The sequence below is a fragment of the Pempheris klunzingeri genome, chromosome 2 (genome assembly GCF_042242105.1).
Source record: "Pempheris klunzingeri isolate RE-2024b chromosome 2, fPemKlu1.hap1, whole genome shotgun sequence".
NCBI lineage: Eukaryota > Metazoa > Chordata > Actinopteri > Acropomatiformes > Pempheridae > Pempheris > Pempheris klunzingeri.
This window is the reverse complement of record NC_092013.1, coordinates 7,962,966-8,107,144: the sequence shown is the minus strand read 5'-3', so window position 1 is coordinate 8,107,144 and position 144,179 is coordinate 7,962,966. Positions and strand designations below refer to the sequence as shown.

The 144,179-nt window shown below is 39.7% G+C and overlaps 1 protein-coding gene across 2 annotated transcripts; it reads right to left on the bottom strand.

Moving 5' to 3' along the window:
• Positions 1–24,926: 24,926 nt before the first annotated feature.
• cpne5b (copine Vb) lies at positions 24,927–141,836 on the bottom strand. 2 transcript variants are annotated; one of them, XM_070852147.1, is made up of 21 exons: positions 141,662–141,836; positions 115,457–115,497; positions 115,049–115,095; positions 106,459–106,562; positions 104,540–104,579; positions 103,657–103,671; positions 101,083–101,159; positions 68,983–69,046; positions 56,195–56,298; positions 54,645–54,749; positions 44,884–44,925; positions 44,575–44,650; positions 41,919–41,972; positions 41,158–41,219; positions 38,591–38,637; positions 34,942–35,123; positions 34,591–34,718; positions 33,265–33,367; positions 27,969–28,026; positions 27,249–27,322; positions 24,927–26,046 (listed from the first exon to the last, which is right to left on the bottom strand). In XM_070852147.1, the coding sequence occupies exons 1-21, from the start codon at positions 141,778–141,780 to the stop codon at positions 25,855–25,857; spliced, it is 1,734 nt and encodes a 577-aa protein (XP_070708248.1). In that variant the 5' UTR covers positions 141,781–141,836; the 3' UTR covers positions 24,927–25,854. The 2 variants fall into 2 exon arrangements, with proteins under 2 accessions (XP_070708248.1, XP_070708240.1); XM_070852139.1 differs by lacking the exon at positions 103,657–103,671.
• Between the last annotated feature and the right edge of the window lie 2,343 nt (positions 141,837–144,179).

Genomic DNA, 144,179 nt, shown 5'->3' with positions numbered 1-144,179 from the left:
CCTGAATCAGACTTTGACTTAAATAAGACTGATCATGTTCATTTCTCCACAGGCTAACTAAATGACGATCATGTTGTATGGGATAAGGGGCTTCACATCAGTTTCAACACCAACCTGTTGAGCTTGAATCAGTAAGTGCATCTCTGTAGCTCATGGCCTATTTCATGTGAATGATCTCCAATTGTTAAGCATTGTATTATGTGCCACATTTAAATGCTTAGTTCTGTGGTTTTAACAACAGAAAATGTATTGAAGAGGAACCAAGGCATTGTGGAAGGAAGAATCTGGTAAACCACTGGTGGGCAAGCAAGGAAGTTTGCGCAACCCGCTTGGTGCCTTGACCAAGGATTTACTGTATGCTTGATACGATGAATGGTTTACCAACTGCGCTAATGTCAGTTACACAGTAACTCATCACACTCGTGGCACTAACCCGTTCATGTGAAGGTTGGGCTTTTTTTTTTACATCTCAAAGACCATTTGTCCAACAGAATGACTTATACTAGCTAACAGTTGTAGCTGTAAAAGATAAAATAGTTGCTGCGCCTCATTAAATATTTGCAGTTATAGACAACAATGGAGCCAGCTATAGTGACTTTATAACTGTAGCACTGTGACTGTGAATCTTAAGAATGTTGAAGCTCCTTCATCCAATAAGCTTAATTTAATCTTAATAATTTTAACCCTATAATGTATATCTACTGTATACTCTCTCTAGAACTGTAAATCTAAATCTCCAGTCTTTCAGTTTTCAGTTATCTTTTCACATTTCTTGATGAAGTAGGCATACCAATGTAGCACCATTACGTCCCTGTCATTTTTGTTATAGGGCTGACTTAAACTTACCAGTGTTGCTCTTTAAAATGAGTGAGATTTGACAAGAAAGATGCATGATGAGATGGGACTGCTGACACTTATAATATGTACTGTATATTACTAATGTATGAATGTTAATGCTGTATAAAATTCACCTCACTGAGGAAACAGCTGTTTATCTGACACGCCCCCTCACAGCTGTTGATTGACTGAGCAGATTGTGAAATACACCCACCACGCATCTCGTTGATTGTTTATTTTATGGCACAGATCAATGGAGTGGAGGAAAGTACGAAAATAATGTTGCGGCATCACAGTGCTGTATGTGTTTATTAGCAGGTGGTTGCATCAAAATCCACCATCTAACCCCCCCCATGCTTTTCTGCATTGAGGCTAAGGCCATCAGTGGTGGGAGGTCAATTTTTTGTGTCTACGCATCGATGTTCTGTCACTCAGCAGAGAAGGGGCTCGTGTGAATAAGTGAAGAGGTTATAGGACTTGTGGAAGGATTGCACTGTTAACAAGGGAACCAGAAGACGAGAGTGCATCTGAGGAACTCATCAAAAGTTTACATCTCTGAGGAGGTCAACATCGAGGCCATCCTGATGCTTTCCCGTCCAATAAACAGGCCTGTTAATGTGACCCTGTTGATCTCTACCTTAACCTGTTGTGACACTGTGTGTTACAGCATATACAGTTCACACACACACACACACACACACACACACACACACACACACACACACAGACATACACACACCTTCACCAGAAATGTGTACACACTATATTTCCAATGCTGTTCTTGTAATAATGTTTCAATGTGATTCTTATCTCACTTTGCACTCATGTGAAATCCTTTTAAAGGTACAGTGTGTAAGATTTATTGGATCTGCTTGCCTAAATTAATCATGTTTTCACCAGTGTATAATCACCTGAAATTAAGAGTCGTGTTTTCATTATCTTAGAATGAGCCCTTTATATTTACACAGGGAGCAGATCCTCTGTCATGGGGTCCGCCATTTTGCATTTCCATGATTCTATAAACAAGGGCTTTTTGTGTTTTCATTTGTTTAAGTGGCAGCTTAAAATTGGTGGCACAAACTGTGACAAAGAGGCTCATACTTATTATTCAGCACAAGAAAAATCAAGGGTTGAATCCTACGGCCACCATAGCTTCAATTGGGTGAGGCAAGGGGTACTTATTTGGTTGCAATCTCACTCCTAGATGCCACTAAATCCAACACACTGATCCTTTAAAGCCACTTTGTGTAGAATTTGATAGTATACAAAATATGTACAAAGAAAATGGTGCATGGTGTTGGAGGACCCTATGTCCTCGCATCGGGATTTTATACTGTTTAACACAGTGTTTTTTATATGGTTTACTACTGGGGGCACCAAAGTCAGAGGTTATGTCTACACATAGTGGCTACACAAAGTTGTAAACTGTTTCCTTTAACTGAGCCGGTGTGATAAATTAAACATGATTTGTACAATATTCTGAGATGTACATTAACAATAACAATATCAAAATCTATAGCTTAGACATTGTACATGTTAACGCTGTTATTCATAATCAAGTGCTGGTGTCCCAGAGCAGAACATGCTAATGTGGTGAGCTGTTTTGTCCAATAATTATGAAGGAATAAGTGAATAAGTAGGTCAATAGATGGAGCCAAAACACAGAATCTATGTGAGGTGAATGCTTTTGTTAACTGCTGGAAAATTCACTACACGTCAAACACAAAAGAAAGAAAATAAAGTTGGTTTCATCATGGACAGTGACTACAAAGAATTTGTTGAACAGTGTTAAAAAAAGTAGTTTCGATATTCAACTGAAGTTCTTCTTCTCTTTTTCTCTCTCTCTCATTCTTTCTGTCAAATGCACATACTCATACAGACGAGACCAATCAACTTTATTTGTATAATAATATAAATTAACTACATTCATACAGTACTTTTCAAGTGCTTTACATGGTTAAAACAGGATTAGAAAGAATTCAGGAAATTAGGTAAATCAGCCTGAAATCACAGTTTGTCTGACATACTGCATGATACAAACACATAAGCCCTTGTCTATTATTACATACTTTCACATTTGATTTTATAAACTGACATCAAGGGTATTTTTTTTTTTTCACTTTTTCAGTAAAAACAAGAAAGATGTGTAGTAACCTCTTGCCAACCACAGGTATCCCTAATAACATAATTAATTTCTCCGCTGTGTTGCATTGCTTGCTGAAAGAGACCCATTGCTAAATTACATCCAAATATGATTTTCTTCAAAAGTCATAGTCAAAATGTCAGCTGTTAAAAAAGGTGCAAAATCTATTCAGTTGGGAGGAAAAAGACAAAATAGTGCTGCTGTGTTAGCAGGTTAGTGAGACAAAACAGTCTGGAGGGACAATTAGTGTGTTTATACGGCAGTGTGAAAGTGTTTGTACTTATTCTAAATGGAACAACTTGGTTATTGTAATTTTAAATGTAAATGCTAACAAAACGGCATGTGCAGTGTTTGTTGGAAATATCCACCCCATAATTAAAGCAAGTAGATTTCCCCCTTCGTCCTGTAAAGCTGTGGACCTGACTCCCATCTTGTTTCATGGCAGGTGCCACGTCTCACAGAGTCAGAATGGAGTGTGTATTTCGCTTCAAATCAAATAGATACACAACAAATGATGTAACTTCAATTTATTTGCTCTGTGCTGACAGTCTTGGCACAACACAAACCTTATATTGGTTTGTGTTGTGTCAAGACTGTCAGCAAGAATTTCTCACATATTTATGAGCACCCTTCACTTTCCACCTTCCTCAGGGAAGTGAAAATCCACAGTCAGATGCCTTTACATCCTAGTGTGAATTGTAGCCAAAGGGCTGCAGGTTTTGTGATCACGACAACAGTGAAAAACAGAGAAGAAAACTCTGAAAAAGGAAGAGAAATTTGCAAGTGGCATACAAAATGTCTGGTTCTTCTTTTTGTCCCTAACGACTAAAGTCTGTTTATGTACATGATGCTGCCAAAGCTGGTGCTAAAATATGGGTGGCATCTTTCTCACTGGTGCATCCATTGATTGAAAGTGTACGGTGCTGCACTCTGCTGGTTACTGGCCTGAAGTGAAACAACATACTGTGTAAGGCAACACAGCTTTAGAGAGTTTAAATCTGAAAGTAAGACAACCTGTATTGTTACTTACATGTTGGAGATGCATATACAGAATAATTCAGGTCTGTGCACTAACATGTGTCGAAGAAAATAATGCAAAATCTTTCTTATCTGCTCTTATTTGTGTAACTAATAGATAAAGTCTTCATCAGTCTTAGGGAGTCCGTATTTCATTAAACCTGTCATGTCGGCAAATCTTTCCTGTGATCCAGTGTTGGTGAATATAGATTTAATTGATATCTAACACATGCAGATTGTTAGTGGTAGGTGTCAGATCACATCTTAACACCTTAACAAACATGAAAATAAGACATTGTTTTATCTTATTTAATTTTTTTCATCTTATTTTGACTTTATTTTTGAGGGTTTGAGATTATAATCGTGGGTTAGTTCACACTTGGTTAAAGTAAAAGAACGCCTCTTACCACTCGAGACAGAAACACAGAATATATTTGTTAAGCATTACATTTCTCATGTCAGAGCTGATTGTGAATTATCCCCTGCAGAGTCCAGTACGAGTGCTGCAACATTTCTCTTTCTATCTCATGAACAACCTCTATGCTGTATTTTCAGCTGTAAGAAAGGTGTAATTAAAAAATTGGTAAAATGAAACACAAGAAAGTTTGTGATGTAAAGGAATGGCATAAGTGAGCTTCTCTGAGTGCTTTAATTTCTTGCTAAATTCAGCATTGTATACTTTTTATTAGACAAGCAAGAGGCACAGGAATAGCAATGTCGGCCAGTCTGTCCACCATTTTGGTCCAGACTGAAATATCTCAACATATTATTTCATAAATTAAAATAAAATTTGATACAAACATCCATTGTTCCCAGATGATAAATCCATATAACTTTGGTGACCTGATAAGTTTTGTAAGGTTGACATTCTTGAGTTTGAGCAAAATGTCTTGACAACTGTTTAATGGATTAACACGCAGTCATGTCCCCCTCTGGATGAATTGAAATTATACTCACCACTTATATTTTTTTCATCTATTTTTCTTATATCTTTAAGGTTCTAACCCGTTCTCTCTTCAAATATTTATATAATTACTCATTAGCAGTCAAAATAAGCATGTAACATGAAACCAAATATGGCATTTTTTAGATCACAATTTTCACTTAACATTCACAAAATGTTTTTGGCAAATTTCACAGTAATTTCAGTAACTCAGCTGTGAAGTGTCACCATATTTGCAGCATGTAGCAACTTATCATCATTTTGTTATATTTAGAAAATGCTAAAACAATAAAATTCTCATCATTTAATAAAACAAAAAACATTTTCAAAGCTTTACATTTTTATTGAAATCAAGTAAAAAATTACAAAAGAAAAAAGCAAAGTGCCATTTTTATCAAGTTTGATCAAGTTTGATCAAGTTTTGAACAAGCTGCAAACAAACAAAATTCTCCCACAAAAAATGATTTGGTGACTGTGCTGCTTCAAACTTGCATGTATGTAAAAGATCTGTCCAAACCAAGACTTGCAGCCAAGATATCAAGGTTAGTGAAAACCAAATACATCCCAATAAACTAACAAAATTTCATCATAACTCAATCTAAATACTATCCATAATATATAAGCTACACATAACTGTATGTCATTAAGCTGAAAAAAGAAAGGAAATCAGGGTTTAATACTTTAAGACATATTGATATACCCGTATGTGTTTTGGAAAAAAATATTGACGGAAAACGCAGGTACTTGAAACCACAGCTTGGCTTGTTTGAGCCCCCAAAATGTCATATCCTGATCAGATACACACAGTTAAGATACATATGCAAGTCAAATTGTGAACATGATGGCTTTAACAGATTCACTGTTCACTGCAACTCAGCACCACAAAAATCACTTAGTGGGAGCTATTCTGGCCCTGTGAAATGTACATATAAAGGCAAGCAAAAAGATACATCGGCAAAATTAACTATTTTAAATTAATGTTAATGTTTAACTTTGTAAGAATTGTAGAGGCCCAAGAGAATAACCCACATGTACGACATAACATACAAAAGATGCTGCAATCCATTTGATCAATGTACATAAATTCATAACACACATGATTGAACTGACCTGTGACTTGCACCTGCGTCTTTAGTTAGAACCAGATTGTCTACAACAGAAACCATGTGTGAAAGCCCTTTGAAATTCAAATGAAGAGGCTTAGTGTGTGATCAGATGTGTGCCTGTGTGATGACACAGAGCAGGCAGATTACAGAAAGATACAAGATACGGCTCCACGAGGTTGTCTGGTGCAATAATGTTGTTCAAGTAGACGCAGTTCATCACAGAGAGGCTGGTTTGGCAGGTTTCTATCTCAAACATTTACTTTATCCTGAAAGAAAACAGAAAATTACAGACTATCACAAAACCTCGAGTAAAACTGGACATGTGACTGAAAGCATTACTACAATATAAGGGCGCAGATGTAGCTCTGTTTTAACTGATGTGTTTTAACTGCATGGTTCCCTCGATGTGTGGACAAAACATAGTACATTGTGAAGAAGACTCAAAGACTTAAAGTTGTGTTGTACATCTGGTGAATTTCAGTTTTTAAAGTGACTAAAAATGCAGGTTAGTAAGGCAATCAAGGTAAAAAGGCAAAAAAGGCCGTCCTTGGTGGGTGCAGGTATTAGTGATGCTAAGATATGTGATCCAGGCGTAAAAGATCCAGGTTAAAGGTTTATGAGCCACAATAACATACAGCTACAGTAGTTTTATGATGCACAGTCAGTCACAGTGAAAGTGAAAGTAAAGTCAAAGTGATGCTCATTTTATCTAGTCATGACAGATGTGTGGTAAATGCTAAAAAATACAGTATTCATCTCAGTGAGTAAATGCCTGCACATGTTTTGGTGCCTTGCTGGATGCTGCTGCATTGTGAGCCACTCTGGATTAACATTGCATTTTAAGTGGACTAAACCTTAAATCTAATCTAATCTGATTCACAAATTCATCTAAGACAAAAGTTAACACTATCAAAATTATAATAAGCTCGTCTTCTACTTCCTGTAAAATTAACGTAGTACGGTCTAGTTAAATCTGCCTGATGCAGCAGGTTAAGCAAGTTCCTTGCTGCTGCTAGAATTAAACTGGCAGGGTAACATCAGGGAAGTGGTGTAATGACTTCCGGGTAAGCATGATGGCTCAAAATCACGATGAAGTATTGCCTCAGTTAAGGAAGAGAAAGCACTCTGACTAACAAAAGATTTCTTGTAAAATCAGGTGCAGTAATGAAAAGAAAACGAAACTTGTGCTACAGAGACTGACGATGTTTAAAGTAACTTCCTGCACTGAAATCGTTTGCCCCACTGGATTTGGTGCGTACAAACAGATGTCATACATTTGAACAGTCACCAGGTACAAAGGTCTGATGCAGCGATTAAAAACCTTGACCTTTGGAACAATTAACATTAACTTTACCTGAAACATCACAAGTGTCTTTTACCTTTCATATGGTAGTTTTCCAGCTGTCCTAACCTGTGCAAGTGGTCGCAAAATAAGAAATAAGAAAAAACATTCTTACCCATCCACCTTGCTTTGTCACCCATTGACCCACACGCCTGGTGAGGAACGCAGCCATGACACACTGGACTTTACTTTTCAGCTCTGGGAATGATTTCTTGATATAAAGTCCAACGGTCACCGAGGCCTTGATCAGCTGCATCTCTGGAACCACTTCAGCCCCCTGAGTTTGACACAAGGCCTCCACACCTCGGCTGAACACTGTCTCTACGGCCTGGGGAGGGATGGAGCATGAGTCCAGATATTACACTGCAGGAAACTCAATACAAAAGACGAGGGTGGGTGGGTCCTGACTATGCCTATTATTTACCACTTAACTTCCAACGTCAAAGTTTGGAAGTGTAAGAACACATCCTGGCTCTTTGTTGGATCTATTGTTTTTTTTTGTGTGTTCTCTTTTACAGCTGTGTGCTTGTTTACAATTATAGTTTTCATCAGATACACATTTACACAAACAAAAACATCCCTATGAAAACTGTTGATGCCTCAAAACCTGAACAAATAAAACCACAATTATCTCCATGGCTGGGAAACAATGGAGGTAAAATGAGGTTTTTTTTTGTAGTTTGAGTGAACTGGTCTTTTGTCTTCCATCATTGCCACGATTCAAAATGAAACTACATGTCAAAGCATTTACAGTGCAGTTACACAACAAAGTAGCCCAGAGGAGTTTTGGAAAACTGTCATTTCTCTACAAAAAGTACCAGGGGTTCCCCCCCTTTACGGTTCAGCACATATGCGAGCCGCGGATTAATTACTAATATAATTTATTTTAAAATATCACCTTTAAAATGTGAATTTACAGTCAATTTCTAGCATGAGGATATTATATTATATATAATTAAGTTAATCAAACAAAAGAAAAACACGACATGCACAATAACTGACAAATAAAATGCTTATGCTGAGAAAGAGAGAGTGTGTGAGATAACTTAGCTCCATTTTAGCTAGGCCCAAATGTCTACTCCATATTCTTGTAATTAGTCTCATGTTCCAAAAACAGACACATGCAAATGTTACCCACCCTCGACCCAGGTCCCAGCTCATCCACTGAAGGGCTTCAAACTACTTCCCCACTGGAGAGGAAGCAACTATTTCTCTCTACTGTCATTGTTAGTCGCTGCTAGGAATACTCCAGGCACTTCCTGCCAGCTTGAAGACATCACTACAGACACCAGGTTTAAAAATGCTGGTATATTATGAAATACAGACATACATTGTTTGAACTCCTTAGGTAAGAACTTTTTTCTTTATTGAAAACGGCAATATGATACTAAATGTGAGTTTTGTGATCTGTTGCCCCCCTAAAAGTAGCACTAATGTAACTTACGAATGTGTGTGTAAATATCTTGGCAACAACACATTAGTGTGATGTAGTGTACATGACCTCTGATCCTGTGAAGCATTTCCTGTATGTGTGTGTGTGTGTGTGTGTGTACGTGTGTGCACCTCTTCTGCCACAGCTTGCTTCAGATCAGACAGCGCAGCTTTAAATTTCATGTCCTCATTAAGGGAATCAGCCACACTTCTCAGTTTATCAGCGATCAAAACTGGGTCAAAATCGTCATCTGAAAAAAACAAAACAAGTTCACTCTTGCAACACTTGAGTCTCCTGTGAAATATTGGACTCTCCTTTATTTGACTATTGCGTGTAATGGCACCTCCTATTGCTTATCTAGTAGTTTCACTTTTAAAAACAGATATATTGTACATTGTACTGTATATATACATTTCTCATATTCTGTAGTGTAAATATCTCATATCTCTTATGTTTTTTCACCAATATACCAAGGAAAAGTCCTTATCATGAGTAAAGTTACTTGGCCTGCTTCCTGATACCGGATCCTCAACCTGCCTTTAAGGAACACAACTGAGCTGCAGGTGCCGAAGGAGAAGGACGTTAACAGTGTCGAGTTTGGCAAGCCGTTTATATATCCAGTCCATTTAATAGCTGGACTGGATATATATTGCAGGAATCTGTATTACAAAAACGGCATTTGTCCTCGTATGAATGTCATTGTAGATATCTGAAATGTTCTTTTGGACGAGGAAGAACTGCAATACATGTCCTGTGTAGCTCAATGTTAATACAGCCACTTCTACTTTGTCAGGATGAAAACACATCTTAAATTCAGTTTTGATTTGGAGATATCCTGAAATACAACTTCTGCCAGTATGAATATCATTGCGGACATCTTGAATTACAGTTTTTACTAGTGAGATATATTACAGATATCTTTTATTATAGATTGATTGTCTTATCAGGGTTTGTAATGTGTCCTTGGATGTCTTGAAAGGCGATTACAAATAAAATGTATTATTATTATTAGATAGGAGTGTGGTTGGATTAAATGTTAAAACACCTTACCAGAGACGTGCCTTGTAAGCAAGCCTATAAGACTAAAATGTCACCTCGCTATTTAAACGCTTGAGAACAAAAAGCAAAGAACAAACACCTGCTACATTATCTCACGTTTGCTTGTACGTGGCACAGACTTGCACACTTAAAACTTAAACATATTTAAGTCTATCACAGAGCACTTCGACTTCTGGTTTTGCGTCTGAAATAAAAACGTTAAATAACAGTAGCTGCTTCTCCACGGGCAGTAACCTCACAGACTGGTCCTGCTCTCTCTGTCTCACACTTTGGCTCATTGTGCGTAAAAACCCACCGTCGCCAATGCCGTCAGCCTCCACTTGGGCTGAACATCCCTTGGGTTGACAATCCTGAAGATCCTCATCCTCCAGAAGACATTTGATTATTTCAATCGTCTGCAGTTCGACGGTGCTTGTACTTGGAGCCATTTCTGCTGGTAAACACATCCGACAGAGAGCGCAGCCGCGTCGGCAGCAGAGGGGCGGATACTCTGCTGAACTTCCGGTCTGCGCTCTCAGTTCACCTGTAGTCGCTCTGGGTACATTCACTAAAGCTCTGCACTGTGGGTTACATATCAGAGGTGCTTGTCCTTTACCTGACTTATGCTTATGCTTATGTTTATGCCTTATATTACGTTACACTTTACTACCCCTCTCTGTTTATTTCCCAGCCATAATTGCTGCTTAATTTTCAGATTAAGAGTCCACATATATAACAGACATTCACAACATTTGATGGACAGTTATGGAGAAAGTACCCACTTAGTATAAAGTATCTTCACTGATACTGAATCGCTAATAATGTTCAAATAATGTATGAATTATAAACATTACATCACTCTCAAGTGCTATTTTGCATGAATGCTTTTACTTTTCATACCTTTACTATGGTAAAAAGTTGAGTGCATGACTTTAACTGAGCACGGGGAGTACTTTTATTACGTGGTATTGCTACTTTTACTGAGGTAAAACATCTCAGTACTACTTCCACCACCATGGCTTTACAGATCTACATGGAAGTGAGGAAAATCAAATTAGTATGTGACCTCTGGTGTTTTTAGTTGAACTTGAAACTGAGCTCTTCCAGATGCAGACGGAATATGCAAACAGCAGTTTATACAGGGTTGCCAGCAACATATGATTAGAAGTGTTCCCAAACAAAAGTGCTTGAAGCCACAAACAGCTTAACGTGAGTAGCTTTTACAGCCATCGACTCTGCAAATAAATGTTTATGCATGTCTCTTTCTTACTATTTGTTAAATTTAAACGTTGCATACAGATTTTTGACATAAAGCTTGCTGTTTTTTGTTTTCATTTGTCATTCTGCAAATAAAGGTATGGAATCAGATTTGTATTTATCTCTAAAACTCAGACAATTCTTCTGTTATTATTCTGGTTTCACTTTGTTGGTCAGGATAATTTTAAGCGACTAAAGTGGAGGGAAACTTTGAAAGACAGACAGAATCAGTAGTTCACAGACAGGATGACAGCCACTGGGATGCAATAAACTGAGTCAGACTTCTCTCATATGCTAATGTGATTGCTGTTGGTCACATCAGTGGGCCCCAGTCCATGCAGAAGCACCTGCACCATGAATAATTTTCTGGAAGATGGAAGTAAACTCAAAACTTTTGACAACAGTTTGACCACACACACACACACACACACACACACACACACACACGCTACTTCTGTAAGTGTGCATTTTATATCCAGTAGGTGGCGACATTCACTTACAAATTCACTGCTCTGCTGCTGAGTGCTGCCCCACCCTGTTTCTCTCTCTCTTTCTCTCTCTCTCTCTTTCTCTCTCTCTCTCACACACACACACACACACACACACACTGTGACTGAAGATAAATTGAAGTTGATCGCCAAAATAATTGCATTTTTTCCACAGCATCTAGATTATTCAGATTCCTAATTACAACAGTTTTGCGTTGCTGTTCATGCATATATGTATGTAGAACCTGGTGTGCACACACATCAGGATGATTACATGCACAGACAAGCAGCACCATCAGACCACAGTACCACAAAACGTATACACACCATCCAACTACCTGGTTCGATCACCACTACTGAGATATTTTTACATCTCACACAACTAAACCAGCAGTGCACATGCATATGTGCTTTTACCTTTGTTCAGTAACCTGCAGACAAAAAATAAATGATTCAGTGTTAAAACTACTGGGTGATTAAAAGCATCTCTTGCTGCATCTCTATCATACTTGTAATCCTAAAACTAAGATTAACAATAACCTAAATTGTGAATTGTACCCAATTCAATTAAGTGTAAAACTAATCATTTTTGTATTTTTTTACCTTTATACCTTTACCTCTGGGTACCTCGAGCCAAGTCAAATGGCACCTACTGTGGGAACAGCTTTCTGTCTCAGGGTCTGTCACCTCTCCTGGGTCCTTTCATTTCATATACCTCCACACTATTCTATATTTCTGTCTCTGTCCTCATAGGAGCCAATCATTAATCAGCATGCTCTTTATTAACCCACCTCCACCCGTAGAACTCTGCATCCCTCCTATGACACTGATTCCACCGTCCATCCACCACCTTTCCCGCCACTCAAAATTAATTTGATTAAGGCCAAGTTGGGAGGTTATGTTATGGACCACTAAGGGTCTAACTTAATTGAATGTGCATTAACCCCAGCATCTGATCTGCATTAAAAAAAAAAGTGTGACATATATGGCGTGTTTGTGAACATAGACAGAGAAGATGAAAACATGCTTCATCCACAAATTCTACTCTGGGATGATAGAGGATGAGATGGAAATTATTTTGCCCAGTCATGCATTTCCACGCATTTCTCTTCTGGAAAGAAGAAAGTGTTGATTAGCAATCATACACCAGGATAATCAGCAGGGATGTCACAGTTACTTCTGTACTGTCTGACACACTGAAGTCAGCGTGACTGCATACGCACACAACATTGGGCTTCCACAAGTCGCAGATGAAACAAACATCTCATCTCATTTACTTTTCCATAACAAGATTACCAAATGTTATCCCACACATCATCTATGTGTATGTGAGATAAAGTATCATAAACTGCATTATACATCAGGAGATCCCAGGGTCTTTAGATGTTTGGTTTGCTTATTTGTGGCACTATAGCATCAGCACTCATATTTTTGAGCCCCTTTGAAAAATACTATGAAGTGTTTTGATGAAACCAGCCAAAAAGACTAGAAGTAAGAGATGTGCTTCACTTACAACATACACTGAACGAATACATTTTGAAGGTGACGATTTAATGAATTATTCACAGCGTATAAAATGCAGTGGCGAGAATTTTGACAAACTATTGGTATCGCATTAACACTGACGGCTGAATTTGCCTTTAAAAGTAACACAAGAATTTAAATTTGATTAAAAACATTACAACTGTTGTCACTTGTGAAGGCCAATACATTAAGCATGCAAAGCAAGGGGGACAGGGTCTCTGGTGGATCCTCTCCTCTGACATAATATTTAATGCTGGGATTTTATGCTCAGGCATTACATAAGCCATCATTAGATTCAAACAGAGAAGGTAGTAGGTCACCAAACTAAATCAAAGAGCTGGCTATGCAGTGTCTAAATCACTCTACCTTCTGAGACACAGCCACCCCACAAGAGGGAAGACACTTGTAATAATGACAATAGCCCAGTTGCAATGTTTCCACCAGTTCAGAGCTAATCAATCGATAAATGCACAGAGAGTCTTACAGGATGCACACAACCTCGGTGCAGATCGGTGGGCCAATGTGAACCTGAAACACCTGGTCAATGGTTGCAGATCTCTACGAAAAATCTCCAGAAAAACACCATTAACTCCTGAATGGTTTGGTTGTGCTGACCCACAAGAGAGCCTTAATTGGATAAGGCTTCATGGAGCTGATCTGTGCCTGCTGGGTCCACGTGTGGTCAGATCATTATTTTGTAACGTTACAGTGTGGACCCAAAGTCCAGGACACAGACACAACAGGTAAGTTGAGGTTTACAAGTTTTATTGAAGGACTCACGGAGACAAGGTGGAGCAGCGAAATATGAAGGCCGGTGTAGACAGGGGGAAGAGGAGTGAGGGTGGAATGGTGAGAGCAGGCAGATGAAGGATGAAGATGAAGGCGCAAGGATAGATGGTTAGTGACAGGCCGGGGCACAACCTGAAGAATAATAAACAATGCTAGAAAGGGCTGAAGCATGACTACTACTGCAGCCAAGACAACAACCTGATTCTGAGCGAGAGGAAAACAAGGGTAGATGTGGTGCAGAGGTGACGAGCTAATGGAAAGCAGGTGTGCAGAATCAAGGTGAGTGACCAGCATGACAGGAACACACACACACACACAGTGGACACAGAAGCGGGAAACACACAGAAACACAAGGGAGGATGGTGGAGCATGGTCGTGACACTGTAAGTACTCACTCACTGGAGTAGAATGTTTAAATGGGAATGCCTTTGCTGTGGTATGACTGTGGTGTGTCTGCTGCCATAAAACCGGGCAGGTGATGTTTCACAGTGGATTATGGGAGCGCTGCTACCTGCAGCATCCGCTTGTTTTCTGAGTGTGTGATTTCCTCATGACCAGAGGCACTCATTTCTGATGCTTTTGAATCAGTATAGAGAAAAAAAGAGAAGCCAGAGAAGAGAGGCTTTCAATTCTTTTTCAGCTTAGCTGGGATCCTCTCCCCTGGCTCTGTGTAATGAAACACCTGGTCAATAGTTGCAGGTGTTGTTGTATTTCCTCCAATATTTGTACTGGCAAAATTCCCAGCATGCCACTCTGCATTATTTTGCCTTATTTCACCTTTTTATGCTGGCGATCTTTTATGTTTTTGCAAAACCCATGGCCTCGCTTTCAAATCCCCATCTAAATTTCTCATTCATTCCTTTTAAAAAAGACATGATATATTTGTATTATTGCGCTGAATACCACCTCTTTTTTTTTGTGCCATTGTGTCCACTTCACCCTGCTGTTATTGGCTGAAGAAATACTTAAATAATGGAGTAAAGGTAATCTTGTTCAGTTAGACAATTAGAGCTGCTGCTAGACTCTATACTTCTATACAAATCTCGCTCTTTGTTGCTCATTTATGTTGAATTCTGATGCTCCGTTTCAAGCTAACACTGCCACAACTCTGGAGGTTTGAGAAGCACTGATCACTGGTCTTTTGCAGGTGTTGTTGTTTGAACTCACTTCAAGCCAGAATATGAAGTCTCCTGTCCTTGCTGTGGGCACTTTGCGACCATGACGGCTCTTCCCAGAGGACTTACCCTCTGCTCAGATACTGTGATCATTGCTTTTATGTTTGTCTTTATGAGGTTTGTGTGCTTGGCAATATGAGGCATTTGGATGTTTCTCTGAGATCTACTTGTGATATCTTCGCATTCTGCTGGCTGCAAAGTTTTGCTCACACTGCTGCTGTTTGCCCATGTGCTGAACTTTTTGTATGGATGTTTGTGGTATCACTTGAGCTTTTTGTCTTTTGAAGCTATTGTTTGACGCATTTATGTTATTATAATGCCTCATTGTGGTGCTTCACTGTTGATAATCAGCACAATGGTGAGATATAAATATTCATGATTGATTCTTGTGAGTTATGTACTGAGTTGATTTCCCCTCAGGTTGTTGCCTTTGTTTTGGGGAATTTTCTATTAGCTCACTGCAAACTCAGGTTGCTAATAGAAGTTCATATTGAAAATTGGCTTTAGGGATGTAAATTATTGTCTTGCATACAGCTCATTTACATAATTATTTCCATGTGATATTTACTGGGTTGGATATTGACTTTATGGCAAAGTCAAACTTCTGTCTCTCATTTTCTTCTATACTCTGCTAAGAAAAGTAATCCAACTCACAGTGGGTCTACATGTCAGCTCTCTTTACTGTTAATACCATAAATAGATATACTGTAAACTGAGTATTGATGCTTCTGTTTATTCCACCAGTTCAAAAGAAAAGATTGCCTGCTCTAAGCAATTTTTTGGTATATAAGTTAATGATTATCTGACATGCTGCTGCATATCAGGTGTATTGGTGGGCTTGGATTTATCCATCTCAGTTCTCTTAGTTGTTGATGGTGCTTTGTTGGGATTGCCCACATGGCGGCTCATGTCTATGAGGTTACTTTCGTGTCTGAGAGAATGACTTTCCTTGCTGCAATCAAAAAATTCTATAAATTTGTGATTTCAAATGTATTCATGCTAATCAAAAAGTTTTTTGTTCATGTTGAGTTGAATCCCGTTGGTGGGACCTACACTGAAAGATGCAAGACACATCGCTATTGGCCAACTTTTGGATGTAAACAAAACTTTTTGATTTGCATTAATACATTTTTAATCCTACATGATAACTAATGCTTGCTGGTAAAGACAGCGGCTCATCTTTTAATTGTGTATTTTGGTTTGTTGATTCTCTGGAGGAAACAGATGTGGACTTTCAAGTATATTAATTAATTCTCAAGGATTATACACTCAGTTCTCGTCACTACTTGTTTGCTGCTGCTTTGGCTAATTACCCTTTCTCATCAAAGTTCTCTCCTCTCCTCTTTATGTACCCTTCATTGAAGACCTCCTAATAATTGGATAGGAAACAAGAAAATACAAGTTGGCCTACTGACCAATTAGGGTATGGCTCATTCTTTGTACCTTTTTAAGTCACTTGTTAACTTATGAACATCATACTTTGATTCTCTAAATGTATTAGGCCATTGTATTTTTGCAAAAGAACTGCAGACTCTTTTGAGTAAAACTAAAACTTTTTTTGCTTCAGTAGTATTGCTGAATATGTACAGACACCGTGACCTCCGTGTGTCGCCTCACATGTATTATGTTGTTTATATCCAGTCCCACGTAGTTAGTAGCCTGAATGGGAGGGATTTGGGGTTTGGTGGACGGAAGCTGCTGCCCTTTTTGTCTGGGTGCGAGTGCCCTTTTCAAATGGCAAATCAAAACATTTTTCCTTATTTGTTGGCTGTGTCATCTAGCTGAAAGAGCAGACATGTAAAAAATGATGGTAACTTGCCAAAACTTTTGTTTTATTTGATATTCAAATGCTAGTTTTACTCTTCTCATTATGAGCTCAACAAACCACAAACGAAGGAGGAAAGTTGAATAAAATCTGGGTAAAAATTATTTGAATAAACTTTGTTTTGTAACATAAATAGACATTCAGACAAAGGTCACCGGGTAATCTGGAAACCAGCTGGTCTGTTGCTCTGGACAGTTGAATACATGAACCAACTTTTTTTTCCATTATTCCAGCATTCCCTGTCAAGTGTGATAATCAAAACCTCCACAAACTTCGACCCCAGTGGCATCTTGTGTGTGGGCCTACCCTGAGCTCCTCTCAATGTAGGTCATGCTACACTCTTCAGAGGTTGCACTTTCATACCACGTATCTTAAACATCTCAGCTGGCTTCTCTTATTGTGAGGGGAGCAACCGCATGAAACTCCTGAACTCCTCACTTTATGTCTGCCTATGAGTGAAGCTAGTTCCCCTGTGTAGGAGCCTGACCTTGTATCAGCAGTTTCTTTCACTAACCAGAGGCTGTAGCCACAGGTAGTAAACTTGGAAGTTTGCAGCAGCCACTGCTATAGTGAGGAAGACCGGAGTGTAGACTGTGAGGTTAGGAGACATTGAAAGTAGAAATCCATTCATCTCTATGCATCATTAAACTCACTTTAGACAGACAGAAGAGACAGTAAGGACTGAAGAAGACACGGAGGAATTGTTACAATGGAGTAAAAAGTTGGACCCTAACAAGGGGCACAATAATCATGATTTACAAAAAAATCTAAGAACGAGTTTTACAGTGTGTGATGGACCGGTATTATGGTGTGTGATGGTATCGTGTGTATCAGGTATGATAGCAATAACACACTGACAGCAAAATGGACAATCTGACAGATGACTGGGAACGACTGACGTTTATGCCTGAACATCCATCAGTCCATCCATTTTTCTAAACCTCTTAGAGCTGAATGTCACTGATGTCTAGAGGGCCATAAAGACAAACACAAGAGGGAAATGGAGGCAGAGGATGAAGCTGGCAGTTGACTTTATCATGACAAAAATGACATATGACAAAGGTCCAGGGTAGAGTTGAGTCCATACTGGCTTTAAAACTGTCCTGAGCCAGACTGGGGCACCTAATAAGTTGATCTTGGTGAAAATTGTCTGCATAATGAGATTCCTACTCATGAAGAAGGACCATCATGGGGGTTTGACACTTTATGTAATGATGTAAACACCTCAATGAGACTGTTGCTTTATTTACAGTATAAAGAAGTGTTGGCTGTAGGCCTAGTCTTATTATCATAAAGTTGTTTGATCACTTTGGGGAAAACAAACCACAGGGAACAATCCAAACGTATCAACTCACTTGTTACTGTGTGAATCACTTTGAAAGCAAAACTGTTGGTTCACATCATAATTTGATAAATGTGGTGAGAGAGATTTCGACAAATCACACTGCTGTACTCAGGTTTAAGTAGGAAAAGCACTGAAGTTAAAAATGAAACAATAGCACACAGGACATAAGAGGGAGAGGGAAACTATTTTAAACTAGCTGTTATCAATAAGACGGCTGGCTTCAATACATTCAATATGTTTAGGCCTCAACATTGGTGGCTCAGGCCTGAATTCAGGGCAGCACGGCACAGCAAGGAAGTTGTGTGTTCAAATCTGCTGGCTGGCAGAAATGTGGTTTCTCTCTCTCTCTCTCTCTCTCTCTGCGACTCTGCAGGAGAAGACAATGATGTAGACAATGGATGGATGGCCTGAATTCAGCTGAACATCTGTGATATTAACCACTCATTTGATGACTCCGGCGACTGCCAAGTTATATAATGACATTGTCAACAGATAATTGGCTTGTGCCATCTCTGAGTATGACCACAGACAAGTGTTGTTTGATGGCCACCATGCATTAGACAACACGGTAAGGGCAAAGAGTGAATCTGGGTGAACTAAAATAGATGTGGCAAAATGTTTGAGGTGATAATTTCTGTGAAACACTCCAGTGGCTCGAGCAGAGACTGTGGGGGGAAAAACCCTGTAGAGGAATTCAACATTAGGAGGTGCCTTGTTAACAATGTAGGATGTGAAATGCATATCCTGAAAAAGTGGATGAATGTGTAAAGTCTTTTAACTTAAAGCAAGAGTTTGACAGTTACAGAAACAAGCTTATTTTCCTTCTTGCTGAGCATTAGATGAGAGGATTTATACCACTGCCATATCTGTCCATTAAATAAAACAGGGAAACGGCTACGATGGCTCTGTCCAAACATAACAAAATAGCAAAATGCATTATATCTTGTCTGATTAATACAAAAATCCAAAATGCAAAACCGACAATATGTGGTAAGCTGGGAGCAGTGACTTTCTGCCGTCTAGTCGTCATTGTGATGTTGCTGGGCAACCAGTGCAGACTCCAGGAAGTGCCTGAGCCTTCCTCAGGAATAAAGAGGAAGACTATTGTCAGTGAAGGTATAGCAGATACAGTACATTTTTATATGAATTTTGTGTTAGACATATAATTTGGTGGCATTGTATTTCTCAAAAAGCATCTTTTGGTATCAGTTTTAGTTTTTGTTCCTGAAAGTTTTGATAGTCCTTTTACTTTTTTAACTAGAGATTGTTGTTTGAGAACTACGTATACATCTATTGTGAAAGAAAGCGCATGTACTTTTTGACAAGCATACTATTTTTATCCAACCATTATTTGGATAACCTTTCAAGCTCATTACTTTGTCTGTCTGCATTATTCTCTCACCCTCTCAAAACTTTGAAAATTCCTCTTTTTTTTTCCCCTCTACCTTGTTATTTCTTCCTGACCCAGAAACTAAATATACTCCTGAAATCTCAGCGGTGTGTTTAAGTGAATCCCTTTCAGACATTAAATTCAGCTTGAAATGCAGGCAGGAAAGCCAAGTTAAATACCACGCTTTTGACAAATGAGATGAATGGAAGTTTGATGAGAAGTTATTTTTAGATGAGTGCGTGATTACATTATAATATGGTATTTTTCAGTGGAGCATGCACTGCATGCTAAGCCAGCAGGCTAGTAGCAGCCCTCAAACATTTTATGAAGCCCCTGAACATGACATGAAACACATGCATTATATTTTAATCATCTGCGGTCCATTTCAATACTTTAAATTTCAGCAACCTGCATATAATGGGAGTATAATTTACTAAATGAACATCATGCTGTACTGACGAAGACTTGACACTAGCTTTTGAGACCATCAACTCATTAGGAAAGTGTTTCCTGAGGTAATAAATCAAGTGAGAAGTAGGCTCATTTTCTCATTGACTTCTATACAATTGTACATCTTTTTGGAGCAAGTGGAGTCGCCCCCTGCTGGCCAGTAGAAAGAATGCAGATTTAGGGCACTTCTGCATTGGCTTCAAGAAGACAACTGTGACCAGCACTATTTAAAAAAGAGTTATGTAGTAGTAGCAACAAATTGATAATCATTGTGACTAATCACTACCGCCACTACTTCTATTACTAGTATTTCTACAACTACAATTAACTGTGAAAGTGAAAATCTCTCTCTCCCTCCCTCTTTGGCTCTGCTGCTGGAGAAGCATCCTGGCATCTTGTTTTACATAATGTTTAATAAATAAATGATTAGTTTTGGAATTGTTTTGTTTATGGTTGCATTTTGTTTGAGCAGCCCACAATCGCATGTTGGCTTTCTAAATGGGCATGATTTGAGAGACTCCAAGAACCCCGGTGCTGTTAGTAGACGTACTCTGCTGCTGAGAGAGGCTACTTTTTCTTTTTCTTTTTTTTACATTCAGTTTTGGGTTTGAGTCAGTTTATGACAGCAGTCACCCCTGCCACCCCCACCACAGACTGCTGAGACAAGACATGTACATAGAGCATAATGCAAACTGAATAATTTAAAAGTCACAAACTTGTGCGAGCTGGAAAAGAAACTGAGGACATTTCGAAGTTTCCTCCTCTTGTATTTAGCCTGCTTTACAAACTTTCCTGAATGCTGTTTTACGCTTTTTACATTCTCCTGTAATTTAAAGATGATATCCAAACTGCATTATGAAATATCCTGTTCTTATCCTCCTGCTAAAACTACAGATTAAACTAACTTCATCAAGCATCAAATTAGTTTTTGGTGACTAATTTAACACTCGCTTGTAATCTAATATTCCTGCACTGTGATTTAGTCTGAATTTCATGCTCACTAAAACTCAGTCAACTTTTGTATGTTTCATTGTTTTATTTGTAGACATTTTTGTCTCAAGGACTGATTGTGTCAAGTTTTGGAAAAAGTGTTTAAGAGCTCATATCTTTAAAATGAATTGCAAGAACACCGTCATACAGTAAGAGTACAATAATCTGACAATTCAGTTTCATTGATTTATTCCTATTTAATTGCTACTAGTAGTATAAAAAACGATTTTAAAGGATTTGGTTTATCCATTGATGATCTTTGCACATTGACTTCATCCCTAGATAATATGCATTTTTCTACACGCATATTTTCTTTTTTCCTAATTCCTGTATTTTACTATTATGATTGCATGTGGCTCTTTGCATTGTAGTAGCCTATTGCCTATTTTTCATGTATATTAATGGGGTAGCTCTTTTAGACACACTTTTGTTCTCTGAGATCTAACATTCGTTTAATATTGTCCTCATGACAGATTTTAGATGCAAAAACTGGTATCATTAGTTTATCTAAAACTGATGTTGGTGGTATATGTACAGTGTGCAGGAGCTTTTTCTTCTCTTGCTTTTGGACATTTCCTCCTATGCACCTATCTACAAGAAACTGAAGGTGTGCATGAGCCTTTTAGCCAAGTTTTTAAACTGCATGGATGATAAAATTATATCAAGTAACTGATACCACACAGATAAAATGTTTGTGTTATGACAAGAACGTTAATTTGAACAAACTCTTGTATCTTGCAGTTTTTTCTAATTTCTAGAAATATCAGTGTTGTGAATGTTATGGATGACATGAATGTTTATAAGCATTTTCCCTCAGACAGCCTGAATTTGATGATGATTTTCAAAGTCAACCCCAATGTTGCTGCTTTTGAGTAACAAATTAGAATACTGACCACTGAAATCAAAGTATAACGCTCCAAGAACTTTTATAAAAGTAGTCATTTTTTAATTTTCAGTTAAGGCAATCCAATACAAAGCATTTCACAACCCACCATATGACAATCATGTACAATAAAAACCCATTTAAAGGAAAGTAGAGAGTCATGCAAATCAGAAAACTCAAGAGATATAAACAACTAAGAGAAATTGCAGGATTAGACAAAAAATGAATTTTAAAAAAAGTGTTAACTGTAACATGCTAATTAGCTACAGTTTTTAAGCACTGGTGAGACAAGAAATGTTTGGAGGACCAGGCACAAGAGAGAAAAGATAGCAAACAGTCCACAGAGCTTACTGCCGTGTTTGGCACTGACATGCATGAAATCTGATTGGGCTGGTTCCTATTTTACAGATGGCGGCAATGTGTGTAAAACACTTTTCAACATACCCCAAGAACACATGCAGTCCATCCATCACACGAATAAAATCAGGGCTGTAAGAGGAGATTAACTGTCATAACATAGACGACAGAAGCAATGGCTTGTCATATAAACTCTAAAAATAAATAAATATCTTCAAAACAGAATATATTCCCAAAAATATCAGACATGTACAATAAGCACTTCTCTCGTGGGTGAAGTGCTGTTGGATCTACTGTATATGCAAACCAGCTGTTATACACTTTTATACACTTTATATACCGAAGTCCACTATCTTTTCACTGTTAACTGTCTTCTCTGTTGAACTACTCAAAGATTTGCAAGCAAATCACTGTTTGCCATTTTGACCACTATTAACTAATTTTCTCTCCTCCATACTTGTCCACATGAATTGCTTTTCAGTACAGGACGAAATGAGATGTAGTGACTGCCTTTGACATTATTAAGGCCTTTAGTTTGCTACATTAGACATTTGAATAAAATCTTTTCAACTCGGTCTGCATTGCTTTGTTAAGGAGAGGACACCTCTTACAGTCTATTATACTCATTGCAGCCTTGATATGGGGCTCAGTTGCTCTCTACACCAATGAGGGGAGCATGGAGGCCGTAAACAAAACCAAGAGAAGAAAGTCTATGTAATGCTAAAAAAGACACAAACAAGATAAAGCCAGGCTAGCCGCTTTGCTCGAGCTAAATGTTAACGTCAACATTTTAACATGCTATCACTGGAAATGCTAACGTGCTAATGTTTAGCAGGTAATGTTAACCAGGTTTAACCTTTTAACTTTAGCGTGTTAGCATGCTGACATTTGCTAATTAGCACTAGATACAAAGTACAGCAGAGGCTGGTGGGAATGTCATTCGTTTTGAAGATAGTCGGTCCTCAATTAAAGCGACAAATTGGAGGTTTGACCTGATGATGACGCTACAGGAAATCACCACAGTCATTAGGATACATCCTCTGAGGACTATGATTTCTGGACCCAAACTACAGCCCATCCAGTAGTTGTAGATGCATTTCAGTCTGGATCAAAGTGATGGACTGTCTAATATTACTATCTATCCTTTAATTTCAACAGACTGAGTAAATGAAGCATCTGCATTGCATGTCTTAAATTTGAGCCTTTCTCCAGCTACTGCGTGTTTTTTTCTTTTTCAGGGTGTCCTGTTCCTTTTGAGTACAAAGCCTAAAGTCCAAAGGGTAATAATGTAGGTAGAGTACTATGTCACCATGAACAACAAGAAACAAAACAAACTAGAAAGAGGGAGAATTTCTGAAACTCGCTTATAGAAATACAGTGTGGTTTGTCTGATGACAGAAGAGATGGGAGACATAACAAGACAAAAACTCTCCTATGTACTTCCTGTGCTTACTGATGTAAACATCCCTACATGGATCATATTCCTTTCAAATTTCTTCATCTTTACTTCTGATTTGATCTTTGCATTTTCGTAAGGCATCACATCACAGGACTGTCAGGGATCGTGCAAGGATGCATCTGCAATTACAAGCTTTGTTCCTGATGCAGTAAAATTGGATTTGCTACGTGGAAGCCACTTTGTTTTTGTCTCATCGTACCAAAATTGACTTCACAGATGGTAGAAAGCTACAGAAAACCAAACAAAGATTAGCACAAAAGGATCCCTCTGTACCCTGTGGTATAGACAGATTTTAAATGTGTTTACTCATGAAAGAATTACTTATGTAGTGAAAGTAATGAACATAAATCCTAAAGCTCTGGAGACCACTTGTGAACTCTCTCCCACCAGAGACTTGTAATACACTGCGGCAAGGACCAGACTATAAAATGTAAATCTCCAGGGAGGAACACTGGCTGTCATCACACTGACTTACAGTGTGAAGTCTCGGATGCCAGAGGTTATGTAGCTGCTGATGTGTGGCCGCTGGGGGCTTACGCATTTCCACTGACTTGGGAGTGTCTGAGTTGCAGAAGCGGTGTGTTTGGGAGCATATCAGGGCTGGATTAACCCACTATTGGGCCCTGGGGCACAAATTAGATATGGGTCTCTCTGGTTCCCACAAATCAGTTTGCAGCATAAACCAACCAGTGTTCCTACATTGAGGGGCTTGCTTTCCTTCATGTTGTGATGTTTTCAGAGAATATATTGATCCGTATGTATCAACTGAAATGAGGAAGGTATGAAAACTAGATTTTGGTACAACTAATAATAATCATTGCCTTAAGATCCTTGCTTTGCATGTAGCCTATATTGTGCTTGAGAGGTTACCAAAAGTAATGAGGAGCAGTTGCCTGCTTTGCCAGACTGGTATGAAGCATATTAATTACATGTTTTGCTATATTTTGTGCCCTTTCATCTTCTTTGTCCTGCTTCGTTTTCTGTGTTTTACTAATGTGGTAATGTATTTTTCAATTTACTGTAAGATGCAAAACCAATACCCTCTTTTTCTAGATTATGGAAATGGAAATTAAAAATGAAAGAGGTTAATTAGTTAATGTCCTTTGTGTGCAACATCATCCTTTGTTTGTATTGCCGCTGCGGTAGAAAGATATTTGACCTGCATGAATAAATTGGGTACTTTCTTCAAAAACAATGAATAGCAGCACTCTGAAAATGATTCGACATTATTAGCCTGGTAGCATCATCATAAAGTTGTCCTTGGTATAGAGACAGGTTGTCTTGTGCTTATTATATGCAATCACTTAAAATAATTGGTGACCACTTCAAAATAGATAAAGTTTATGACAGATCTATCATATGTCCATGCCACTCTGAATAACATTCGAGAATAAATATACTGGGATATGGGGAAGTCAGTTCTCATACAACATGCGTTTATAAACATTTACCTAATAAATAAGAGAAGACGTGACACCTCATGTTATGAAAAGCCTGATTAATGTTGAACATAATAAACTGTAAACTACACACGTGGTTTTTCCTCCATCAAAACTGATGCATTACCAGATATGGAGATAATCCCCAAATATAAAAACTAATTCCAGAGGGGGAAAAAGGTGCCTAAGAAATATTACTGTTTTAGGCCACACCAATGACTGACGAGCAAGGCTTAGGTCAAAGTTCACATGTCCTGATACACTTAGAGAAACAACCACAGACAGGCACAAGTTTTAACCACAACATGACCGTTTTCAACCAACCTGCTGTCAAATCAGGCGCGGAACAGTCACTGCCTTAGTGTCACCAACGAGTCCTGGAGAGTTTGCAGCCTCTCTTAAAGAGAAATCAGCCAAATGTATTTATCACAGAAAACCGAAAAAGAACAAAATGCTGCACCGAATGTCACTGAGAGGATACGGCACAAAACTCAACACCCACTTCCTGGTGCGTCAGCTCCTGTTTGCACCAAAAAAAACAAGAAAAACAGGAGGCTGAGAGTTCCCACTGGACTCTGAGCTGCTGCTGCATGCTGTCAGTCCTCAATGTAAAGCCAAGGGGGCTTCAGATCTGTGTGTGGTGGTGTGTGTGTCCGGGTGGTGTGTAGGGAGGTGGTGCCGGGTTAGGTTTGATCCCTCTGCTCTTCATGTAAGAGATGAACTGGTCTGGGATCTCTGCTAGCACGTCTTTAGCGAGCCGAGCCATGCTTAACACATGGTTGCCTGTACGGTCCATATAATCCCGGAAGGGCACAAACTGAGGAAGAAGAGAAGAAAGTGTAATATATATATGTGCACTAATAACTTAAAGCTCATGTGGATAAAGAATGCCATGATTTAATAGAACGCTGCACAGGACTTAACATGTAGTTTCCTCTGTTTAACACAATACCATCTGGGGTTTTTTGAACTCCTGTTGTAATGCTTCATGAAAAGCTTTAAATACCTTTTTGACAATGTGCACAAGTAGGTTTTGAGAGCAGGGTGGTACTCTGAATGGAGAGATCCAGAGGGCTAATGTTTAAGCCCGCTTGTTAGTCAACATTTGCCAGATCCTGCAAGCTTTAGGGTGCTGATCTGCCACTAATCCTGTGCTCTGGCTTCCCTCAGGATTGAGAGGAAAAAAATGAGCCCAAGTGAAAAGATATGATTATCCACTACGGTTTGATAATAGCACTGGATTTTTCTGTCTTTTATATTATTTGTCAGGCCCATCAATGTTTCCCCCCAGGAAGCCGTTTAGCAGAAGCATGTCATCACACATCAACGTAGTTCAGTAAACAGCCATGACAGTGGCTATTGAGAACTACTTCTAGTAGTAACACTAGTGGTCAAAATAAAATTAACAAAATACATTTTATTACTATACGATTACTGTAAATTGCGTTTGGCTTTGCCCCGCCTCCACTATGAACCACTTTGGGAAATCCTGCATATCCTTCACGTCCACTATTTAGTCACTTGACTCCTGAGTTTTGACTCCACAGAAATAGAGCTGATGTGTTGGTTAAAGGTTTCCACAAAAGGTTTCCTAGAGTGACATATAATATCAAACAATTTAGTGTGCTTGTCTCTATGGGAATTCACAGGAACCACACATATGTCCTAATTTGATAGAGATGCCAGTGCTAACAGATGGTGTTTAGTAAAAAAATTCACTTTTTAATGTACCTGCACAACTGAGGGAAAAGCACGAATGTACAACGCGAATGCAAAAATATGACTCAGCATGTACTGTAACTCACTGGAGAAACTGTTTCCTATAGGTGGTCGTCATGGAAAAAACCTGCATAAGCCCAGGATTGATAAATGTTTACGAAGGGGTACTGTCTGTTCTCTGGACTTTTTCTGTCTGGAAATATCTGAGTGAACCACACAAGCACTTAATTTCAAGATCCTGGTCTCGATGTCTGCAGTGAATACAGTCAAAGTTTCTTTCGTGCTGTAAAGGGCAGTCACCTGAACAATGTCTCTCTCTGCCAGTTTCCCCCGGGAGGAGATCCTGATGTCATCACCATCCAGCTCCACCATTGCTGGAAGACACAAGTTCACGCACACATGCATGCATGCACACACACCACACACGGTGTGAATACTGAGAAAAGAAGGCTGCCTTCAGGACAGAGACAAGGTCGATACACTTCTGATGTAAAGATTTAGTTATCCTATATCATATAAAATACCACATGGCATCAGTAAAGGAGACTGAGCTGTCCTGCTGTAATCTTTTTTTAGTGCACATTTAATCAACTAATGAGTCTTTTATAGTAGCTCTGCAATTTAGAATCATCTGTACTAAACACTGCAAACCCAGCAATTAACCTCAGCAATTTCTTCTACAATTATAACTGCATCCACCTACGCGTTCCCTCCTCTACTGGCTCAAATGAGTTTATGCAGTATTTTTCTCTTGGGTATTTCTCCGAATTAGTGGCAGAGAGGTTAATGCTGGCTGTAACAGTAATAGACAGACGACAATTATTGGCTCATGTTTTAATCTGGATGATGACTGGATGAATGTAGAGGGTATAAACACATCAGAGTTTGACGCTGCTGGTGTTTTCGATTTCTTTATTTTTGTTTTGTTTGTCTTTGTCTTGTTTCTGCCTGCCATATGAAATAACCAGAATATTTAACAATGTTATTCATGCAGCAGTTCAAAATTCAAAGTCACCGTACCGTCAAACTCAGCCTGACCCACTCCAACTATGATGATGGACATGGGAAGTTTGGCACCCTGCACAGAAATCAAAACAGAAAAACAGGAGAGAAAAAAAAATTTCTCCTTAACAATCAGCTTGCAATTCTACACATTTCTTTTACTCACAGAGAGTAGAGAAGCTTGTCCACATTACCACTGACCTGAAGCGGTGATTACTGCATCAGACATTATAGCAGTTACATGCTCTCCCACGTATGTTACAACCACACTGATGTACTGTATCACCCTTTAACTAGCTGAATGACCTTTAAGTAAGACAAGGCCTCCAGAGGGAAACAGAGAGTGAGGCAGGAAGTCAGACAGAGAGGGTGAAACGGGGAGAGGCTTCAATATGGACTTGTTTTTGTCTCCACCTTCCTTCTCCTGGATATTTTATGTCCCTGAATCCAATTTTCTGTCGGATGAATGCTCCCCGGCTCTTATCTTGGAATGATACTTTGTGCTCGCCAAACTGAATGCTGGTTATCAGGCTGGAGGTTGGAGATTAAACTCACTGACAACACTAACAGCATCTCCTGACGTACTGGGCCAACGGGTCACTGAAACTATTTTAATAGCTAAAAAAACACACGCAGTCCAGTTTGATGACAGGCTGACCTGCAAAAGAACTAGTATGAAGAAGCTGGTTGAGCATGAAAGGAGACATTTGATCACAGGGAGGGAAAAAAAGATGAACCCGTTGGCAGACATCTTGATAAAGTGTTACACGGCAGATGTGGCGCGGCTGCATTTGTGAGCTGGGAGAGGAGGGAGAGGGAGATGACGCCATCCAGTGAGTACAGCGACCATCCTCAGTCACCCGCCCAGCCACTCCCAAGCCACACGTCAAGACAGATAGCGCTGCTGTTACTGCTGCTGTTTCTAAACAGAGGCAAAATCTATAAATATAAAATCAGTCAAACAGCAAAAAATACCATGTAAGGCTGAGAAGGGTTTTGATATTATGGTACATTGCCTTTCACTGGAATTACATTTTGATAATATGATCCTATCATTATATCTGATGCCAATTCACCTAAGTGTAAAGTTTTAGCTGCTCATGACACCACATGAAAAGCAGAGGATCACGAAAGTCTATAGGGTTCTTTCTCTGTGGTACATGAATATTTCTACAAAAATTCTTGGCAATCCATCCAAATGTTTGAATTCTACAAATGCAATCAACACAGCTTTTTTCATTAAAAAGATTTTATGAATAGAATAAGTGTTTTGTCTGACTCTTATCTCATGCAGCTTGAGTGATTGCTTTCCTACTCGAGTGGCAATGACTGTGTTGCACTGTGACGGGCCATGTTGGTGTTTGTAATTTCCAGATAGATGGCAACATAAACGCTCAATGCAGAAGCTGCTACCATGTGTAATGAGTTCTCTGCAGTCACATATTTTCACAAAGCAGTTAAAATAAGTGCAGTTTTATCTCTGGTACAAGACAAATAAACTGTGGCAAATCAGGCAACCTCTTTTGCCAGAGGGAAGAGAGCACTTTCTGTCGACACCACCTCAGCAGCAGCACTTCAACGCGATTAGCAGTGTTCAACACAACTCCTGTCAGTGCCTGTCCTCCCACGCACATGCAGACATACATGTGTGTGTAGCCGGATACATACCCACACATCTGTACATCAAATGCCACCAAAAATAACCTGGCAATCTACCATGCCCCACTTTTGCCATCCTCCTCTCACCCTGACTGGCAGCCGAGATTCAGTCTAATGAGCCAACACAACAAAGCATCAATCAACGCTCATTACTTCAGGAACTCACTCTGAGTGTGTTTGGGGCGTTTTTTTGTGGCAGGGATTACCTAATTGAGTAGAGTTGACAACTCAGCTGTCTAATGTACAGATGCGTGTGACATCATGATGTAGCAGCAGCGGTGAGGTACCTTAGGTCATCACTATGTGCATGACGGATGTAGCAGCTCTGCAACTGCTATTTTCTAATGTGTTACTTTGCACATGGACAGCATGTGTGAGGATAAGAGCGTGGATGACACGACACACTGACGTTTGCCATCGGCCAACATAACCATACTGTTACTTGTGTGTAGAATCCCTGAGTTATTCAAAGCTATGGTTCATGAATCCGAATGTCATACCATCTATTGCATCAGTTTGTTTATGCCATTAGCACAATCACAGGGTAATGACAACAAGTAAAAGTTTCTTCAGCTGTAGCAGGCAGAGAGAGTGCATGTTTGCAACAGCTTGGTCAGAGCACTTGTTAGTTCACGAGAAAGCTAGCCATAACAGATTGTCTGTCATAGTTAGAAAATCACTGGCACAAAAAACACCTTACAGGTGTACATATTAAATCCAAATGTCATGCATGTGGATGCATGTATGTTCTGGCATATGTGAAGGTGCATGTGCACACAGGTTCACACATGTTAGGAGAGACCACAGGGGTCACGTGAGACACTAAACCACCTCTCATTGGCTGTCTCATCGCTCAGAGAAAAGCTGAAGGCAGCAGATTGAGGACACTGAAAAATCAGCAAGTACTGAAAGCTGATGTTAGCGGTTAACTGGTGTTTAGAGTCGCACACCTTGTTGTAATAATAGAACGTCAGGAATAATCAGCAGCTGTCATACGCTGTCGTTTATCCTTCAAGATGAATCTAATCTAGATTTTCTTTGTTGATCATCTCCATTAGCATATATTCAATTTTTGTACCTGCACTGCTTCAATTATTTTGATTTAATGACATTAATCTTGAATAAATTTAATTACATTCTTTTTAACTAGATATCACTCACACAGAACACATACCTCTGCACCTTTCTGTGGATTTCTAAAACTTCTAATTAAATTTGCAGCTATTGCGTCTGACAAATGAATATAATGTAAAGGCACAGCTTCAAAATATACCTTTTTTTTTTTGTTCCCACACAAATATCCTGTCAATGGGACAAAAACAAACAAACCAAAAACATCAGGTGGAGGAGGCTTGACCGTCGTGAAGCAGTAATTGCCAATTTAGGTTCTGTATTTAATTACCCATGTCCAGAGGGTCACATCACTTTTTCCTCAGCTTGAAAGTCTTTTCTCTTGTAACGTTAAAAGTGCAACATACTGTTTGAACTAAGCTGCCAAACAGGGCTACGTTAGAACGAAATAATAATCTCATCTTACATTGGTACTTATCTTATTTGGAGTAGCTAGCTCTGCACTGCAACACAAGAACAATGCTGTTTATTTACACGTGTTCCACATAGACCATAGTATTTTAAAAAGTCAAATAGAAATATTACAAAGTCAGTCCAAGATTGGCTTTTTCAGTCAATTTATGGAGCCAACATTAGTTTGATTAGTTAGCGGAACACATCTGATAAAATTGGTTGCCTGTTCTAAGTGGGAATGAGGAACAAAGATGACACTCTGACGATGCAATATGCAGTTTTGGTGGACATCATTTGCAATTACATTAGATAATAAAAAACAATACTGTTTGCAGCCATGGATCACAATTAGCATGATTCCTGTCAGGAAGAGTGTTCATGTTCAGGCCAAAGAGATGATGAATCATTAGCAAACAGTGGGAGGAAAGCCATTGTCCAAGATTGGCTTTTTCAGTCAATTTATGGAGCCAACATTAGTTTGATTAGTTAGCGGAACACATCTGATAAAATTGGTTGCCTGTTCTAAGTGGGAAGCTGCTTTTGTCTACCACTGTCTGAAAACACTGACTCACCCTTGACAGGCGTAGCACCAGTAGCCAAAGGGGCAAGGCTTAGAAAATTGTCAGTTACTATATCACATGCTTAGTTTTATCATTTTGAGAAAAGTGAAAAGGTAGAGTCATGATCGTTACGTAAGAAATTATACCACTAGAATTTGGATCCTGCGAGAATACACAGTGAATAGCTTGTACCAGGTATCCCATTAGCTCATTACACAACAAAGTCCTGCATCCAGTACAAAGTGAACGGAGGTAAAGTGGTTGTAAAGTGAAGTACTTTTGGTGGGTCCTGGCGCTGATACGGAGATGAAACACAAAGCACTGACGGATAACAAGTAGAAGATGAGAAAGGAAAGAAATGAAAGGCGGAGATTTTGTTGTGGTGACAGACGCATGGAGCGAGCAGATGAGATTCAGATCTTTGAGGGGGAAATAGATGGAGAAAGACTGCAAAAGTCTTTGTATTTGTCAGCGAGTGAGTCCCATGGCTTCACAGAGAGAGAGAGAGAGAGAGAGAGAAAATGAGGCAGCAGAGGGACCCAAGACATGAGCAGAGGATGAGGACGCCGAGTGATTGACAGATGGATTTCTGTGACTGATTATTCATCAACATGGGTCTGTATTACTGAAACACACTGAAACACCTGCGTGCACAAATGTAAAACCACTCCAGATGTTCACACTCAACATTAAGAGAGTTGTGCCCATTCCAGCTTCCTCTCACCGTGTTTCTGACTCTTTCGCGAAGATACCTCCCAGCATGAATAAGTATGAGGAAAGACTTATATAAGCTCAGGAGTGCGTCCTCCCTCGCCCAGGATCCGAGGAGAGTAAGAGGGGAAAAGCAGTGGAAGCAGCAAGCATCAGAAGGCAGTCAGAGTGGAGGCAGTGAGATAGAGCAGCAGGCAAGATCTTAAAAGGAAGGTGTGGCTGTTCTAATGTTTTGACTAACAGTCGCAAATTCCCTTTAAATCCAGTCTGCTGGGTGTTCTGTGCCTGCGGCAGGTTGAGGAGGAAAATGAGGAGGAGGAGGAGGAGGAGGAGGAGAGGAGGGGAGAAAAGAGCAAGAGACCAAGGAAGAGGAAAGGAAAAGAAGCCAGCGACCTGCTATTTAAAGCTGGGAGAGAAAAGGAGTTATGACAAGTTTTGGGGAAAGCTCAGAGGAATAAAGCAGAATGTTGTGTTATTTATTTACTGAGACAGTCGCATCCTGTCATTTCATAATGTTCACTACAATTATAATGGGCAGTTTTTTTTATTTTTTTGCTGAGAATGGACCACATTTGTAACTTTTAAAGACAATAGAAGATTCACTCACAGCATCTGTGCATTTTTTAGAACTAAAAAATCACCTGGGCGTTGAGCTCTTTGGTGTGGTTGTCAGGTAAATCAATTGTTTTGAGAGAACTATGCAGTCTTAAAGTTTTTAAATGAGCAATTACAGCCTTAAAAGGCGTTTCCATCTATATTTTATATTTTCTACTATTCATACTTTTATTTATGAAAATGCGCATGTATATAGCCTTATGCAGTGCAGTAGAGTAATGTGTCTCCAGCTTTCCCATTCTTACATTTACAATGGCCTCTTTTGTCTGGGCCATGTCGGAAATGACGCCGTCTGTGATGATGAGGAGCACAAAGTACTGTGAGCCGTCCTGCACTGCAGCCGCATACCTGCATACACGTACACACACATGTAGACGGAAATGAGAGGATGCTGTGTTATCTCTTTAACACATGTACAAATCTGACTTGAGGATTTATTGATGGATTTATCTAAACATTGATGTTGACAATCCATGCATGTCAATACACGTCTTTCCACACACTATCACCACAGGCAAATTTAATAAGTGTTCTTTGTCATTGTTGAAGTTCTGATAGCACTCATTAAAATGCCCCACGAATACATAATGATTAATCAGCCCAAAGCTTAAAACAAAGCTGGTTTACACACAGTCACAGATTAACACCTTTGTTAAAATCTCTTCCTACTTGAGTTAACTATTCAAATGCTAAATACCAATAATGGTTGTGTATTCTCGCAGCTATGGCAGTCAGCCACAGCTTAAAAAGTGCGCCTCCATTTTTATCAGAATGACATTTTTAATTACAGCAGAGCGTTGGCGTAATCAGATGGGGAATTGTTTGGATATGACTCAACGAATGAGTCGGTGAGCGAGCGAGAGGTGAAGGTGGAATCCACTCAGATCATGTGACAGACAACAAACATTTTTATTTGTTGTTAATCATGAGTGATATGTCAGTGCTTACATTAATGGACAAAGGGCCACTTATTCCACCAGCTAAATCCGCCACTCCTTTGATAGCTGTCTAAATTCATACTCAGGCATGCTGCACCCTGTTTGTTGTGTCTGACAGGACAGATAATGTCAGTGTACTGGATCAGAAAAAGCCAACTGAACCCAGCAGTCAAAAATCTTGATATAAATGTGTTTATAGAAGAACACAGTCCAGATAATCTGTATGCCAACATTGTGGCACAAAAACTGAGTTCTTCTGATTTATTGATTGTCATCATTGCCAGTTGCTCTGTTGGAAAAGCCTCCTGTTGTCTGCACATAAAACGCTTTCAAGATACATTTGTGGGGAAATCTGTTTTCGTCATTGTGCTTTTAGTATTTGAATGGAAATGTGAATATTGTAAAAATTACAATGAATGACAAGTAGAAAAAGTTAAGAATAACGTCCACGTGGATTAAACAAAAATTAATCCATTATAAAAACCAAACTTTTTTTATTTTGAATATCTGCTTCACGCCAATTCATGGACATGAAAGCACTAGTGCAAATACATTTTTTGCAAGACTCTTATTGTTTCATACTAATTGTTTATTCAGATTGTCCTTGTTGCTTCAGCTGCATTGTTCTCTCACCTGGCAACATGGTTCACCACAGGAGCAAAGTTGGTTGGACCGTAGAGCTGCACTGTCTTTAGACTCTGGTGGTACGCCTCTAGGATGCCTTCAATCCCATTGCAGTATGGATTTTCAATGTTTCCATTCTGAAATGAAGAGAAAATCAATTTCATGGACTTGGTGAAAATGTTTATCAGACAAAGAAACACCACACTGGTTTCATTAGATGCCTTTTACTTGTTTCTTATGACCAGGTCATGCACAAAATTCATAAATTAGAATAAACACAATGATGTAGAAGGAACGTTAAACATGAAAAAACCATTGAACTGATTAATCAAAGGTGAAATAAGTAGAAGGTGACCTCACCAGTGGAAACTCGTGTGACACCCGTCCGTCGGGGGGCAGCTTGGCTCCAAAGCCCAGAGCGGGGAACATCTTGTCACTGTCGTAGTCCTGAATGATCTCCCCAACGGCCTTCAGGGCCATGGCATATGCGTTTAGCTGGTAGGGGTTCATGTAGTGCAGCGAAGTAGACTGGGAGGGGTTACCTGTCAATCAATGTCGAGGTCATTGTGGGTAATGAGGAACAAAGATGACACTCTGACGATGCAATATGCAGTTTTGGTGGACATCCTTTGCAATTACATTAGATAATAAAACACAATACTGTTTGCAGCCATGGATCACAATTAGCATGATTCCTGTCAGGAAGAGTGTTCATGTTCAGGCCAAAGAGATGATGAATCATTAGCAAACAGTGGGAGGAAAGCCATTGTGAGAAATGAATACCTCCAAATGACAAATTAATTGAGCATTTAAAGAGCTTGTCAATAACTGTGCCCTTCGCAAATACTCCCCTCTGTAATAACTCATCATGAAGTCCGATTATCTTGGATAATCTGGGTGAGTTTCACAAAATATTGTCATTACAGCCAGTGAGGTTTTAGGTGACATGTGCTCACCATTTGATTAGTTCTGCTATCTGGCAGCAGAAATCCAGCTGCCCGGTCAGGCTGTGTACTCACAACACGAGTGATCTTATCTGGAGCCCAGAGTGTAGCAGCAAATCACATATCTGCTTACACCACAGTGGAAAAATCTCAATAGTTTGGGGGTATTATCCAGTCGCTAAGGAAGTGCTCAGAATCCATAATGTATCTTTTAACTTCTTGTCCACACTGGAAGTTGTATGTGTTGAGTTATGTAGCTTATGATCATCATGTGCCTACATTTTAGCAAATACCTGTCCGTCTACTACAGCAGCGTGACAGACATCAACCTCTTTTTACATAGCAGTGCTAATTGGATCAGTTCTCCGCCCACACAGCACCGGGATCAGCTGGTCATCCTCCTGTTATAATTGTCACAGTGACTGGACAGAATGTGTACGTGTTTGTGTTTTATCTTGTGTATCATGTATATTAATATGATGTCAGAGCAGCCATTCAAAATGTGTGTTAAATTAACATTTCCTCATCAAAACACACAGTGCACGATGAAGACTCATTTGGTGAGTTTCACTATTATACACTGTCCAATTTTACATGGCACAGGCTTGTTATCGTGTAAGAAGTAGAATATTCATAATATTAACAGTAAGATATATATTGACATTGACATTGATATTATATACATATTGTGTAGTTGGGTAAACATTTGTATTTCAATTCAAATTTAAAAATCAGCCTTTATGGGAAATTCCACTGGTAAGCTAACAGGCTAGCGGCCAAGAAAGCAGGTCGACCAAAGTGGGAACAAGCACTTAAATTGTCCTTGTAAATCAAACAGAAGTGAATGTCCAGCAGCTGGGTAGCATATTTCTTGCCTGAAATTCACTCACTAACCGCTTTAGGTGGACTGCTCAGGAGAAATAAGTCAAACTTTACATGGCTTTCTGAAACGTCTCTGTTCATACAACGGTAAGCGCCTTGCATTGTGGGACACAGTAGGTGAAGTAGACTGGTCCCATGCATGCTGCAGATTTTGCTTTTGTTTGCAAACTGTATGAGACAAACTACATTTTGTCCTATTCAATACAAACTGCCAGTCTAGTAGGCCATTTCCAGTACAGCCCTAGTCTTTTGTTGTGTTAAGGCTTTAGCCTCTTATGTTACTTCACAGGTGATTTTTTTTGTGTGTTTGAAGTTTATTTTTATTCTTTTGGAGCTGTGTTTTCAACAAAAAACAATTTCCCCCTGGGAATTATTAAAGGGATTCTGATGACAGTTGGCCACCATGTTGGAACTGTGACCTCACAGATGATGTCACAGTTGGTCACCATGTTGGATTAGTGACCTCACAGATGATGTCACAGATGATGTCACCAGTTGTCATACGGAAGTTTGTATATAGACCTTGAAAAGATCAAACCCACTGAGTTGGAGTCGACCCGCTCCCTTAGATGGGATGATGCAGCGGGTGTCCCTCGACAAACAGAGGCCTCGAGTTGAGCCGCCGAGTTTCTGCAGGGTGTTCCCCCCGCTGTCAGATTCACTCGGCGTGCAAGATCGGGTATAGGGGAAGCCAAGCTTGACTCGTTTCCGTAGCGCTGCCTCTGTTTGTGTGCCGCCTGCATCGTTCCATCTTCGTATTTACATTTCAAGTATGAATTTTTATCTGGACTCAGGGCTTGGTTTGTGGACCGCCACTTTGAGGCCTTGAGTCCCGCTGTACAGGCGTCGCCATATTGTTTTCATGGCCCTCGCCATCTTGGTTTTTAAGCACCAGAATAGACAAACTGCAGCTAGTTTGTTTAAGGAAACAGGACAGGCAGCTGAATCCACGCACAATGTGATACAGAATTTCACTACTGTACTGCTGGTAGTTTAATGCCATTCATGGCCAGATATCCTCTAAGGAACAGCTGAGCAGTCAGACAAAATGAAAAGAGCCTGTCAATCAGACCCAGTATCATTACCATCAACTTTCTTCAGCTTTATATAGAGCCAGGCTAGCTGTTTCCCCCTGTTTCCAGTCTTTGCTAAGCTAAGCAGCTGCTGGAACCAGCACAAGTGTAGTCTCATCGGCAACTGCAGCTGGTTTGTGTCTGTCCATCACCCCACAAGGTGGTCCCCTGTCACTACATGCATTGTTTAAGCGTGTTGGTTAGGTTGACACTCAGATTGGATTATCAGGTCATGTGTAATACCTTATACAAATGGTCTTTTTTTAAACAATTATTCATGCAGAAAAACAAATATCATGTTTTCATATCATTCATATATTAATGAACTTTAGTGACTTTTCAATGATCACAAACTACAGGGGAGAAGTCTGAGCTCTGAAGCTCCAGAAATTTCCATCACAATTGTCACTCCAGTTTTGTGAAATCTGGCAGATTAAAAAATGACAAATTCCAGTGTAACTTCCACTTCATACATTCAGTGCAGCCAGCGGCTGTATGCAGTAAACTGCAAGCTAATGTTCCCTAACTCTCTAACCTCTATGACCAACAAAACAAACCCACATACACATTTTCAACATGTAGAAAAATCCAAATGATGATTGGATAATAGCTGTTCAGGGGATGAGTTAAGCAACAATCAACAGGGAAATGGGGAAATTCGAATTTTCCTCTAATAACTGTGATACACACCTCCTGACGGATAAGTCTTTTGGAGTGTTGTGTTCTAGCATAATTAATAGCATAAGTAGTGTAACTAGATTCTTTAATGTGGTCCTTTGACAGACTGAGAAGTCCTCATGTCAACTTGATTTCTTTTCTATCCCATTCCTTTATTTTACTTTTGCTAAAATGTCCACTATAACCCTAATTTAGAGTGTATTGACAGAGCAGTTATGGGGAAGAGCTATCCAGGAAAGGCTATCACTTGTAGGTGACCATGTGTGTACTGTATGTGGCACTGTCTGCTTTGTGTGTGCGTGCTTGTGTGATTGATTCTGAAATTGGACATGTCAGATTCAAAGAGCACTACTATCTGTTCCTACCACCCTCCTTCCACCCGCACACACACACACACACACACACACACACTTTGCCGTTAGTATCACTCACCATTAGATGCTGTGAAATCGATGGCCACAGTGAAATTGATCTGTGTCCTAGAAGGAGGATGGAGAGGAGGACAAGTTGGGGAAAAATCAACGACAGAGACCAGTCAACAATAACAACACGCCAGGCCTCATTAAATTCCAATGCGCCCAGTCACACACATGTTTTCTGATTCAAGATGACACCACAAAATATGGCAATCTTTTCTTATAAGGATATAGTTACAAACAGATCCATATAAAAAGCCATTTCTTGTGTTACTCATCTGTGCTAAGACACTGAGACACTTGCCGTGTTAGATTTCAGCGATTATACTCTCGCATTTATCAGACTTTCAGATCAATGAGAAGGAGGAGCAGGAGGTGGCAAGGAACCTTTGAGACACTGCGCTGGGTAACAAGCAATTAGACTGATGCAGCACTTAAGAGCAAATCATAATGCAATTTTCCCTGCTGATGAAGCACTCCTCTTTTCTTGCTAATTTATGACAATGAGACGAGCCCTTCAGGGGCCCAAACGACAGCCTCTCCTTATCTACTCTGTGGGCCACCAGGGAGGAGGGCCAAAAGACTGATACAGTAATTAAATGAATGTGTTAAAAATTCACATTAACCTTTCAGTGTAGGGTACGGACGGCGTTTATGCCACAGCCTCTTTCTGCTAACCTTATATTAATCAAATATGATTTTATTAATTCATGAGGACTCGTGATTTCCCTGTTCTCCCTGTATATGTAGGTGTGTTTGAGTGTGTGCATGTGTGTGAGCCTTTGAGCTAAAGGTCAGTATAAAAGGAAAAAAGATCAGACTCTTGTCATTCTGTTGAACCCTTGTAAAATGAGACCCCTTGACACTTAAAAAATGAAACGTCAGTCTTGATGTGTGTCTTGTAGTTGTAGCAGTGTATTTCTTTCCTACCAACTCATTTTTTTCCTTCTGTCCTGCTGCTTTCCCAACACAGCTACAGTTTTTTGCTTTTCTCTGTGGGCACATGTTGTACTATTGTACTATTGGCACACACTCAGCGTTTCCTCTTCTAGCTTTTCCCTTTAACAAAACTATTTCATCCTAACTCAAAAAGCTGATGTCGTTCAAATGATTAACCTAATATGAGTGCACTGAATCATAATCAGGGTAGAGAGATGGGTCCTATCATTATATTTGCAAGCATATTGTGTTCTCTCATTCCTCACCCCTGAACTGTCCCAGAATCTTGGAGTGAGTAAAATCAACAGTCTGACAGAATTTAATTTCACCCCGGCACGCTGAGGTGAAACACTTTGGAGTTGTTTGAACAGCCGAGTCATTCTTATCTTTCTATGATTACACTGGTTGTCAAATAAGACATAAAAGCTGGCAGAGTACACTTTGCATCACGATGAAAGCTGCAACTCCAAATATTACAGAAAAGTGCTTTCACAGCTAGTGTAGAAAAGGTTTCCACATATGGTGCTTCTACCGTTTTCATGCTGCAAAGTGCTCGGACAGTTTATGTGACACACTTTCCTAACTTACATCCATTTTCTAAAGAGCAAGAGGCTCCGCATTAGAAAGAGCCAACTCCCTAATGTGACATTCAGTATACGCCAGAGTAATCTTAGGGGGCAGACTGATGAGAATGATATTTTTAAAGTGAGGCCAGTGAACCTTAAGGTTATTGTATCGTAGATCAGCCAAAGCCAGGAACTGTCAGTGGAATCTGTCACACTTGTCAGCTCTGCCACAGCGCATAAAACCCATGACAGCCTACCTGCTGTGATGGGACAGTGGAGATCAAAGCACAGCCCAAACTGCCTGAAAGGCACACTTCACCTGAGACATACTTGATGTTCACATGTCAACCTCCAGCTCTAAAACTAAAGTGAGGTTGAAGGGTTGGTATCCACTGTGAATACAGTTTGGCCTTAGCTAGCTCATTTAACACATTCTGCTTTTAAATACTAACAAAGTGTAACAAAGTACTATTTATTGTGCCACTACATGAAACATAATTAAAAAGTTTATTAAAATGCATATATCTCTACTTAAGACATATATATATATATACAGAATGTAAGTTGCATTAGAACTAATTTACTACATTTTAATCTACAATTTTCTATGATAATTGTGCATCTGTCAATCTCTCAAAGCATAATTCACATTTCTTTTCAACTTAATTCTAATTCTAGCACACTTAGTAATACTTGCTATCCACCATTGCTATCTGTAATTAATGAGAATTATGTTTGTGTTTATGCTCAGTTTTTTCGATTTTACAGCCAAAATAATCACTGAATGTAAGTTTAAGCATGTACATGCGACCCTCAATAACCCATGACTTTAGCTTCATGGATAATTCATCTTTAATGGTGACCTCATCCTAAACAGATATGTGTGAACATAAAATCTAACCAATAAAACCATCATGTTTTTAAGTAGTCCTATCAAATCAAACCAAGTTTCTCTCCTTTACTGAATATCAAATCAAATGTGATGTTTGGCCTGATATTGCATTGATTTAGACTCAAATAAGGAGATAAAGAGGCCTTTCCATGGTTTCTCTAAGTGCATACAGTCATTCCCACTCACCCTCCTTTGATGTAATCTAAGAATGTGAACTCTGACTCCACTGAGAACGACAGCAGGGTCACCTGGAATTAAAGACAAGGAGAAATGTTTGATTAAACATGGGGGTAACGATCTTTTCCCCTCTTAAATACAAAAAACTCTGGAGAAGTTACTGTTAACACTCGCTTTGGTAAAAGATGTGAGCAGGCTGGCCTCTGATGACCGAGTCTTTTACTTTGCCAGAGGACAAGTTTGAAAAGCGGATGAGATGCATTTGTATGCATTACTGTCGTGTGCCCACACTGCTGCGTAAGTTGTGTGAAAATTGGTGTCTCAATTGATCGTTGGTTTCACTGTCGCCCACTCTGATCTCTCAGGTCTCATGTCCTTCAATTTTTGCAGCACCTCCATCTATCATTTTGTCCCACTTACATACTTAACTGTCACCAAAGTACCATAAACTGTAGAATGCAATGCACAGTGTATTTGTGTGCAGGTAATGCATGTACACAAAACTATTGGGTACGTTATTTTGTTTTAGCTACATTTCACAACTACAACTGAATCAACAAAGCTTACTCTCTTTGCTTTTAACCACATGTTTTAGTTAATTGATGTGCGATACGAGAATGAATGTTTTTTCACTCCAAAGAAATCAGAGATTGGCATCGTCTTCCAAAGAGACAACACTCAAGATAGAATCATTTAACAGAAGAGCAGGAGGTGTGGAGCAGAAACGAGGCACAGTGCCAGTCCTGGTTTGCTGCTGGCGCCATACTCACTGTTCCAGAGTTGACATATTTCTTTTTCTTCATTTTCTTCTTGGTGTTAATCACCTAAATAGACAACAAGAGGTACAGGTGATCTAAAATGAAAATATACACACAATTGAGCCAAAACGGCCTAGAATTAATCCAAATCATAATCTAATGTATAAGTATTCATTGAATTAAAGAAGGCACTATTTTCATACACACATACATATTTGTACATAAAATGCACATTACTATATGTACACATACCGTATACAGGTGTGTAAACCAGTGCCAGAAATACAATATTTGATTTTTTTGTTACAAAATCTAATATAATATAATTAAGTAAAATATTTACTAAAAAAAAACTAACCTAATATTTAACAGGCACATGCAAAAATACATTTTTAAAATAATCTGTTTTCTGAGGCTAGACTCTTAAGTATTAACCCATACAAGCAAAATACTGCATACATAACGTATACATATAATGTACTCTGATGACATGGTCATCTTGTCTCCTTTATAGTACTGTTTTACAGCAACTGCTCAAAGTCTGCTCAAGTTATAGTGTACGGTGTGATGTTTAACTTTTGTCATGAATGCTACAAGTAAAGAGGCACAGAAGCGAGATTCTCCCTCTTTCCTTATGGCAAAAGGTGGTGAAAAAAGTAAGATAATTAGTTCACATCATCAGGAATGATTTATGTGACAAACCAACATGGTGGCATACAAATTTCATGTATGATCTTGATGTTAACACTGCCCTCTCTAGAGCCTACTGTAGTCCACCCTTTACAGCCCACTTGTGGTGCAGTTAACGTAAAGCGAGAATGAAAAAAACTCAGGTGGCATTTAATGATGCATTCAGACTCGTGTTTAAGCTGCAAAGATGGAAAAGTGCAAGTCATGTGTTTGTGACTAATGTTCCCTCCTTTCATGCTGTGTTGAGGAATTTTATGAGCAAGTTTATGTGGAGATTAACTGATTAAAAAAATATAATCATAATGGCCTTAACTGAGCCCACACAAAGTGACACAAGGTGGTATTCTTGTTTTTGGACACACTGAAAGAAATGGGTGTTAATCACTATGAAATGATCATATCTGTGTTATTGTCTTCATTTCTATTATATTTTTCTATTGATACAGACATATATGTGTCTGAAATAGAAATTATAATGAACTTCCAATAACTTCTTGTTTGCTGGATTTTAGCTAACCATGTATTCTTATACATGTTAACATAGAATTTCAAACACTTTCACACCCTGTAGTCTTGTGTGTGTATCATTTCTTCCTGATTGGATGCAGCAAATGTAATGAAGGCGTGTATGTGGGCAGCATGAGGAGCAGTGCATGCCATCACATAGATGTAACAGGGAGTCTGTCCATGCAAGTAATGGAGGAGAAATTAAAGACGGAAGGAAGATGAGAAAGGATGTGTGCGTATGAAGTAACAGATGGATAATGGGGGGAAAGCGTAGCTCGGATTACTTTTAAACACTTACTAGAAACACTTCATCTCAAGTGCCTCATTCATGTAAATCACACTCACAGATTGGAAATTCAGACACAAATCTGAGGCTACAAAGAATGAATGGGTAAGACAGGCTCAAGCTGCAAGACCGACATTTACTTTACCATTATTCTACCGACTCCAGAACAAAAGAGAAATGTCAATCAGGACACCGAAGACGTCTCAGCTCATTACCTTGTTTCTCTATGGCTGCTAGGCATGAAAGTGACAACCTCTAATTTAACATGGAGGGATGGCAATTTGTCTGACACACTGAACAATCTGCTGATGCAAAAACTAAAGGGCCTTTCAGTCTCACCGGGAGGTAGAGAAGAATCCAGAGTAGCGTATAATGGAGCTGACATCCAAAAGACAGGTATTTGTCCTTCGGCTGAAGGCCACCAAACCGCAGAGGCATGAAGACATATATCCTTTATATTATTTGATTTTATTTTAGTACAAGGGTTAATGTTCAATGGTAGCCTTCATTCTCAGAATTTAACGTAATAAATGATCTGGACAAAATAAATATTTTTTGATAAACAACGGACACACTTCATTTTCAGGCCTTTCTTGTCAGTCGTTTTCTGTGATGAGATATTCAAATGAGTCATGTTTGTAATTTGCATACAGAACTGTATTGTGTGCTATTAAGAGACACTAAGTTATTCCCTGAGAAGTGCTGAGAAATAGCTATGATCATTCTAAATCCCTTGATTGTTCTCCTATTAATCCAGTTTCACGCTGCTGCTAATAGCCCCATTTCTGTGTGTGTCAACATCCAGGTGATTATTGTGGCAAAATAAATCTTGCATTCTGAAAAGAACAACATGGTTGGAAAAATTTGTACTTGGATGTATAACAGCTTGGGGAAGTTTGGGAGACATTACATATACACTGTATCTTGCATATGCCCTTTGAGGAGATGAATTACAGTTATTCAACATGTCTCTTGTAACTCGGGAGCAAATGCACTTTTTTTGCTGCAGGAGTAGAAGATGTCCATGGAAAGCAATGTGCTAGAGTAATGGAAAACAGTGCAACATTGATGTCAGAGATAGAAATGTCACTCGTGTCAGACACGGGATCCAAGACGTAGATGGATTTCAGATCTCGGGAGTTGACAGACGCGCTGCTGAACTGTGAAAACACTAGAAATGCTTACCTCGTACACATTAAACTGGCTCTGCCCTCGAGCTAGCTCTCGGTAGCTGGTTGTAAAATCCCCAATGAAGTCATGGCTGGGAGAAGGAATAAAAAGAGAGAAGCACCAGCCAGTAAGAAAAACATATCAGGTTCAAATATCAGGACAGATGTTTTGGGACAAGATGGAACTTCATGACTGGAAGAACTCTTGTCATAAACTTATGTTTGAGTTTGTTTTTTTTTTTATTGCAGAGAGGTAGTTCTTTGATTAAGGTAAAGATTCCTTATTCCAGTATCAGCAGTGTCATGTCTTGGTAGTCACACTCACCTGCCATCCCTATCCCAATCATACACCTCCACCTTGATTGTTCTGGAAAAAAAAAATCAGACACAAACACACAGTCAAATTGGATTTTAAAGCAGCCTGCTAATTGGCGTTCAGCAGCATGGAAACTTGAAAGATTGAAAACTTTACAACAGCTAGTGATGAATCTTCTGGAACGACACACAAAAGCATACAGAACAGTACGATGTTTAAAACAATCAGTCTGCAATGAGCCATCCATCAAAAAGAAACTACTTCTAACTAGATGAAGGACGTACATTTAAGCCCCTTTCAGTCCAGCAATCTGAGACACTGCTGGGTCCATCTATCTCTTAAAGCTCCATATTCAGTGTTGTTCAAACATGGTAGCACTGCTACAAAAGAGTGACAAGGCTGGGGCGATATACAAGACTACTCAGAGCAGAAACTGATGCATATTGTATTAGGCAAGAGAGTGTTTACTGCAACATGCTGCCAACCTGTCTTGTTACTCGGTCAGTTCTCTGCTTTTGATTTTGTCATCAGAACCATTTTAGAGTTGTTTTTTTTTTTTTTTACAAAAATAGTGCTGCTCACCAGTGTCTGTCTTCTGCTGCTTCAAAATAATCTATCAGGCACATCATTTAAAAGTGTCCCTGGAGTTTTCTTGTAAATAAACAAAATCAAATCTGCAGGGGTGTCATAGTGGGGGGGAGGGAGTTGGACTGACTACCCAGGGCCCCATTGCAAAGAGGGCCCCTTGAAAAGCCTGGAATGAAATCTTCGTTCTTATTTGCATTTTTTTTATTTTTAAATCAGTTGAGAGACTGAACTTCGTATCATAAATAAATAAATACATACATAATACTAAAGGTGCTCTGAGGCCCCTTTCAGGCTTAACAAAAAATGTTTTAGTCTGCTCCGCACTCACTGCTGATGCTGGAGCACCAGTGCACATTGTGATAGATATGTCTCCCCTCAGGACGGGCAAAGTGGGGGAACCAGAAAAAGAAAGAAAGACGGGAATGAGAAAGAAACCAAATTGATGGAAAATGACTGCTAAGTTATTTCTTTTTGCCCCACTTGCTTGCACGTGTGCATATGGATTTCCATACGTGTGCACGGTACATGTAACTCAGGAACCACATGTAAACACATTGCTCCACAGCACGACTAGTGGTCAAAAACGTTTTAAATAATCTGTCACATTGGTTGAAGCACTATACACAAAACCAGAAATTAAAAGAGGAAATTACTTCTGTGGAGTGTTGGACCATGAAGCTAAGGTGTAAAATTGTCAGCACATTTAGGGAGTACAACAAGTGTCTAAACAGGTGCTATAGTGCCATCATGCTGGGGAGAAATAACCACACTTTTCAACTACAATTGGTATCATTGAGGCTTTTGTAATTAACAGGGACAAGAGAAAGCAGCTATAAGTGTGTGTGCTCCTGTTTCATGCAAACCCTTTGAGCCTTGGAGTTTTCCATTCTCATCACAATAGAAAGTTTGAGGATGTATTTATTAATTAATTTACTTGAAAGAGTCTGTCAGTCTGGTGTGCTAATAGCTAAATGATTCAGTGGGTTGGATCTTAATCAAAAAGTATCAGAGCTATTTTAAAAGATATGGCCATTTTTAGATATCATACAGGAATCTGTTGATATTAAGTGTTACAAGTATTTTGAAAATAGTGCTATATGGGAACCCCAAAGTCAATTAAATGGATTTCACTTTGCTCTCAAACTAGGAAACTTGCCAGCTTTAGAACAATGCTGAGCATCTGGCTGCTGCTTGCAAGAGAAAAAGTCAACTTGTGTGAAAACACAAACTGCAGCACATGCTAACTTCCAACAATGAACAGAACATCAGAAAAAAGACACTTTGACGACATTTTACACAAATGCAGCAGAAACGGTGTCCCTGCAGAATGCAAAAAAAACCCCCCAAAACTTTTGGCACTTTCATTTCTGAGTTGCATTGATCTCACCCCCATGTCTCCCCTCTTTCCCCACTTCGTCTTACACAAGTACTGACACCAGCCCAGATCCAAAGAAAATGGAAGCAAGCGGCACATCAGAGACTCTTTCCTGTCACACAGGAATTGAAAGATCCCTGAAATAAGCCCAGCTTCCTCCCCGCCACCTGGCCCCTGTCGTTCTGCGGTGACAGTTTGTTCTTTTGAGGTTATCTTCAAGGCTGTGTGCTAGAAAAAATGCGCTTGTCACCTAGCTGGTAGACACATGATGCTTCTCTTCCAGCATAGAAAATAGAGGAAACAGGTAGAGATAAGATGGGGGCAGAAAGAGACCGCAGAAACAGAATGAAAGCGAAGGGCATCGCTTCCACTGACCAATCTATAAGCAGTGCTGGTGCTAGGTAGAAGTGGTGCAGTTTTGGCGCACGTCATGTTACTCAAATAAAGCACCAGGAAGCTGTCATCCTACGAGCTCAAAGCATTTGCACTCGTTTTATTTGAAATCCTAACTTACAGCTGCATCAAAAGACCAGATGCTCAGATCCTCGAGTGGCCTCTTGAACTCTCAACTCTCAAAACAATATACACTCCAAAACTAATCTGCCACCGATATCTCCAGCAACTATTCTAAGACATCTTTAATGAACATGACTCATCTTCAGTAATGGAGGCGCATATAATTGAGGGAAAAAAGAGACTGCATTTGACAGTGAACAATTCTTCAGCTCCAATTACACAGATCTGTCTGTGATCTCTTGCCAAGGACGGAAATAGATAATGTTCGAGTAACCTGGGCTAGCATGGTAATGAGAAAGAACCGACTCTTTTGATGTTTTCAATGAGTTATCAGCACAAAAACATACATGTGCTTTAGGTACCTCGTAAACAGAGGAAACCATATGCACAGGGTATGGAGGATGTATACTTTAAGAGATTGAGGGAATTTAAATTTCTTCACACATCAGTTGTTGAGCAACAGCAACAACAGCAGCACCTTCCATTTCCCTCCCCTCTCCTCACACACCCTCATCCTCTTCTCCTTGAGTCACTCGTCTGGAAAGGGGCCTTTGACATTTTGGATCTCGGTTTCTCCTTCTGTAACACTTAAAGTATACTTGCCTTTGGTGCCCGTTCTCCTCTCCTTATATTTGCCCTACGTTGCTTTCCTCCCTTCCAGTCTCCTTACCAGATTGGTCTGTTGTTTCCAGTGTATGTACATACAGAGAGACGGGTTTGTTCAAGGACACCTTAAATTCTCCTTGTCACCAAAGACTACTAGATCCTACCACTTGAGGCACAGTCTGCCTAATCACAGCGCCACCCTGTCGCCAGCCAAAACTGTTGGAAGGTGGAGGTGTTTTTATCCTTGTCCGTGTGTTTGCACACATTTTAAAAGGTTACCAACAGATCTGACTAAAATATGGTAGACAGATAGCCTTTGGCGATGTCTCAGATCTGGGATTTCCGAGTGTTGTTTCCTACCAATAACAAGCAACACTTTCCTGATGACAGATTTTGTGCAGCACCAATTGCGCTTGGTCCAGTGTGGCATTTGTCCAACATGGCTGCACATTGTAATGTAATGTTTTTTTTCTCTATATCACAAAAAGTTAATATCAGGTCATTCTCCATGCCCTGATCCCCATTTTTCTGTCCTGATTCTGTCCTGATACCAATTATATGAACCAAAACCAAATACATCCTTTTTTGATGCATCTATTCCCTGTGTGAAACTGTTTGGGATCTTTTTATGTGTGAGGTAATGAGGCTGTAACTACACTTCACTTCACTAAGGACTTTTGTATACACCATCACTGTTATTTAACTCCTGCAAATTTAATCATATCATTCTTGAAGGTTTGTAACATTATCTTGTTCAGTACAATTTAGGACAGTTTTTAATGAGATTTTTTTGCATTTGCTTAATAAGATCAGGTTTGCTTCACGGATACAAGAATATTTAATTGTCATTACACAACACATGGTTGTACAACAAAATGGAAGTTGTAGCTCCTCTGCACCACACACACCAGATAATTACATTAAATAATTACAATATCGTATTTATTCATTATTAACTAATCATGTACACACAGGAAACTATTCAGTTGTGCATTTTTTTAAAACTGCATCTTGATGAATGTAAACAGCAGCAACAAGATGGTGGTGAAATATGGTCTTTATCCTCACGTTAACACACAAACAGACTCTGATTTTTTTTAGCCAAGCTGAATCCCATCATGTCGACTCCACCTTCCTGCAGCCAGACATTCAGCAGGAGCAGCTGCATTAGCTTGTCTGTTTATCTGGTTGCTCTCTCTTTTTCCTCCTGTAGTGGCTGCACTAACCGCTGCGGTGCCGTGGTCGTCAGGTCCACTGCTCTTAATCCAAAACCCTGTTCCATTTTATAGTGCTTATTAAACGTATATCTGGCATGGGTAATATGTGCTTTCAGCAGTAAGGCTGAAAATTTGAAGGAGCCACCAGCCGCTGCATCTGCATGTGCCACTGTTGCAGTAGTAGCAGATACCAACGTACCGGATCGATACATTATGCTCCTTTCTAAGTTCATACTTGTATTTTAATGTCCTATCTGCTTTGCTCTCAACCATAACAACTTCCTGTTACTGGGAGCTGGAGTTAGCGAGGAAAAAACAATAGTGGACAGTGAGGTGGATTCAGTGAGCAGGGATAGTCAGCCTGTTGACGGGCTAGGCATCACATGATCGACAGTTCCCTTTGTGACATCATGAAGGGAGCCAAATCTAAATGGAGCGTTTTCACACACATTTTCTTAAAGATGGAGCAGGAGAAAAAGAGAGAGGACGGTCCTTTCTCTTAGTAGGGGACACACATTTTATTGAAAAGATATTAAAATGTGCATTTTGCAAAAGCTTTTGGATATCTTGGCCAGGTTGTTTCTGAGTTAAAATTTGAGATTCAAACAAACCTGATCTACCTTTTGGATTTGAAATCATTTTTGAACAGCTGTAGCAAAGCGCATTTCAGACTTTCAACCTTGGAAACTGGTATAGACACGCATTCTTGTTTTTGCCAAAAGCACTTTACACCAGGCACAAAAGACTGAAGATGCAACACCACACTGACCTTAGAAAAAGTCTGTGAATGGACAGGGCACAGTGAGTGCAAAATGAAGTGCAGCTCCCCACGGAGACTATAATTGTTGTATAATACAAGACTGTTACTTAGAGAGACCATGGAACTAAATACACCTTTTTTCATCACCTGACTTGAGAGCTTTAGAGTTTCTTTTAAAGGATTCCATAGATACAAGTCTGAGTGCAATCAACCATATATTAAAGAAAGGATAAAATCAAGAGTTTAAAGTGGACCTCACATTTAAAACCTATCAGAGTAAATGGCACTTCCAGCAGGAGGAATAGAGTGCAGTACATTTTTTCAGGTGCCTTTTACCAGTGCTTAGTTGTCTGGTTAGAGAGAGAAAGTCACGCGATCGGCTGGAAAGATGCATCATCTTTTTTAGCCGAGACAAAGTGTCTTCCTGCCTTTTGTTCCTCTAGAGATGTCAGTTGTGAGAGCAGAGTGCCCCTTTCGGAAACGCACTTTGCTGAACTCGCTCCAACTTCTCCTTTTGCCCTGTGGTGCATCTAATGAGAGGAACAAACTGAAACACTGATCTAATTAGAGCAAAGTAAATCAGCAGTAGGTCATACTTGAGAGGACTAATACTCTACACGCTACAGACAGAGGTGTTTCGATACCTTCTCTAACATGTGCAGGACTTGGAGTGAGAGCGAAAAGAATAAATGCCAACCCAGATAACAAGCAGCCGGAGCCACAGTTACCGCCTCCCCACCCTGACAGAAAGGCAATAAACATAGTAATGTTCACCTTGTGTAACTCTTCCTATTCAGGGTCATATAAAGGAGCTCATATAAAGCAAGAAGTAAGGAGACATCACACCTCTCTCAGGGTATCCCAGTAAGTGTTTTCTTCAAACTGATTATATGAGCCCATGAGTAGAAAATGCCGGAAATTTGAAAACAAAAAGTCTAGACAAAAAGTCTGAGCTGGAGAAGTTGGTGTACTGATAAAAACCAAACACAGTGAAACAATGACGTACATGAAACTTCTGCTCTACTGAAAAGACTGAACATTTGATCTGTGTGGAAGAGATTGTAATGTCTCTCAAAAGAATACATGAAACACACATAAATGCTATATTTCCATCACTTCTTCCATATGGTTTCCCATCGCATGAGGTTTGACTGGTGCTCTTCTGCTTTAATGGCACCCAGCTGGTGGTAGTGCCACCGACTGTTTATCACGATGCATTCAACTCCTCCACTGCAGTGGAAATATGCTATAAATTGCATTTCCTTTGCGCAACATTTGGATGGAAACTTGACTTGTGTTCAAATCAAATCCACTGGCTGTTTGAGTTTTTGGCTGAATACAAATGCACAAAGCATCCGCAATTTATTTTCTCCACAAGGGGCCTGAAGTGGACAGTCTGTTTGGTCCATCTACAATGTGAGGATTCTCCATTAAGATTTTAATGTGAACATAACATTAGTTGTGTTTAGCATCACAAGTAAGGGGAAAGTTTAACTCCTCATACCAGCCATACTTGTATACACTCTTTATATACTTTTAATGGTTTATCTTGCATAAGTTGCCAATATAAATAAAGTACAGAACTGTTGAGATGGAATCATTACATTCAACTAATCTCTAAAGAAACAATCATGGTCTTTAGTCATCTTATAATTCAGTTTTCTCCTTGCACCCAGCACCTTCGCAGACATGGCGTGATGATGAGGAGCATGCCACAATAAGTGTGACAGGACTCCATGTCCTGTCCTGAGTCCTGCAGAAGACCAAAAGCAGTCTCTGTCAAATGCCTCGTTCATCTCAGTAAGTCTAGGACACTACATCACGTATAATAAAAATAGATCTGAACTGACTTTCCTGATTTATTTTTTTCTCCCTCGCTCTTTAGGGTATGGGCACCACTGTAGCACTTTTCAAATCACTGGAAGCTTTCTTTGATGGACGTAAACAGTAATTACATGGATCAAAAGCACTGACAGCCTTAAGAACTGTGCTTGTTGCATAAATACAATTTGGATGATAATGTAACATCCCAGAGGATGAAATCATTTTCTATTAATGGGTCTCAAGAACTATATAATTAAGAAGACAATCAGACAGACCTCCCCACTCCTCCCTCATAGAAATATGGACACAAAAAACAAGCATGCACTGACACACAAAGTTTGCTCCTTACCCACGCACAAGTATATAACCTGTTTATAGCGCTGTCTTGGTGATATTTCAAGACTTGCAGCATTTCAGGCTGTTTCAGCTTGTGGCTTGTCACATTTTATTAAACTCTAAGTGTGTGTGTGTGTGTTTGTGCATGTTTGCATGGCACAGGAGCATTTTAGGAAGTGCCTTTGATGCCCAGCTCAATCCCTCAAGTATGATTGGCTCTGACAGGGTAGTGACCCCTTCTTGAGCTCATACCTGATTGGCTGGCTCACACAATTTCGCCAAACATTTCCCAAGCATCAAATAATTCTCGAGGCAACCCCGTACATCCATGAGACAACCCCATCAGCAGCTCTGTTCCTGTTGGTTTGTTTGGGATTTATCGCAGTTTTCTGAGCACACACCAGCTTCTCAGCATTCTCAGTAATTAGAGTTTGACTGCACACAAAAAAGATAGGACAGAAACCTTTGGGAGAGAGGGATGAGAAAAGCGTGAGAAGCAGAAAAAAAAAAAAAAGATACAGTATGCCACATGAAATATTTCCCCCCACAAAAGTAATCTGTCTGTCACTCTTTTTTTCATCTCCCCTCACGGCTCCGTCATGATTTAGCTTGTTTTCTTCCCAGCACTGTTTCTTAAATTAGAGACAGGCAGATAAGCCGGGAGAAAAATGAATTCATATCCCCTCTGACACAACATGTCTACATTAATTATGTGCCTACTGGGAAGAGCAACCCATCATTATTTTAGATATTTAGTCTGTAATGTGATCCAGTGTTTTCAATAGCCCATGTGTAAAAGCAAAACGATGATAATAGACCAAATTATATTAACAGTATTCAGAGTATTTATCAAACTGTACATTCATGGGCCTACATTCATTTTCTCACATTCATTTATTTTTCATCAACTAACCATCTTCTAAGCCAAGTCACCCTTACTTACTGTTACTATGACTGACACAATAATAACATGGCAGATTTAAAACGCAAAATTCTAATGATTTCTTAATATTAATAATTTGATGATCCATGTAGAAAACATGCAGCGACATTGTCCCTGCACTTCCATGAAGACACTTGTTAGCATTGGAAGTATGATAATGTCAAAATATCAAAGATTAAACTCGTACGTCATTGTAGCACAACCTTGTTTGGCTGATTAGCTTATACTTGAACAAACTAGAAAGAGGTAAGATTTATGCTTTATTGTTTGTATACTCACTTTTAACTGAGGTGTAACTGGTTGAAAAGGTTCTTAGGATGACTAATGATGTGTTTCTACAAGTTAGGTACCAACATTGAATAGCAAAAGGTAGCGCACAAACAACTCTTCAGGACCAAGTTGACTAATTGCAATTTCACCAGTTTATTCCACAGATGTTTGGGCCTAGTGGCCTTCAAGGCCAAATATTGCGGACATGGCCAGAATACATTGGTGAAATTGAGATTAGTAATCCTGGTCCTGCAGAATTGTGTGTGGGCTACACTTTTACCTTTGGATGTCATTTTACCTCAGATAGCAAGTTTGGCTGGGGTTGCTGAAGTGTAAAAATCCAAGAAACTGTGTGACAGCGAGCTAACATTAGCCTACAGTTTCATATAGTAGCATGCATCCAAGATTCGTTACCATGCGGTGGATGTGCTTGCCATGAACAAGGTTTTTTATGCAACACAGCATGACCATGGAAGAAACCTTTGTTGAGGTTAAACATAAGCTAGTTAGCTGGACATGCCAACACTCCAGCTTATGTTAGAAAACAAACTCTTTACACTTTTACTCTAGTATTCTTGGTTTTGGCAAAGGCTAACAGTGTACTGCTGCTACTTCCAAACTCTTTAAATGCAGAAAATTGCTTTTACTACAGCCCTATGTACACCGCTTAAACATGTGGTGAAGTTCCTGTTATCGCTACTAAACTTTGATTGGACAATTGCTATTGAGGGTATGGGTTTAGTGAATGGTCAGTTTACACACACTGTTGGGATGAAATGTAGCGTGTTATAAAAGTGTTATAACATATACATATACATTGCTCAGAGATTATATCTGAGTAGAATAGTATTGATAACAAAAAGCCATGAGGAGGTTTGAGATTAGAGAGGCTCATTGTGTTTGACCTGTGCTATTCTGCCAAAGATCAATAAAGAGGGATGTCCTTTGCACACAGCAGAAGAAATGGTGTGACGGTAGAAAGAACGGGAGGCTTAACACTGCACCATGTTGAAATAGTATTGATTTTTGCTGGTTAAAGCCATCGACGCTCAGGGTGTAGTAATAGCTGTCATCAGTACGTGGTGTGTCAGTCACAGGAATTTTAATTAGAGCCATAAAGGCAGTCGATAGATTGAGCCAACAGAATTCAATGAAGACACAAGATGTCAATGTGGCCAACATTATTGACTGTTCTGGGTGTGTGAACAAGTATCGGTATGCGTGTGTGATAATGGAGAAATAGCGGGAATAAATGGAGCCGAGTGCAGCTGCGAAAGGATAAATAGCAGCTGTGGGGATCAGGGAGCGTAAAGCCGGGTGGGAGTTGCATTGTACCTGTCGTAGTCTCCATTGCAGAGCGCTCGTACTGGGATAGTGAAAGGCTGCCACACTGGATTCAACGTGTTCTTCACCACCTCTGTTTTATGGCAGATAGTAAACCTACAGCAGGAGGAGGAGGAAGGTTAGGAAATATACTGTATGTTCAAAAAGAAGCAGAGATAATTATTTGTTAATTATACAAGCCAGAAAGGGAGATAAATATGCAAATAAGGGGTTAGCATGCAACTGAGGAGACAAAGGCAACAGGAGAGACAATGTCAAATCCTACAGTGGCAGGAAAGGTGCTTTAAATAGGGCTGCACCCAGCTTTGTTTACCGCTTGGCCTGTCTCCCAGCTATATTGTGTTTCAGACCACAGAGAATAATTTAATATTTCAGTCTGCTTTTAAAATCCTTTCCCTTGACCGCAAGTGTGACAATGACATGCAAATGGATTCCTCTGATATCTGAAATGTTTCATTGAGCAGAGCCACATAAATGTCTATCAAGTAACCCCCAAATATCCTCCCGAAAAGCAACAATGCATATCGCTTTTTTTTTTTTCTGCCTAAAGCCTTGGATTACTTGTGCTCCAATAAGTGCCTGAAGCCTTTTAAAACCTTGTGATTCTTTTAGCCACACAGGCCTCTAATTTGTACCCTCCTCTGGCATCAAGAACAGATATGTCTAGCACGTCTGTGGGGATCCATTTCCCACCCTGTTATGTATGAAAAAAAAATACAGAGAAAAGCTAGAAGACGGCTAATGAAGCACTTGCTAAAACATCTCCGGTTAGATAGGGCTGACACTGCCACAACTGCAAAGCCCCTTGGGAGACTGAACAGCACTCTGGGAAAGTTTGAGGAGATGGGGGAGTGTTATGCATCCCTGTGTGAATTGCCTCAGAAACTGAAAGTGTTTGTCCTATTGATGGAAAATGCAGATTGTTTTTTCTTGCTTTTATGCTTTTTACAGTAATTGCCTCTCTTTCCTATTTGCTCTCCTGGAGTCATTTATGTAAGGCACAGTCATGGGAGTTGTGGCTGTGTTATTAATAGGATACTCGTCTCTGTATGCAGCCTCTGAAGTTGTACATACCTCAGTAACCACTGCAGCTCTCCTCTCACACTATACATATACATTATATTGTATTTCCTCTAATGTTCTCTCTATTTTTGTTCCCCATTCTGTTCCACGTTTTCTTTATTATGTTACTGAAACCTTTAAATTGTTCTTTAAAACTTAATTTTCTGATGTCTCCGAACTGATGTTCCAAGGTCACACAGAAGCTTTATTTATCCTGCTCTAAGAACGTAACCTAATATCTGACAGTGTGTAACCTAATATCTGACAGTGTTTTCTCACCATAGACGTTGGAAAGCTTTGGTAGCACAAGATTCAGCAACTCTTGTTTGAGTATGGCTTTTGATACCAGCTACCTCACTGTAATAGGATTACATCTCAGTGGAAAGTGTCTGTCTCCAGAGGCTTCCTTAAACAGCAGTCCACTGGCGGCACTAACACTTGCAGCTACAAACTAATTCAAAATCACACCAAGCACTCACGTTCCATCCTCATTGCTTCTGTAGAAGACCATGAAAGGGTCCGACTTGCCAAAGAAGTCCTTCTTGTCCAGCTTGTTGGCACAGAACTGCATGGTGGCGCTGTCCTGCAGGGATACATAGAGATGTTGTGAGAGAGCTGTGCATCAGTATCAGGTATCATTTACGTGCCCTATTTTGCTCTGGTTCCCCGACTACTTCTCTTTCATCTTCACAGTTTACAGTGGGACAGCAGATGGAGGCGGATGCACCACACAATAAGATGATGAATACTGCATGAATACTGTAGTCCGTGTTGGTACCTACAGGATGTGTGTATGGGTATGTACCCTTGTTACGATCTTATTTTTCACACAGAAACAGAGAAGCTTTTACTAAAATATGTTATTAGATTTTGTATCAAAGCAGCAAGTTTATTAGGGCAAATAAATTAGTCTAAGGTAAGCATGTGTGCACACTGATCCATTCACAGCGACCACTGCACACCTGTGAGACTGTAATGGTCGTGAAACACCAGAAAACCAATAGCAACCAGACAACTCTGCTATTCTTGTATGTTTACTCCTAATAGTGAAAAGAATTCAAGGTTGGGTGACTCTAACGCTACATAGTAAACAGGTTTCATGTTAATATCATAGATGTTCATAAGCAAACACCCACAAATATAACACAGCTGCTGAAAAGCAGAAAGAGAGGCCAAGAGAACTATTTCGTGAATCCCATTATGAAAGACATGTGATTGTCTGTTGTTTTAGTCTGTGTGAAAGTCATCTGCTTACATGCTGTCATAGTATGAACTACTGGCAGTCAGCCTGACACACCCATTTATAATCTTTATACAAGCTTAATGGCTTATTGGTGTGTGTGTGTGGCATTGCTAACCATAATACCACATCCACCCGCCAGCGGTCCTGCTAACATTAGTAGCAGCTGCTTACCATGTCTATTTCTAGCATGAGTAACAATCATCAAGATAACTTCATTTGAACCTGTCACAGCATCTGGGAAGCATCAGATGCTTTGAATATATTTCAGAGAAACATCAAACACAAAGCAGTTTCACTTTCTTCTTTTTATCGGAGGGAATACTCATATAGTCCTAAGTGCATACCTCTTCTTTAAGCACTGACTCTTTTATGATAAACATTGCTGTTATAGACTGTTTGAGAACATAAGTACTTACCTAGAACTATATCTGCTTATTCACCTTTGTTAGTGACTATAAAATTTAAAACCACTGGAGCACTGACATGGTAAATGGACTTGTATAGAGCGTATCTAGTTCTTTGACTACTTAAAACACTTACACTACATTCACATTCACACAAACACTCATACACTGATGGTAGGTGCTGGTGCCGACCAGCTCTTCAGAAGGTTATCATTTACACACACATTAGCACACTGATGCTTCAGCCTTTAGAAACAATTAGGGGTGCAGTCTGTTGCCCAGAGATACTTTAACATGCAGACCGAAGGAGTCGGGGATCGAACTGCCAATCTTCCAATTACTGTGCTACTGCAGACACAAAGTTGTGGACTTTGGTGGATTTATATTTTCATGGAAACTAACCAGAGCCAGGATACTTGCCCTATTCTTATTTGGGAAACTTTCAAAGCATTCTATGAAGGTTGTATTTCTACTTACTACTCCTACTTAAAAAGAAAAATAAACAAAATTCTGGTATAAGAAAAAAAAAAAAAGGTAATGAGTTTGAAATGAAGCATAGCAATGATAAGGATGATGCTACTCTGCAGCAACTGATTAGAGTCAGGCTGAATTTTATTACCTGAACACTTGAGTAGCTGAAATTACTATCTTGAAAACAAAACGGTTATAAAATTATTAACAGATTAAACATAAGAGCATGGCAAAAGGGCAGGTCAATTACTTGCATGGCAAATTAAAAAAGTGGAAGAGGAGAGAGCAATCGACAGTAGGAGTCAAATGGAGAAAAACTGATAGAATTGCAAACCATTACAGTAGCTCACTCCTGAGCCAGTGGAAGTGGGACAACTACTTAGGTTTTCTAACTTCAAATAATTTGGATGAGATTAACTATACCCCTGCACTGGAAAACATTGAGGCAGATCTCAAGATCTCAAACGATGGCTCACATTCCCAGTATTGCTCTTAGGCCATCTGAATGTATTGAAGATGAACATTTTCCTTGGGCAAACTTATTTATTACAACATTATTGTTCTCTATTCAAGTCCCTGTAGGTTTTTAAGAAGATCCAATCATTATTCTCCTGGGGGGTTAGTCTAGCTAACATCAAATATACAACTGGACAGCACGCGTAAGACCGCTGACGCTATGGTTTAAAAATCCTGTATGTGGACAAGAATAGAAAACAATGATATATTACCTTTGAACTTGAATTATGGCCTTTACTGTGGTATGAAAAATAACAAGCAACCCAATTACACCTCACTCTGAGTATTTGCCTCTATCATCCTATTCTCCTATATGGAAGAACCCATCACTGTTTTTTATATTTAGTGATTATGTTTTCAAACTCCGGTCAGAAAAATACAGAAAAAAATCTAACTTTTGCTTGCTTATATGTGGGAGCACTTGTTTTTTGCAATTAAGAAGTTTTATTCAGATGATGCAACAAACAATTGAGGAACCAAAATCCACAATAATGGAGAAAACACTGTCCATCAGAAAAATAATCGAAAATCACTGCCCAACTTTACCTAGGATTGTTGGATTTTTTTAATTTTTTTTTACGGACAATAGTCTTTCTACAAAGACAAAATGGGAAATTGATCAAGAGGAGGAATTGATGAGGAAGAGTGGTTTCAGATTTGTTCAAATGTACACTCTGGCACTTACAATTGGAAGCAAAAGCTCTTACAGTTTAAGACCATGCGTAGAGTATACTATATTCCAGCAAAACTGAATGTTACGCATCCAGAAATGTCTTCATCTGCATTCAGTCGTCAGCCCCACTTGACTAAATTCATCAGATTTCACACAGCTCCCTGTAGAGCCACAAATGACTTGATATGGCTTTTTGTCCCCCTTCATATGGAGTAGTACTCCCCAAGGTTTGCTTTTATATCCAAAGGTTTGTTACAATAATTTTTTTAAAAACTTTAGGCATGCAGCCTTTTCACATCAGTAGGTCAATAAACCACAACAGCAGAGGCTCCACAGAGGCTCCTCATTAACGTATATTTTATTTCTGAGAACAGCATGCTGATTTACTGCTGATTCTGAATTGTCCCTTACGTGAACAGATTAACAGTTGGCAAAGTTCTTTACGCACATAGGTATATTTCTATGAAGTATTGATTGTGTCTGAATACATATACACATAGGCTATTGTGCATTCAAAAGAAAAACTAAGACCATAAAAACATTTTATGTAACTTGAATAAATCAAAGCCCAGCAGCAGATGCGAGGAGATTTATTCTCACTGCAAACCTACTCTTATTTTTTTCTCTGTGGTATACCCTCTCTCTCCCTCTAACAAATAAGCCTGATTGTGCATTTTCTCAGCAGTTGTTTATCATGAAACACTCCAGCACTTTTACCAACCACAAATATTAATCACATGGCTGCTGTTGAATCCTGCACTACTTGTTTACTATTACTTGGCTCTCTCTGTGGTGGTGGTAATGCAGGGAAGGGATCCGACTTATCTCTGGCATATGGGCTGTAGCTAATCTCTGAAACACAGTGGGTTCATTACAGTATCTTCGGATGCTATAACAGTAGATCGCTGTTGCTGTCAGGGCCCGAGGCCTTACACTGGGCAGCCATGGTGCCACTAATGATAGCTTAATAGCTTTTTAATGTTGCAGCTTGCACCTCGTGTCTGGCTGTGTGCCGAGTGGCAAATCAGCAAAAGAATGTGTGTGAGGTTGTAAGTGTGACAGACTGTGTGTGAGAGTGAGAGCAGGAGCATTGCTGTGCACATATGCCCATTAATGCCCATTTTGATTCCTGTGTGCCTCTTGCCACAGCGTCCCCTCTGTCTTTATCACACACAGTCAGGAACTGTGCAGTACACACTTCCCTCTGACACACTCATGAACACATCATCTCCACTTCAGCAGCGAAGGGAACTTTATCTGTATTCCCACCGTCACCCTGAGGACACATCTCATGTCTGCCATTTCACACAAGCCTCCTACACAGACAACTTACTCTCTCACTCCTTTTCATAGTCTTAAAAACACCCTTTCAAATACTCCTGGCTCCCATGCTGCGCACTGAGTGACACCCAAGCAGATGAATGCTTGTGTCATTGGAACCATATGACGGCAGAAATATTTGCTGTAGCAACATATTTCATTTAATCTCTGTTGCTTTCTGTCCTCTGTCCCTAGATTCTGGATATAAATTCAACAAGTACTGATTGTGACATTGTAATCTCTCTTAAATATGAACGCAATGTTCAAACTGAAAATCTAGGCTGCACCAGATTGCAGCCCACATACATTTACATATTGTGAAGAATGTTTATCCCTGCACCTAATAAAAGTGATTAAAGGGACAGCCCTAGGCTCCAGTTCCCTCAAAGGCTCTACTATCCTCAGGCTGAGTTTTACATCACTGAAGTTCCTGTCTGATAACCCCCAAACCCCTGAATACCTGTACGTGTATACAATATGTGCAAGCTCACACATTAGGTACAAATACACACAAGCACAAAATAACTAAATAAATAACTTATTTTGAAACTTTTTGCTTGCTGTCTCCAGCAAAAGAAAATCTAGACAGAGATTTTTCATTCATCCTGTAAATTGTGAATCCGTGCAGTTTAAGAATCAAGTTTATTAGTGTCTATATGCATGTTTGTTAGTCGTGTCACAGCACTACCAGAAATCTACATAAACTTAGCAAGTATGCAGCACAGCCTCTCTGGGATCTCCCCCCAGAGCAGATCAAAGGCAAACTCACAGCCAACAGTTACAGTATGTTTGTGTGTCAGGTGTGTTGCCCTGCAGGAACGTTGAGGATTCTCTTGCTGCAATCTACAGTTTCTGTTTTTCTAGCATTCATTTAGTGAAGTGTTCCTAAGCTTGTCATGGCGTTGTCTCACTACTCATATCTACTGCATCATGTTCACCACAGCATGTTTAGTGTTATTGGAAAAATAAGTTGTAATTTGATCAGTTAAACTATCAAAAGGAGAACTTAAAAAAAAACCATTTTGTATATGTGCATGATAAGACAATTGCCAATAAATGAATAGACAATAATATAAACTATAATTTCTTCAACAAACCTCATTACTAAATTACTGTTCATTTCCATTTCATCAAAGTTGACAGTCGGGCCACATCACATAGCAATATATCAGTTTGAGTAACAAGTGTCTAACGCTCTGGCTACATTAAACACACAACGTATGCGGACCATACACAGTGCAGATATGCTGCAAAACACATCTGTATACTGGCTACACCAGCAGTGCATATATGGCATAGTGTGACTCATCACGACACTGTGAAACTTTTGATTTTTTCACCGAGTTTGTGTAATATGGGTAAATTAACCTATAAAGACTGCAGCACATTATATAAGAGGAAGCGTTACCAGGCAACCTTCAGCTGGCAAAATAAATGCATACAGGGTGATCAGGTGAAAGTCACTTCCTGTATTGGCAGTTTAATCTAAAATACGTCAATAAATGTATATATACAGTACTGTAAGAATGCTTTCAAAAATATAAAATGTAATTGTTTGTTTTTATTGATTTACAAAATGCAAAGTGAGCAAACAGAAGAAAAATCTAAATCAAGTCAATATTTGGTGTGACCACCCTTTGCCTTCAAAACAGCATCAGTTCTTCTAGGTGCACTTGACAAAAGTCAGGGATTTTGTAAGATCATAGTCAGGTGTATGATTAACCAATTAAACCAAATGGGTGCTGATGATCATCAATTTCATATAGGTTGAAACTCTGTCATTAACTGAAACAGAAACAGCTTTTAAAACTGGGTGAGGAACAGCCAAACTCTGCTACCATGGTGAGGTTGTGGAAAACACAGATCATACACCACGGCAAGACTGAGCACAGCAACAAGACACAAGGTAGTTATACTGCGTCAGCAGGGTCTCTCCCAGGCAAAGATTTCAAAATGGACTTTCATTTCTTTTGGAGAAGCACCAAGAAACGGGCAACGTTGAGGACTGTAGACGCAGCGGTTGGCCAAAGAAACTTAGTGCAGCAGATGAAAGACACATTATGCTTACTTCCCTTCGAAATCAGAAGATGAAATGCAGTGTTGCTCTGCAAATGCTCTACATGAGTCTAAAGGCTCATTTAGTGCTGCTTCTTATTCCCGACTGGACCAAAATAGATTAAAGCAACTAATCCACCAATACTGTTATCCTGTCAGCTTCTTTTCAATTTTACATAACATTATGAGCTGTAAACACAGGGCTTGCTCTGTAAGAATTGAATGGATCTCTGATGGCTTGCTGATCAAGTTGCTCACAAAATGACACAGTATGTAGTATTCAATCAGGTACAGTAAGTCAACGTTGGGGCTCTGAGTCAGTGAGTGGAAGGACACGCTGCAAAATCTCTGCGGAGCTAATAGGCACATAAAAGCATTTATGGTGATGGAATGTGTTGGGATATTAAATATGCATCTGCTCCTGCCTCATTAAGGTTCTGTGGCACGAACACACACTCTTGCAAAGGTCTGTGATCAACAGCCAGTCGCTAATATGAAGAGAATCAGGCTATCAATATTTAAAGTGGGGGGCCAGGCTGGATAGAGACACATTCACACCCTCAGGGAAGTAATGAAGGAGTGTTTGTGACGTGAGAGATGAGCAGTGTCTCTGGTGTGGGTATGTATGCTACAGTGAGAGTTATAGTTGTAGCAATAAAAAGGGAAAAGATAGGGAGAAGACAAAAGGGATTGGTAGTAAAAGTATAGAGGGCATGAATTAGTGTGAGCCAGTGTGTTTGTGCCTCTGAGGGTTAAACATTGAAAAAAAGATATATGGCAAAGGTGAAAGGGAGAGGGGAAGGAGGGGAGTAGTGACTCAATAGAAGGCCAAATGATGAGGTAGGGAGAAAGGAGAGGAAAGGAGAAGAAAGGAGATAGGGAAGGTGGACCTGACATGATAAGCAAAGACAAATGACTCCCTGCTGTTCGTGTGGTGGATCTCTGTGTGTCCACACACACAACAACACCCAGATTTATGATAGGTAACATGGAGTACATGATCCTCAGTGATTGTACATTCTGTTAAATGTGTGATCCTACAAATTGCCTGGATTCCTTGCTTGATTCAGAGCCACGGGATACGAACTCTGTGATTAATGTTGTTGGTTGTTGGTTTGTAGCAAGGATTGCCAAAAAGTGCATGTGAGTGGAATGAATCAGCAGCAATTCCTGCTCCCCACTCAAAGCACTTTCTAATCACTTCATTCCAGCCTGCTCCAGGTTTCCTATTTTGATATTTTCTCTCTCTCATATGTTCTCTGCTCACATTACCTGAAAACCAGTTCAGGTTTGCCTCATAGCAAATGTGGTGTCACCCTTCTGATTTATTGCACAATGTGACGGGAAATTTAGGCATCAAAGAGGACAGCATAGTGAATGGAAGCGCAGGAAGTGAGGTGGGCAGACATGGATCTATCACGAGAAGTGAGGCAACGATTCTGCTCAAAACGGAGAATGTTTCATCAAATTTTGTGGTTTTACTCATGACATAAATTTACAATCAAAGGATCAAGTAGAGGGCCTGGAAGAGAGAAAGCAAAATGTGGAGGTTCTGTCTCACATAGACAGACAGACACACCACACTGTCACACTGCTGTGACTTTTGCATTCATGTTTTCCATTCTTGCAGTGCGTTGAGCTCTCAAGGCCACCATACAAAACGTATCAAACTAAACATTAAATGAAAATGTAAGGTTATTTCAATGAGAACTACAGTTTTTGCAGAGTGGCTGTGACTGCATTTTAAACTAATGCAAAACAATCCTGCGGTTTTGTGCAAATGAAGCGAAATGAAAATCCTCCATGAGTTGTATCAGCTTGCTTGTGTGATGGAGCTTTATCTTGAAGCGAGAGGGAACACAGAAGAGACGCTCCAGGCAAAATCACACTGCTCTGCTCCCACTCTGCACCACTCGAATGCCCTTTTGCAAATATGATAGAAAAAAAATCCTATTGTACATGGACCGGCCTTACAATACTTGGCAGTGAAAAAATGCAACTGGACTTACTGGGCATCGTTAACTATCAGCGGAAATTCAAACTTCTACTGCGTGGAAGTGTTCCTTTTTTTAATTTAAAATGCATTGGTGCAAAGGTTTACTTTTCCCATTCCCATATTTTAAATGCAGCTTAATACCAGATGAGCTTTTCTACTGTATTCTTTATTTAGATAAAACAACAAGTCTAGCAACATTGTTGCTAGACTAGAAGAGAGTGGGCTGTATTTGTCAGAATGCTATTTTCCATTGCAGAGCTCTATTTTGAAGGCTGCTTAACAGCCCCCACACTCAAAATTTTGTATTTAGCTGTAGCCACCCCTACAATTTGGTTGCTTCATGTGTGTCAGCTGAGTTTACAAGTACGAGTTAATCAAATCTATGCAACCCAGTGGTAATTGATAGCCATAGTTTATAGTAGTGCATAGTGCATTTCTCATAAACTTTTACTAATTGCCAGTCAAGTTCCTCAAGGGACAAGAGTATTTTGTCCATATACACTACTCATCCCAATTTATTGAGACACCGAAAATGTTTTGTTGTGGTATACCCACCACTGTTAGATTTTCTTTCAATAAATTGTTTAAGATGAATAAAATTGCCATTGCATGCTTCTACTTAAATGCCCTACTTTCATGATATAATATCACTGTAGCATTCACTTTTTACATTTTCCATATATTTCACCTGAAAGTCGAATATCCCTAACTTTTTGTGAGCAGTGTAGTTCCGATTTATCAAATCCAAACTGTTGTGTTCATTCAAAATGATCAGAAATGTCTACTCCTACCCTACAGTTGGTTGTTGAATCTGCTGTAACCTTTGGCATTACACTGAGAAATAATTCAAACATGAGAAGGTGGAGAGTGCAGGGTCGTACAACATGGGACGTTTGATGTAATATTGATATTCAGTTTGTCTTTGAGTTACAACCTTAGACAGCTGATGTTACTTCCTGGTCAAGAAAGTGAAGAGAAGTACATCATTCTCCCTGTTACAATCATTACTGTAACCAATGTAAAACTACCACAATATACAGGTATTAACCTGTTAATTGTCGTGTTTTTAGAGGACAGATTTTGTTACTGATGAACAGAGTCAGGTAACCTGCCTCCCCCTGATTCCAGTCTTTAAGTTAAGCTAAGCTAATTGGCTGCTGGCACGCTTAATATTTAGCATACAGACATGAGATTGGTGTTGATTTTCTCATCTAGCTCTAAGCAAAAAGCAAATAATTGTATTAAGTATATAGTATTGTCAAACTATAACATATCACAGCCAATGTCACTGGCCATCTTGGGCTGCTCTTAGGCTGCTTATGTTTTCTCCACCTGTGCCGGTGGATATTGTGAAGACCACATTAGGCAAGTTGAAGTAGGGCTAATTGATTTTCTGTTCTTTTTCAAAGACAATTACTTGATGGTATCTGTTGTCAAACATTTTGCTATAACCTCAGCTGTTCTTCCTTCAACTCCTGAAGTGAGACGAGTTTTAAAAAAGTATCCAAGCAATAAAAATAAAGTAAACAAAAAAGTCTGTTATGACTTTTTAGTTTATTTTAGTTTTATAAAAATGTCTCATAAACCTGCCAACTCAAATCAATGAAAGCTAAAGACCCCCGTGTTTAAATAATGACAGCCTTGAGCTACAGTATAGTTCCTACTAAATAGATAACTCTTGACTTGTGTATCATTCAATTCACAAGCTACGTTTGTTCCTTCAGGAAACCTTCAGGAGGTTCATCTTTTTGTCATTTAAAGTTTATAATAGATACAAAGATTTAACAATTTGGAATAAGAATAATTTGACAAGCAACAGTTTTTGATGCCAAGTCTTCTTTCAAACCGGTAGAGCTCTATAATCCTTTTCATAAGAAAGAGAAATATAAACTGTCCATCACACACTTTCTGCACTGTCTGCATGACAAAGAAGGTTGGCTGATGAGGTTTAATAATGAGCGTGTACAAATGTATCATATTTTCCTACTGACTGCTGACATACCCTGTCAGCAAAAAACACACAAATCATTCACACAACACTCGCACAGTACATACTCCCTTCTCTTGAGACGGTCACGAATGGAAACTGATGAATAATGTCAGTTCATGAATGCTAAATGCGTCTTAACCTCCTCAACCCCTGCCAGACCCAACAGCAGGTCCGTCATTACTAACTCATGTTGTGGACACAAGCGTTTTGCAAAGGCCAGAGAGCTTTATTTTAAATTCTGGTCAAAATATCAAATGTGTCAGGCTGAATTAGAAAGAGTTGTGTAAAATTATGCACAGGGAATCTTGGGTTTAAATATTTTACTCCATGTGAAGACTCCATGTAGCTTCTGTAGCCGCACTTTGAAGCTGCTAAACTTGATGCCACTTCGGTGTAGTGGCGACAAGTTGTAAACACAACACTGGCAAATCACATTCAAAGTTAATATGGCAAAATTGTGAGCAAATCGTTTCTTATTTATACATGTGGTAGATATGGACACTGGCTCTGTTTTGGTCTCCACCAACTTCAGTGGGAAAAATCTGGCTCTTTAGTTGTTAACTTTGCATGTCTGCCCCTGGTACCAGGCAGATCACATACAGTGGGTTTAAAAGCTTTTTTGCAGGCTTTAACAAGAGGCTTTCCATGTTTATGTTGGTGTGTTCGTATGTAAGCGTATATAGCGTGTGCAAGAGAAAGTAAGTGCACGTGTGTGTGTGTGTGTGTGTGTGTGTGTGTCCCACATGCTACAAGGGACAAGGTCAGGCAGGGCTGCGTTTTAATTAACTAACACTGGCTCTCAAACTATCATCAGCCAAGCTATTCTTATAGCTAAGGGCTGGTACATGCTGAGCGTGAAATAATCCTATTGATTCACTTCACTGTCTTTGAATCTGTTTCTGTCTGTCTCTTTTTCTCTCTTTTGCACACACACACACACTCAGAAATGTGTCTTTCTGTCCATCTTATCATTTTTGCGCTTTCAGTTTCACTGTGCCATTATATCTTCCTTCCTTCCTTTACTCCCTCTCTCTGTCTCTCTTTGTGTCATTTGCTCTGTTGCACTCTCTTGCTTTTCAATATCCTCCTCTAATCTGCGTGCTGGGCGTCCAGTGAAGCATCCAGAGCTTTACAGCACTGTGTTGGTTAAAGGAGCAATCAGCAGTCGCCCCATCATGTTCCTGGGTCATTTCATTAAACAAGGGGACACGCCGCAGAGTGAGGGCAGCTGCCCCGACTGTCATTTCCTGAAAGTGTTGTATGTGTGTCTCAGTGAGAGAGTGTAGTGCAGGTGCTGTATGTAGAAGGATAAGCAGATATATGTAGTAAGCTTGCCACAGTAGTAGGTGTTGCAGGTGTTAAATGATGTTTGGGCATATACACCCTTTACATGACTAGCCCACCACTTACTCTCTTGCCCCCTCTGTCATTTTGGTTTTGTTGAGTTGGTCCCTTTTCTTGTAAAATGTCTGGTGTAATTGGTAACACCAGTGTCACAAGTTTATTTTGCCCAGTGGGAAAAATTCCTCGTTATGGCATCCCTAAAGGCTAAAACCTACCAGGGGCGTCTGTGTCGTGTTCTGGCAGCGCCACAGCTTGGCGCTCCACTCCGCTAAAGACTTGCAGCAGTTCTATTTTCAATGCTCAACATGGCCCAACGTGTCAGCCAGTACAGAGCAGATGAAGCAGGCATAAAGTCAGACAAACAAACGGCAAAGAGAAGCTGGTGGGTTTTCAAACTAAAAGCCCCTGTGCATATTATATCCAGGCCAGACATTAACCAGTCAGAGGGATTTTTAACACAATGTTTGACGAGAGGTTTGTCTTGGAAAAAGACGAAAAAACTATTTCACTTTCACTTTAGCTGCCGTCTGTAGTCTACAGCATAACAAAACAGTAAATACACACAAGAAACACATTCATTCAACAGTCAATTTATCAGCCAGGCAAAACACGAACTAGATACACTTCTGAAATGCTCTTCATGTGTTTTATAACCGTGCTGAGGAGCAAAACTGGACCAGAGCAGCAAAAGCATATTTTGCATACAACATGTGAAGTGTTGTATGTGTAAAATTACAGAAATGAAATTAATAATCCAGGAAGAATACGTGATTATGTGCACAGTGCAGGGTTCTGTTTTGAACAAAATGAGCCAAACTTTTACAATTCATCTGTGCTTAAAATCATCTTAACATAAAGCAGCCATACAAGTGCATAAAGTACTATATAAAATACAATCTGAAAATACCAAAATTAATTTGATTTAAATTATGAAATATCTGACTAAAGAATAAGAGTCAAACCTAAGAATCAATGCCACCTTTCCATTCTTGATACTACACACAGGTTTTGGTCGGTAATCAAGGGGTATTAAAGTTAACCCCCTGCCAGATGAACTTAGTTTCTTATGGATTGAACACTGACTTTTTTTTGTTGTTGTTGCTCTAAATGAAGAATAACGTTAACAGGAAGCTGAAGGAAGCTTTTCCACCCTGTGCATCTTCTTTATGCACAGAATCTGTTTAGCTAGGCTTTGCTAACAGATGTTTGCCTGCTAATGTGTGTTTGGCGGGGGAGATCATTATGGCTTACTCACTCGACAATTGCTCAGCTCCTCTGCAGACAGGATGACGGTGCCACATTTCTTCCCTGGGATCCCTCTGTGGAGCAAAGAGAAAACAATAAGAGTTAGATGCCATTAAACGAAACACATCTTTCATGTGTCCACTCTTGGCTCTTAAGTCATCAATAAAGGCCACTCCAAGAGTAAAAACATGTTAATTTTCCAACCCTGAATTAGCCCCCCTGATTGTATTATATATCTTACTCAGTAGGACCATGTGCTCAACCTGAGATACCTCTGAGGAATTTTGTGCAAGTTATGTTATGTTTGGAGAGATTTATAACAAGGCAATTAGACTTCAGAGAGAGGTTTTTATTTCAAATATTATCCATGAGTAATGTAGTGGTGTAATGAACTTTGTATGCTTTGGTGGATGTATTTCGGTTTGTTTCCCTAGACATTGTAACTGCACATCACAGCTCATATAACTCAGTGTCTCGCATCGAAAAAGCCGTCTAATTACCTCTCCTCTTGTCTTCATTAGAAGAACTTTTACACTAAGCTGGAGTGACAAATCAATCCATCATCAGTTGTGTTGTCAAAACATGAGACTGAAGCCTTTACCCTCAGCGGAGAGGAATGAGCCAACTTCGCAACCTCAGTTCACAAGTCTGTTAAAGCAGCTTGGTGGTCATGCAAGATCCAATAGGACTTGAATACGTGTAAACATATTCTTTTGCTTCTTTTTTTCTGCTACAATTATATTCTGTTTTACTTCTCATCACTTGCTCTTTGTGTTTTACACTGTGGGAAGGTGAAGACTGAAGTCCACTGCTCAAGGCCAAAATAACAGAGCCAGTATATATGTTTGATACCTTGACATCCTGTCCCTTGCAGTACCATCATCTAATGCAGATTGAGGTCATGAGCTTTCACATCTCTCAATTTTAAAAGTGTTTTTTTTTCTCTTTTGTCTCTTTTCCCTATTTTCTTACTATTGTTTAGAGCACAACAGGAAATGCATATGTTTGTCTTAATGCCTTAGTAATGGCCTTATGTATAGTGTGTGTGCCAGTGTTTAGGCACTTGAATTGCTGGCAGCCTGTCAGATAAGACTAAATCTCCCCAGTCCTTTAGTCCACTCAAGGTGACAGGTGGAATTGAATTGTAATGCCCATGAAATGGAATCCGTATATTTGGACATGAAAAGTTGTAAGTGGAAAAGATATTAAAAGGAAAAAAAAAGAAGTAGAAGCAGAAAAAAAAATCACTACCTCAGTGACAAAGCCACATGTATTGCCTAGCTGTACACTGTGCTCTACTCTTTTGTTGATGACACACGTTGGCAAACGCTATAACATAAACTCCTGTGAATAATGAGTGTCAATGAATATGTGTTTGAAAATGAGTGTGGATGTGGTGGATGTTAATATACTTTTTTTCCCTAAAGTTCATGTTGTAGACAGGTCTCAGTCAACTCTATCTCAGCATTTACTTTATAAGGTTCAAGATGGTTTGTGTCGCCAATTTCAACACATGAAATGCCCATACATTTTTTTTATATATTTAGTATTTTAGTGAAAACTAACCCCAGCATTGCTGTTTCATTACAGTACAGTTAGATGTTTTAGTTTACAACTCAAAAAACATGTGTGGGTGTTGAAGTGGGTGGTGCAATACACCTAATACAAGAAGCTATGATAGATTCCTCTGTTGTTTGGTTCTCCATTCCCTCAAAAATCTGCACTGTTGAGACGGCATGCTTTAATTAACAACAAATCCCTTTGTTATAAGAATTCCCATCCGAGGACATGCTCGTGAATTGCCAGACAGTATGAAAATCGAGGGTGTGCTCTGCAACGGTGTGTAGCCTCATATCTACAAGGACAAGAAGACCTGAATAGCCCAAATGTCTTTCGCATCACGCTAGTAGATGATCACACAATGTGTGAGAGCTACACCCACAACTCCCATTATAAAAACCAACTGTATCTGCTCACCGGTTGAGCCTTTTACTCTGTAACCTCTATGATGTTGTTGCACTGTTAAACGCTCCTCTTACATGTAAGATTAAATTTTGTTATAACTTGCAAGCTGGCTCAAATCTCCTCAATCTAAAGAAAAAGTCTTTTGACACCCTTAATTAATTGATCTCACTCATTTCAAAAGCTGGTGTGACTACACCTAGTCTTACTCCAAGCCTTCTGTGTCCCTCTGTGAAGCCATAACTAAAAGTCTGGCATTAGATTCTGCATTGAAGCTGGGTAGAGAAAGAAATCAGATAAATCCAGCTTCAGCCAACAGACTAACTTGGAAAAAGTCATCAGCACCTTCATGTCCACCCACCTTCATTACTGCAGCTCTTTTGGTATTACTCAGACCTTTTAATTCTGACTCCAGCTTGTTCTGAATGCTGCAGAAAGGCTTTTAACATTAACAAGAAACAGAGACCATATTACTCCAACTATTCCCACGTCACTGACTCCCTCTTAGCTATAGGAACTGAGTTGAGTTGGTTTCTTGTCTACAAAGCCCTGGATGGTCTTGCCTCCCTGAGATCTTGTGACCAAAGGCCTGTCTGTCCCTGCAGTAGCTCCAGGTCTGGGTGTTTTGGAAGCAGGGTTTCCTCAGTGCCCACTAGCTTTAACTGTGCCTAATTTTGTTGTATGTTCCTGTGTTCATTAGGGAGTGCGGGTCTGTCTTCATTTGGTCGATCAGTTATCTGTGTGTACGTTACAAGCTAGTCATACTAGTCGATTCCACCCGTATGTCATTATGAGACCCATGTACTTCCCTCACTTAAAGCCTATTTTTCTCATTAAACATTATAAAAAAAACAGTCCTTGTGTCTCCCCAGAAAATGCATCACCTTTCATTATCTGCTTGTGTAACAGCAGTGTGTCAGATCTCACAGGCCGTTAAATGTCCCAGCTCAGGACTGCAGTCATTCTGCATGTGTGTTAATCACCCTCATTCATCAGCAGTGTGTCACAGTAAGACGAATGTGTCTTATTAGTTCGAAAGTGTTCTACAGAGGGCGGCACTATGATCATGGATGGCCTGCACACGCTTCTTTTCACAGTCCAAAGAAGTTAAGTGAATTAGATTTTCAATTTCATTCAAGTGCAGGTGGGAAAGCAGAGTTACATAATTCAGGGAATTCAGAGATGCAGAAAATTAACTTTTCCACCCTTCATCTTTAGAGTAAAATTATCACCTAATAACTTCCATCTCCTGTCAGTGGCCGAATCCCATAGGCCCACTTTGTGGAGGTCATGACCCCAGGAAGAATATCAACAATGATTCAATGATTTATGGTTTCTATGGTTGTTTTTAAGGCGCCTTAAATCGCTTGATAAAGCTTAGTGAAATATCCGAGTCTTGGTGACTGACTTGAATTGTGAAACCAGATGCTAAATATTTCATAAAACTGTGTAAAACTGTAAAACTGTGAACTTTCTTTTAACTCACCAAAGTGTTTTAGGAGTCTTAAGCTAACAATATGCGAGAGGCAGCATCTCATCCACCCCATTGCCTTCCCTATGTCATATTGGTAGAATACGAATGTCTATATTCTTGGACCGTAAAAAAAAAGTTGCCAATTAGTTTAATCCAGACAGCTATTTTGTTGCTTTCTAAGCATTTTTCGCAAAGTAGTAAAACATCACTGTACAGCAAAGGACACGCTGTTAGTGAATTGTGACAAAGCCTACTAATATGTGCCAGGCATCCATTAATTAGGTAACAGTGACACTTTAGCAACAAAATGTCATGTACCTTTCTACGGTTGAGAGTTACATTATCCTTATAGTAAACATGATATTTTCTGTACCAGTTTTCCGACAATTTTCCACAAAAGGTTGATTGACTTGACTCGATGTGGACTTGGGTCTGGCACACAACATACTGAGATCAAATAAGTGGATAAAGTGCTCTCCAGCTGTGTGTATAAGTGCTCTCTGCTCTTTGTGCAAAGGTGTGTGTGTTTCAAGAGGTAGACGGAGACCTTTGATCCACACAGTAAAAGACTCCCATCGATCTTCAGGTGGGGAAACCATCCTGGTTGCAGGGTGAGTGATGTGGGAAACTTGGCACCCCATCAGCCACTAGCTCAAAAATACAGCTTTCAAAAGACAAATGACTCCATATCTACATCTTTCTCAGCCCATTCCTTCTTTCACCTCCTACAAGAGGATCAATTCCCTCTTGGGTCCTCTCAGAATTACCTGAATTCCACTGAATAGCAAAAATCAACAGACAAAAGAGTTTGGGTTACAGAAGGGAATCTGCACTGTGCTGACAAGCTGAGGCCACATGGTAGCTGCAGAGCAAAGCAGCTGCAGCTACAATGAACAACCCGGTGTACAGCCACAGGAACAGACTTTCAACCATAACCCCATGTTTTTTTGGACATGTTGGCTGAAATATACTTCAAATTGCTTGTTTTTTCCAACCAACAGCCCAAAACCTAAAGTAATTCAATGTATTATCACATAAGACAAAAAACTGTGGCAATGAAGCAAGTAATGTTTGCCATTTTTACCTTTCTTACTTTCCAAAAAGTTATTAAAATAATTGACTAATCATTCCAGCTTTACTGTATGCTGTGTAACATGTATGAATCTTACCCCAGTATATCTCTTTACAGGTACATATATAAGCAGCAACCCTCAAGATCTTTTGCCGTTCTAGTCCAAGGTTGTAAACAACTATATTTTGTAAATCTAATATTTATAATTCTGCTCCTGAAAAACTCATATAAAGGAAATGTATTTGTTGGTGTTAAGCTGCAATCTGTCTCCTGCTGGATTTGATCCCTCTTCCCACCCATGTTTTTGATTAAAAAGTATTGGAAGGAGGAGATGAAAATGATCGAATGAGATCTAATTTGCACCTTGTTATTGATTTGCAACAGCGAAAGAAAAAAAGAAAAGAACTTAGACTTGATTTACCATTTGTCTCAGTTAGGGAGGACAGACCTCCTGAGGGTGCCACACAAGATTGTGCTCCCTGTTATTACTGAAAACCTAAGAGTAATCTAATAAATATGTCAGGCTGGCTTTAAGTTTTATTCTTTGAGCTGCACCTGGGCAAATTAAAAAGCTCTTCTTGCAATAACTTAGGATGCCTGAAAAGAAAGACCATCTATTTTTATGTCCTGGAAGAGTCAAAGCAGTGGTGCATGCATAATATAACCTACCTATTAACACAATGCTTCAAAGACCGATAGAGTGCACACTGGAGTGTTTTTGAACCACCGATATTAAGACAAGGGAGGGTTGTAATATTGACACGCACACACACACACACACGAACAATGAGAGACATAATATCGCCCATAAGAACATGTAAACCTAGAAATTACACTCCCATCAAAGCAAAGACCCACAGACACATTGGCACACACACAACCACACACACGCACACCATTTTTCTTCACAGTGGTAAGGATCTGTAATTACAGAAATCTTCAGGGAGTCGGAGACTAAAGCAAACTAACAAAGCTGCTGTGAATTAGGGACGGCTAAATTAATTTTGCCAAGGGGGATATGCGATGGACAAGAAAAGGAGGGAGGATTGAGAGGGCGCAACGACTGCAAATTTTGGTAGCTGCTTTCTGTTCTCCTTTCAGCTTACAGTGTGTGTTACTGTGTATACCATCAAGATCCCATTTTATAACCATTTTATTTTATCAAAATACTGTGTAGTTGTGCTACCTTTAACCCATAATTTTGCTGGACTTGTCATGTTTTACTGTCGAGCTCAATCACAGGTCTGACTGCTCATAAAACAACAGGTTTCTTGTTGTGGTCAAACAAACTGGTGTGTTGTAATGATGAAAACAGCATAATTTTGTAGGTTGTTATAAACAAAAGACTGAACCTGGTGAACTTTGACATAGAGGGTATATAAAAAGTAAGTGCTGTCTGTGCACATATATTTATGAAATGTGATCTTGAAGTTAAATATGTTTACTGCTTAGCTAATGCCAACTTTCAACTCTGTGCACTGACATGAAAACAGAACAGTCAAAACAGTCCTACTTCTGTTTTTTACATTTAAATTGTCTAATCTCATTTAGAAAAATGGAAATAATGCATGAATGGCAGAGAACCTTTTGCATTTAGTCCAACATTCTCAGAGTGTCTGAACTGAAGTCACAGTCAAAGTTTCACATTATTATTATAAGTAAATATACCTGTAACGCCTCCTAACTAAACAAAGGCTCAAGTAGAAGCACAAACGCTTCATGTTACCCATACTTCATGTTCTCCGGGGCAAAGAGCCATTGTACATAATCAGGCTTCTTGAGAGTGACATTGTGCTGGAAGCCTTCCAGAGGGGCACTCTACCACAGGGGAAACAATACAGAAAGGAATAGCCCCTCATTGATTCACTGTGTTCAACAGCTCGGCTGAGAACCTGGAAAGTAAACCAGTGATTCACAAAGAAAAGTGAGAGGGTTTCGACTGAGGGAGAAGGGCAAAAAGGTTGAAGGATGAATTGAGCCTTCAAAGGACAGCACGACACAATAGCTCTGTAATGCGTCATAGTTTTGTACAACTTGTGGGTGTTAGTCCAGTGGGGTGGGAGGGGGGGAAGAAACCCCTAAAAACACTGAAACAAAAAAATGAATAATTAAAAAATCAAGAGAAAGACTGAGCTGAGGTGCATGTAACCAAGTCTAAAAATGTGTCCACACCTATATCACTTCAACTGCTGCTTCTGTTCAGTTTTCAGTGTCTCAATTCAGCACAGAGACATAAAATGCACAGATGTTTCAGCTATGACTTTCCAGTGTGCAACAGCAAAGAAGGTGTTATTTTAACAACAGCTATTCAATGTATTTGCCTTCTGTACATACTTTTAAGTGCTTTTTTAACCTTGCTGGAGATCAAAGCCATACCTGTACACAACAGGTGTATTTGGCACACAGCATAACGTAACACAACGGAAAGAACTGGGCATGTTGAATGTGTAAGAAATGAGCAGGGAACTGGATATTTTTATTTTTTAATTGTGAGCATATATTGGCGATCTGTCTTACGAGTTGTTGCCAGTGAGTTGAGTGAGTTGATAAAAACATTATATTTTCTATTTTGGGAAAAAGTGGAAAGTAAAAAGTTTCACATCAGGTCAGCAGCACTCAGCTCAGACATAATGAAGCCTTATTTCTGGTTCCCTGCCTTTTGAATATGTCTCATTTCAACCACTGCCTGCAATTTGTGTATAAGGAAAATCACTCTGTAAGACAGCTTTGGCCTAGATTTTGTATCTGGGCACCAGGACATCCTTTGCTCTAGTACCATTTTATAAACATTAAATTCACATGCAATACCTCACGTCAGAACCGTGCCACAAAAACATTGTCCAAGGGTACATCGTCTTTCAGTGTAGTGGCATTTTCCGACAGACTGAAAGCAAGTTTTCGAGTCTGAACCTGACACATACTTCCCACTCGATCTTAAATTACAACAAAATATTTTTACCATCCTAACTCCTATTATACAAATGATTTTACATCCTGCCACTTATCAGTTAAATTATTAATGCTTGCAGATGGCACTACCCTTGCAGACCCCATCATTAACTGGGATGATTTAATGCACAGCAGACAGCTCATTTTATAACACGGGATGCTGTTATCACCTTCAGCTGAATCCTTGTCAAGGTTTTCAGGTAATTTGCCTCCGGTCGACTTCTTGTGCTCATTTACGCCTGATGAACCACTGCGAGGTAAAGAAGCAGGATCGCTCAAACATAAAATCACATTCCTCTAGACTACATTAATGACTCCATCGAGCATATAGAGAACATCACCTGCGTAATCAGAAAAGGAACTTTCCTCCACTGGTAATGGGAAGCTCAATATCACACAATTAGTGTTAGTCCAGTTTTAAATCAATAATAGAAAGCATTGTACAAATGAAATTAATGATGTTTATTCTCCTGACCACATCGTTTGCTGTCAGCTGCCTACCAATAAGGACCCACATGACTCCAGATTGGCCACAAACCTTACACATATAGATAGCCATCTGTTGCAAAAACTCTCTCTCTCTCTCTCTCTCAGAGGGGACGTGGGCATTGGATGAGGATTTCTCAAAACTAAAGCAGCTTCATTGCAAGAGCTGGCAGCTTTTCTACCAAATTCCCCAAAGACTCATCATCCCACAGAACCATCTGGAAAAGGTGCTGATCTAACTTATTAGTGCATATCGAAGTGCCCCTTTGCTCTCTGCTGTATGTTTATCTCCACTATGACTGCTATGTGGGTTAAAATGCTGTAAGAAAAAAAATACTATACATGCAGAATGAACTGAATTGCTTTCATAACAAAAATTCAGCTAGAGAATCATAAACTCTAATAAGGTTCACAGTGCACAGTCAATTCAGTATGCTGCATGTTGGTCAGTGAATTGCCCTCCAGCTGCACCAGCGTGTTCGGCTTTATCTCATTGCAAGCTTCCCACCCACAGGTCACCTAATCCATTCCGCTCTGCAGCTTTTGTCCATAATGGTGATCAAAAATAAAAGAGAGTGGAGCATTTAGCCTCCTGGTGGCTTTTACTGATCTGCGGGCTGCAAACCGCACACTGCGACTGTGCTGAGTAGGAGGCAAGAAAGCAAGAGCACCACAGGGGAGTCCTTCAGGGAGCCTATCAGAAAAGGGTGATTATCGGCTGCTGTTACAATGTTACAATGTACCAAATGCTCATCAGTATGTTTTGGGAGGTATAAAGGTGAATGAGTGCTCAAAGCAAGGTTCCTCAAATACCATAACTACTACTTTTAACTTTATGGAAACTTGTGCTTATCAATTTATGCAAGTTGGGTCATCCTGTAGAAGGTAAACCATACATGTTGGTTATTGTGGTCTTATTTGTAAAGGGTGAAGGAAAGAGATTTGCCATTTAGACATGTGCTACAAAAACGTTTTGGCAAACAATATGGATGTCAAAACCACTTAGTCAAACAAAACTCTTGGCATGGAGCACAAAAGTGGGTGTATTGTACAAGGGAAATGTAACACAACTGACCGTGTAACAGAATGTGTGCGTTTTTCACGAAAAAGTCTGGATGAGGTTACAATACGGATGACTCGACACAGCTTTCATCATCTGATCATTTCAGGATCACATGAGGGCCTGAGCTCTGTCATGTCAGATTCTCGTTCTACGTCTAAGGAGTCAAACCTGGGGACAGCGTGCATCGTGCTTGGGATGATCGGACAAAGAACTTCACTTTAAAACCTTGTTGAGAACAGAAAACTTCAAAGATACGAATGTAACGGCAATTTGGGGGAAATATGTATAAAAAGATGTACGAGACATTAGAGGTGAGTATTGCGTTGACTTTCCCATTGGATTTGATTTTCAATTTGATTCAAAACAGATTTGATTAAGGAAATAGACATTATCTATTTTATTCACCTATTTTATTGAATTTTATGTTATGTAAAATATCCTACACTATATACGTTCTAATCTTATATTCTATTTTACTCGATCTGTTATTTTATAATAGTATTATTATAGGCTGCGCTGGCTCTGTCTTATCAGTCATTGGTAAAGCACTTTAGACTGCACTAACCTATATGAACGGTGCAATACAAATAAAGCTTGATGAATGGAGGGACTGTATTTCATAAATTGATATTGTATCATTCAAATTAAATGATTTGAATCAGAAAATTGAGTTTTTTAAACCCAGCCCTACAAGACATCTAAAATATTTCCATTTGACGTAATCATGTAACCATAAAATATGGCATCTTGGGTATGAGTATTTCACTAAGCATTCAAGATTCATAGCTGCAATGAAGTGTTGGAACTCAAACTGAAAATCATGCTCTAAATGTAAAGATAACTACGGTAAAATAAAGTGTCTACAAGATAAAGAAGAGATAAAGAAGAGCAACAAAATGTGACACTTCAAATAATCGTAGCCAAAGGAGGTGTACGATTTCTGGCCCGTTGCAGATGCCCACAGACACAGTGTGAGTGCTTGATACCTACTAAGCTGTAACTTAGACTCCTTTTCACATACTGCAGTGGGTGCTTTTTTTTAAAATTGTAATCTCTAGCTCATTCAAGGTCAGTATCCCTAAGAACTACATCCATGCTGTATGAATCTGCATCCACAATTTATGTCCAGTGCAAATGTTCAATGCTTATGCAGGGCATATTATATGTAGGTAAAATGAGGTTGTGAAGTTAGGAGGATGCTAGCATGGTCAATTTTCATGCAGAAGACTGCATCAAATCTCATCCCATCAAAGACCTGCAATTAACAGCACTCGTATTGCAAAAAGCAAACATTTTCAAAACATTGCTATTGGATGTGTGTAAAAGAAGCAACATTTAATGTATTCTTCAGAATCATCCAATGTGGAGCTCCATGTTTAGCGATAGGGTTGGCTTAGCCATTGGAGGTCCTTCACAAAATCAGATTTCTTATTTTCCTCTGTTTTCTTCAAATCCTTTTTGATTGCTTGGGAGATGCACCTTCAGCACAACATAACAGTAGAGATACCAATTAGGAAAGGCAGGGGGACAAGTTTCTGGCCTTAGTCTTTTCAGCTCATTTTTGCTTCCAATCACAGTAATGAGCCAAAGAGGAATTACTGTGGGGTTTTACTTTAAATTTCACTCGTAATTAGGTTATGAAACAAAGTACTTGCTGCATAAATGACTGCTATCTGTAGCATTCAGTCTGTGAGAACGCGATTTTAAACATTGTTACTACTCCAGCATGAAAGCCCTTTTTAACTGACAGTCGCTCAGTAAAGGAAAGTGTGTACTGTTTATTGAATTTCAAGTAAGGACAGTGATTCACGAGGAGGAGTGAGGACAGAGCATTATGTCTGCTGAGTTTGTCTCATTAAGTATAATAAGGCAAATTCCTTGTCTTGGAGCTTGGAGTTACTGGACAGCACATCAAAGAGAGTGCTGGTGTTGGAGTTACTAAAAACAAAGTTTCATATATCTACATTCACATGAAATGTCTCTAAAATCATCTTTGCTGTTGTTGGGCACCTTAAACAGGTCAAAAGCGTTTTTACTTTCACCTTCTTAATGGTGGTTAAGTAGTAATTAGTACTGGGCAGTAACTGATGGTGGTGGTTTTTGCTCTAACAAGGAATCAATTTATAATTAAAACAGTATTGCAGTGTTTTTTTCTTAGATTTTTGTTGAATTAAGGTTCTGCTGGTGGCACTCGTTTCTTTCTGTATTGCTGTATCATGACACACACAGTTACAAATACAGTTACACGTGCAAGCGCGTCATAATTTATCATCACATTTAATGGCGAAGACAATGGAACCACTTTTATAGCTGGAAAGAAGAGGAGCAAAACTATTCGTATGAAGTTGCTTTACAGGAGCTGTCCATTCAGCACCACCCACAGTAGTGGTTAAATATCTTTTTATACATTTTTACCTCCCTGTTGCTCATTGCAGGTCCTGTCCAGTATATAATGGAATTTTTTTTTTTGCTTTTTACTCCAATAATGTACAATAAGAGTACAAAATCTCCCAATGAATCTTTAACTTACTAGATTAAAAACACACAGAGATGTAAAGGTTTGTGACCTTAACAGTGTTTCTTAATAAGATTATAAAAGTCACTCGAAGAAGGCAAGAACACCTCATTACATGACATGAAACAATTTTCAAATGTCTTCAGTGTGAATGACAACAGAGATTTTTATTAGTGGAACTGGTGAGCCATATTCACAGTAGCAATGGAGTGCTCTGCTTTACATATTAGACATTAAAATCCCAAACAGTCTATTTGGTATCACAGACAATCCCATATCCCACATAAAGCTAAGTATCTCCACACAAAAAGAGTAAAATCTTGCCTGGTGAAAGGAGATACTAAGGATTACCAGGCTTCAGGCGGGATTTCTCTGGAAATTCCTGTGACAGATTCCAGTGTAGGAAGCCAAACACATCTCTGACAAAAGGAACATCATTGTTGGTTAAAGAAGATACTGTGGATTACTGTTGCAATTATCACTCCTCTGCCACTGTATTATTCACAAAACAAACTGAGCACACTTTGATGCATTCGAGGAGGAGACGTGTTTCTTCCACATCACCAGATCTGTAACCTTTAAAACCAAACATGAGCACAACCATCCAAACATACAACAATGTGCAGTGAAGCAAGGTTGCTCTAACACAATAACCGACTCCACTAACTCCGCTGAAGGGAAAAGTGAAACACTATTTAATTGCCGAGAGGACAGAGAACAGAGACAGACCCCCACCTGAGACATCCACCTCCTCAATTACCCACTGCTGATTCTACAAAGCCTCGGCCATTCAAGACCTCATTTGACTTTATTACAACGGCCACCAGAGAGACGGTGCCATTAATCAAATAGAGGAGAGAAAGAGTGAGCAGCCACCCAAGAAAGCAAAGAAATGAACTGAAATGGCTGCTGTAGTTTCTCTGCCCTGCTTCTGCCAGAGAGAGGGAGAGCGAACCAGCATACATCATGCCTCACATGAAGCACACGCTACATCAGAAGGCAGCACTGCCATGTCTTTCAAGCTGGAGGAGCTGCGGCTTATAGCGAGATTCATTCATACCTGGAAGATATGTGGTAATTATAAGGGGCAGAGGTACTTGATTGATGTGTCTTATTATTCAGGTTTTGGTTGATATTGCATTTCCCTCTAAAACCTTTTCATCTGCCGGAGCAGAGGCTGTCAAAGAAAACATCTGGAAATTTAATTTCAAAACAAGTAAGATGAGGAAAAGAGCGTTAAAAAGAAGTCAATACTCAGAGAGCACATTACACAGCCTTTACAAATTCCATTACATGTGTTTTCTCTGACTTTTTTCTCTCTTTTCTCCTTTGTTTATAGCCACAAACACAGAGCCTTTTTTTCCCCTCATCCTGTTAGGAAGCAAATGACACCTCAGGCAATTAGCATCGTAACAATGGCAGCCAATCTCTGTAATGCTTTGTTTGCCATCAATGCTGCTGAGTGCTCAGATTCGTTTTGGAGGAAAATCAATGTTATTTGCCAAAGTAGCTGTCTCCAAATGTTTAAACAGGCTGGGCTTAGTGCAGGAGCAGTGCGTTCTGTGGATCCACATCAATCTGCTCATTCCCAACCAGATGACTGCAAGGTTTAAGTTTAAAGTGCACTGTAACCTGATAAAACGGTTATTCCTCTACAGCATTCCTGAATTTGTTAATTCAGTGCAGGAAACCTCATCTGTCAGGCTGATTGATTGCTCCAATTGAATCCACAATGACAGAAAAATTGTTTCCCTGACAGATGGCTCATCTTGGAGAGAAAGTGAGCCGTGATCAATTGCTGCCTGCAGGAAGAGGAAACTGAGTTTTGCTCAGAGATATTAGACAGGAGGGTATCAATACTGGATGAGCTTTCAATCAAACAACAAACCCTTTTGCTTCAAAACAACAGTGTGGAAGAAAACCTGTTTGCCATTCACTGTGAATGGGCTGCAGGGGCTGTGTCAGGATCCTACTCACAACCTGGATGAACACAACAGTCCAGCTGTGTTCAGACTGACGACAGTGCTGTGTGTAAAAGTCTTGTCGTGCATTTCAATGAGACACCTACACTGACACAGCAGGGGCACCAGTGCAGAGTTACCCAGCAACAAAGTCCAACCTGGCTAAGCTTGTGTAACTTTGTCGTCATCCAGCAACGCACTGTTCCTACTTCCTGGTAGGTGATTTTGGAATGCAAATGCTGTGCTTTACTGTTTACCTTGCAATCATGGAGAAGGAAGATGATCGTCATCGTGATCATTTTCCAGAGATGTAAAATCTTGTCTCATCGTTTCATAAAACAGTAGGTAGGTCTGTGATAAGACTCATGTATCTATTACACAAATTTCATCTTGAGTACCTGAAGCAACATGCCCATCGAAACACAACTCGTTCCTTTTTTCTTTAATGTGGTGCCTCCTTACATGCTATAGTAACCCTAAATGGATACAGATGTGGACAGCGGCTCTGGTCATAATAAATCAGTGTCTGCCAGTGCTGGATTAGCAACTTTGCAAGGTGGGCAACTGCCCCAGGGCCCCAGGGCATATGAAGGCCACACATCAATTATTCATTCACTTTGTGATCATTGATCTTGTTTGTGGGGGAATGTGCACCACAAATAAATACTTGATATCAGCAAGTAATGAAATTTACATAATGTGGACTCTCTATGCAGATGCAGAACGTATGAACGGAGCTGAAGTTACTGACGGTGTTTTTAACCATCTCAGCTCTGAATTTCTGTTCATCCCTCTTGCAGTTATTCTTACGCATGACTGTAGAACAAACTAACTCTTCATGTGGTGGTCAAACAAAGAAATGTAATCCCGTTATCACACCAGATCATACACACGGTCCACCTTGTTAAATCTCCACTGTAAAAATCACTTTTAATGATGAAGTGTGGCAGCCCTGTTAAAAGCATAAAATCAGACAAGTGCCAGTAAAGGAGCGAATAAGTCAGAGGGTATTAATGCTGAACGAGTTCTAATCTTGATATTCTGTCCCATATGATATTGATTTTTCCAGTGAGGCACATTAGCATTTAATGAAAGGTTTGTTTATGATTTGATGCTATCTCAGAACTGACATTTTGAACCTACCTGACTGATGGTTGCATGCAGTTAATCATCTATATGCACCCAACAGACTGCAGGCACTGCAGGGACCATGGTATGCTCAGAGGAAAACACACATTGTGCTCTCCTGCTATTAGGGTTACTTTCTTTAAATGAGGTGAGAGCGAATTCTGTATTGAAGTAAATTACTCAAACTCTAGGGCAAGAAAACAAATTAAACTGAGCAGCCAGACAGAAAACTGTTATTACTCTTGTTATCTTTCCAGATCAAGTGCTCTATTTTTTCACAAAACATGTTTTTTTTGATATCTTATCATGCTCCCTTAATTTATTTTCTCAATTTGAGTTTTATTACCTTCTCTCTTTCTTTACAAATATTCTCATGGTACAAACAGTTGCTCCAAGGTCTCTTTTCTACCATTATCACCATAAAGCTAAAGCTGCCATTGTGCACTGAATAGTTAAAAATCAAAAACAAAACCTTTTTTGCAAATATTTAAGTTGTAATTTGTTGTGATATGTTGTGCAACAAACGCATGACTTTAAAGTATAATAGTGTTCCCTTTTCACAACTGTAAAAAGTAATACATTTACATACAAAGTGTGCTTTTGTAATGCAAAACATTGTGTACTTGTTTGAATGAGGAATGTTTGAATGAGGAATTCTTTCTGTACTGCATATTTGACCAAAGAGAGTGATAACAGAAAAACTAGTCTCTGCCAAGTGCGATGATGTCGTCCACATACAAAAGGTTCATGCTCCAACAATATGACAGAGGTCTGATGTAGAGTTGAATTCTAAGATAATTAATCAAAATCATCAAAATCACTTCATGAGCAGTGTGTGGCGTTGCCTTCAGCTCCCACTTGTACATTATGCCTTTACATGAATGTGTTAATCAGTGTTACAAGGACAAATGTGTGCTTGCTATCTTTAGATTAATTAATCCAAGACTGTGCTCAGGTGAGACACTGAACCACAACATGTGAAGCTTGTGTCATGTGACTTTGAATGCTTCTTATAAAGATAACCAACAAAAGCGGTTATCTGTATTAACCCCAGTTGAACCACTCTTACCTTTGCAACTTCAAAGGATCTTTAATTTAACATTTCAAATGTGGAATAGGCTACGTTTACAATAGATATGTGTTTTTGATGTTGGCTGGGGTGAGAAGTTTTTTGATTAAGACAAGAAAGTGAGGCAGGAAATTAAGAAAGTTGGTAGAACTTATCACAATGTTGACTTTTACAGTGTTAAAAATTTAACCTCCGCTGGCGGCATAAAAAGCTGACTGTAGATCTGATAGAATTACTTTGTCATAAGACAAAATAAACGTATTAACAGTCACCAGGCTCACTATGTATGTATTTGATACACATGGAGGCTGCAGAAAAGTGAGCTCAGCAATCTCACAATCATGCTCACCCTCACAGCAGTAAAGCAATGGGATATTTAAATGTCAAAACTCCATCTGTCGAATGGGCCTTACTTATGGACATTGTTGGATTATTTCTTTAACTATTTTTAGCTCATCAAGAAATATCTTGCAATAAATAATTTCTAATGCATAAGCTAGAGCAATAATGCTTGACACCACTACAGAGCGTTTTCTCTTTTGATTTCAGTCTTTGCTATCAGAAAGGTTCCTGGATCAAGCTGGCGATGTTCCTTAGGGACAAACCCCTCTCTGATGAACACATTTCTATGGAGCTCAGCACCCCTGAACCATCCGTTTCACTTCACCTAGCCCCTCAAACACGAGCTGCCCTGGGCATTACAGCTGTCACTTTTCATCACAGCATCAAAGACTTCCCTGTCAGTTGTAATGCAAGAGCTGGAGGGGGTCTTGGAAAATATTTCTTCCCTCTTTCCTTTCTTCTTTCCATTAATTCCTTCCTTCATGAAAAACACTGGTTTGCTGAGACCTCAAAGATTAAAAGCGCACTCACTGATTTACAGCAGCAACAAGTAGAAAAAATTGCAACCACACTTGAAAAAGATATTTTTCTTCCACATGGATCAACTAACTGTGTCCGTTCTCACATGACATATCATGCAGTTTACAAAGATAATAGTTTCAGATTTACATTTCACAATCTTTGGAAAAATGGCTCCAAAGATTTCAGACATAGGTAGACAAAAGCAGGTTCAGTCATCAAAAACCCCAAGAACCCCAGTAGTAAAAAATGTCCTATTGGACCTTTCTCCCATGTTCTTCCCTGGCCAACTGCTTGGTAACGAGACCGAGATGCACCGTCTCCCCCTACTACTACTACTACTGACATGATTTATTACCTCAGTAAACATTTTCCTCACAAATATATGGTCTCGGTCGCTAGTTTCAAGTCGTCTTCAATACAGCATGATGTTCATGTTGTAAATTACTGTCCCATTTAGAATAAAATAGGGGATAAAATAGGGTGGGACTACCTTGTGACTAACCAATCAGAGGTGGGTCATGCAGAAACCTACCAAACAGAGGCAGTTGTTGTGGAATGAAAGTCACTTCTAGTTCCAGAAAAACCAAGATGACGACAGCCAAAATGCCAAACTCAGGGCTTCAAAATAGCTGTCCACAAACCAAAGGGTGACGTCCTGTTGGCTACTGCCATTTTGTATATTCAGTCAATGAGCAGAGCCCCTTACACATGGGGTCCCCATGCTGGCTTGCTTCACCTCACTGATCCAGGTGCTCATTACAGTCCCAGATCCACTGCAGGACCTGCACACTCCAGTATACGATTGGGCTGGTGTCTGCACTGATCAGAAAAATTTCAGACTATTGGGGTTTTGGAATAATGTATCATTGGAACACACCTGAAATGGTCTTATTGGAGCTTAATACATGGGGATATGCTATGCAGAGAAAGTGGAGGCTCCACAAGCCTGCCATGCCTACTCGCATGTGCTAATAATAAACGACTCAACTTTGCCAACCTCCTGCATATTCTATCATAGTCATATGTACGAGCTCATACAGAGACATGCAAGACCTTTTAAGATGAAGAGATCTAGTGACTTGCTAACCTTGTGACCAGATTGCACAGAGCAACTGTATCTCGAGCTGCTACAGCCATAATCAGTACAGACCACCAGCTTCCACTCAGCTGAGACCTTAGAGAGAGACAGACGGAGCGAAGACAAAGGGGAGCAAAGACGAAGGGGAGGAAGTGGTTAGGTACTCATGTGGAAAGGAGCCCCCTAGTAGTAATTATGCTCTTGGCCATTACTCTTTTCTGACCACCAAAATCCCCCCAAAGCAATAAGTCTTATACCTCATATTTACTGTATCATCTTGGTCCTGAAGGCAACCTACTCCCGCAGTGCAGTAATTCCCTGAACAGACATTACTCTTGTGACAGCGACACAGGCCACCAATGAAGGCTTCCCCAGAGATCGAGCAAAGCACTGCCGCTGGACCCAGTGGAATGTAGTCTAATCTGAGAGGGAGTCACGAGTAGGATAGAGGCTGAGGGTGATTGAATGAAAGATACATGACAGAATAAAAGAAAGAGGGATAACTAAGGGGATGGTGTTTAGAAGCTATGAATAGCCACTCTCAAAGCCCTAGCAGAGGAGCATAGATCTAATGTATTTTGTCTGTGATGATTGTGTGTTGCGTGCACGCCTGTGTGTACACATGTGTTAGCAGACAGAAGTCTCTTTGTGAAAGTGATGCCATTGGAGAGACTTGATTTATCACTCTGTGTTAGAGAAGGAAAGAAGCAGAGAGGGAGGCGGTATGACAGCTTTATCAGTCCACTGTTCCAGACCTCCATTAGCACACCATGCCAGAGGAAGAAAACACAGATGGATGTGTGTGTGTTTGAGAGAGAGAGACAGAGAGTCTTTAGACAATTGGAGATGAAACCTTACAGATGGAATCCTACTGTCAACATACTGATTCTTGCATTTGCTCATCTTGTATTCCTGCTTTTTTTTTTTCCCTTTGTCTTTATACTTTGTCTACTATGTCTGGTAACAGGAAGTGAGAGGTGTGTGTGTATATGTGAAATTATACCTATCAAGAGGACCCAGAATGAGTTGCACTTATTAAGATAATTAGACTGAAGTGCCATTTCCTCGCACTTCAGTCATTCAGCCTGACATAATGGTTATGTTGGCTCATTTCTTGTTGGAAGAGGAGGTGTTGTGTGTGTTTTTTTTGCCCCAATTAGTACCAAATCGACTGTTGCTATGAGTAATAAACTTAATATTTTCACCATGATCAAATAAATACATTGAATTATAGGTTATTATCTAAGTAAACCAACATGTACAATAATGTATGCCATCCACACTTGCTGCTTTTTTGTTCCAATTTTTCTGTCACAGCTTTTCATGAATGAAGCGAGGTAGCTAGCTAGCTATGAAGGATGATAATAGTCTAATTCCCTTCTATAAAGCTCTGATTAATCAACTGTTTCCTCCAACAGTCTCTCTAAGATCTCAGTGTCTACTAGCTTGTTTCAAAGCAAACTGGAAGATTAGTTGAGAATGTCCTAGCTTTTACAGACCTAAGTAGTGAGTAACTAGGAAACATCAGTAGTCTTGTTCAGTCAAAAGCAATTAATTCGGTAAATAGAAAGTCAATGTATCATCACAAGAGTAATAACCTCCAAATACAATAGTGTTAGGGAACCAAGCAATAAAATAAATTTAACTAATACTAACTTTTTGTTATTTATATAAATATAAATGGAGAAATATGTGTGTTTTGGATTTGCTAGTATTCACACAATTAAAGTTAATGGAAAATATCTCAATATGCAATTTATGCTCACTTAGTCTTACATTGGCACAATGTTTAGTTATCTGGCATATGTAGTGTTATTTTGTGACTTGGAACTGAAATCCTTCCCAGTTACATCATTTATAAACGGCATTTTGATCAATAGTCAAGTCAGATATCTTGATCTCCTATACTTCCTTTAGTATAAACATATCATATATAGGCAAGCTAGATTTGTCCGGGGGCAGCACAGTGGTTCCAGAAGGTTCCTGGTTCGAATCCGCTGGCTGGCAGATTTGTGATTTGAACCTGGGGTCTTTCTGTGTGGGGTTTGCATGTTCTCCCCCTGTGCTTGCGTGGGTTTTCTCTGGGTACTCTGGCTTCCTCCCACAGTCCAAAGACATGCAGGTTAGGAACTCTAAAGGTGTGTCAATGGTTGTCTGTCTCTGTGTCGGCCCTGTGATTGACTGGTGTACCCTGCCTCTCGCCCATTGTCAGCTGGGATTGGCCCCAGCCCCCCATGACCCTTAAGGATAAGCGGTATAGACAATGGATTGATTGACCTGTCAGTCGGTTCAGTTTGCTACAGTTTACACAACGATTCATTTTGACAGTAAGCTTGATTAAATATTAAATCTTTACTTAATTAACGCATGCACACGCACACAGGGAAAATAAGAAGATCACTTCCTGGAAACTAGGTGTCGTCACTAAGGAAACACTAGTCTCAAAGCATGTGACCACAACAGCCTGATCACACAAAAATATAATCTGGAGAAGATTCCATCAGGAGCTCTTACACCAGGCATTTTCATTCAGGACATCTGTTTGTTTGCATCTGAGCATCCTTGATAGGTCATGACGAGGCACAGAGGGGCACGGCTCTCTCAGACGCTGGGTTAGAAATAGCTGGTAGCTATACCAACAGAAAGAGATGTGTGGTTTTATGACAGGTTAGGTGAGGGGGGAATAGAGAGAGCAGAGATGAGAGGCAGAGAATGGGAAAAGATGAGAATAAAGAAATAGGCACAGTCAGACAGACACACCCAGCCTGCAGAGAGAATCAAATATTTCAATTTTCAAACCTGCTGGAGAAGTCTGGGTATATGAGGTGAATGAAAATCTCTCTCCCCCAGCAGCTAAACTGACCTGCTCTTGAGCAAGGCACTTGCTCGACACGCCACTCAGCATAGCTGCTCGGTGGCTAAAAGCTAAGGAGCGTGATTTAGATGGATGACTCACAGGTGTCAGTATGTATCGCCACATCTGTATGAATAAGGAGGCAGTGTTCAGCTGACACAGGCATCTCTTCTACAGACAGAAACCTGCAGCTTCTACTGTAGGTCTGAACTGAATCTTACAGTGGTAAGTCTGCAGTGTGCCCTTTAAGAACACATAAATCAATTCTGTTCAACCGGGAAGGAAGCCAACAGAATCCATTATTCTGACTAGTGTAAGTGGACCTTAAGTTAAAATTGGGTCTGAGAGAAGTGAAGGGGGCAGAGAGGAGAGGATCCAACACTAAAACAGTCGCACAGTCAAATACAATATGGTGTAACAACAAAAGTGCCAATCTTCTAGCAATTCCAGTGCATGCCCTCCTAGCATTTTAGCTATTACATCAGATTTATCATCAAGTTCTGATGCATCTCCCCTTGCAATTTTTTTTCTGTTTCTCACCTTGTCTGACCAAATGAGCTCAAACACATCGCCAACACATGCAGCAACACTACAATGGGAGACTGAGGCATGGCTCAAGGCCATATTCACAGCCTCCGCTCCCAGTGTGGCTTCTCAGCAGCTCGGGATGTTGCTCTTTTCACAATTAAGCTGAGCAGCCCACAATTTAGCACTCAAAATATGTGATAGTTGCTTATATTTTTGTTGTGCTATTTCACTTTCATTATAAGTGGTAACAAATGATATTTGATAGCATGTGGGACTGACGGGTTTGGAAGAAAAATGCTGTGAAAGCCACAGCAGCATAAGACTTACTTGCCTTGTGACTGCTTGTAGAGGCTGAGAGTTGCTGAGAACTGAAAATACTAATCATACATGTTGAAAGCATTTTACTGTATTGCACTTAGGCTGCCATGATGAGAGCCCCAGCTGTGAACACACTCATACTCATGCAGGTGTTGAGAAGTCCACCTCTGAAATTGTGCCACAACTAACAGAGGCAATGATGAACTTGTGCCTAGAACAGTGGAGGAGATGGAGTTTTGTTTGTGATGCTATAAGCATTGAAAAATTAAATGTGGCATTTGGATTTGGAGTTTCATCGGAGGTACTTCCAAACGAAGAAATAATTCCAATGAAAAATGTTGTTAGAGGGGTCTGTCAGAGAGTAACTCAGATGTTTCTGGAAAGAAATGATCCTTTAAATGAAAGAGAACAAATGTGCTGATCTGTAATTCCTGAAGGCACACTGATTTATAACAGTTCATTACAGTTCAGCTGGTAGTGATAATCCCAGTACACTGCATCAATAGAATAATATCCCAAATGTCTCAAATCTCAAAAGTTATTATGGTTGCAAATATCCTACAGTATCTGTCACTTCCATCCGGGAGTGCGTGGGCCCGCCTTTTGGAGATGGGGATGCTGTGGTGTCAGGCTTGGTTTGTCATCATACTGAGCTGGGCATCCTACCTCAGCACACATGCCTCTATTCACATTCACAAATCATTTCCTTCCATTTCGCTACTGTGCTCACGTAATCTACACTGACATTCAGGGACTATTGGAACATTGAAAGGCCAAGCATGCTCAAAAACACCTCCTCTTCATCGTCCCCCTCCCAACATCGTTCTGATGGCTGTTTTGTGCTTTTAATCATGACTCCTCTTTCCTCCCCTTTACTAAGCTTTCATTGTATCACCTTCTCTTCCATGGTTCCTCATAACAAGGTATTCCACATCTGTACACCTCTCAGTATGTCATTTACTGAAAACAATACCATTTATAAACAATAAAAAAATATGTTCATATCGTTTTAGCCTTAACAGAATGATATAACTGGTAAAATACAGTGGTAGTAGTCCATTTTATGTTGCACTGTGCCCCACTCTATCCCAGGCAAAGGGCTTTGAGGTGAATCTACAGAGCATGAAGTAACACTCATGAAGTAGAAATGTTCAAGTCAGAACATGGAATCTGGGGATTTGACCACTGTTCATGAGCAGGCTGATGCACTTCGTACCCACCTGATTTAGATCAGAAACTCGCAGATCAAATTATCCAATTCAGTGAGCAGAATAAGTCTCCCCGAAAGCTGCTGCAAGTGCTCTTGAGACATGATCTGCAATCAACTTTCCCCAAAAGTATGAGGAAGAAAGATGATTTTCACAATTAGCAATAATTAAAAAAAAAAAAAAGAGCTCCAAACAACTCAGACTGAACAGTGTGTTGTCATTGATGGCCACTAAATCTGAGCTGGTCAGGAACTTGAACTTTGATGAAGTTGTGACTGAGTTTGCTAATAGGAAAGCCTGGAAGAAGTCTTTCTAAGGCTAAGGTGCAGCTGTGTGCTGGTCCAGACGTTGTCTGTTGCATCTGGCATCGAATGGTGTTGTGTAAGTGCCCGTATAGAAGAAGGAGCATCAGTGGCTGTTTAGCCCATATATGGAATGCAAAGTCTGAAATTGTGTATTAAGGGTTTGGTTTTGCATAACTTGAGATTGGCTGGTGTGTTCAAATAATTAATCTAACTTATATTCAAAATCTCTAATCATCACACTATATAATGAGAAGCTGGGTTAGATTTTGGTTGAACAATGTCTATTGAGGAGGAAGAGGAGAGAAGAAAGTGGGGAAAAGGAGGAGGAGAGCAGGAGAGGAGATCGTCAGATAGACACTGAGAGTGTGTGTGTGTGTGTGTGTGTGTGTGTGTGTGTGTGTGTGTGTGTGTGTGTGTGTGTGTGTGTGCAGCTCTGGCTGCTTTATTTTCCTTTTATTATCAGATACTTAAAGGCTTTTAGTCAAGTCACACTGTAGTGGTTACTTTCAGTGGGTAATTTTCATTTTCCTGTAAGGTAGAGTGCTGGCCATAATGAATCAGATCAATCAAATCAAATCAATATTCTATATATGCCCTGTATGCTATGTCTGGTTTATTGAAGAAAGAAAAAAGCCTGTAACCAAACCAAGCTGGCTAGATGCCCATCAGACACCAGGGGTCTGTAACTTAATGATCTGGCCCTTGGACTTAAGGGTTTCATAATCCTTTGTATGACCCAGTAGTGTCACACGGTCTTAAATTAAATATAGCCAACAATTAGCAGATTATTGCAATACCATTTCAGGGGAATATAGTACATAAAGAAAAGTGTAAGACAACCATAGTATGCTGCAGTGGCTGACTGTGGATGAAAGCAGCCAGAAGATTAGGGAAAAGAAAACATGCAGTTTGAGTGATGCTGTGAGGAAAACTCAACTGAATGACAATAATTCTCCTCTGGCTGCTTGTCTGTCATCAGTGTGCCCCTGAGTGAGCCATTTATCACCCATCTGCTGCAGTGGAGCTGCTCTGTGGGCTTGTTCGAAAAACCGCGGTGTTTATGGTCAGCTCCTGGATGCTTGCTGTGCAGAGAGTGCCTTGCAGAAAAAAAGAGTACAACCCTGAATAAATAAAAGCAAAAACCAAAACAAAAAAGAAACTGTACTCTCTCTCTCTTTGAATTGCTCCGCCCAAGGCTTCATCTTTTTTTTTTTTTTTTTTTACCCATGAGATGTTTTTGGTTGTTTCTTGTCTCTGTTGAAGGTTTGAAGTTGGTGGTGAAGCTCGGCTGGGCTTGATAGGTGAAGTGTGATATGATTTGCCTTATGCCTTTTATCTTTCTTATGCCTTTTTTCTTCTTCCTTGCATTTTTGATGAAGAAGAAGAAAGTTTCTCTATAGATCTATACAATAAATCACTTTAATGGCTAAACTTTCAGCCCATCAGACCTTCATCAGAATAACCAATCCCATTCTAATCAATGGCAGCATATGGAACCCCTGTGTGTATCTTGATGGCAGAGGCTTCACCTCTTTGGTTGGTTTTTTAGGCACGATTTACAGCTCTATATAAATACTGTATTTAACAAGTATGGTTCAAAGTGGGTTTGGGAAATTGAAGAGAAACATTTAAATGTGCACCAGTAGGTGTTCAATAATCTCCTATAAATTATGGCAGCATGTTTTAAAAATATTTTTGTTCAAATGTAAGGGTTTACCATCCCTTGAAAATGTAAGGCTTCAAAAATCACATACTGTGTTATATAGTAGTTAAGGGAAGTTATTATAATTCATTCTGACGGGGACATGAATGTCTTTCCCCACAGTCATAGTAATCCATCCAATAGGAGCTGTGTCTCAGAACCATGAATGTCTGTACAAAATATTTTGCCAATCCATCTGGTAGATGTTGAGATATTTCACTGGATAAAATTTGGTCCTGCTGCTGGCGCTACATGGAAAAGTCAGGGGAACCACCCAGTGAATGTACTGTTATACGCTTTGCAAAGGTAGCAGATGTTGCAGAATTATTGTATCAGATTGCATGAATGATATTGTGGCTGAGACCTGTGGATATCAGACGTTTAACGAATTGCTGATCAAATTCTACTAAAGGCACAGCTGCCTGGAGCTATACCTCTGTGAGATGATGAATGCAGAATAAATTATAGATAAGAAAATATGTGCTTTATACATACAATGCATAGAGGTCCAATGCTGCTGCTTGTCATTTGCTCTTAAGGAATAATTGTGGCTTTAAATTAAGCAGGGAAATTAGTTGGTATACAAATTGTTTGCATTCAGACCTTTTCTCCATTGTTTATCTGCAAACCTGCAACTGACTGCAAATATGTTTCACTGCCAGCGCAGCAAAAACTTAAGGATCCTTTGCGCAATTAATTTCTCACTTGCGAAACATTTTGTTTGCAGTCATACTAGAACAGAACAGCAGCAGCATCCTAAATTAGCCAGTGGGATGTTTGGATAATTCCAAGTTGTTCTTTTATGTTACCAAAATGGGCCATATTTCCTTCTCACAGCGAGGAGCTCTTTGTTCTAAACGTAGGAAAATGGTTTAGTCTGTCTTTATCTCTGAGACACACACACACACACACACTAGGCTTGCTGGTTAGAATTTCAACAACAATCTCTTGATAATAATATTATGGGAGTCATAAAAACCCCTCAACCCTTCCAACAAACATTCATTCAAAGATTTTGCACCGACATTACAGTCAGAAATGCCAGCGGCCAGAAACATAACACTTTAGTTTTAGACTTGGCAGAAATATGATTACACACTCTTTTTGATCGGCAAAGACCTCAAACAACTCCATACCACACATTCTTCATCCACACACATCATTATATACAGCTGTGGCTATTAATAGCAACCGTAGAGTAGTGAAATTCATTCATAACACATGCACATTTATAAGCAGTAATTTCTATCATCAAAGGCTTAGAAATAAAAAAATAAAAAAATAGAACGGAAATACAATGGTATCCAACAGGGAACAGTTAGAGCAGACTAATTTAAAAAGAAGACTGTAATTGAACACATAAAATCAATTAATTAAATGGAAGTCTTTAAATACTACTTGGATTGGCATATCATAGTGTGCAAGCACAGAGCAGCTTGCTAACAACTAAGTTAAGAATTTAATGTTAAATCAAATTACATTGCTTATCTTACTAACATACTTGATTAACATACTCGTGAAGTGTGTGTGTGTGTGTGTGAGCCGTGTGTGCATTTCACTGCGTGTTCTGTTTTTAAAAATACCGGCTTATGTGTGGGAAATGGTGCATGCAGGTTTGGTGCATCTGGATTGTTTATACTATAAATCTGAATACAGCTCTACATAAAACGATTAATTCATTAATCATTAATATCGGACATTAGTTAGACTTATGATATTACATAATGGGAAAACAATTTTGTAACTTTTTGTGAATTATGTAACACATGCAGCATTCTTTTTTCCCCCAATTTTCCAAAATGATAAAGAACAATAAAGAGCAGAGTAAACAAATGGCACGTGTGCAGCTAGCTTTGTCACTGCTGTTAAAATTATTTTTCTATGTAAATATAAATGAAGAGAATTTTAATCTCTTTAATGAAATATGCATTTGAGGCCTGTGGCAAAAGAGGACTGTAAAATCTGAAGCAATCATAAAAGAGCCGAGCGCCTTTGATGTTCAGATGAAACAAATGTCTTGTTTGGCGGAAGCGCTCTTTTTCTCTGTTTCTCTGTTTCTCTCTCTCTCTCTCTCTCACACATGGTGATCACATGATTCATCAGGTTATAACCACAAAGCCTTGTACATTTTTTAAATTCATTTTAGCATTAGGCTACACTTTGTGTCTGGATGCATACTGGAGGTTTGAACTGTCAACATGCTTTTTATGGTGGCCAGTTTGACTTGTAACAAAAGGACCTGGTAATCATCAATGGCAGTGTTTCCAAAGGACTATAGTGCTTGAGCACATTTGTTGTTGCCACCGTTTGTGACTCATGAAGTCACTGAAGTTGTCCTGTGGTTATGTTGTGGACTGACTTTGCACAAAAAAGGAACATATTGCACATTATTCTGAGGCCTTCTGTCAACAGTGGTGAACCGGACAGTAGAGGTTATCCTATTTATGAATGCTAAATCAGAATCAACTAAACAAGTTCTCTGTATGTAATTAATAATGGTTACATATGATTGCTTCGACTACACCTGATGAGTGAATGGGTAGGTAGATGATGTTGCCAAGGAAACACTAATGGCACTGATGGGAAGCTTGGCTGGACTTTTAAGGCTTCATCATGGAGAGTGAAGCAATCATTTCATATTATATAAATTAAGGGAGAACAGTTGTACAAATCCATTGTCCACATGACAACACATTTATTTAACTTCTAAATCTGTGTTGCAAGTGTTCCCAGTGTCACCTGGTCATCCCAGGCACTTTGCTAATGGTCAAGTAATGGCTGAGTTCAGGTTACAACAGCTTTTCGGCTTTTTTAACATCTGAAAATCACAGCTTGAGATAATGTTCCAAAGGATGTCACATGGTTTCACTGACTGACTGATCAAAGGCAGAATGATTTGTTATTTATAACTTTATGATAGAAGACAACTCTGAGCATGCCTGTACAGGCAGTATTCTGCTTTCATAGTCACGTATGCGTCTATGCACGCATGCACCCACACAGGTATGCACACCAAATTAATTTGAGCTGACTCTAGGGCCTGTGTTTGTGTGGCTTTGTGTGCATAAGCCTGAGTGCCCTCAAAGGGAATCTTTAAATAATACAGTGCAGTAAACAAAGACTGACAAGAGCCTTTGAGGCCACGCAATCTGATACATTCATTACTAGTCAGTGTTAATTACTCTGTGCCTTACAATACAATTCTCAAGCCATCTTTGTGTGATACCAGAATACATTAACAAGTAAATTAACAAGCAGCTGCAAAATCAATCGACATGGAGGCCTCTACTCCACATCAACACCCCTGAGAACAATGCAAGGCTGTCCAACTATTTTGTCAGACATAGAAAAGAAATCACACAAGAATAAAAGAGTCATGTCCAGACAGTATTTTGGTAACCCACCATAATACAAGCACCATATGTGTGTGTGTGTGTGTGTGTTGTGAGCATGTTTTACTGAGGATTGCAGATTGAAGATGTGCTGTTTGGGCCCCATATTTGAATACCTTGGTCAGTGTTTACTGCATTCCTGTCAGACATTTTCACTGAATACCTTCTACTGTCCTCTGCTTCTTCGCCTCTGCTGTAATGTCTTTTCACTGTTTCCTGGTGAGTTCTGTTGTGTATCTGAGTACAGTCAGACTAGAAACAGTTGCTTTGATTGCCTTCGTCTGTGTTTCTGTCTCTGTCTGGATGTCCACGTGCCTCAAGCACACAACCACTCTCCGAATCGTCATTGATGTCACCTTTTCTTCTCTCTCTTCCTCTCGTCTCTTCTCCCTCGCTCACACTCGCTTTACTCTCAGAAGCCGTTTTTCGATAATGAAAATCACAACAACTGCTGCCTAATTAAACAAGCACTAATTTCAGGAAGATTAAAGCCATTACAATTAGCTAGAGAAAAGGGAACGCGAAACAAGAATAAAATGCATTGTTATGCATTCATCTGGCATTTAACCAAGGAAGAACATTTATGAAATCAATTTGCAAAATGTTCATCACTCTGAATGTGTGAGCGTGTGTGTGTGCTCACATGCAGCACATGCTTAGACACGGAGACATACGAGAAGAGAAAAAGATTCTCTCAGGGCAGTGTTGGGTATTGGTGATATAATGCATACATTTAGGTAGAAGGGGGGCAGTCAGAGAGGCGGACAGTTCAACAGTCCAATGCTGCCAAAGATCCCCTCACTCACCTCTTAGACAGAGATTTTATGTCCTGTGTGTACAAGCGAAAAGATTAGCAGCAGTGAACTGGTTGAGACAGACATGAAAAACAAACACATGCTCTAAACCATTCTCGCATTGGCTCAGCACAGCTTAGACAAATGTCTTGACATTTCCGAGCAATGAAATGTGAATCACTCTTCATAACCACAGAAACATGAAAAACTCCACTGGGTAGCGTTTCTGCCAGGGTAATGCATCACTCTGTGAGTGTGTGTGTGTGTGTGATGGTGCTCAGTGGGCCTCTGTTTGTGTTTTGTTGCTCTTAACCTCGGTGACTCTCCCTCAATGACGGTAAAACAAAGCCACTGCACAACTTCTCCAGTATAGCTTGAAAAGTTGCTGATCAACACTTTTATTCAAGTTCACATAAGCCTCAAGCCTTGAACAAACACACAAGGTTAATATCAGACAGCACTTGAATTTGAAGAGATTGAACTACATATCTATTAAAAGCACACACTCATTCATTGAACTGTCATGTGAGAGCTCAGAATACAACTGATCCCGATATCTGAATCATGAAACTGTGTTAAAAATAAACATCAGACATAAAATAAACACAGTTTTATGCGGATCATCAAAAGATTGATGAGCCACTCTCTGCATGATACAGAGTTGTGCTAGTTTGGTGGCAGTTGACGATTTCAAAGGAGGGCTTGCCTTACATGCACCCCAAAGCAAAACTTCTCAAATTTTTGTTGCAGAGGTTTCCACCATAAGGAGAGCTTTATTTTTTGCAGCCTTTAAAGAAAGATTAAAGGCTGCCATAAGAATAAAATTTGGCAAGCAGTTGTGTTATCTCTCGGCTGCAGAGTGTCTCAAATTAAAAATGCATAATTTGGCAAGAGATCTATTTCCTTTTCTACCCAAGCCATATAAATTTTCAGTTCAAAAATAAATGGTTTGATATTAAACTTGTAATAGCATTATTAAGGTTTATGCTCTCAATATAGAGACAGAGTCAGGGCACACTGAAATTTTCACTGCTGTGGTCCCCTTAAGTCAGCAACATCAATAGTACATGTGCTATGAGAAAAACACACAGACAGAGAGTGTAAGAAAATGTTTTTGCAACAGTTTTGCAACTGTGTCATCATTGTCAGGGTGTGCTATAGAGAGACACTTTTGGTATGCTTCATGTGCACTTATGCCAATATGATTCTTACTGCATCCATCTGAGGGATCTGCCTCTCTTGCAGATCCCTGGTGAAGAGAAAGTCCAAATGTCATGAAATATGCTGCTGCCTCTGTGAATACAACCAACATGTGATGTTCTCTGCTGTTAGCTGTTGACACAATCCCAAAACCACCGGATTTGTTTTACCAAATAGCATTTTGTCCAAAGAAAATCAAATATCTCCAAAGTTGATGATTGTGAATTTTTCAGAAAAGCTGAAGAAGTGTCCCGTATGGCTCTATTTCATGCTTGTCAAAGGCGAGAACCCACTCTCACATAAGTAAGCTGTGCACAGTCCTATCCCGAAATCTCCCGAAGGCTTCTGATTGAATTTTCATTCATGGATCTACTTGTTGCAACATCAATGAGGCTCCCCTGTTCAGATGCCAGTAAGGCAGCAGAGGGATAACAAATATAACTGCCCAACCCATCAGTTTCAGGGAAATACCTGCACAGCTATGCAGCCAGCTCACTGTAGTGTAGTCATGTTATTGGCTGTTACAACATGTTGATTTTCACACAAAAAAAAAAAAACATGCAATGATTGTCACAAAACTGAAGAAAAGCAGCTCATGAAAAGTTGATGTTTAAGAGATGTTTGGCTTTCCAACCAGTTCTCATTCCCAGGGCATCAAACACAGACACTTTGTCATCTCCTTTGACATCTAATACTAATGCACAAAGCACCCTTCCACATCAGTGATTGATGCTCTGGGCAACTGTTCTAACCATCCCATCACTCCTAACAGTTCTCATTCAGTCATACTGGACCTTTGTTGTCAAAGTAACAGTAAATAAAAAGATGTTAACTGAAACTGTTGCAGTTTAATAAATTTTAGGCACTAAAACTACTTGGTTGGATTGATGGTTTGAATTAAAATAACAATATTACTCAGTTAGAGGTTTTTGGAGACATTTGAAACTGTGGAAATGAAAATGCACTGGGTTTTCACACAGGACTGCAGATACATATGGTGTACTTAAGATTTTTAGAAATGCATTGAGATGCATGCTTTCTTCTCTGCAATCCCCTGTGCCCTGCGGGTCCACAGAAACCCCTTATTTTAAGTGTACACAGCATCCGTGTAGGGCTAAATATCTAAGCATAACTTCTTCTCTGTATGTACTTTCCCATACGTAATGCTCATGCTAGAGTAGGGTTGCAGTATGTAGAACCAGGGAAGAACAAAGGAAGTTGACCCAGTGTATGATAAACAGGAATTACACTTTGAGATTATATGAATGATTGTAACATGATGACGGAGGGCAACTGACCTCTATTTCAGTCATAATTATACATTAATAATTCATTTGCATTTCAAAAAATGAGTCAACCCAACAGATGAATGAATAAATCCATTGCAAGGAGATTGTACCCTTTGCTCCAAAATCTGCTTAGAATACGGTTTTCTTTGCAGCTGTAGATTCAACGTGGATCCATACATCTACATAGCAACAACATCTCAGACAATTCAAGGTTGAATATCAGTATTATTCAAATATTCCCTCTGTGTTCGCCAAGGTAACACATCCAAAGGTAACTTCACTGAATGCAACATTTAAATGACTTCACCTGAATCACTCAAGAGCTCAACAAACTGATGGTGATGATGATGATGATGGATGATAGATGTATAAAGTCAAATCACAGGATAAGCCATTAACACTATGTTTTTCTCAGCCAGTGTGAGAGCACGAGCTGTGGAGATGAGTTGTAATTTGGGTAATTTGGTTCGGCGCTTCACCGTTTTCTTTAATGACAATGATTATCTGTGGAAAACATCTGTAGGATGTGTTGTCTCCCCCTCCTTTCCTCTCTTTTGTCTGATCAATGTTGTTTCCTCTCATGTCTTGCCAAATCACCAATGTGTCTCCTTCTCCTCATCCTCCTGCCATTTCACATATTAACACTCTCTCAGTTTTATGCCCTCTCCTTCACCAAACAAATTAACTCCTTCTCCAGTCCATTTCTAAAGATTTCTCAATACAAATGAAGCCAAGATTATAAACCGTAGGCCTGTACCTGAGAAAGGTCATTGCATTTGGCTCCGAACCATTTTTTCTTCTGTCTTAACTCCCCTCTTAGCGCTGCATGGTGTTCCTTAATCACATTTGGAGTCAGGGGTATTTAGGCTGTGAGAAAAGTGGCTAAAACTCTTACTCACCCCAGTGGTTTCTCCAGTCGACTGGCGGGTGATCCAACAATCTCCCCGAGAGTACAGAAGGTCTGACCCAAAAAGTCCTGGAAGGAAGGAAGGGAGGGAGGAAGGGAGGAAGGAAGGAAGACATAGGTTGGCATATGTGAAGTGGAAAGACACAAATTAGAGTAGACAGACTTAAAAACAAAACTCAGGATCATTCCACCCATTCTCTTACCACTGGAAACATTGTAAAGTAAAGATTGCTCACTAATGCATCTTTAAATTTGAAGGTCAACCTTTAAAACAAGGCCTGTGCATCGAAATATGGACAATGAAACAATGGAATGAAATCATCTGACAGTAGACAGACCAAAACAGGAGTCGAGTGTGCCTTCCCGTAACACGTGACACAATAACGTGCCATTAACACAGAGAGGGGGAAAAAAATGGGTGAACTGATCTTTTAAACGAAATGTTCTTGTTTGAATGGGCCAAAAATTCAACTGCAGCTGGTAGGCCTGTTTCTAACATAATATAACCATCTAAAAGTGAAAAATAGAACCATAAGTGCCTCATTGATCATGGCATTAATGTTACTGACTTTTGGAGGTCCTTTCTTGAGATTGCAAAAAATCCATTGATACCGAATATGTCATGCTTGCTTTGTGGGAAAGAGGCTAAATATCGCTTCCAAAGTTGACCTTGCAGTTGAAGCAGCATTTGAGCTTCCTACCCTCAGCATGAGGTGAGAGGAAAATGGCCACCATGTGAGTATGGTAAATGCTGTTCCTTAAACTTCTGCTATTAGAAAAACTTTATTTCTCAGACTTGAAGGAGAGATGATTGAAACGGATGGCCTTAACATTTACTTAATATTGAGCTATGAATGACAGATTCACATTTTAGCGTTGAAAGATGTTAAAGATATGACTCAAACAACATGCAGGCAATGTGGTTTTATCAAAACGTATTTTAATGCAAAAATATCTTTAAATATTGCATTTTCCCCTCAGAATTAAAAAAGAAAATCTTCCGTTCACAATTACATGGGATATATACAAGTTTTAATGCATCACTTTTCGTAGGTAGGTATAAGTGTGAATGAATACTTATACTATATACTTGCTGTCAGCTGTGAGAAAGAAAGGGTGGTGTCTTTTTGTTCAAAGACAATGTGATGGTCACATCCAGTTTTGGAATGAAATGTAAAGCAAATTTTGTTGAACTGAAATCAAATGCCGCCATAACCACAAAGGCTGTGTACGCATGGTTTATGTAGTGGTTTCCAACTAGTCTAGCCTCAGGGCCTGAGTTGTCCTTTTGACATCAGGTCAGGGTCCACACACACACAGTACCAGTGCCAATTTAACACCCATTCAGCTTATTTTCTTCCATCTATTCCACCTGTCAATGGATTTAAACCCAGGAGCTTCTTGCGGCGAGGAGACAAAGCTAACCACTGTGCTACCCTTTCATTATAGTTCACACACCTAACACCACAATAACTTAAGTGCAACTGGGGCTAAAGGCTGAATAGAAGAAGGTGAATTTGGAGCTACGTGTTCTGTAAAGTTGCATGTTGTTGTGTCTTTACTGTTTGGGAAGCATGAAATAGTACTTCAAAATAAAACCATTGCTCCAGAGGTCAATTTCAAAGTAGTGATCTACTCACAATCGGCTCTACCTGTTGGGAACCACTGGTTCAATGGATTGTGGAGGATAACAGACAAATGGATAAAGTGGAGGGATTAAAATGACAATAAACATGATTGACAACATTGTAAGGCATTTGTGTAGAGACAGAATTATAGTTTCAGCCATAATCATGTCTTTAACCCTTTAACCTTCTGCTCAACCATATGGTAGAGCACATTTTGACTCACTATATCTTATTGAAAACATGTTTTACTTACGGCATCTCAACCGTTTGGTTGAGGCCAATATTTCAAAAAATGTGGGGTCTGTTCTTAAAAAAACATAGATTTTTGTGATTAGTGCCGCAAGGAAATAAAATATATAAAGAATAAATTTTTTCATTGCTTTTTTCTTGGTGAGGACGTTAAAGGGTTTTAACCAGACAAAGTCTCCAAGTACATTAATATGGTACGTTAGACGGGATATATAAAAAAGACTCTGTTTCGTTTCAACACCGTCTTTACAGTCTTTACACTACTCACAGCAAAGATATGGGACAATTCAAATCAAAGACTCTTTAACTTTGGCCTTGGCAGTCAGAGCACACTAAATAATTCAACACCAGGCTATTGTGTGTTTCATTTCAGTGTGTCTCTGGTTTGTTATGCCCACTGATTCCACTTATTGTTACTGTACAAGGAGGAGCCTGGACAATTTCACCATCTGTCATCATGTTACAAAAGCTGCTGAAAGACACAGTCACTGAATATTTCTTTTCACATTGTGGCCATCTTGGAGGCCTTTGAGACTGTGACGATGGTTAAGGGCTGCATGGATAGGCTGGCTTGGCTCTCAGTAGTTTTGTTCTGATCAGTGACACCATCATTCCTCCTAAGAAAAGGATCATTGATGTGAGACAGCAGCCATGCAGTGTCAGAAGTGAGAGAGATACTGAGGACCTACGTTGAGTTCTGCAGGCTTCCAGAAAGGTTGGGCAGCAGCAGCAACAACAACAACAACGACAACAACGACAGTAACAACAGAGCACATCATATACCAGGACACAACACTGTACCAAGTACCTAGCACTCCTAGCACTGCTCGAGATGGCGAGTGGAAAGACAACATGCTGTGCCAGAACTAAAAGCACATGTGGGGAAAACTAGTGATGAAAAAATGCAAATCCCAGTCATCCAAATACTCATCAAATAATCATCAAAGCTGATTATTTTGAACTTTTGTCAATGCTTTTTGTCACCATAGTTTCCAGGCTTAGAGATGAAAAACAATTTATGTATTATGTAATATTTTGTCTAAAATGGAAACTAAATGATAAAAGCATTGCATAGTCAAAGGTTTTCTACATGATTGTATCGAACGTTATTGCACAATGCCTATCACTACAGTACCAAAACAAATTAAACCATGAGACAATATACGGCTCAAGATATATAGGAATAGAAATTGCATATTCATAGCGCTATTATGGCATAGTTAACCCCTGTTACCGTAACAAGGACATTAAATAAGGAGAAAAATAAAAAAATTTGTATTTGGATAATTCTACAATCAAGCAATAAAAAGGTTTTGCTTTATTTCATCAAGAAGAAACCATGCAGCAGGGAACACCAAATCAAAACATGCAGAAACAGAAAAACATAAACACTGCCGCCATTAGACCACAGATAAAAAGAGTTTGCCCAATCTCATATCCCTTTGAACACCATATTCCATCAAGCAATATTTAGTTTTCACATTTTCAGAGCCACTGAAGCCAATAATTCAGATTTTACTCAAGACTGGCCTCCATTTATCTGTGGTTCAAGGTTAAAATATGTGTACTCACATGTTTGGACAGGTCTGGGCTTTTGGAGTCGACATCATACCTGAAAGAAAAGAAAATGAAAGCAGCAAAGCCATGTTAGTCCAAAGAAGGTGGAGAAGACTCTTATCTAAGTGGGGACGTTTTGCTTGATATGTTCTATGTTGGTTTGTTTTTGTATGTTTAAAGACATAGTGTGCCTCAAACATCTAGGCGAGTTAAAGGGTATGACAGTAAAGGGGAAGAGTATCGACTGAAATTAAATGTGAGAGGAAAGAAAGATATCAAGATAAAAGAAAATACGATGATATTTGAATTTGCTTAACTGAAGAGCACAGTATCTGAAGGGGTGGGTGGACATCATGAGAGATCTTAAAAGACAAATGTGTAAAATAAGATAAAAGATAAAAAGATCAAAAAAGGTCAGGATCTCAGTGTCTTGACAGATGTTGTGGAACAGAGTAATTGGGGAAGGGTTTAACAAGATCCATTCTCCTCTTCCAGAATAATGAGTGGTGGACCTAGTCTGATTTGCATGTGAATATAACGCTATTAAAGTGAGGGGAAATGGAGCATATGTGATGCACCAAGATTAAACATCTGATGAAACGATAGATCCTGTTCACCTGGAGATTAATCAGGCACAAATAGACAGCAATGAACTAACATTAAGAGTAGAGGTTCATGAGAATTACATGAGAATAACATATTGCCAATAGCCACACACTACAGTATTCATGTTTTTCTCTCGCTATTCATTGAACAAAAAAAGATTAAATGATAAAGAGCTGCCAAATTACATCTGTTTTTATAGATGTAATTTGGCATTGCTGTAGAAGATGTAAGGGTTGTGCTATGGGTCATTCAGTTGATGGAGCTTTGAGAGAATGGTTGTTTGTATCATTTGCATTCATGAAAGGGCTTAACAAATCACAGTAAGTGCTGAAGCAGCATTCCTGCCTGTAAAAAGCTTGCAGTTAACCCTTCAAGCTGGCCCGGTATCAGGCCACATATGCAGGAATGATATATTTTGAAATATGAGTTTTAAAAAATATGACTCTTGTCAGAAACAGATTAAATTGGAGTGAGAAATCATCAAGGAGAGACAGAAACACTGAAAGAGGCTGCTTGATTAAAACTGCAAGTGGTTTCAATCAGTATGAAAATCACCTACATGTCACAAAAGTTATCTTGACTGTTGATATGTGGCTTCAGCCTCAGTCTTTTAGCATGATGTTATGTAGGTAGCCATTCAGTGCATATTTAAGAGTCCTTTACTCTTGTTTTTAAAATAAAAAAGTTACCTGGAAACATTAAAAACTCCATGTTTTACAACAAGAATCTTCATAAAGGGCTTAAATATGCACTTAAATATATGATATTGTGCTATAGGACTGATTCTAAACCTAAATATGTGAATAAAAATGTAATCAAAATGTTCTAAAATTACCCACAAGGGATGATTTTGATATTTATCAAAGGAAAATGTACTACTATAAGCAATACAGAGATTACATTCATGCTTTAATGTTCATATTGTATGCATCATTTTACAAGAGGAAGGATGTAATGAGGAAGAATAATGTAACTCTCTAAAATAAGCTTCGGTAAAATTCTTTTGTATTTGTATTTTTGGTTTTATAAAGGATAAAAAAGATACAACGTCCTCCAAACTCTTGGTATTTTGTTCTTTTTAGAGTCCCATGCACATCGTTTCAGCATGTGAAGAAAGGCAAAGCTTGACAGGCGTGCCGTGGTTTCTAAGCTATGATTGGGCAAATGCTGTCCAGGGGCAGGATTTAGCGGTCGATCTTTTAAGACCGTAAACGCAGGGCTCTCAATCAGCAAAGAACAGAGAGCGAGAACAAAACATCATGGTGTGGGTGGACAGAGGGCAGTTTGGAGAATACAGTGATAATACGACTTCAAAAGAAATCACTCACAAGTCAATGCGAAGGTTCTGCTTCTCTTCAAAAAAGTAGTCCATGATGTACTTTCGAACAAAGTCGGGGTTTAGGGTGTTGTCTATCACCTCCGTTCTGCCAAACTGTAGAGGTAGAGAGACAGATGAAGGTCAGGAGACAAAACTGATGGAAGGAAAAGCAAAAGAATAAAATGCTATTTAATAAACAAATACAGTTGATGCTGTTGTCTCCTTGCCCTTTATCTTTTTTTTTTTTGCTCTTTTCCTCTCTGTCTCAGACACTCTCTTATTACACATACATACTTAGAAATTTACAGCAGCCTGATTAATGGAGGTGCTTTCACACGGTGCAGCGGTGCAGAGGAAGCCAGGGGTGTGTTCCCTGCTTCCTTGATCCTCACTCCTCTCCCACATTAATTACAGCAGGGTAACTAACTCGTCAACCCCACAGAGAGAAAGAGATAACGACAGAGGTGAGGAAAATGTGTAGAGAGAAACAAATTAGGTGGACTTGGAGAGAAAAATAGAGGAAAAAAAAGAAAATCAGCTTAAGAGGTATGAAGAGCAGTGGGAAGAAAAGGGGCCAAACTGGAGTGGGGAGGTTCGGACAGAAAAGGAGGGGGGCAGTGGAAGTGGGAAAAGAGTGGGAAGGGAGAGGAGGGGAAAGGCAGTGATTAAGGCTCTTCTAATTAGTGGGAATCTCATTCCCAGAGTGCCAAATGCAGGGAGATATGCCAAAGAAAAAGCTGGCAACGATCCACAAACCCACATGCATATACTTTACAAACAGCTGATCAACAGTTTCAAATGTGAGATACAGTACATGCATAAATCATTTAAAGCTTCCTGGAATTACCCTTTTTAATCAAACACAATCAAAATGAAGTGTGAAGATTTGATTCTTGAGGACCGTTTAATTATACAGTCATTTACATTAAACATTGGTTTGGCACAAACACAAATAGAATCAGTGAGATTGTTGCAGCTGTGACCTACTGTACAACATACCACAATTAACAGTATCATTAATGGACATTAACTGAAGGCATTAATATGCTTCAGCTGAAGTCTGTCATTCTCTATTTAAACACACATACAGCAAAATAAAAGTCTTGATTTTGATGACTACCCGAGTGAGCTTCATTTATTTACTTTTTTTTTTTTATTTCCTCAACACGATTGATGAGATTAACTACAACCCACAGACACACAGTGAATCTGGGGCTTTTGGGGGGCAGTAATCCATCTTTTATTGTAGCTCACAAGAAAAGAATTTCCCGGTAAAACATAACTACATGACTGCCTGTGTTTAGTGACCGTCTTTGACATGACATCTGATTACTTACAGTGATCACTGTTTCTCTGCTTACATTTGATCCTTTTTTTCTTTAACACATAATACATTTTAGAAAAATAACACATGAACACATGTGGAAAGACTGTGGACTATGTTGTTAAACTGTTTTTCACTGTGTTCAGGTTTTTTTGGCTCATTGATGCACTGTTATCACAGTAGCATGCCAAGGGGGCTAATTAATGTGAGACAGCAGCCCCACTGCCCACCCCCCTCATGAAAATAATTGGAGGCCTCTGTGTGGTGTTTTTAACCCTCAAAGACATGTTTGCACCCTTGGCCGACATTACTGTCTGTCAGAGGCTATAGCGGGTTCAGTTTTAAAGCTAGAGTGAAGATACTAAGATAAATCCATTGGTACCAACCATGGGGATCCAAAATAGGATCCAAAGTTGAGTTAAATTTGGGGGAAAAAAAATGTATTGTCATGTATTGCCATTTTCAAAAAGGTCCATTTACCTCTCACCTCAAGATATCTGAATGACAGGTTGCTACCCATGAGTCTGGCCTTTACAAACATGCCCACTATACGCTAATCCCATGCAGCTTTAGGGAAAAGATCGTACAACTTTTTGCATGAATATAAATGTTATTTTTGCCCATTCTGAAATTGTTTATAATATTTCTGCATATTGGTCCCTAAATACCCTTAGAATTGCATAGACTGGGTATGATAGGAAACCTGAGACTCTTGTGGATCAGCCTAATTGTATTTATGTGCGGTGATGTGTGATGATGCTATATGAAATGACTTCTTATGACCTCTAGGATAATCACAGCCTCATTAAACTGTACAACCACAAAATAGAGACCTAGGGCATTCAGAGGATGTATGGGTTTCCTTGGTATGTTTGACAATATAGGGGGATGAGCAATTTCCAGAACAGAGGTGTTCACCAGAAAAATGCAACCCTTACAGAAAATAGTGCTGTTGAAAATATTAACCACTTCCCTAATACTATATAAAAACTAGATCATCTGTATGTGAGAAGCTCTGCCCCAGGAAGGCAGTAAATATAGTGGCTGGTGACACTAACCTAACATTACAGATAATTGAGTCCTATCACTAGAGTGTGATGTTGAACACGGTGGGGATGGCTCGCAGACCAATGGGAATATCAACAGGGCCAGCAAGGGTTGAGTACTGGTTTGCAGGTGGGAAGGGTGACTGTGGACCAGGCCACACAACCGGTAGCTTGCACTCACAAACCTTCTCACACCGCCAAACAGCGGTACACTCAGCAGAAGCGGCCAACTCAAGTGCTTGCACTAGCACGCCTGCTAACAAACCTGCGGCCAAAACTATCTGGAGTGCCTGTGACATCTAATGTAGTGCTAACAGAGAGAAGCTGCTCTGACTCACAGACACGTCTCTCTGGAAGAGATGCCCCGTCTGCAACAGCAAAGCAGTCAACACATGCTAAACTGGTAATGCTAGGCTAGTTAAAGCTCCAGCATCAAGTCTATAGTGATCTAGACTTAGTAGGTCAAAGGTAATAGCAGTAAATACCAAAGGAACCATGAAAGACTTTGAAAGAAATCAGGGGATAAACAGATTAAACAGCAGCTATCGGTCTTGTGGAGATTGTGGTGGGCGTGTTTTTAGACAATCCTCCTGGTTATAGCGCCATCAGCAGACACGTGTTTCAGAGCAGAGAAAGCTGCTTATCGTTTCACGATTTTAAAATCTATTTTTAAACACTTGCCAATTTTTTTAGCATTCAAATTAGGCAGGCCGTTTAATGACACATTTTCCTACGGTGTGAGAAACTCAAAACACATTTATTATTTCTTCACACAGACTTTTATCTTCATCTTAATCCTTCATTAATATTGTAATAAGTACTGGAGTGGTGATTTAATTCATGCAAGAGCTGGAAACAGAGCCGTGCTACACTGTGTCTCTTGCCTGCAATTTACAACAAGATGCAAAATCTGTCATACAACTCCAATGTGTTTGAGCCAAACATGTCTTCTTTAATTGGAAAGCTGCCAAACTCTACTATTTCAATCAATGTCAAGTAGGCATTTGCAAGTAGGAGTCGTGTTTGTTTTTCCATAATGTGGACGGGAGGTACTGTAGGAGGATATGTGAGTTAATAATCAATACAGTGAAAACACCAAATACAATACATTGTGGGCAATTAGGACGCCTCAAAGGCTGTAAAACCATACACTTCAAAGCTGTTACATAATGCTGACCACCTCTTTGAACTTGCTATTTAAGGTTGTCTTTTTCTATGTGTGAGCCCACTGACTGAAAATCTAAATTTAAGACCAGCTAGAGAGAAAAGTAGAGAAAAGGACACGGATGTTGAATGTGTGCGCCGCCCAGACTTTCTAAGAGACCCTGAGGTGTTGATGAAGCTGTGAGTACATGCTAGTACAGAGGTGGGTGATGGCAAAGATGAGCTCCATAATGTGATTTCCCCACTGAGAGGGAGAGACAATACCGTGCCACAGAGTTCATTAGATACTGCTGGGCTGCCGGAGCTGGCTAATAAGAATCTGGCATGAAGTCTCCGACCAACACCCTCTACATGTAGGCTACACACACATGGTGTAGAATAAAGGCCCCAGCACAGGATAGCGATAACAAGACATGAGTCTAATCCTTCATTATCTTTGTGGTTCTTTTGCTCCAAACCTGACAAAGATTTCATTATCTTCTTCCCCAGAGCACAAATGAACCACCAGTGGGGATTCTTGCCAAATGAATGTCCTGTAGCTCTTTGGCCAACATGGATTTTTATTCTCCCTGTACCATGTTCAGTAGACGGTAACCTAGTGCTGGTATAATAACGGTGGAGTCTTGTGTTCACACAGAAAGGGGTAAATTGAGAGAGGCGTGTAGACAGAATTTTTTTATGTTTTGGCCCTCAGTGAAAAGCACTGGGTTGTGTTTAAAATTCCCCAAGCAAGAGAGAGAAACACACGGAATATTGAACAACCCCCCCCAGGAGTAATAGAGTTGTGGATACCTTAGCTGCCAGAGCTGTGATTGTGTGAGGGTGCGACATGTGCACACATATATGGTACGAGATACATACACACATGCAGCAACACACACACCAGTGCAGCTACTCACACTCACATAGAGTACCAACAGTATGTGGAAACGTCTGATGTCACAATCAAACTGGACAGTTATTCTTTCTCCCTGCATAGATGTCATATTCGCTAGACGCTTTTTCTCCGCAGTCCAGGCTCCTTCTCATCTGCCTTGTCTCGTTACTGTATGTCTATTATGTATGAAATGCACCAATGGTCAAAGCAAGGGATCATCTTTTTTTTATGTGATATTGTCCTGCCCGTTATGTTGAAATAATGTTGGGAAGATGCGCAATGATGCAACATTTAAAGAATAATCAGTAGTTCGCCACTGAAGTAACGAGCCTGTTTTGAAAATGTGAGGAGTAGAAAGCACAAATGTTGGTGTTAAAATGTAAGGAGTAAATGAAAAATTGTCAGCAAAATAAATACAAAAGTAAAGTAAATATGCTTGGAAACTCAATGAAGTATTTATGCTTTTGTGGGTTCTTTCCTGACAACAGTGCTGCGCTGATGTACGCAGGTTATTATGCAGGCTGCAGTACACTAAAAGCTGTCAAATTACCAAGGTTTGTCTCTAACTTCCTAATACCAGCCCTGAGCTGTGAGGCAAATTTGGGCTGTGGGCCCAGTTGGACTTGGAGGTCATGTGACGCTCACTGGCCCAAAAAGATGTTGTCATTACAGTCATTACAAAGAAGAAACTGAATACAACAGAACTTAATCCATTAGGCCCAATAAAAGCAAAAAACTGTTTGAACAACAGTATTGGTAGATTATTTTTGTGCCATTTGGGTGTGTGTTTCTGTGTGCATAGCCAGCAGGATGCCAAAGAAGGACTGTAATGTGCAAGCTTTATGGACCTAAAAGAAAAAAAATACCATTTTTGGCAGATGGACTTAGTGAGCAGCCTTTATGTGAATTAATGGAGCACCGTCATAGATTACAGTATCGAGTTCTCTTAATACATCCATGGTATGTTTTCAAATTTTTATTTCTTAACAATGAAACCATGAATCATTTGAAGAGGAACTCCACAACAAATGATATTTTGCTATGCATGCATAATCACATTATTTTTATTTAGCATCAGGCCTGTTTCACACCACTCAGGGTGTTCACACATGTGCTCTGTTACCTGCAACTGTAACCGCACTCAGCAGTGATGTCACAGTGTACCGAAGTACATTTGTACATCACAGCAGCAAGGTGAGAGGTTAAACCACTGGAGGTCAACAAAAACAAGATTTTCAGGGACAAATCACTTGTCAGTCATCATACTTAATAATGACAATACTTAATTTGTTGAGCTCTATTTAACTTTATTCAACTCCCAGAATGTGAGATTGAGGCTGTTTTTCTTTAGTGCACCTGAGTTACACAACAGCTTTTACACTTCAGTAAACATACTGAACCCTCAGGGAGTACAGCCTCTGGACCAGGAAAAACCCCTCCAATCAGCCCAAGCATGAAATCACCCTAAAAGTATTTCCCCACCAAATCTAGAGCAAAAGCACTTTACCATGCAGGAGAATGAACTCATGCCACCCCAAAGGAGAAAGAGCACAGATGATTCACTTCTGTAATCTTGTAGCAAAAATGATGGAGACATTCTTCATGCAATCAAGACCTTTTATATAGCGCACCAGCTGTATCAACAGGACAGTCATTATGACTTGCACGATAAATAGAGGTGAAAATCATCAAATGTGACCCAAGCATGACAAGTATGCCAGAGGGTCCTGTCATAAAATGTTATTTAGAAGTCTGTGGTGAGTCACCTGTTTGGCTTGCTTAGTCTTGGTCACAGGTTTGGTCAGTCTCACACAGCGTCACCTGGAGCCGCATCAACACCCACCACCTCTTAACGATATGATTATGGTTGTGATGGCTTATCTCCGCAAGGAATTGACTGCTTTAAGTGTTTCTATATTTGGAACAAACCCAGCGAACATGACAGAATGAAGTGTATTTTGACTTGAAAATAAACTAAGATGAAATGCTCGTTATATTAATTATGTTCCTGTGGAATAACAACCTGTCTTACAATGAGCGGTTGCCAGACTAGAACAACAAAGTGCCTTTTGTGAGAAGTGCAAAAGCAAGTTTTATGACGGAGAGATCTTTACATATGCGTACGCCTATGCTTTAAGCGTATGCACATATGCATACACATTTCTTCAAACACATGCACACAACAGATTTCCCTGCAGTCCCTGAGCAACATTTGACTCAAAGCCCACACAGCCATCTGCTTTGAGCGGGTAAACACACAAGCAGGCAATGAGGGTCATTTGACTGTATGAATACATATGAATTCCATTAAATTCTGATCAATTAAATACCTTTTTTTTTTACCTAAAAAGCCCAGTTTCAACTAAAATACATTTTTCAGTTGACCTCATCCAGGGAAGATTAGCATCTATGCAAAGACTCTGTCTGCTCCCCTGCGGGTGTGGTGCCCTAACTATGGACATCATACATCAGTACATCATACAAGCTCACTTCAAATAATCCAAACCATCCCTTTCATTTAAAAACCATAAAAAACAAGCAAATGTTGCTCTTGGTATTTATCATGGTCTCTCTCCATTCTCTGCTTGTGAGAAATGTTGATCCATTTTGAACAGACTTGTTTAATATGGTCAATCAGGACGAAAAAATGACCAAGCCAGTGGTAGCATTTGAGACCATGTTTGTATTTGCACTGAAATCAAGCATTAAATCTTCTAAAGTAGACACACTTTGCTATTTATCTTCGCAAAGTTTTGGAACTAGATCAGAAATCAGATCAGGCCAGAAATAACTGGTAATACGTTTTGAAGCTCGAGTTAACACATTTTTCAGACTTGATTTACTTTACCTACTTAAACTGCTACTGAATCACGCAGGTGTGAGAGTGTTTCAGTGCTTTTTGTGATATTAAAACTTCACATTAGGTTCTTGTGCCGCAACCTTTTATCCTCTATCTTGTCTCATGTTTTACTGTTACTGTCCTTGATCCTGTCTTTAGATCACCATAGAGCATAATGCTGATGATTTTCTTTTTTGCTGTTATCAACTAATCCCAAGATCAAAACCAATAATGTGTTCATTTCTCAATACTTTCCCAGTTGCCTACTCCCTCTGTGCTCTCAGCCTCAAGCCCAATCGATTCCCACAAAAGATATACATCTTTAAAAAGGGTTCACAAATACATAATTCAATTTTTCAGTAATTTGCTAAAACAGCTAGGTACTGTAGTCAAACAGGAGTAAATTACATTTGTTGGGAACTATTGAATGTTCATCTATTGATTTGTTGCTCCAGTGACTACTCACAGCAGCCGGACAGTGTTTGTGGGATTAACTGAAATTACAGTATTCATATTCATCGTAATGAGGTAACATGTTGGCTCACTGATGTTTTTTTTAATAGTTTATGGGCAACAATAGAGCTTTAAGGAGCACAGAGGAATAACCTATACCAAGCTTTGGATACACAGACAATACTAATACAATCAATTCATTGTTTTGGTCTTTTCATGACTTTTGTGGACAATATGAAAGATGTAGAATGTCGTCCTGTTCTGGTTATTATGATTATTATATTCTGCCTCATTAGTCAAACTTTGTCAGTTGTTTACATGGTAGGCGTACCATAACAAATAGTTGTGGTTTGTCATGGCTGTGGCATCACTTAAGTAACCTGTCACTGCTGGAGAGGACAGTAACATCAAGAATATGTACAGATTTTTTTACATTTAATTTTACCTACAAGTAATGAACAAATTGACAGAAATGCTCAAATGATAAGATGAGAGTGAATGGTAATGCTGCATGGATTACATTAACCAAACACAGAAAGAACTGACTTTAATACCTCCCCCAGGGAGCTGTTTAGTCCCAAAAGTGTCCACATATTGATCATTACATTGTGAGAGGTTTTCTTTGTTGGTTGAAGCGTCCAATTAGAGGATATTTCCCTGGCATTTTCAGACAACTGATGGTGAACCGCTTTAATGAAGTGTTGAAGGCAACTACTGCATACACACAGTGAAAAGAAAAAGAACTGAAATGTCTTAACTAGCCCCTCACCCCTCTAACCCATCACACCAACACCCCCACAAACACATACACTCACAACGAACACACAGTGATGAGTTAATTGGACATAAGACCCTTTTTTCTTTCTTTCTGTGTGTGTGTGTGGTGTATTCCCTCACCTCTCTCCATTGTTTGGTTTCAACACCTTGTGTATAGAGCACGCATACTGTGAAAAGGCATCAGATAGGGACAGAAAGAGATGAAATGTTGTGAGAAAAAGAGAGAGAAAATTAGAGGCAACAAGAGAGAAAAAGAGGGAGACATTCAGAGAAATGCAGGCAGATTCCAAATGGGAAATCAATGTGAGGGTTTTAGCTCCAGTACAGTGAACAAACAGCCATGGCACTCTGAGCAAAACAACGATTTCCCAATTCACAGGGCAACATATCCACAAAGACAGACAAAAACCACACAGAAAAGACAAAAATGGAGCAGGACAGAAAGCAGTGTTTTTTTAGGGAATAGAGTACCTGCACAGGGATGACAGGGGAGCACAAACAATCATTCAGTCTTTATGACATACTCACATGGATCTGACTTGGAGAATGTGTCTTTATCCAGCAGATTTCTATAAAATGAAGAAAAAGAAGAGAAAGAATTGTTACTCAGTGTTACATGGTCATGCTACCATGATCAGGTCTGAAGTGGTCAATTCAAAACCACTTTCTGGTGAAATCTATGTTTTGACCTTTGTGCAAACATATATTGTTATTATATTTCAAACAGTCATTAATTACATACTGTAGCTCAAATTCTGTAGGCTCTCCAGCTACGTTACAAACTGGCCAAAGCTGTTTGCAGTAAACAGTCTGATCACAGACTCACATGAAACAAAATCTTACTCCGCGTTTCTCCCTTTTCAGAGAAATTTCACCACCACACACACACACAACACCTTGTAAATAGCTCAAGGAGGAAGAAAATAGAAAGCGTTTGTTGGTGGCAATGCAACCTCAGTTTAAACACTCACACAAGAGGATGAAAGACGATGGCCCTCCACACCCTCAGCATTAATCTTTGATGGTGGCTTCTGTTCAGCTGTCAGCTTGCTGATCGTTTGTTCTAGTAACAAGTCGTTTTTTTAGTAGGCGTAGAAGTAGAGGAGTAGAGGATGCGATGGCTCCGGCTGCCACACAGCCGAGCTGAACGTCGGTAACCCTCTTGCACTCAGCTTCTCTAGTTTACATTGAAACTCTCTTGGCTTGACCTTTAACCTTATACACATAACATTCACATTCACAGGTGAATGATGAAACATAGCTTCTGTTTCATACATCATTCTCATTTCATTTACCGTCATTTACAGTGCATTGGTGTCTGTTTGTAGCAGGCACACATTTAGTTAACTGTAACTGTCACTGTTTGTTTTAGTTGACTCTTACTAGTTCTAATTTATCTTCCCATTGAGTCCCCAGTCCTGAGAGTGGTGCTGTTTCTGGTTGCATCATGTCAGGCCTGGACAAAAGGACGCAGCCCCTAAACCCAGCTGTTAAATACAGGAAGTGGCCCATCTTGCCATACCAACTTCCTGCCACATCATGGGGGGGGACGGGACAGTTCTTGTTCAGAAATTTTGCTTGTTTATTTAGACGATCCGAGTTTGCCGGTTCATTTGTTTTGTTTTATTATCAAAAGATGCGTACTGGCATCCTAGCTGTCCTGTTGTGTTGTTTGTAGTTTAGTCAGTAGTGTTTGTACTTGTGTTACCCCCTTGTGTGTATTAATGGTCTGATCAGCGGCACTTTCTGAAATGGCTGATGCTGTTGTTCTCATTGGGGGAAAAGGTCTTGATTTACATGAGGTCTATATGCTGGAATGATTAGGTATCATTCAAACTAAGTGAAAACACCTGTGGGTGTAATATGGCTGTGTAGGAGCTTTAATTATAAAAGCAGCATAGGACAAACATACGTGAACCTGTATATTCCACAATACAACTACTGTCAGATCCTGTGTTTTAAGACTTTTAATTTAATATTTTAATATTGTCCAGTAAAGGCAAAATGATTATTTAAAATAAAATACTATGATGACGACCCTACAGTGTTGGTGCACTTTCAAAATCAAGCTCAAATCAATATATCCATCTGATTCTGGTTTTAATCAATGTCTCCGTGTGATACTTCAAGGTAGTTTTACTGTGTGGCTTGAGATAATAGCATTAATCAAGTTCTGTATAAGAGAGCACTTAATTTGTGCACCCAGACACTTTATGGCTGTGGTTTTGTACTTAATTTTGCATACACACAAGCTCATTTATACATTCATAGACTAGAGAGTCAGGTGGTTGGCAGACATATCGGTGCAGAACATTGTTGGGTTTGGTGTCAGCATGTCGTCTGCGTGTTTGCTGGATGCTCTTCTCCCTCTCTGTCCTCTGAACACCCACTACGCCTCCATCTTTGCCATCACATTAAGTGTGTGACCTCACACGTTTCAGATTCAAGATTTGCTCTGTAATTATTGAACCTTAATCACCCCATGGACTTGTTTAAAGTTGTTTAAAAATATGCCAGTGAGCTTAAATTGAAATTAGTACCATCAATTCCCAGACTGATTGGTATTATTTATTACTGGTAACTATAAAGTTTGATTACAGCCTGCAGCATAATTTACAGCAAATGTTGGAGACAGAAAATTATAGACAAGGAGAGAGACTGAAAAGGTCATTGTCAAGGGTCTTTTTCAAACCGTGTGCATCTCCGCCTATCTGTCGCACTCCAGCATCCAGTCTATTAAGTGTGGTCTTCCAAACTTTGTGTCTGTCTGTGGGTGCTAATATGTGCCTCATGTATGAAAAGAGTGAAGTAAGAATTATCTTAACCATATTATCATTTATTTGACGATACAGCATCTGCTTCAACTAAAACATTGGATTTTAGATTGACTTTCTTTTTTTTCTTCTTTTTTTAATTACCCAGCCAAATCCAATTATTTTAAGACTCAATAATGAGAATGTAAAAAAAGATAATGAAGTTGAATTGACAATGCAATTAACTACTGTAAATATGTGACAATCACTGTATACAGTGCTCCAAGACAAAAACAATTTCCAGTGTTTTTTCATGCACTCTCCCAAGTTTGTCTTCAGGTCTCTTCCTGAGCCTCATTTTAATGCATTTTCTATAAATGTATCTTTCTCTAACTTAATCTCTCTCAACTTCCAGCAGTGTTTCGAATGTCCGTGTTACGCCTCCATCATGCTTGCTTGACCTTTTCATAATGCCTGCCAGAGGGTACTGTGTACCCAACACTACTACCCTTCTTGTTTTCTTTTGCTCGCTCACTCACTACAGTGACATGAGAGCCTCCACTTGAGATGCTGTAGCCTGCTGGCTTGATTCTTATTTGTCTTTTCTCTCTTGCTTCATTTTCCTCTGCAGTTTCTGCTGTCAGCTGTGGTCTTCCATCAGACTCGACCTATTTTGATCTCTTCTCCAATTCTGTATTTCTTCCTCTCCCCCTTTATAGCTTTCAAAACAAGACAATTACTGATAATAATAATCCTGAAATCTTTTGTTTTTCATCGTATTTTCAAAATTACACAGATGATACTTGCCGATGTGTTATCTGATTGTCCGAGTGCCTGGGATTGAAGTGTTGCAGCATTTAAAATTCTAGTGCCTTTTCATTACAATTTTATCTAAATTGAAAAGAAAAGAAAAGAATGTGTTTGGCACTGCTAGAGCGAGATAACTAAGTAAATCAGAGCACACAGACTTTAAAAGTCATTTCATCATAATCACAAATATTGCACTGCTATAACTCTAGTAGGAGAGAAGAAGTTTGGAAAAACATCTTGCTGTTTTCAGTTTATCATGCTTGTATACAAAATGTCTCAGGAATGCATTGTTTTGTATAATTGGATGTTTTATTTGCTTTAATTTATTCAGTCCTTCTCCAAATACATTTTCAGTTACATCTGGATTCTTTCCATCCACCAACCCTTCCTAACAGCTCTCAAAGGGTACATTGGCACACAACCTGGTGCAGCAAGCAATATTTATTTCTTCTCCATTGTTATCATTTCAGTCCTCAAGTAATGAGTCTTGCACTTTACATAAGTATTGTAAACTGCTGTACAGTTCTTTTAGTCAATGATTGTCAATGGGGATGTAAAGATTCACCAGTATGAACCAATCAGAAGCATAGATTGGACTGTAAATTCATGGTAAGCGCCAAACATGAAACTGCAAGAAAGGTTTAAAGGGTTTCTACATGATATCTCAGCATCCGCACACAGCCGCTGACTGGCAGCCTCTCTTAGCTTTTGTGCTACTTGCGTTAGCTCAGTATCTTAGTTGAGTCTGTCGCTGGGCAGCAGCACTGACTCATTTTTAGGGTCGGTTTCACTGTCCTTCGGGTCCACTCACTGAACCCAGGACTGTTGGATTTGATGGGAGGGGTTAACTGATGATTCAGCTATGTGAATAGGTTCAGGGTCAGTAAGCAGTTGTGTAATATAGCAAATTAGAAACTTTCTCCAAAAATTGGTCTATATGAGGGTGAAGTTTCTCTTTTCCTTTGCAAAGTGATAACTGTGGAGGCAGCGGAGGAGGTTGCTATTTTTCTCACTTCATCTAAAAATTATACATTCATCTTAAGAAATGCAGTGTGGGAGTCGACCTAACATTTCTTCTATTCTATTCTAATATTAAGAGCTGTTAGCTCTGGGTGCATCAGATCGTGTTTAAATCCTTAAATCCTTAAAGCCAGTGTGTATAAAGGTTCACACCCAAGTGCCTTTACATTTTTCTTGTGTGTATAGAACAATCCCACAAGAGCAACTGTCAAAGCAAATTTTACTGGAAAACCTGTATGCGTCTTTGGAGCGGAGGACACATTGTAATACTATAAAAGAAATCTGAGTCGTGATGAGGATGTGCTGTATTTGACTTAATATGGGAGTTCTCTCATTCAGTTTCCTACAGTGATCATGACACATCAACCCGTACACAATCCAGAAGAAGTATAGCTCAAATAGCTGTATGGAGTTCATCTGTGCCATTGGACAGGTTAATATCTTTAACTTTAAGTTGTAAAACAGTTTAAAATATGTTCCTATTCTCTTAGTAGAGGAGAAATATTACCAGTGAAGTATGTTTTGTACTTAACTTTGGATACTGAAACTTCAAGTGTATTCTAACATTATTCCTGATCCTCCCTGACCCACATTTGCATCTATGAATGTTATTCTTGATGCTGACAACAAGTGTTGCAGTGCACTTGTTAGTTTTTACAGGAGGGGCCTTGCTCTGTAGAACAATAGCAATATTCCCAGTGGGCACTCAACATTTGCATTTGTTATAACTTTGTAGGAGCTGTGCATTTGAGTGTGTGCGTGCAGACATTATCACAAAGGCATGCAAGCATGTAACCAAGTATTCCCTCATTCTCTCCTATTCTCCCTCTCTTTCCTGATTTAGTTCACGTGTTTCCTGCACACTGGTGCAAAATGAATCAGTCCATATGTCATCCACCACTGCCTCCTCTCTATCTTTGTCATTTCCACCTCCTGTTTATCTCTTTGTATTATCCTTCTAATGGTCTCTCCATTATCTCTTATGTTAAATGTTGCCTCAAATTGCTTTCATCTCTGCAAACCACTGCTCTTCATTTCCACTCATTCACTGAGTCAACACATATAATTTTGGATTTAACCAGGGGCCAGTTTATATCACTGTATCCCAATCTATAATCAAATACCAGCGATCATATATCTCAGAAGATTTGCATATAGTGTAAACACTTATATACTGATGAGATGAAAGATTCTCTGGAAACAAAGTCAGTCAGGCAGCAGCTAAAGCGATGTCGATGTAATCTAGTGGTACAATCACTCAAATAGGGATTTTATCTCAGATCTGATAAAAATCTCCTGTAAGCAAGTCATCTGAGTGTGAAGATGGCCACCAATGGCACATACAGTGTATCTATAATCTCATAAATTATGATGGAAAGCCAACTGGGTCTACCACTCTGTACACAGTGTTGCTCTGTGTATAACAATTATTGTCATACTATGTGAATTAAACACAGTACATCCTTTCCATGTGTTGTAGGAGTACATGTTTGAGTACATGCTCCTGCTTGTGGTAGAAATGGAGTTGTGTACTAATTGTGGTTTGGGCCAGGAGGTCCTCTGGGAGTGTTGTATCCATCTTTCCAGGAAGATAATTGATGGGGAAGATGGGTTTTATATACTTCAGATCCAATAACTTAACCATGATTTTCTGTAGAGCATGATGGATGAGCAGCCTATGTTACCATGGTGATGTACTTTAAAATCCAGCCTGTTCTTGGAGGGAGAATACCTACATTTGAGTCCATAGGTAGCACCAAAAGCTAACTGAATATTGATTGTTGCCATATTCATTTATCTATTTATATTGGTCAGATCAAACATGGGCTATTATGGCGTTTACCATCATCAAGGAAAAGCTAGGCCTGTCTACCCCTAAAATGAATTTCTTTCATGTACTCACAAAAACAAGCAACAAAGTGAAAACACCAACAGAATATACTTTTATGTACTATTTTCTGCAGCTATTTAAAAAGCATTTGATACCACTAAAATAATAATTATATTATGTTATATTTTAAAAGCTGCAGCCCATTGCACCAGCACTACATAAATTCTCTCTTGAATTGAGGTCAGTGCTTAACAATTCATTGTAACTAGTTAGTTTGATACTAAAGCTGTGTGAATGTTTGGTTGTATCAAAGAGACATGAGCTTCATCATAGCCACTCTGGCATCCACACTAACCGCAATATTGTCGCAGAAAATGGCCCATCAGTGAAAAGCACTATTCTTAATTCCTTGTTTATCCTCCCACCTTTCAAAACAATGTGCCATGACAACCACTATTCTATGGAGGACATTTGACCTTTTAAGGGCCAGGTGTAAGATTTAAGTCACACTATTTTAGCTGGGTTCAGATGAGGCTATGTTTGAATTTATGCACAGCTGGTGCAACCCACTGCTGTGCTCTAGACCTCCTGGTTGATCTCAGTCTCAATGAATCTCTTAATCCTAGCACTTATTGTCCATATTTGTCCTGATGGTGAGAATAAGCTGTAAACGTTCTAATAACTGCTGCACTTCTTTAACTCTGTTTTTGTTTCTGTTCCCACAAACCTCTTAAGCTGTGTAAGTTTCTCCTCCCTCTTTCTCTCTCTCTCTCTCTCTCTCTCTCTCTCTCTCGTCTTTCTTTGTGTGGCCTGTACTCTTCTTCTACATCTCCATGGGGGAGAATTCAAGGGTCTTAGCACAAATGGTGTCCTACACTGTACAGATTGTAAAGCCCTCTGAGGTCATTTGTGATTTGTAATTTTGGTCCGTATAAACTTTGACTAGACCTAACAAAACCAATTTCATGTCAGCTCACTTAATCTGAAGTTCATACATATACATATAAGTTATCATTGTCTTTCAGTTTTACATGTTATAAATAAAATGGAGGACCAAATCATTATCATAGATGACAGCGCAACTAAATGTAACCAACTTCCTAGTGACCTGGTATCTATTGATTTACAACTCATTTCTGAGAGAGCCCATCTGCTACATGGCCCCTTATTTCTATAAATAGCCCCTCATGTGTGTTGTGCAAGATATGGTGGAGGAGAGGGGCACAAATATTCCTAGATTGTCTTCCAACTGCATTTGATAGAAAAATGTCAAAAAACTAGTAGGATATTTGTGTTGCTGAGAGAGAATACCCTTAGAGAGGCCTTGGTGTCAGAGTGGGGAAGGCTCCACACACAGTCTGTCTGAACAAAGAAGCTTTGACCACCTGTGCAATATATTGAATTCTAGTTCAACAGCCCTACATCAAACACTGCCTCTATGTCTTGTTGACACTCTTCAGTCAAGTGTTTCTCTTTTTGAGACCATAGTCTGTCTGTCTGTAACCACTGATTCACATGAAGTGATTGCCCCAATTAAAGAAGTGTGAACTGGAAACAATATAGGATTGTAGATAGAATTGTCTCTGAAACAGTAAATTCTGATTCATTGAGGAGTAAGCCCAGAAGGGATCATGTCTTTGGTCGTGTGTGTGTGCATGTGTACCTGTATCTGTCTGTCCGTCTGTTTGGCACTATACAACATGAATAAATCCCTGCTTCTGTTATCTTCGCCACCATGTTGAGTGCAAGGGAGTGTAGGGGGTTAATTGGAACCCTTTTCACTCTCTGCCATAGGCCTGTATCTCTGGTATCATTTATGCTTGAATATTCTAGCAACCAATTAAACGTTACAATCACAGCTATAAATAAATATATGACAATCTACACAAACGTTTTCTGAAATTAAGTGATTTGTGATGAAAGTCATGTTGTGCATTTGTGCCAACCATCCCCATCAAGAAAACTGTGATAGTTTACCCTTTTTTACATTTGAATATACTAAAAAATGCATCAGTGAAAACCTGTCAAAAAGCCTATTTGTGAAAAAGAAAAGTGTTTTTAGAGGTCAAAAAGAAACTGCATAAATTAGACGCTTACAGTTGCAGAACTAGAGAAACAAATATGTGAAAAATGTCAATTTTGTAGTTTATGTAATAAAATTTGTTATTGCTTAAATAGAACCAAAAAGAAATAAAATTCAACTCTTTGCATAGCATTAAATTACACTGTATCATATTGAAAGACATTGCATTGCAATAGGAGCGAATCATCTTGTATTGTGTGTGTATGCATTCTGCATTATTCTTGCATGGTGCACCTTTAATTTTTCCCACCAGTTCTGTATACAAGCAGGCAAAATAAAATTTCTTACATTCTCTGTGCCTCAGTGGCCAAGGGAACGAGGCTTTTATTTGGGGCAGCTTTTATTCCTCATTTCCCCTGTTCATCAGTTACTGCAAAGTAAACACTTCCTCCATGTTTACATACTTACTTGCGCTGTTTGTCTTGATAAATTTAATAAAATGTTCATTACCACAGCGTCAAGTCCATCAGTACAGCAAGAGCCACATCAGATGCAACTGTCACACTAAAAGTCTTACAGCCTCTTTCTTTTAATGGGAGTTTTTTAATGTGAAAAAAAAAGTCAGGAACTGTTGAACTGTTGTTTTGCTGAATGTGGCTTAACATCGATCAGTAACACCTGGAATTAATTTGAGTTTGTAAGCATGGCTCTATTGTACTGATGGAATTAGAGCTGAGGAAATGTACACTGTTGAAAAAGTAATTTAACCCCCTCGATGTGAGTTTTTAGCCTTTCTTAGCAACCAGCCTGTTTCTGTCTGTGCTAGCTACACCCATTATTTTGTTATTATTTGGCTTTTGTGTGAAGGTTTATTGAACTTCAGAACATTGAAGTTCAGAAGAAATTTAACAAGCTAATGAATTGGAATCCAAGGTGAGGGTAGTCAACTGATTGAGAATGCACACTCACTCAGTAACATATTGTACACAGCACCAATTAAATCCTACTGTGAACAATGCAAATTGTGCCACAATATTAACATTCAGCCATGTACAGTACAGCACATGTATAACCAGAGAGACGTGTCTATGCAGAAATGCACAAAAGCTGCATTAACCAAAGCTTCAAACACCAACACCAAGCCAGCAGGAGCTCAACCTGAGTGTATCCAAATCTAGGTCTGCTGGAACAAAACCTCATCAAAGCAATTCTTTTATTACCCTCTGTCAAGTGCAGCCCCCACAGCATATGCCTTCCTACACACCGGCCCCAAGTCAACAATGGTCCTGCCCTAAATTCTGAAGCAAACCTCCAAAAAAACAAAATGAGGTGCTCATCTACAACAACATGCAGCCACGTCAGAACCACAGAGCTTGATTGCATGTAGTGCTAAAACGAGTCCTAGTAAACTTAAATCAATGTTAAGAATTTTACACCAGCAGAGGCTTTGAAAATGGTTTTGAAGAGCGTAGCTGCGTCTCCGGGGTTTGCAGACTAATTATTGTAATATAAAGTCTCTTGCTTGATACTGACATCTCTTGATCATTTTTCACAAAGCAGTGAACAGGAGATGTAGTTTGAACAAAGTTTCTCAAAAAAAAAAAAATTGATAATTGATTAAATCAGAAAAATGGCACCAACATGTCACCAGGATTATGAAAAAAGAGCTTTTTCAATTAGATGTGAGTCAACATTAAATATGCCTTTAAGAACCAAAATAAACTTTTTACCGGCGCATCATAACAACTAGTGCTATGACATTAAATATTTAAAATGTGTCACAAGATTTGCATTAGGTGTTGCGTAATCCGTTTCAAAGGGATTGGCAATACTTAAGGGGTTTCAAACTAACTTCCTCAAACACAACTTCCCTTATGTAAATGAGGTTATGAAAAGATCTGAGATGTACGGAGGCAGCGGGGGCAGGATTTTGGTATGTATGTCTCTGTCCGCAAGGGAATTTGTGAAATCAAGTGAGCAGGAATGTAAGAAAAAATCAAATGTAAGAACAAGAAAAGGAGAGGAGAAACTGTGTCAGAGAATATGTGTGTGAGAGACTTGGAAAGAGAGGGAGCGAGGGAGAAAAATGAAATCCTCAGAGATTAGATCAGAAATAGATGGAGAGTGTAACGGAGTTCCTGTATCACAGGGAGAAGAAACAACCAGTTGCCTGTTAGACAGACACACCGACACAGCTGACTTTATTTACAGAGATCTGACATAAACCACAGTAATTAGACACCTCCCTGCCTTTAACCTGCAGGAGGTTCCTTAACTCTCTAACTGTAATTGCTCTGAGAAAAGGATGATAAATATCGAGGGATGAGTGCTTCTTTTTGAGGAGGCGTTTCAAGACGTGAAAATTGAGCTGATGCGATTCTTGACTTGGAATAGAGCACAAGTCAGCATAAATAGGCTGCCACAGGCTAACAATTAAAATTTTAGGAGCTCATAGATTTCAACTTAACTGAGGACTCCTCACTGACACCTCCTTGGCTCCCTTGTAAAATGATTCTAGATATATTCATTTGCACTATATTTATCTGTGATGCATTATTGCATGTGAATATTTACAGCTGGTGTAGAGTCTGAACGCAAGGCTTATGTCTATAGCATATACAATATATAACATATCGCCCTATTGCAACACAGTATTCCCAGGAAATGTACATCTAAGAAAAAACTGCATGTGTGCATCAAGGGTGAAAGGTTCCCATCGATGGTTTATTTTTCTGGTGCAAGGAGGACAGTCTGTGGGTGTGGAATGAATCTCTATTGTATTCATACAGCCCAGGCTCTGTGTTTGACCTATTGCTTACACGGGATGCAGCATAACTCAAGGCTGAGGGAAGGTGTGTGTGTCTGAGTGTGTGTGTGTGTGTGTGTGTGTGTGTGTGTGTGTGTTGCTGTAGAAAATAAGAAAACAACTGGATATTTATCACTTGCAAAAACACCAAGTAGATAATGAAAGGCACAACTGAAATGGTGCTAAAGGGATTTGGCTAAATGCACTTCAAGTTTGTTCCTGAGCAAATAAAACTTGACATTTTCAAACAGCAAACAAGTTGGTGAACATATTGGCGCATTTGGCAGCTAAAGAGCCAGGAATTTCCCCTGGGAGTTGGTGGAGTGCAAAGACAGAGCTATAATTGAGAGAATATCTGACTTCCATTCATCAAGTGGAAACAAGCATGACTCCAAATGAATGACAATGTTGCTCTTTAACTGCTGGATGTTTAAATAAGCAACTGGAAGCAAAAGTGGTTAAAGCAGAAAGCCTACAATACTGTCCGTCAAGAGAAAGCTGCACTACCAACATCCATTGATCATCTTTGCTACCTCCAGCTTTTCATAACATTAGAAATACATAGTTTACTGATGTCAAATTTGAAGAGCACTGCCTTTTAAGTTTAAAGTTATTATCTTTCAAATGTCACTTTTGTGACTCTTTATGTTCTGCATTCTTTCAGCAGTAGCCATTCAACGTGTTTGCATTCTTAATTAACTCTTTCTATAGTTGTCTTTATTGTTGGTGGCAGACTCTGCCATTCCCATGGAATCAAACTGCTGATCTAAACACAAAGGATTCACAGGAAACAATGCATGCATGTAATCCACTGTCAATTCATAAGAATTGTTTGGCATTGTATATTATACTTTCAGCAATCAGCTATTTTTTTTAGCTCATAAGAGATGTGGGGAAAAGCAAAAAAGAAAATAATCGAATGAACCACTATACTATTGTTTAACATGTGTTAGACAAATTTTATTTTGTATTAGGAGAGAGCAAGCAGAGGACGGCCTCCCGTTGTCCATTAATTCCTGATAATGGACACTTCAAAGGATGTTATCCTGACTATACCAAGGTCACTTGCCAAAGAAAAAAGAAATAAAACCATTGGTTAATAATGTCATATGTTTTGCAATTTAAAACAACGTTTTTTCACAAGCCATAACTCTGTTTGCCTGGTAGCACCTGAGGGTTTGTCTGATACCTGTAACAATCATTACCATCCCTTTTGGTTCTTATCCAATGGGAATGATGTTCTCTAATGTTACTCCAGTAAATAAGACAATCTTGGATACAACTTCACAATGGGAGATATTTGTAGTCTGCTCAGTTCATAGAACCCTTTGGCTCAGCTATAAACCAAATGGTTAATGTTATGCTAGCAAGATTCAAAGTCAATAACACTGCATACGGTTGACAAACAGTAAATATAGTTTGACAGTATGTTTAACAACAAGGCTAACTAAATATCCAATTAGTCATCATCCCCAAATCAATATCAAGACGTTCACTGACAAATGTTAAGCTATGTTTACTGTTGGCCCTGGCCTGAAGTAGCAAGTAGAACAGCGAATGGAATATGAGAGGATCGCGCCTACTTCCTGTGTGTTACAGTCTCCATAATGAGGACCTGAAGGACTACGCTCACTGTTGTAAATAAGTTAGCTTGTTAACAGCTTGCAATAAACCATAAACAGAGGCTTTGACTGCATCCCTGTTTCTATGGTTACTCATTTTAGATACCGGCTGATACTGTGATATAGAATGGTGAATAGACAGTTTCACTGAAACCACTGAGTAGGTGTCCTAAATCACATAATGAACGACCTGCAGCAAATCTGAATGAAGCATTCACCCAGACCATGGTATAAATCCTGGGCAGAAAATTTGCTTCAAATTGATGTTAAAACATGCATGCATGCCAAAAGAAGAAATCACCTACTAAAAGCCTGATGTTTAGAAAATATAAAGTTTTCATCCAGCTATTACAATTTGTCAGGAAAGGAAAGCAGAAACAGGCTGAGTGTTTTCCTCAAGGACATTTAAGCTAGATGAATTGTAACAAGAAGGCTGCGCTACCACTCTTGAATGAAAAAGCATTGCCAGTGAGACAAAATGAAAGGGACGAGTAGCGGTGGATGACAGAGGAAGGGAGGAGTTAATGAAGAATGAGCAGGGAAGAACAAGGTAAAAAAGAGAGGTGAGCTTAGAGAGAGGAGGTATGGTGGAAGATGAAAAAGAACAGATGGGGAAGGGAGAAAATAGGCAACGTAGAGGAGGAAGTGGAGGTATATGTGGAGATGGAGGAGGGAGGGCTATTTGTTCCTAAGAGCAGGAGATGAGCGTTGGATAAAAGCATTATGCAGCACAGTGCTATTAAAGCTGAATGATGTACCAAAATAAACTAATCAGGCCCCTCATCACCGTCTCTCTTCTCAGCATTGTTTGTTCTTATTACTTGGCTGATTTATTATTTAGCTGATAGTTACATACATACATTATTAAACATTTCTATGTGCTAATAGTGATATAAAAATCCAAATACTGCAAAGCTGATATCTCCTCTACAGATGATGGTCTATAATCCATCTTACGCCTTTAACAAAACAAGCAGTAGCAATACATAAATAAAGCTCTCCTCATAGCCTCAATCTTCTGAGTCCAAACTGTAGTGCTGGCATTGCTTTAGTGGCGGATCGATGGCAGAACCAAACAGGATCGTTTTTCCCACCAGCTGTTGAATTATTCAGGCCAGGACTTCCTCTTGGGAGATTCCTGCTCTGCCTGCCAGACAGACACAGTGAGCTTGAAGCCTGGCAGGGAAGCTCGAGATCATCACAAAATTCCCAACAGCATGGACTGTGCCATGGCCCAAGTCAACAAAGGTCAGGTAGCAGGCAGCATTACAAACTATATGGTTAGGACTCTGACAAACACCCTGCCTCACAACAGAAATCAGTTTGTGTTTTGTAGGTAGAACATATTGCGTGCCCTTCTCTGATTGAAGAAACGTCCATCTGTCTGCTTTAGATTTATTTTATAATAGATGTGAATGCTGCAAGATTCTTAAGACGAAAATAAAGTAAAATGAAAGTGACCCAATGCAGTAAAAAAGAATATCACGAGAGAGAAACTGCTTCAAAGTAGGTCAAAATATGGGATTGTTTCAGTGAAGTGGGTCACTGTCGAGAGGGGATTTTGTTGTTGGATGTCCCTCCTTTGCCTGACAAATACTCAAATCATTCACTGGTTCACACAACATACAGGAATAATACAAAGACTAAGAGTCTACAGCTATCTGTGAAGCTGTACTTAGATAAAACAGTACTTTGTGCTAAATGCTAACATCGTGCTAACATTCGCACAATGACAATGTTAACATGCTAGTATTCGTCAAGAGGAAAGTCAGCAGCATTCTGCCTCTGAGGATCATGAATATCTGTACAAATTTTTATGGAAATCTGACATATTTCAGTCTGGATCACAGTGGCGGACTGACCAACTTTACCATGCTTCGGGCCACCCTGCTAGCATTGCTAAATCCAAGCAAAAATCCCCAAATAAATTTAGAGGTTATAAAATATGCCAAATGTTTATAATGATTTATTTATTATTGTGAAAAAGGGTTAGGAAAATACATTTTGAAGGGTTTCAGCCAGTGCTGTCAGTTTTAGAAAATGCTAGCATTACAGTAATACCTTAATGAGAGGACTTGGTTATTTTGAGAGCTTATATGAAAATGTATATACAGCTTTATTTTTTTGAAATCAAATCCTTGACAATAACTGTCCTAAGCCATCACGAAAGCAATTGCATTCTTATGAACGCAGCCAGGAGAACCAGTGATGCACTGACGCACAAACACACACACACACAACCATTATCTAGTTTCCCTCAGGGCATTGGTAGCTCCATAATCAAATCCAGTCATCCCACCCACACACTTTTCACACATTTCCAGCTTTGCTGTACCACACCGGACGATCTTGCCCAATCAGTCCATCCTGCACTGGGAGGCAAAGAGCCAGAGCTGAAATAGCACTGCAGGCTCACAAAAGGAAAACAATCTCACATCCACTCTAAGGAGTGAACTCAATCGTGCATCACTTACTAGCATGCTGACTAGCCCACAGCCGGCAAATCTGGCATAATAAACAATGGCAGCATTACACTGTTTTCATTCATTTCTCAGTCTCACTTGTGTAAAAAAGTTGGATTATTTATAATATCTGGATTTATTTTGGGGTTCCATGTAGAGTGCTTTAAAGGTTCCACAAATGCAATATGTGAAGGATTTGCTAATTAGTTATCTCAAATTAACTCATTATTCTATGGCTGCAATGATGTTTCAAAACAAACATTTTTTCAGTTTGAAAATAATGCTCAGTGTCTTCAACCGAAAATCCTATACCATCTTGTATGATGTGGTTAAATAGTGGACACATGGGGTCTTTGCTGGTAGACACTAATGTTTCTGCTGATTGACTCCATCAGATGCCAATAGGGAGAAATAGAGAAAGGCTCAAAACCTGAAGCCACATACCTGAAGTAAGATGAGAGTACCAGATAGTGTTTCTAATCTTAAGCACCACAGACTTAAATTAGCATCACTTTGTCAGGCATATTTGTTCAAATACGCACAATGCTGTTACTGGAATATGTCAGGACACACATGTAATTCATGATAAGCTGCAACATGTGCAGAGAAAGTTCTTGAAATGCTTGAAAGCAGACAGCTGCTTCCCTAAAAAGAGATCTCATCCTCGAAAGACTAGACACCAGTAAGCATTCTTGCTGTTGCTCCATCACCGACTGGAAGCGTCCAATCACCTGTGTGCATCGCTGGCACGTCATTAAGAACAAATGTGTTAATTGTATTAGATTAGGGTGCGCTACTTGTGGATGATGTGGCCTTAGTGAGGGTGAAAAAGCTCTCTCTTTCTAATTGCCAGGTGATGGTAGCTGTCCGCAGCTGTGACTCACTATCCTCAAAAGCTCTGACTGAGAGCTATTAAGCTCCCATTACTCCATCACATATGCCAAGGACAGATGCTTCTACCGCTGCACAATGGGTGCAGTTCACACAGCTTAATGACTGTCGATGCACCTGTCTTGTTTATCGGAAGGTTTTGATGCTCAGAGTTTTAGCGCGTTGCATTTTAGATTTCAGGTGAGAAAATGAAATCATTGGCAGGCAGGACTTTGAGATGACTTTGGAAATTTACAAGAAATTCACAGTTTGAAAAAAGGCAACATTGTAATCCTCTGCTGGAAAAGGTCTTTTATATGCAATTACACACTTAACACGCATGTTCAAAGTAGTAGCAGGGATTTATTGCAGCACACAGAGCAAAGCAAATGTGTGATTTAGAGAATTTAATGATGTGCGGATACTTTTTTTTCTGACCTTGCACTTTTGAAGATAAATATTTTTCAGTTCAATTTAGTTCACTTGGCTTCATTGGCTTGAAAGTTTTGGAGACATAATTGCCAAAACAAGTAAAAATCAAAATAGGCTTTGAACAATATGCAATTTCATTGATTAGTTAATCATATTTACAGCATGTCCTGTTCTCTAATTACATTTCAGCAGGTCACATCAATGCGTGCGTGCGTGTGTGTGTGCGTGTGATACATATTGGGCAGCAAGATCTGCCCTGTCTCCTTCTCCTAGGAATGAAACTGTGTATTCACTGACTATACTATCTGTGCCTACAATGCAGCGACAACCTTCGTGCATCTAGTCTCATGGATGAATAATGGTGCCAGTGAATGTAAATTAAACATTAAGAACTTTCTCTGCCTGTGCAATGTGTATCTCTTTATCCTTCAGAGGAAAAAGAGGAGATGCTGCTGTTAGGCTGTTGGTATAAGCATTTAACAGGTCATTTTATACAAATAGAGAATCTGTTTTCTCCACAGACTGCATTTGTTTGCTGTGAGCTCTGATGTTTAATGCCTGCAGCGATGTGGCCTCTTAGCTTTGTTAGGTTTGTCACCAGCTCCAAGTAAAAGCCAAATGAATCCAATTATGCAATAAAAAAAATAAGACTCATCAGAGTCCAAAAGCAATCCCTCAGTCTGGAGTAACTTTCATCAAATGCTAATCAGGGAGCCGAGACAAGCAAGTCATAGTCCCGCGTGGTAAGATGTTAATAAAGGCTCGTCCAATTAGATAGGTGACCCATGAGTCCCCATCAAGCAAGAAGTTTTCACTTTTGTAATAGCAACTGTTTGTATGCAAATATGGAAATGTTTGTTCTGTATGTGTTAATTGTGTGAAATACAAACAGATTGAAGTTTGTGTGATATTGCAACACATTGCTGCTCACTATGATTTCAAAACAATGATTCTCTGATTTTGAAACAATATTATCCTATGCTATTTCAACGCATTTTGCCATCATGGGACATCAGTACACGTCTATAGCGTTTGGTTTCGTCCGACACTGTAGCCATGAACACTCCACCTATCACAATAAAGGGGGCTGTGACATCACTGATCGCTTGGTGCTTGAAGTGTGAAGTCGATCTGGGATACTAAAAAATGAAATGGAAAATGTACTTTGAAGGTTGGCCTCAGGATGTCAAACATGCAACATTGCAGCCAAATATCTGATAAATTATGGACCATAGTGAAAATATTTCTTTTTTGGAAAATCAGTTAGACCAAACATCTTTGCTAAGAAAAAGCTGAAAACATTTCTTGTCCTCACATCCTCAGATAAAAGCATCCTTGGCTGGCAGTTGTTTGCTAGTCTAAGACCTTTCATATACAGCAAAGGTTACAGCAAAGGTTTTTCATGGCTCTTTACACCAAATAGAGGCCACAGACTCCATCCCTTAACTAGAATTCATTTTAAAGGGGTAGTTCAGGTGACTTGATGAGGGTTGTATGAGGTGAAAAGGGAGCTGCTAGTCTAGCGCTGCCATGACCAGTTAGTTTACTTGTATTATTAGGTGATTTTCTTGTTTTAAATGGTTAGTTCAGATATGAAGTTAGTTCATTAATAGAGGGAGCAAAAGCACAGCGAACTCCCATGTTTTGCAAGGTAAAATTACTGTTTTCGTCAGTCAAGTCTGGTTTGCTTTGAATCAAGCAAAGAGAATAGAGAACCCTGTCAAAGGGGCTGTCTGACAGCAATGTAAAGCGGTGAAAATGCTCTTAATATACCGTACATTTCAACTGATATTGCTTTTTTTTTTTTTAGGTAGGCCTTTTTTATGTGACTTAAATACAATTTACTGCTGCCCCGTCCACAACAGTACATTGCTCAGCATCTGTGCCGGGACTCCTGCATGCTCCTCCAAACTGGAGGCATGCTGACTGCCATCTACTCTAAGTATTACACTAGCCATGGATAAGTACCTCATACAACCTCACTTGAAATACACAGAACTATCCCTTTTAACTCTCTGATTTATTCACTGGTTACAATCTTTTTAGTTATTTTGGACACAGGAAGAAGAAGAGAGAGAGAGAGTGTGTTGAGGTGGCCCTTCATTTCCCCAGTCCTTCACCGATAAATTTGACTTTGTCTTCCCATGACTCCTCTGCTCTTGCCAGTCAGCCAGCAAGCCTGTCAGCCAGAGAGGGCAGATCAAAGCCCCGTTTCAGCCTCTCAGCCACTAAAGCCAGCATGACAGTGAACCATCATTAACACACATGGAGAGTGTTGCCCTTCTTCCTTTGGACTTAACATCACTTATGTTCAGCTACTGTTGACCAGGCCTCATTTGTATTCAAGGAGATTCTCTCACCCAGGCGTAAGAGCCGAAAGATACGAGCTTGATGCAAGTGCGGATGAAAGAATTTGATGGGTGCAGGAATGAGACGGTTAACTCTCTGCAGCAGAGGCTGACATAGCTGACAACTGAACAGTGCTGCTGTCAGGGCTGGAGGGGATTATTGAGTGTCGGGTGACGGATACAAATCTCTATAGTATCATGGTAATGAAAATGAAAAAACAAAACGTCTTTTAACAGCAAAGATGATGACATTGCATGTTTTATTATGATGAAAAGAGCAAGTAAAGGAAAAATTGCCTTTATTGTGTGGATATGAGCTCTTCACATGTGCATATTTATTATCGTTCCAGCATGCCTACAGTCCACTTTATTGATTTAGTGAGAGCATTAGTCACAGTCTGTCCATCAGTGTACAAAGGACACTGAAAAAGGCTTTTAAAAAGGCAAGTAACAGCATTGGACTGTGAACGATAATAAATGATGGTCAGAAAGTTTCTTGGCTGTCTGCAATGTACTTACCACTGATGTTAGTTAGTAAGTAAGGGGGTAGAAAATAAACTTCATACAAGGCATCCAAATGTCTTTTGTATTCAAACAGTTTCACACAGACCCACCAACATAAAATGTGCTCTGCATAGATCAATGCAGTCTTGTAAGCCGAAACAACAACTGTGATGCATATTTAATATGCACTGCTTCTAAGCTTCATAAATTCTTTTAATTTTTCTCCCGAATGAACTGTGCTGCTGTAACATAACAGCCACCACACACACACACTCATAGTAACCATACAGTGATCTACTGGCTATCTGCAACACAGAGCCACCAGCAAAGCAGAGGAGGTGGAATATAGCTGCTATCACCAGATTCTGTGCAATGGCTCCCAAGAGGCTGCAGGTCTGTGTAGGAGAAGCTTGGAGTCAGAAAGAGGCAGAGGAGCAGAGTCATCAGTGTTGCAGGTGTTAGAGTGCCCTCTTCCACGGTGCCACTCCAGCTTAATAACGCTGCAGCTTACACAGAGTGAACCCTAAGACGTGAGAGGAACAAGATCTGTGTGGCCGTAACAGGAAGATAAATCCCATAAGAGAAGCAAATCGTGAAAGTCTTACTAAAAGTTTAATGCATAAACTGCAAACAGATGATACAGCTTAAATGTGTGCGTGTGTGTGTGTGTGTGTGTGTGTGTGTGTGCGAGAGAGAGAGTGTGAAGACTCAGTAGGTAGAGGTAGTTAGAGTGTGATGTCCCCTGTGGTTGCACAAAGCTTGAGGCCGATCAGTCTGTTTCTCTTTTGGTATTTTAGGGTTGTTGTTATGTGCTTGTTTTCATTTTCAGATATTTCTCTCATATTTGTCTGTACAGTAGTTGAGAAAATGAGCTTTTTGCCTTTGCTTCTCTGTTTTGTCTGGCTAATTAAACCGAAAACTCTCTCTATGTCTGCTGGGGAAGTCTCTCTCTCTTCTCTCTCCTTTGGTCTCTCTTTTTCTTGCTCTCATTGTATAATAATCAAGGCTAACATTTCTGAAGTATTTATGGAATATCAGTGCTTTGGGAAGTTTGCCTCAGAGATGTGTGTAAAATCTATATATAACTTGTGCAGTTATTTCAGTGCTTGGTAGCCAATATCACTCAATACAAAAAAAAACTCAGGAAAAGAAGAAAAGAGCTTACTGCTGTATGTATTCCTTCTATATGGATCATTAACTTTTTAACTCATTAACTAAGGTGACTGGAACTTTTAAAAATGTGTCTCTTTCTGCATCATTACTTGATCTTGAGTTATCATGATGTCCACATTTTAGACCCCTTTTCAGGGGGTTGAATTTTATATAAACTGCAAAGTAGTTTGTAGTTATTTGTAGTTATATTCTGTTTTAGAATTATGGATTAAAAACTGGGCTGTAAGATAAAGTGCTCCCTTGCTCACCCCCTTTTCACTGTGGTTTAGTGTAGTTAAAGGGTATAGGATATCAAAGTTTATTATAAAGTTTACTATTAGAAAAGGACATATAGACCAAGTTTGCTCGTACCCAGTTAGTGCAATGTTATTATTCAGTAGTACTGAGAAATCTAAAAAAGCACTTGCATTGTAATTTTGGTCGAGGTCCACAAAATGCAAATTTCTGTTCTTACTTGTACCTGTAGGTATCCAGTGAGACTTTCTTTGGTACCCTGTATGTACTAAATATTTATACTGTAATTTTTTCACTACTATCTTTTTTCTTAAAATTACATAACGTAAAGATCCCAACTCTTTTTTTTTTTTAAAAAGCAAGCTGGGTGCATGTATTGAGGTTTCATCAGCAAGTCCCAGAGCTGAAGTGTGTGGCTTGGAAGTGTCAATTCATCTCAGTAGTGCTTTCCTTCCAACACTTGGATTTACTTGGAAGCATCATCCTTTCCTCTCTTTTACTGCTCCTGCTCACATTTCACAGAAACGTTGCATCGCTTAAATGAGTGAGGCTCACCTGCAGTCCCTGTGCTGTTGGTGATAATAAAACTAAATCACCTGCCAAGAGCAGAAATTTAACAATTTTATCACTTTGTCTGTATATTTCTCTCTAAACACTCTCTTATTTGCATTTGCTAATGAATTCACTTTCCCGTCCTCCACTTACTGTGCAATGACGAGCAACCATATGTTTCTCATCTAAGTCTGTCTTTGTTTATCTGCTCCCTCAATATTTTTCCTCTCTCCCTGCCTCTATCTTTATCTCCACTCCTAATTTTCCTTAACCAGCTAAGTCAGTTAGGCTGTGTGACATTAGGCAGTGTGTCCAGTCTGTTGTGCTACAAAAATTACCAACAGCCAGTGAGAGAGGGAGAGCGAAAAGGACAGAGAGGGGCAGGGCAGGGGATATCTAACTTTTGGTGGTGGTGGTGGTGGTGGGAGGTCATCTGCAAGATAATTATGCTGCAGTTTGCGAAGCTGAGCTCATGTTTTATACACGGCATTCTTCATATGGTTAATTAGCTTCTGTACTGTGGTGCAGCACATATTCACACTAAAAGTGCTCAAACCTAGAGAGATGTGATGTGAAAGAGAAAGGGAAATCAGAGTGATGATGAGCCACGGAGTTGGATTTCCCAAGGGCTTTTCTACACTGTGTGAGATGCTTTCATATCTGTCCCGGATCCAGCTGTATCAGATGCTGAAGCCACGGTCCTCATGAGCGCAAAGCTTTATGCAAATTCAAGCCATCCAGACATTTAGTAGAGGAATTTAATCATAGTAACATATGCAATCCTGCCCTGCGCTCAGGAAACAAGCTGAGAAATCCCCAGTGTTAGCAAGCCCTGCACTCACTGCAGGAATAGAAGAATTATATCACGGCCACAAGCCACCAATTAGAGTCAAATTCAGCAGCTACAAGATCCATTTTCACCTCAGTGAAGATCTTAGATTAGGTGTCACTCTCGAGAAATGAACAATCTATTAATGGTTTAATTGGTTCTCACCGAGTTAGTTGATGTGAACTTTGACCCAGTATTTATTGGCAGTAATGCCTCCCCCTTCCTGATCTCTATTGGTTTCCCATTAATCATCCTCTTGCACATACATGTAAGGGTCATTCGATAATATTCTTATACAACCGACAGACATATTCTTTTAAGTGATATCTAGCAAGAGGTATTTAACATTTTTACTTTTCAACCTTAAATGCCTTTTCCCAACCTTATTATAATGAATCAAAATTAGTGTCCAGACAGGCTTTAGAAATAGTTAACCTTTGATATTGATCTTGACTGTATGGTTCAGCCCACCACCAGTGTGTGCCTGTCATGCATTATCATTACACCCGAGTCACAGACCATCTGCTCCTCTGTCGAATATCAAATGGCTTTTATTTTTCAAACCCCAAAAGGTGTCTAACAACGTTTATCTCTGTTTTAAAAGACTCCTCTGACCATCTGGATGATTAAAATATTCTTTTTGCTTCACAATAATATAAAAAAAAAAACCACAGTAACAATCCAAAGATAGTAGCCAGAAATTACATATCGACTTATTATAAGATTATACTTATTTTTTATACACAAGAAAGCGTTTCCAAAGCAAGAATGTAACCTTGTCTCTAGGGGCCGGGTTCAGGTCTCATACTTGGTTCTCAGTCGGGTCTGAAAGGATCAGGTCTCGGTTTTAGGCCCATGCTACTGCTAGAGCAAGGACATACTGTATGACAAGAGTCGCAACAACTTTTTTTGACTCATGAATTGGATGGGATATTTTTTTCATTTCATGTCTTTGAGTCTTTGAGGACTGCGGAAATGCCTTCATAACAGTGGTGAATGCACTTAAACTGCCCTCTGGGTTGTTCAAAGATTGAGTGGTGTTCATTCTTCAGAAAAAAGAAAATCTATACTTAACTCTGTAACTCAGATGTAATGATAGTACGTGAGAAGCACAATCTAGGGATATGGCTCTACAGTTGAGGTGAAAGAAAGTTAATAATTGGTTTTACAGACTCAAAATTGCTGTTGCCTCTTGCATTGGCTCTGCAGACTCCAGCGAACAGCAACACAGCTACCAGTAATGCCAGGTAAGCTCATTGCTTATCAATAACCCTCTCAGCAGCTGGTGCTCCTCCACTTACTGACCTGCTCTTCAATACACAAGCTAGACAGTCTCTTCTCAGCTCACTGGAGAGACGGGTAAATGTCTACGGGCCACATTAGACACATAAGTACTTCTTTATGATGTTTGAATTGACTGGACAGTCAGACAGTGCAGGCAGACACGGAACAACAGACTTCGACTGGCTACTCAATGGAGGGATCGAACAAAGGACTTAACAGAGGACTGCGGCTCGGCTTTGTGGCTGTAAGATTTACACCTCCACTTTCTTGTCCACATGCCAGTGTTACCTGTCTCCCATCAGTTCTCACCGGGAGCCTGACCATTGACTGACAAGCCCCGTGGGATTGTAAGCACCAGCCTAAGAAAAACCACAGCTTGGGTTTTAGCCCCACAAACTCCTTTTTATTTGGACATAGCGTCAAACTGTTTCACAGGATTTCTATTGGTCACACAACTGTAGCTCCTGAAGCCCGAGCTTTTACCACAAAGTGAAAATGTCAACATGGTGACAGATGCATCCCATGGACAGTTTGTACGTACTGTATATGGTTGAGATCAGGCAACTAAAACTACTTAGTAAAGGTTCTAATGATGAAAAAAACGACTTCCTGCATTAGCACTGAGCAGAGTGCAAATTCAGAATAACTCTACATGAATGAAATACTGTTTGCAATGTCCTGCCACCAAGTCCTTCAGTCCGCTACCCTCCCTGAATGAAAGACAAACCAATTCCTATCATTTTCCCCCCGATTTCACACATCCCGCATCCCACCCACCAACCCATCCGCCTTTATTTGTCGTTGGTCCTGATAATAACGCGTTGTCAAAAGCAGCCTGTAATAGGGGGTATTAACCCGGAGGGAACAGTTATCATCATGGTTTGGAGGTTTTAGAGAGCGCATGTACATGATGACAAAGGGCGAATAGTGAAGGAGGCCCAATGGGGAGCCTCTTCTCTTGAACACGAATGTGACTCACACAACATCTGTACTGAGGATTTGAAGGATTTGCAAGGCCTTGTGCTGTTATTGTACGTGTCTGAATGTGACAGAAAGATATAACTGTGGATTTCCTGACGCTTTAGGACTGTCTGAAGCAGAAGTTCACTATTTAAGCATTTATTGTTAGAAACTGCTTTGTATGTAGGAAAACTTTAGGTGAGGTTAAGAGAGCAACCTTTTGCACACTTGAAGCATCTTTTAAAGCTCACTACGCTGTAATCCATCACGAAGCATGATCACAGTAAACCTGCTCCCTAATTAGTAAGCTTGTTCAGTGTATGTTACATATATTCCACATAAATTACATCATAATTACTCCCAGTTCATTTAGAGTTTGAATCTTGCACGCATCAAATGTTTGCTCTTCTAAGATGAATTCCCTCAGCCTTTCTTGTTCTTCTCACTCTTTCTCTTTCTCTCTATACACACACACACACACACACACACACACACACACACACACACACAAAGCAGCAGTGAAGCATGAGGGTAAAGCATCAGCCCCCTCCCTTCGATTAATGATTTCTTCTTCCCAAACTCCTCTTCTTTCTGGGAGAATGCATCTGCACCGCTACTCTGCCTGGCTCCCTGTTTTTCCAATACACATCAGCAGAGAAGCACACACACAGATACAGACACACACACACACGCACGCACAGATGTTGTCAGAGTTGTCACAGAAAACATTTGCATAAATGCAGGGGGTTGTCAGAGTAGGATTCATCATTTACCTGAATGGTGCTTAATTGCACACCACTGAGGCATGTAATCCCAATCACCTCATCGTTACAAGCAGAAAAACACCAAAGCCACGCGGGGCTGTCACTGGTACGCAGCACTTTGCTAGCCGTCCTCTCTGCCTCTAAACTGATTCTCCACCATCTCCCACCATTTCCTACACAACACAAAGAAGCCAATGGTCGTTCATTCAGCAAACTGGAACATGCTCATTTCTTGGCTGTTTTTTTTTTTGTGTGTTTCTTTTTCACTCTGAGCTGAGAGATGTGGCAGCGAGCTTCTCTGAACGTCAGAAAGCCCATCAATAATGCACATGAAGCTTGTTATAGCTCAAACTCACTCTGCTTCGATGGCTCACCAACCTAAAACCCAGCATCAAAGACCAGAAAGATGTGTGTGTCTGTGTGTGTGTGTCTGTCTGTGTGTGTGTGTGTGTGTGCACACGTGTGAAGATGCCAGCACTGGAGTGTTGTCTAAGAGGCAAAAGGCATTGAAAGCATTGACTTTAAAACCTTTCCTAATGGGAAGAGCAGTGACTGTTTATTCTCAGTGAACAAGTTCTGCAGGGAGATTCATTTGGCGAAGGCGGATTTATTTTTCCTGAAGTGCTCTCTGAAAAGGAAATACCTTTGAACTGAATAATGAAGGCTGGGACTAAGATTTAGGTCATGGGCGCAGGCACTGTGTGAATGTGATGTAAACCTTTGAATGTTTAACATCCGCTACTACCTAAAGAATGCAGGAGAGGAGGGGAGGAGGCTTTCAGTGCTTTGCTGGTGCTGAAAGCAGCCGGTGGTTACAGTGGGTACAGTACAGGCTTCATTATTAAAAGATGTTACAGCAAAATGTATGTCTAACATAAAAGCACCACCATGCATATATCACATATCCACAAAAAAGACACACCATCTCCAATCAGGTGTTCAGACACATTTTGTGGCTTTTTGTCTATGAACCCTCTGAGGTCGTCCTGCTTGTATCACTCAACATTAAAAGGGTCTCCAGTAGTAAGAGCTCACATGTCTCAGTGTGCTCACACCCTTTTCTCCCCTTTGAACAATCGATGTAAAACGCGTGCTTGCATGAATTCATGCGAAGTTCTGCACATCTCCACACCTCCTTTTTGACAGCACAGGACGGCATCGCCTTCATTGAGAATTGTTTTTTAACTTTTTCTTACAGAAATGCACACAAAATAAGTCGGATAATCAAAAAACTTCCCAGATAAGTAAACTTAAACCCTGCTGACTCTGTCCCCACCCGAAACCTGTAGCCATAAGCGTTTTTACCAGCATGTAGGAGTTGTCTCCATTTATTACAGATCGCCCTCTGGCTGAAAAATCCTCCCTAGATCCCACACAAAGGGTGGGGCGCCGCCACAACTTTTCTACCGCGGAACTTTCCTGACCGCCTGCGCTCTCCGCGGACGCCTCGACTCACCTGCAGGAGACGGTGATTTCTACTTTGGTGGCGGGGATGTTGCCGGTGATCGGGTCGAAGTCGTACACCGATGACATGTCCTCCAGCTTGTCCATAACGTCTCCCTCCGTCATCTCCATGGCCAGATCTCGGGGTGGCTCGGGTCTGATCCGGGAGCCGCACAGCCTTGCCCTGACGGAGCGCGTCGAGTCCCCGCTGACTCCAGAGAGCAGATCAGAGACCAGACGGCCTCCGGTCCGACCGGGTGAGGCAGCCACTTCACAAATGTGGAAGCTGGAGAGAGGAGGGAAGGAGGGTGGGGGGGAGAGGAGGAGTGTGAGTGGACACTCGCAAAAAAAAAAAAAAAAAAAAAACAGAGGCTCACTTAGTTAACTGTCCATGCAGCGTATATTTAAAAAAAAATTAAAAAATGCCGAGACAGTATCTGAGATTACTGTTGCGCCCTCACCGACCGGCTCACATCACATGGAGAGGTGGACTCCTCTCTGCGCCTTGTCTCCAGTCTGTGCGCACAGCACAGCGTGTGAAGAGAAAAAGCCTAGATACTCTCAAACACACCCATCCTCCTCCTCCCACACGGAATTACACTCAAGTGCTGGCAACCCTGCCCATGCCCCGGTGCTGCTGCTGCTGCTGCTGCTGCTGCTGCTGTCACCCTGCAACAGCCTCTGCGCTGCTCCCTGAGTGTGTGTGTGTGTGTGTGAATGCCAGTGAGTGAGTGTCAGGGTAATTTATCTGAGACTTTATTTCAGAAGAAAATGTAGCGTGAAAATCAAAGGATCCGCTTGTCAGGAGAGACACCTGAGAGATCCTGGCACTGAAGCACATGGTGCTGAGCACTGGTTCCAAACCTGGTGGTCGGGACACCCCAGTGGGTCCCAGAATGAATCAGTATGTCTTTTTCAGATCTTCTTTCATTCTCATGGTTCTTCATGTGGATTATTGGATCATTTTACCTCCTAAAAATCACAAGTCAGCACATATAAAATACACATTAATCAGTCTGAGCAGGAGAAATCACTCGATCTGCTCACAACATCCGAAAAAATGGGTCTCAACACAGCTTTTTTTTTTTTTTTTTCTCAGGGAATCACAAGCCAAAAAAGTTTGGAACCGCTACCGGGGGAAAAAAAGGATTTCAGCACTTCAGCAATGGACAGCTCCCTGAACACACCATTCTGCTCAATAATAGTGAAAACCCAGCAGTCAAGCAGTCAGAACCTCCTTTACCCTTTAATACTCACTGAGTAATAACTGTACATTCAACCCAAACATGTTCAATCCAAGTGAATTTGGACTTAGAGATTAAAGTTGGAAGTTGAAGTTGGAAATGGGTCAAAACTGCAACTATTTTTTTCCTTCCCATTATGTGGAATTTAACAGTTTTCTTGGGCGGAGGAGGCAAGTCCATGACATTTTAAGAAATTCAGTTACCAATTAAAATGTGTTCATGCCGGCTGATTTAAAATCAATATCAATTACAGGGAGGGAATTACATAGAGATTTAATGGCCACCATCCATCATTAGCCTCTTGTATGCAGCTAAGACCTGCTCTGCAAACCACATTGTAATGAATATGCTAAACTGGTGGAACCGCCTGCCAAGAAAGTGATGGGTTTGTCATTTTTGGGTAACTGCACTTCCTAAATGCAGTGTGTGTATGTGTGTGTGTGTGTGTGTGTGTGTGTGTTGTCCTTTCTCCACAGCCTCACTGTTTATCTCACTCGTTCTGACACTCCACATCTCTCTTTGTCTTTTGTCATGCATTAACAAAGGACTTGCATACATATATGAGATGCATGTTAACACTAGTAGTCATGAATAAACAAATAACCAGCTGTTTCCTTCAGACTGCTGGCTGCATCAAGAAACAAACCACTTTTGACCGTTTTGTAAAACTACAGTTGTCACTTTTTGGTCAGATTTCCTTCCTTACGTTCAACCTGTCTGTCTCTGTCAGTCTTACTCACACACACACACACGGACACACTCACGGCTATAAATCATTTTACTTCCTTTCATGAATGTGTGCAGAAGCATATAGCTCTGTCCTGCATTCAGCACCTAGTGTCTGGATTCTGGAAATCAATTTATACCGGCACAGGACGCATCTGCCCACACAGCCCTCCAGCCTGGGATCAGCATCACACAAACACACACACACACATCATTCTTTCAGACGTACACACCATTTTGCACATATGAAAAAAACAAATAACTAACATGCAAGATATGTTACTGAACAACTCGTAACAGATAAACAGTCACACACACATCTACATACACACCCTTTTCTCTCCAGGATGATTCATGTATTTTAAGGGCTTGCTGTTTAGTGTGGGTGAGCACATTATTGCAGATGTTCCAAGGAGTGGGTTGGCAGAAGCAGGGCCAGAGGGCCGGGGAAAAAAAAAAATGTAGGAAGGGGAGGAAGAAGACCTTCGCAACAGCTATTTCGCTAGTAGTAACCCGCAGAATCGCAAAGGCACACAAACTGGGATTCTAGATATTAAATCA

Coding starts and splice junctions, on each gene's coding strand:
- cpne5b (XM_070852147.1), bottom strand. CDS start 141,780: ATGGAGATGACGGAGGGAGACGTTATGGACAAGCTGGAGGACATGTCA. Junction 56,299..68,982: donor AGGAGCTGAGCAATTGTCGA/GTGAGTAAGCCA, acceptor GTATCCCTGCAG/GACAGCGCCACCATGCAGTT. Junction 26,047..27,248: donor CAGAGAGAGACATTGTTCAG/GTGACTGCCCTT, acceptor CTTCTTCCTCAG/TTTGTGCCCTTCCGGGATTA.